This window comes from Enhydra lutris, unplaced genomic scaffold, assembly GCF_002288905.1.
Source record: "Enhydra lutris kenyoni isolate GAN:26980312 unplaced genomic scaffold, ASM228890v2 scaffoldscaffold21, whole genome shotgun sequence".
NCBI lineage: Eukaryota > Metazoa > Chordata > Mammalia > Carnivora > Mustelidae > Enhydra > Enhydra lutris.
Genome location: NW_019154105.1, coordinates 12,709,595 through 12,853,773, shown reverse-complemented (window position 1 = coordinate 12,853,773; position 144,179 = coordinate 12,709,595). Strand labels below are relative to the sequence as shown.

The following is a 144,179-nucleotide window of genomic DNA, read 5'->3' as shown; positions in this document are numbered from 1 at the left end:
ATACCAGGCTATTTTACAGAATTTAAAATCTAATTCAGCTTATAAAATTGGATTAACACAAATTTTAATAACACATCTGTGGAAAGCAAATGCATATACCTGTTTTCTTTTCCTTCTTCTACCCATTTAAGGAAAAAATTTAGCTTTCCAATATGAGACTGAACTTTTGATCATTATTCTGTAAAGAATCTCTTGCTGACTATCTAAGCCCTCCAGCTCTATTTCTACTTCTTTTTGACCTGAAACTTCAGTATGAACCTGTCTACTAGTCATCATTCGGCAATCATTCATTCGGCTATTAATAATTTGGGCTGATTAACAGAGCACTTTACTGTTTATAGAAACTTTCCATTCTTTGTAGTAGCAGAAATTAGTGCCAGGGGTCTGTTTTACAGAACTAGGTTAGGCCAATTTAATTTATGCCTCTCCCAATATCCAAGTGCTCTCTCCCATTTCTCAGACCCCTTCAAGTTTAAGGGGCCATTTGAGTTTCGTCTAATCATCTAAGACCCTTAGTGAATATATTTTCAGTTCCGCTAGTAGATCTGTTAGCAGCTTTCTTTTTCTCTGCCATGGAGATTGTGGAGGCTACGTGTTCACATGGCATAGCCCAGATAAAAGCAGCCTGAACTGCTGATCCAGCTGCCTTGATGAGTCATCCTACTGACAATAGTCTAAGACCGAGAAATAAATTGTGGCGCATTAAGCTATGGAGATTTAGGTGTGTGTTACAACAATATGATCTGGACTATCCTAATAAATGATGCTGTATTCAGTCACGGGATTTGAGAGTGTGTTTCTCTGCTTTCGGTGCCCTACCCAAGTACCTCCACCCCTTCAGTGGGAAGTCTTTTTTGATTTCTTCCTGTTCATCTTTACATGGCTCATCTCAGCTCAATTGCCCCCATCCGCTTCCTAGTTAGCTGCCTCTTCAACATGCTTCTTTTGTGCCTATGTAGATGAATGATTCCTGGTTATTTATGGATGGACAAAGTTATTTTGTGGTTGTTATAGATACTTCTCTTTAGAAAAATTAGCATGGCTCAGTGGTTTCAAAAGTTTGGTCTGCATACCCCAGCTGGTGTCTGAGATCCGTTCAAGAGGTCTGTGAAACCAAACCAGTGGTTCAAAGCAATAGTGGTTAAAACTGCTGACACCTTAGTAAATCAAGGTGTTGGCATCGGGCTCTACCAGGAGTCATCCTATCCCCGCATTCTTCACTGCCACACATTCACAGAGGGGAAAAAAATCTAACTTATTTAAGCATTCCCTGGATGAAACATTAAGAATTACATTAGAATTGCATTAAGAATTCCCTGGAAGAAACATTAAAAATTATGAAATCTTGAGGCTGAGTGTGTCTTTGTAATATTCTGAATGACCAAAAGAGAAGTATGCATAAGCCTTGCCACTGTTAAGTTAAGGTTGTTTTTCCCTCTAACAAGGCATTAAACATGAAGATAGTTGGGAAGTTCCTGGAGGAACATTACATCCCCCCACCCCCCATTTCAAGTATCTGTCAATGGGCTGCAGATTATAAGGACCTTTAATTGAATATACATTCCCATCTGGAAGCTTGGCCATTGATAGAAATGCTTTGTTCTTGTAAATTGCTAAAACATTTGTAAAACTGAGGGAGAATCATGTCTTGCAGGATTGTGATCTCCATAAGTTAACTATTTGTTTTTCCTTTAGGGCAGCCAGGAGTGGAGGTGGGGGGGGGGTGTCAGCTCCTGTTTGTCCTCAGTTTGCCTTCTGTTCCCTCATCATTTTCATACAAGAATATTTGCGAATACTTGAAAACACTATTAACATTCTCTTCCCGTTTTCAACTACATACCTGTGTAATGCTAGATTTTTTTCATATACTTCAACAACAACAACAACAAAACAGATTGAATGAAGAAGCAGAGATGAAAAACCAGCCACCTTCTATTAAGCCAGATATTAAAGATAATGCCATATTTCTCATTTTTTTTCTATTGGAGAATATCACTATTTTTAAATAAAACTTCTGTGATTTATGTTAACATGTAATGAGTTTAATACTGCTATTTTTAGTGGATTAAATACTTTGAATGGTTTTCAGTTTAATTCTTAGTATGATAAATATCAATAGATATAGGCTATATAGAAACAAAAATTCTTTGAGCGTCTCAGTAATTTTGAAGAACGTAAAGGGACCCCAAGAGCTCAGAGTTTGAGAACCACCAATATAATCTAAGATCTAGGATATGGACTTGGTAAAGCTAGCATAGCAGATTTAGCTATATGACTCTATTATTTTAAAAAAATCCACAAATTTATCTATTTTTAAATAGTGTATGAGTGGATGTGATGCTAATTGGCAGTACTTGATTTTCTAAAAATGGTCAATAAAATTTTATAGAAAACGGCTGCCTTTGCATTGCTACTCCTCATCCAAAAGACCAGCAACCACCTGACCAAACATCTCAACCTGGCAGGCCTCAACCCTGGCTGGACTGGCCTCATCCTCAGGCATGACTGGGAGCCGTCTGCATCTATTTATAAGGGACCCACATGCTGCATCCCCACTGGCCTGCCTGAGCCTCTCCCTCCAGCCTGAAGGTAAATTTCCAACTACCTTCCAGCCGTCTCTCAACCCATAGACCAAGTGGAAACAATAACAGAAAAAGAGGGGGGGGGGGGAAGAGCAAAAAATAAAACAAGAAAACCACACACGCACAAAAAAACACTTGTCATTGTACAAAGACAGTCTGCTTTCAAGTTTGTTTTAATTAAAATACATTATACATTTTCATGGTTCATAGCTACTTCTTTTTATATGTGTTACAAAAGAAGAATTTCCACAAAAACCTGTATCAACACTGAAGAACTACTGTACCTGGTCTCTGGAGGTCTAAAATGTGTTTTGCAGAGTTTTGCTGATGGTGAGATTGTTTCACAGTGATTTCAAGAGTCAATCAAGCTCCCCATACAAATAAGAGACTTGAATTCAATGCGTGATTCTGGTCAGCGTTAGTTTACAACCAGCCTCCTTCCTCAAATGCTATGACATGAAGGCAGATAGAGCATGTTTCAACCCACCCCTCAGAAAGTGTTGGTTCCAGTCTCACAGTGCTGCCAGATAACTTGCAATGAAAAGGGACATATTTTCATAATTCCAGAAAGTCTGCGTTACTCAAACCAATAGCTTTATGCCACGTCAAGTCATGACGTGGGTTCATGCAAGAGAGAAATAGTAATTGTCCTTTTTTGATAGGAGCACTTTCTTTGCTCAGGTCTTCTTGACTAAACTTGAGATTTACTTTGTAAGACTGCTTAAAATTCAAGTTCATAAATATTCCCTCAGGACCACAATTCTTTCAAAACAGCCATTGTACACACGAATTTAAAATGCATGCTAAGTAAAGTTGGGAGTAACCTTAGGCAAGAGTGACTTCAGAGAGTTGCTACAAGATGCTTTTCTCTTAGATACCAGTCTTGGAGGCAATCCAGTTGCGGTAGGCAGTCACTCGCATATAGACACCTGGCTTATTGACTTCACCACATTCTTCTCCCCAGCTCACGATTCCAACAAGGTACCAAATATTTCGAGAATTGGGATGAACTAGTGGTCCTCCAGAGTCGCCCTAAATAAAACAAAGAACAGTGATCATTATGAGAATTAACTTCCAGATACTTTACTAAGTTATAAACCCAGATGAAATTTGTGATTCATGCTTCATACAGACCGTAGGAAAATGTATGGTGTAAATCCCTGCATCACCCTTTACCCCATCTGTGGCTGGAGTATATTCTCTGGGGCTCTTTGGTGTTAACTTGAATCTTGAAGGCATGAACTGATAAGTTATAAGGTCTAATTCTATAAGAAAGCCTTTGGGAGACAAATATTATAGATGTACTTGGAGAACAGGGCTTTTTATCTGAGAAAAGTAGCCAAAACCCTGGCCATGGAGAGGCCAAGAAGGTAAGAGATATGGGCTGGAAGTAGTTGAAAATCCTTGGAGACTAATCCTTTACTGAAATATGGTTAAGATTATGGACTGTGATGCTAGAAGACCTTGTGTGCCAGCTTTTCCACTCACTTGCTATGTGCTCTTGTGCAGATCTGTTTACCTTCTTGTGTCTCAGCTTTCTCATCTGTAAAATGGTAATGGTAGTATCTACATCACAAGGTTGTGATGAGGATTAAATGAAGTGTTTGTAGAAGACTCAGTCCATGCTTGGTCAGAGTAATTCCAACTTAAGTATTTGTTAAACACTAACAAACATACGTTGCATGTAGTGGAAAATTACTTTAGCACCAAAACTAGAGGGGGTTTAATAGAATTGTCAAAGGACAAATTAATGGAAGCATACAATTGTCTCCATATTGATAATTTTCATAAAATAACAGCAATTATTTATACACTCTATGGTCAGTATGACTAGTGTCCAGACTTACCTGGCAGGCATCTATATTTCCTTCCAAGTACCCAGCACATAGCATTGTGTCAGATACCAAACCATCATATCCTTCCCTAGAATTACAAGTGTTTGTGTCAATGATCTTCACAGGTGCCTTCTGAAGTACCTCTGGGTATTTACCTAAAGGGAGTAAACATCACCAGTAAAAGAGCTGCTCTGAAACAGAGCAGGGTGGAAAGCTTGTTATGTCCTCTGTGCATAAAACCTACATTTGACTCTTGCCTATTCTTAAGTTTAAAAAGCCCACTCAGTTCCCTCATCCGAATCAATGAAATAGAAACTTTCAAAGAATAGTTTGAAGTCTTTTAAATGCTGTTTTTCCATGTCCTTTTCTCTCATCTTGTATGTCTAAACCAGAACTTTCTCAGTTAGTTACTCCAGGTTGGGGAGTTTCTACAACCAGTTGGTCTCCACAGATGTTTCCAAACCAAGGCAATTTGAGAAGCCATAACTTCATAAGCATTATTTCCTGAGACATGGCCTGGGAGAACTTGGAATCCTGAAGTAATTGATGCCTTTCACTCTGTACCTTGGTCACCCTTTTTCTTGATGCTTTTGTATTCAAACACTATGGTAAGCCTTCACTGAACTTACCATTATATGAAAGTGCTCCCCATCCTGTAACAACAACTCCTTCACCTGGTGGAAAAACCTGTGTGGCTTCAGGAAGGCAAACTCGATGTACATCGTTCTGAAACAAGACTTTTGTAGTGAGCTGTATAACTGCAATATCATTATGATGTTCACCTTGGATGTAGTCTTCATGAACAATAATTTGTTGAACATAACGTTGCATATAGGGGGGATTTACTCTGGTGCCAAAGCTGACAGTATAGTTTTTTGGATTGTTTGTCCTAAAGAAAGAAAAATTGTGTATTTTGTATTTATCTCAAAATAACATAAACAATGAATTTTGGAACACTAAAAAAAAATTAAATTAAATTAAAAAAAGATAGAAATAAAGCCTGCATCTACTGTATTCTTTTCATTACATTAATATTTCTTTGCTGTGTAGCTCATTAACAGTGATAGTCCAATTTCAAAAATTCATTTAAAAATCTTGTTTGAGTCCCTATACCATATGCTATGTAAAGTAATGGGACTATAGAAATAAAAATTAATAGTCATACCTTCAAGAAATGGGCATAAAATGAAATATGGGCATAAACACAGACATTTATAATTGCTTAGTGCTTTGTATCTAATTAGTGGGACAACAAAACAGGTGGACTTAAATCTGCATGCTCTAGGGAAGAGATTTCTTAGGGAAAAGTAGCATTTTGGGTAAGACTACAGAGCTGAGTCACAGTTGCCTAAAAGATCAGGAGAAGGGGATAGGCATGTGCAGAAGGGGAGGGAGGTATGACATAAGATGATGTGTTTTAGCAACGATGAGTCGTTAGGGATGTCTAGAGTATAAAGTGATGAGAGATAAGAATCACATGAGAAAAAAAATGTAGTATCAAGAATGAATGACTCTTTGCATTTTTATAGGTAATGCAGAAAAATCTTAGATTGGCTTCCTATATAAACTGTCTTCCAAGCCAGGACACTTGAAATGAGAGTGCTACTGATAATGAAGCTGGGAAAACAGGTAAGAACCGCAACTGTTCCAGGGTCTTTGGTCTCCCTATCCTCGGGCAACATGAAGAACTTACTTTTGAAAGCAGTGAGCTGCAGTCACCAAGTATCTTTCACTGATCAAAGATGCCCCGCAGTGGTGTTGGCCATTTTTTTTGAGAGTTGCTTGCCATGGCCATTCTCCTCTCTCAGCGTTGGAACCTCCCCTGATTCTATCATACGTAGCTGACATCCTTGCTCGTGTCCCACAGCCTGTCAGAGTCAGTTTTGTTCCATTGAGAGTAGGAAGATAATGTTTATTTGATTATAAAGCAGAGAGTAAACTGAATTATTCTTGTATGGTTCTATCTGACAATATCTTGCACTGAAGAGGATAGGTTATAATTTGCACAAGAATCACTAGCAGCCCTTGGATCACCTCTATACCCAGCATAGGATCTCCAAGATTCTTCAGCACTTGCAGAATATGAAAGCTGTGGAAGGCAGATAAAGTCACAGTTAAGTCCATGGGCTCTGCCACCCTGATCTGAATTCTGACCATATCATTCACAAGCTGGATGACCTTGGGCAGATTGTTTCACTTCTTTGTGCTTCAGTTTCCCCATCCTCAAATGGGATGATAATAATAATATCTACCTTTGGGATCGATGTGAGGATTAAATGATTTGTATGTAAAGCACCTGATTAGAATTGTGCCTAGTTAACAGTAACAAGTCTTGACTGTTATGTCTTAGATCATCTCACACATTTAATTAAGAAAAGTATCTGAACTTACGGTTGTTGATAATCTTTTCAGCATCAACCTTACTGATTTCTGAAATAAAACAAAAAGCTCATGGTAAATATAATACCCAACATTAATCCATTGACCCTAGGGCCGATGAAGTAAGATGCTTAGTTCAGCAGAGCAGGAGGGGTCCAGAAAATAATTTTGAATCTCAGGATAAAATGTCAGTAGAAAAGAGAGAGTATGGGTTTATTTGAATTGTTCTTCTACTTTATGTGAATGTATGATATGGAAATACCACCTTCATAGTTCCACATGAGAGACTTCTTTTTTATTTAATTGGAACTGTATTCTTTATCAAGTAAGGTGGAAAATTTCTGGTAACTTTTCTCGGTGGAACAGGAAGACCGGCAAGTGAATCTGATTTCTGTCAGTGCACAAAAATAATTTTTAAAAGTGACCTGTCTTATAATGGCAGATTGTATGCTATTTTTGAATGTTATAGGAGATCATGAAAAAATACACAAGACACACCATTACTTTTAAGGACTGTTCAGAGCTTTACTATCTGCTTTATAATGAGAAGCAGTTTTCCTCCCAGAACTGCTTTAAGTTATGCTATTATTATGATTTGAATATTATGTTCTCAATAATAAAGAACACAAAGTATTGCTCTGATATAAAATAATGACATAGTTATTGAAAAAATTGAGTATCAGCTTTGTGCATGGTACTTGTGATGTATGTTAGAAATAAAAAGATGAGAGTAACACTGCTCCTATTTAATTCATAAGCTTACCCATGAGCCTAAGAGAATTAGGATCTGTAGTCAGAGAGCCTGAATGGTTCCTCAGCATCTGACGTAAGATGCTTTCAATTCTTCTTCTTGTGTTTTCCTTCATTGATCTGGAAGCCTTGAATACTAGCCATATATGTGCAGTGACACTGTTGTTATGAGGACTAGAAACAAGATAAATATGTTTCAACGAGATAAACATATCTCATATATTGTTTAAAAATAGCATTTCCTTCCTCATTCCCCGTTGTTTTATATTTTTAGTTCTTCTGCTTTTTTATGGGTTTGTGTAGTAACTTCACTTTTGGTTAAACGCAGGATCATCCATCTGCCTACACTTATTTGGTGACAGTAAGCATGCAGCTCTAGTATTCATCTTAGAGGACAAGTAGTTCTATAAATCTGAAAAATAGGAAAGGCTTGAGCATAGGGTAGAAGTATCACAGAAGAGGGATTGAGCCCTGAATCAGGCTTTGTGCTTAGTGAGGAGTCTGCTTGGGACTCTCCCTCCCTCTCGTCTGCACCTTCCACTCATGATCGCTCTCTCTCTCACACTCTCACTCCCTTTCTCTAAAATAAATAAATAAATCTTTTTTTTTTTTTTTTTTTTTTTTTTTAAAGAAGTACCACATAAGAACTGGGCTCACTTATTCATGTATTCACCAAACATTTACTGAGCAACTTGCTATAGCCAAGTGACTGGAATAGGTACTAGTAGATCTTGCAAGGGTGATTAACACATGGTTCCTATCCTCCAGGAATTTCCAGATTTGTAGGAGATAAGACATGTATACAAATTACTACAATAAATTAGGCAGAAGCAATGATATTTATTTTATCTTATCTGCAATAAAAGGGTAACTCATTTTTTGCTTAAAGAATCAGAGAAATTTTCATGGAAGAAGTGACATTTACACTGGACCTTAAATTATTGTTTCAGTATTTTGTTATCAAACAGAAAATTTCATCAGGCAGAGAAGAGGAAGAGTACTACTCCCGACTAACTGGAGAGCAGTAATTAATTAGCATCTACTGGGCATCTGCTATATTTTCACATTTATTATCACACTTAAACTTCATAACAACCTTGCAACATAGGTGTCATTATCTTCATTTTATAGACAGGGAAAAATGGAAGCTCTAAGCGGCTACCTAATATGCTTAAGATTACACTACTGAATCAAACCAGATTCAGTACAATTGACTCTGTAACCCAGGATTTTTAAACTGTACTGTCTCTTTATGCCCAGTCACAGAGACAACAATGTCTAAGAGATTGGGCTCAGATGGAAGAGGACATTTAAGGCTAGTCAAGTGGTAGCAGTAAAGAGAAGTTGTTGAATAAAACCATGCTTGAGGAAGATGAACCTGACTCTGGTGTTCAAGCAAGATTGGTTTGGAATTCAGAAAGGGGTGAGCAACTTCAGAGGTTGACCAGCAGACATGTAGGAATTGTAAGCAGATTTTTCTTTTTAAGGATTTTATTTATTTATTTGACAGACAAAGATCACAAGTAGGCAGAGAGGCAGGCAGAGAGAGAGAGAGAGAGGAGGAAGCAGACTCTCTGCCGAGCAGAGAGCCCGACGTGGGGCTTGATCCCAGGACTCTGGGATCATGACCTGAGCCGAAGGCAGAGGCTTTAACCCACTGAGCCACCCAAGCACCCCTGTAATCAGCTTTGAGGCCAGTGTCTGAAGTGGCACTATTATGCTTTGACTCTGACGGATGACTAATGTTTTGGCATATAAATCAGTAACTTGTGCTAAGAAGCACTCAGTACAGGTTTGATTATCATAGGAGGGTGTACCAAAGTGAAAACCTCTGTCCTACAGCCTCTCCATCACTTCCTTTGGAGTTGTCCTTCCCATAGATACCTAAAGTTACATGCATGGGAAGAAAAGCAGAAGCTCTCTAGTGGTCGTGATGATCTCTGAAAGATACCTGGGCCCTTCCACTTTAGCCTTCCATCTCTTTCCAATACTAAAATCAACCCTCCAGGTTAACTCTAACTGAGATCTTGATGTGTTCTGCAAGTCCAGAAGTCCCATGAGTTCCAGGAGCAGAGGAAGAAGGCAGGCATATAGTCTGGTGCCACTGATGAAGGTAAAAGCAAAAATTGCCTTCATTGGAAATATGTTTATTTGCAAATATTCCCATACATTTCTTCTTTGATCCCGAGTCTAGTTTTATGAGAGGCAGTGACTGTGCTATTCCATGGATCGATGAGGAGAATCAAAGTGATATAGTAACTCACCCAAGGCTCTGGGGCTGCTATGTGACAAAGGCTGGGCTCAGGTTGACTAATTCCTGTTTTTGGGCTCCTCTGCTATCTCATGTACTCTAAACCCCCATAAAGGGGGTTTTATGTATAGACTAGAAGGACCTCCTTGTCATCAAATCTTGGTGTAGATATGCTCTTTTCTACCCTGTAAGAATTCTAGGGTAGTTCCACAAGGTATTTAGCTGACTTGCAAGTGAAAAGACATGAGAAAACAGGGTCTGTATTTACACTACTGCTAAAATGTTAGACTATCAAACATTGGTCAAAGGGATCATCTGCTATTTGCTGGACATAAAAACTTAAGAAACGAGTTATGAGGGGTTTAATGAATAATAAGTTCTCAATAGATCTAATGAATAAATAGAGAGCCCAATCTTTGTTTTTTTTTAATTAAGATTTTATTTATTTATTTGAGAGTTGGAGAGAGAACACAAGTAAGCAGAGCAGCAGGCAGAGGAGCAGGCAGAGGGAGAAGGAGAAGCAGGCTTCCCGTCAAGCAGGGAGCCTAATGTGGGGCTCAATCCCAGGACTCTGGGATCATGACCTGAGCTGAAGGCAACCGCTTAACCAACTGAGGCACCCAGGGGCCCCCCTTTGCTTTGGTTTTATATTGAACAATTATTCTGACATTTAGCTTAGGGTGATAGTGTTTATTAGTAATTTATTGACTAATGACTATTATATTTCAAAATTCTTCTTACAGAGGTACTTGAAATACATGTCTACAAATGGGTTGATCTCTTTTCTAACTGCTATTATTAGTTACTTACACCAGTGTGATGACTTGAGAATTGATATATTGTCTGTAAATACTAGAACTTTGAAATGCATCAACCATCTGTTAAAGAGAACATAGAGCCAAACATCAAATTCCAATAATATATTGATATTTTAGAGAACTAACAATGAAATAAATATAGGAAAAGACTAATTTACCTTAGTTTCAAGAATTTTGCTAAGATAGTTATTTTCCAGTGAAGTCTCTCTTTGATAATTTATGTTATATGGAATATCCAAAACTGTAAATCTACCTTGGTAGTAGTAGGTTGTATTTTCTGTAAGTTAAAGTGATCCAAGAATTATTTAAGTGAAATGGATTTTGAATGCAAATATAGATTACCTAGTAATACCAACTAGTAAATATTGTGCTTGTATTTGACATTGATATAGCCCATGAATCCTTCTGTCACAGTCGATTAGATATCCTGAGCATTGTGAAAAGTGTTTATTGGACCCATAATGCAGCAGATATAGATATAGACAAAGGTAAGAAAAAAGAGTAGTATCTTAATTGAGACAGATAGGACTATATAAAAAAGTGAGATTTATGTCCCATAACCATCAGACTATGAATAAAAATAGTGATCATTTATTATGTACCATGGGAAGATACTTTATAAAACACATATGAGGTATACATATTTTTTTTTTCAGGAGAAATGTGGTCTCAGAGATATCCAGTAACTTATCTAGTATATAGCTACTAAGAGACAAGGATCACATTTGATTTGACTACAGAGTCCACACCTAACCAATTATATTTCCTTCCCAAATTTTCATAGACACTAAGCCATTTGGTATATGATACGTCTTGCCCCTAATATGTGATAGATATTAAGCTGTCATATAGCACCTAGCATATAGTAAGCACTAAATCAATATTAATACTATTTTGCAATATGATCATTGCTTCTGAAGACTGTGATGAAAGAGACAGGCTCAATATGGATACAATCATTACATAATCATTACATAAGGATATAATTTTAAATTAGAATGTTAATTGTTTCTCTACAGTTTCTATCTGAATGCAGAGAATTAAAGCTCCGTAATTAAAATAAAATATGACTTACTATTATAAATGTGGTGAAAATATTTCATATTGAGAAAGGTAATAGAAAAGGAAGAAAGTTCTAAAGAAAATGCTGGAAATGGTTTGTTTATGAACAATAATTTGTGAACCAACATTGTTAATTGTAGTTAGTCTGTCTGGGGGTCATGGATCTTTTACTATAGAGACCAAACTTTGCAATGGTAGGTTATTTGACTTTACCATAAGTAGTAAAAAAAAAATACATCTTGAAACTATTCAGCTTTCTTTTTAATTCAGAGTTCACAGTGCACCCTTTAGTTCTTTATTTAGATTCCGTTATCTTAATATTTTAATTATAAAGTCATATAATACCATCTTGGTAGATTAATTTTCCTAACTATCAATTATCTATCTGTACATTCATGTCTGTATATTGTATACATTCTTTTACTTGTGTATATTCAAAAGATGTCTGCAATACAGTGCTTGGTAAATGCATGTTTCTGGGATCTTGGGTCATTGATGGTCATTTTAAAGGAAGATAGATAATTTACTGTTTGCAATTATCTTGTGTTTGGTAGAAATGGAAATAAAGTTTACAACAAACTGAAATAAATAAAAATGTATTCTTTACCAACCTACTGCCAGAAAATGAACCAGGAGACCAAAAGTTATTCCCAGGATTGCCAACACTCCAAACACAATGAGGGCAATCATCCATACTGGCAAAGATGGACGGGAAGCTGTGACTGGTCTGCAAGTAAAGGATAAAAATATAAAAGGTATATCAGAAATTCGGAAATAAATCACAGTCATTCCAAATCTTTATTTCTTTCCTCTTGCTCACTCCCAGAAGCTGTTTAGACATCATAGTAGCAAAAGGTATATGAAGAAAATAAAGAAAATGAAGAAAGGAAGAAAGGAAGAAAACAAAGGAAAGAAAGGAAGGAAGGAGGAGGAGGAAGAGAAAGAAGGAAAGAAGTTTAAAATCGAACCTCTCTGGATTCATGCTATGAAATTATTTTTCAGGAGTATGATGTGTCTAGTTCCCTCCCACCAGAGACAGGGTTAGTATCAATAAATGAAGAACTTGCCAAGTTAGGGAGGAAGGAGGGAGGAAAACAGAAATGTCTTAGAAGTTCTTTATGCCAAAGCCTATCATAATTTTTGAAGTATGATCATGATTCTATTTTATTTGCTATGCCCTTATGTACAAAGAACACACACAAATATGAATTACTATATTGGGTGAGAGCAGTGTCCATTTTTTTTACTAGCTTATTTATGGCTGTAGTTCAAAGAGATATTTTGTAGAAAAGCATGTTGTGTTCAACCTATAGTAAGTATTCTTACCATGTTTCATTTAGACAACAAATAGGTATTGCTTAAATTGAAGTAGGGATTTGGGGTAAATTTCCAGATGAAGAGGCGTGAGAAGATAGTCTAGGAAGAGGAAACAACAAGCAGTGCCTAAAGAATGGCCAGCAATTCAATTTTATTGCAGCAACCTATGTGTCATGGATTGGCCAAAGATGAAACTGGACAGTATAATGCCTAATTTTAAGTGTCAACTTTGGCTAGGCTATATTGCCAAGTTGTTTAGTCAAACACAAGTCTACATATTGCTGTGAAGTATTCTGTAGCTATAATCAACATTTATAATCAGTTGACTTTAAGATATAAGTGGGTGGGCTTCAACCAATCATTTGAAGGACTTAAGAGCTAAAACTCAGCTTTTCATGAGAAGAAAAAAAATTCTGCCTTGGGAGTAGAAATCCTGCCTGAGTTTCCAGCTTTATCAAGCATAAAATTGTGTGAAGCAATTCTGTTAAATAAAATCTATCTTAGATACATAGATCCCATGGTTTTATATCTATATCTATATTTATATGCCTAGCTAGCTAGCTATCCAATGAGAGAGAAAAGGAGAGAAATAGAGAGGGGAGGATTAAGAGGAAATAGAGAGAGAAAGAGGTATCCTATTGTTTCTGTTTCCCTGGAAAATCCTCTTCCTCTGTTGTTACACAAAGGTGTTTATATTTTGTCTTAAATATTGAGGCTCCTCCAAGTGTGACTGGAGGACAGTCTTTATCAAAATAACCTGGAAGTGCTTACTAAATATGCAGAAAATTGTATCCTACCTCAGATCTAGTTAATTCAAACTCCTGAAAGGGTCTGTGAATTTGCAGTTTAACACTTAGTGATGAAGATTTTTGCTAAACTATAGGCTATCTTCACAACAAAATTGGAAAACTTTAATCCAGCCAGGCCTATCACCAGAGCATTCAGATTAGAAGTGGCATTGAAGGGGTGCCTGGGTGGCTCAGTCAGTGAACCATCTGCTTTCAGGTCATGATCCCAGGGTCCTGGGATGGAGCCCTGCTTTGGGCTCCCTGCTCTGCAGTGGGAGTCTGCTTCTGCTTCTCCCTCTTCCTCTGTCCCTCCCCACTGCTCACACTTGCATGCTCTCCCTCTGTCTCTCTAGTGTGTTCGCTCTCAAATTAAAAAAATGAAATCTGGGGCGCCTGGGTGGCTCAGTGGGTTAAAGCCTCTGCCTTCGGCTCAGATCATGATCCCAGGGTCCTGGGGTCAAGCCCCGCATTGGGCTCTCTGCTTAGCAGGGAGCCTGTTTCCTCTCTCTCTCTCTGCCTGCCTCTCTGCCTACTTGTGATCTCTCTCTGTCAAATTAGTAAATAAAATCTTTAAAAAAAATGAAATCTTAGAAAAAAGAAAGAAGGGGCATTGGAAAGGAATCTATTTGATGTATTGGATCTCAGATAAAAATAAATTGGATTGATGCTTTCAGGAGAACAAGTTTTTGTATCTGATTTTTTAAAAAAATACATCCCCTGTTGATTTTTTTTCCTCTCTTTGAAAACTATTTCATACTTCTTTTTTCCTTAAACCTCCAGCACCTTTTATCCCATCCTCAATCTGAGCTGACCTGGTCCACTGAGAAAATTAAAGGTGTCAGAAGAGAATATTTACAACTCCATCATCAGGTTTGTAAACTTCTCCTTTTTCCTCACATTTCTGTAGGTAAACTGTACCCCCTCTTAAGGCAACCTCTCCGTCATCTCATCTCATTCTCCAACCTGCTTCTAATCTATATTCCAGCCATTTCATACTACTCAGACTTCCATGGACAACCAAACTCCTTCATACCTCCATGTCCTTACGCATACTCTGATTCTTCTGCCTAAAGTGTCCACCTCAAGTCTACCCAGTGAGCTCCCACTCAGACTTTATCACTAAACTCTGTCCTCTTCTCCTTATTGAGGTCTCCCATGGCTCACCCTAATACGATCTACACTGAGAGTATTTTGTATTTTTACATGGCAATCTTTTCACCTCTAATGGAGGCCATGCTATTGTCTGGCCCAAGTCATTAATTATTGTTGATGTTGTTACTGTTTTATACCTAGGCCATATTGTGGGGTCTAATACATCATACATAGTGTTTGTTGAACAGAGAATAAATGAAGCCAAGGGCTATTGAGGACAACTATGTTATGAAGGATATATAGATCAGAGGGATACAAATTATGGAAAGCCTTCAGTGCTAATCAAAAGAGTTTTTGACTTTATCTGGTGGAAATGACTGACATGAGTATATGCAGTGCTTAGGGAGATGAATCTGCAGTCTGCGTAATGATGGTTTAAAGAAGGGAGAAAAATAAAAGAGGAGGACCAATGAGCACAGAGGCAAATATAATCAATGGGAATGGAGTGATGGCATCCTGGATTGTGGTAGTAAGAAAAGAAACAAAGTGATGAATTTGAGAACATTTACAGTAGAATATTTGTCAGAATGTGGTAATTAATTAGCTGTCATGGTAAAGGATAGGGATATGTCAAAGATGACATAAGATTTTATCTTGAGAAGTACAAAAAAGTCAAATGAAGTGTAGGAGAGGTAACTCGGGGAAAAAATGTTAAATATTTTATATCTGAAATTTAAGAGACCTTTAAATTTCCATTACACAAATGGAGAGGTCACACTGGTAGTTAACTGAGTGAGGCACCATAGTTGGGGTTAACTTAGGAGTCACCCCAAAACAGGGAACAAACAAAGCTGTGAAACTGGATTAGTAAATTCAGTGCTTGTTATATAAAATAGAGTACAAAATTGACATTTCTCTTCCTGAGGCAAACGTTTGTTTCCATTCTAACTACAACTAATTTATCTCCATTTTTTCATGCCTTACCTGATTTTCACAGTCTCATTGTTTGACATCACTCAAAAGACTTTAAATTTTCAACATATGTTTCTTAAGTATAAAAATTTAAGACGTCCACCTTTCAGGGATGGGTAAGCACTTACTTCATCTTCTAGGCATTCAGCTCCACCAAGACGACTTTGTTGTCCACTTGGTTCCCTAATCTTTGCTCCATACCCTTTCCTTACTTTTCTGCTCCCATAAATTGGCATTGATTACTTTTCTTTTCTTAAAAGTCTCTTAACTGGGGACATACTGATATATTTCTTGTTTTGTCTAGTTTTGTTTTTAAATTTTTAGATCAGGACAGGACTTCATATAGAGTTGGGCAAAGTTTTTTCTTTTATCTTTACAATTTGTTTTAGGGCTGGTATTCTTAGAAGAACAGAAATAAATCTAAATCTATTAAAATGTGATCAAGTAAGATAAGATAGAATTCATCCAGACACTATGGCTTGAAAGAAGACTGAAATAGCTTCCTAATTTTCATTTGTCTTTCATCAAAAATGCTGTAGAATTTTATAGTTACATTCCCTATCCTCTTTTTCCATTTTGATTATTGCTTGTCAGCAGCTCAGATGTTTCTCTCAGATGCAGCTACCGTTAACTGATAACCTAAAGATCTTACACACCATTACACAGATTAAATATCTGTTTAAAAATGACAGACTTCCCACAGAGAAAAATCACTCAACTATTTAACCAGTATTTCTGGTACTCCATACTATAAATTCTTTTGAGAAACCACACAAGGGAGATTACTAAAAGAGGATATAGAATATCTATTGTATCTTGCCATAAAAAATAATAACAAAAAACAACAACAAACTCCTGTCCATGAAATCTTAATGTCACCTTGGCAAGGATCTAAAACACCACTTTCTCCTGAGAATTTTTCCATTTTGTCCTAGAGAACTACTCTAAGAAGACAATTGAAATTGATAAAATATGGCATTGAATTCTTTACTTCTACTTCTAGTGTACCTTTTCTTCTCTTGTCCATTCATTATTTAGCCACTCATATGCAACCACAAGATTGCCCAAGGTCTCCTCAAAAGCACCTGCAGAAACAACTATGTTTCCAAATACCCCCAAGCTCTTCCGGGCAAAATAATGCCTCAGTCTGTGGGAAGTTAACCACTAAATTATGGTTGAACCTTTCCTAGGTAACTAGGAGTACTTGGAAACAATGGATTAATCCTTTGAAATCTTTCAGGTGAAGACTTTACACAAGTGTTAAAATGTCGGAGAAGAAGATGCCCTGTTTAAAAAACAACAACAAAAAAAAGCACATCCATCCAACATAAAAATGATGTCTATCTTATAGGCAAAACAACAAAATAATCATATGTTTACTTTCCACTTAGTGAATGTGTATGATCACCCTTTCCTTTACTGATAGATCAGAAATGCAGCTAATAAGAAAACATCGGAATTATAAATAATATAACATATCTAATAAAGAATTTGCACAACAGTAAATTATTTACTTTAGTTTAAAAAATGTCCTTAGTATATTCCATCACAGAGAGTATGCTCTTTCTAATCACATTTTTACATGAATAGTGATATTGTAAATTATATGTGTGTGTGTATGTCATAAAGGGCTAATAAATTGACTAAAGAAGCAAATTTTTAGAGAAATATTTGTATGAAGCCTGCATTTATATTTTACAGTTATCTGAACATTATATATTTCATAACTAGGTTCACTTTATTTTGTATATTTTGATGAAAATGTCTTGTAGGTTGAAACTGTTTTTTTTAAATGGCATTAGAGGTGCCTGGGTGGCTCAGTGAGTTAAGCCTTTGGCTCAGATCATGATCCCAAGGTCCTGGGATGGGGCCCTGCACCAGGCTCCCTGCTCAGTGAGGAGTCTGCTTCTCCCTCGCTCACTGCTCCAACCCCTCCTCGTGCTTCTCTCTCTCTGTCTCAAATAAATAAATAAAACCTTTAAAAATATAAGTAAATAAAATGGCATTAATAATCACTGTTCACTTAACGTAATAATTATCTAGTTAGATACTTTAAAAATAAATAGCACATGTCCATACATGATTTTCTTCTAGTTCATGAACAATTTACAGATAAAAATGCATGGTTTATAAATGATTCTATAAGGAACGCCTATGAAGCAATGGTACTGTGAGATTCAAGACAGTATTTATGAAAGCAGTTTAGAAAGTACAAGATATTAAACAAATACAAAGGAGTCATCATTATCACCACCAACAACAATTTAACATTTAACAATTTAACAATTTAACATTTGATTTATGAGAGAGTTTTTCCCTCTGCTTCCTCCTTTGTATTTTACACCAATCACACAGTCATTTTTCTTTCACAGGATGTTAAGCTGCTTGTCACCCTTCTGAAGCATTCTCCAAGCATGACATAAAACTACAGATCCAGACTCAAAAGCATATGTGTTACAGGGGTGTCTCCATGCAGAAAATCCAAAATGCTGTGGAAAAAATTACAAATCCCCCTCTGAACTCAGTTACTTTACTGCAGCCCTTGGGTGGGAGTCATATTGGGGAAACAGTTAATTCTAATTATGTCTAATTAGAATTTTGGGCAAGGTAATGTCCACTTACCTATACATAATGTGCTGATATAATTTAGGCTGTTGGTGTTAGTAAGATAAAGGAAACTTCTGCACTTCTTTTGTCCTGGTCAGTGGCTCTCAGGTAAATGTGCTAACCACAATGATACTTGGGATTTTAAGGGTTGGGTGCAATAGCATCAAACAATTAAAAGGAAACTCGTTTAACAAGTGTTGATGACATCTATGGAACTGAGGTTTAAAGGAAGAAATGAAAATTCCCTTTGAGTTGAATATTTAGAAAAAGAATAGACACAACTTGGATTGGTTGCCTGAGAGGTCCACCCAGGAAATACCACCGCAGATTGGTGAATCAGTGCTCTGACTCAGATCCCATCCAGCCCTTTCATGGAGAAGAACTCCTCAGTGAAACCAGCTGACTCCATCAGAGCAGTCTCTGAAAAATGACTTAAATATACATTATTTTTTTAGTATGAAAATTCTGCTAAGCATTACTCATTTGAAATGTGCTTAGTCTAAAAATTCTCACTGGGACTATATACATAGTATTGTAAAAAGATGGATTTACACTATATGTAATTAACTGATTTTAAATTTAAAAAAAATGAAGTGTTAAACTATGTTAATATATTACCTACTTAAAAATACATTTGCATTTTTTAAAAAAATAGATATGTCATCATGATAAAAAAAAAAAAGAAATGGATTTATAGGTGGAGATAGGTTTTAGTGTAAGAAATACCAGTTCTCTTTTGCTAATTGTTCATGGGAAATGGTACTAATTAATCTAGTCAAGAGTTGTTTTACTTGGACACCTGCGTGGCTCAGTCAGTTAAGCCGCTGCCTTTGGCTCAGGTCATGATCCCAGGGTCCTGGGATTGAGTCCCACATGGGTGTGTGTGTGTGGGGGGGGGAATCCTTGCTCAGCAGGGAGCCTGCTTCTCCCTCTGCCTCTGCCTGCCACTCTGCCTGCCTGTGCTCTCTCTCTCTGACAAATAAATAAACACAATCTTTAAAAAAAAAGTCTTTTAAAAAAAGGAGTTGTTTTACTAAATGAATATGAATTAAGTTTTTAGGTGACATCAAATTCTTATAAAAACAAAAAATCAGGAGGTCGCTAAGATATTTTGGATACAAATATCTGGATCTTTAGCACCATCTTTCTTATTTTTAACCATCTATTCATTCCATTCATTCATTTAATAAATACTTGTGGTAAACTTCCTGAGATTTACATTATTGTTCCTAGTAGTGGAAATACAACAAGGAACATAATAAAGTCCCTGCCTTCACGGTGTTTATACTTTAAAGAGAAAAACAGGCAAACACTCAAGAACATAGTAAATGCATAATTTAATATGAGACATGTCATAAAGAAAATGAAGCAGAGTAATCGGGTAGAGATTGGTGAGTGTGTGAGAGGGTAGAGAGTGGCTTTCTTCAGGGTGGTCATGAAAGGCCTCTCAGAGGAGGAGGCTGTTGAACAGAGAAATGGATTATAATATTAATTAGCATGACTCATCTTTCTAAAATAGATATTCATGACATTTCTCTATTTAAAATCTTCAAAACTTTCAACTGCTTTCAGAATAAAATATAAAGTTCTCTGGTTGATATTCAAGGCTCTTCAGGATGTCATCTCTTTTTATTTATGTTGTTCCATGGTAGTTTGGTGAAACAAAGGGCATAAAATAATCTGAACTTCAGCTTTCTTACAGGTAAAAATGCAAGCTAAAGATGCCCTACTTGTTAGGTGCTATATCATCTGAGGCCATGTATACCAAGTGCTCAGCACAATATCCAGGACATTGTATTATCTTAACGATGACTTTGTCTAAAGTATGACTTTAGTTGAGCCATTTCTCACGGTTCCATTCCTTCAATGGCAAAAGCTTTCCTACATTCATGCTTTTATTCATGCTGTTTAATACTCTCAGAATTTGTCATTTCTACCCATTCAATGTTTATTCATGCTTCATGGTCCAAATTAATTGCCACTTTCTTTATGAAGCTTTCCCTGTAAAGCATTCTCTTTGATCTCTTTTTTCTGGTTTCTAATATTTACTGTCATTAGTATTTTTATAAATTATAAAATTAGTAATTTTAGATTTAATTATCTGCTATGTTGTATTGATTTCTATTTAAGTATATCCAGCAGATGGTAAGATTTGGTAACATATGGGCTCCCATATGTTCATGGCAGAAACTTTAGAGGGAGCATCTGTTTAATTTTACAGCTATATCCCCTGTAATTAACAGTTTCATTTCTAGGTAGCCATCTAGATTTCTATCCTGGCATAGGTAATTAAACAGGAATATATGAAGATGTTTATTACAAAATTTGCAATAGCAAAAAAAAATGGAAACAAATTATTAATTGGTAGAAGAATGGTTAAATAAACTATGGCATATCAATATTCTGAAATGTTATTCAGTTGTTAAATGAGGTTATAGTAAATATATAGTAAATATGGTGGATTGACTTAATCATGCTTCATTCTAGGTCCCTTTTTCTGCTGCAGAGATTGGAAAACTAAAAATGACATCTTCCAGGCTCCTTTGCAGTTATAATTCTGGCTGCAGTTTAAGTTCTGTCAGCTAGATGCACTCTGGAAAATAGTATTTAGGTTCCTTAAGACGTTAAAAACAGAGCCACCCTATGACCCAGCAATTGCACTACTGGATATTTACCCCAAAGATACAGATTTAGTGAAAAGAAGGGGCACCTGCACCCTGATTTCATAGCAGCAATGTAAAGAGCCTTCAGCAGATGAATGGATGAAGAAAATGTGGTTTATATATACAGTGGAATATTACTCAGCTATTGAAAAAGATGAATATCTACCATTTTACATTAACATGGAAGGAACTGGAAGGTATTGTGCTAGGTGAAATAAGCTAATCAGAGAAAGACAATTATATGGTTTCAGTCATATATGGAACGTAAGGAATAGTTCAGAGGACAACAGGGGAAGCGAGGGGAAAATGGTAGGGGAAGAAATCAGAGAGGGAGACAAACAGTATGAGACTCTTGACTCTGGGAAACAGATGGTTGCTGGAAGGGAGGTGGGCGGGGCAGATGGGGTAACTGGGTGATGGGCATTAAGGAGGGCACATGATGTGATTAGCACTGGGTGTTATACGCAACTAGTGAATCATTGAACATTATACCAAAAACTAATGATGTAAAAGAAAAAAAAAAAAAAGAAACAGAAGAGAGAAGCATGTCAGATGCCTGCTAAGGCAGAAATGAGGCCACTTGTGGATTTATGCTGGTTAAAGTTCATGGATATATGATATTTCCTCTAGCAGAATTTCACTGTCCATTCTTCAGATTTTGGGGAGCTAAGAAACAATTTTAGAGTAAACAGAGACCCGACCAGCTGTGGGTGTCAGGAGGCTGCAGTGATGTTATCAATGCTTGTGCTCTTTTCTTTTCCTTCCTTCCTTCCCTCCTTCTTCCCTTCCTTCTTTCCTTCCCTCCTTCTTTCCTTCCCTCCTTCTTCCCTTCCTTCTTTCTTTCTTTCCTCCTTTCCTACTGCCTGCCTGCCTTTTTTTCTATATTAATGAGTTTAATTAGTTGGTATAAGATGTATCTGCTATCTCTGTTAAGAAATGGAAATTTGTCTGTCACGCTAAAAGCTCCCCCAATACCCTATCACAGCCTTAATCTCCCACCTTCCTCCAAAAGTAACCTCTGCCCTGAATTTTTTCTTTCTTTTTTTTAGTTGAAATATAATTAAAATACAGTGTTATATTAATTTCAGGTATACAATATAGTGATTAAACAATTCTACACATTACTCAGTACTCATCATGATAAGTGTACTCTTGATCCCCTTTACCTATTTCACCTTTTTCCCACCTATCTCCCCTCTTGCAATCACTAGGTTGTTCTCTGAATTTGAGTCCTTTTTTGTTTATTTTGTTTCTTAAATTCTGCATATGAGTGGAATTGTGTGGTATTTCTCTTTCTCTGACTAACTTATTTCACTTAGTGAAATACCCTCTAGCTCTGTCAATGTTGTTGCAAATGGCAAGATATCATTCTTTTGGGGGGCTGAGTAATATTCCATTTTTAAAAATTGTATCTTCTTCCTTTTCCATTCATCTAAGGAAGGAAACTTGGGTTTCTTCCATATCTTGGTTATCATAAATAATGCTGCAATAAACACAGGGTTTCATACATCTTTTTGAATTAGTGTTTTTGTATTCTTTGGGGAAATATCCAGTAGTGGTATTATTGGATCATATGATAGTTCTATTTTTAAGTTTTTTAGAAACTTCCATACACATCCTCACCAACACTTTCTTATTTCTTATGTTTTTGATTCTAGCCATTCTGACAGGTGTAAGGTAATATTTCATTGTGGTTTTTATTTACATTTTCCTAGCGATTAGTAAGTTGAACATCTTTTCATGTGTCTGTTGGCCATCTGTCTGTCCTCCTCGGAAAAATGTCTATTCAGATTCCTTGCCCATTTTTAAATTGGATCTTTGTTTTTTTGGTGTTGGGTTGTATACGTTATTTGTGTATTTTGGATATTAATCCCTTACCAACTATATTATTTGCAAATATCTTCTCCCATTCAGTAGGTTGCCTTTTGGTTTTGTTGATGGTTTCCTTTGTTATGCAGAAGACCCTAAAAAGCCAAATCAATCTTGAGAAAAAAGAATGGGACGGAAGGTATCACAATTCCAGATTTTGAGATAAACTACAAATCTGTGGCAATCAAGACATTATGGTACTGGCACAAAAGTAGACACATAGTTCAATGGAACAGAATAGAGAGCCCAGAAATAAAGCCATGATTATATGGTCAATTAATCTACAACAAAGGAGGCAAAAATATACAATGGGAAAATGACAGTCCCGTCAACAAATGGTGCTGGGAAATTTGAATGGCTACAATGCAAAAGAAAGAATGAAACTGGACCACTTTCTTACACCATAAACAAAATTAACTCAAAATGGATATAAACTTAAATGTGAGACCAGAAACCTAAAACTCCTAGAAGAAACAGGCAGTAATTTTTTTTGACATGAGCTATAGAAATACTTTTCTAGATATGTACCTTTAGGCAAGGAACAAAAAATCAAAATTAAACTGAGACCACAACAAAATAAAAAGCTTTTGCTGTGAAGGATACCATCAACAAAACAGAAAGTTACTGGTGCTTTCTGATCTCTGGATCTTATCTATTAAATTCAGAAATGCCTGTTACAGTCCCTTCCTCTGGCATCAGTTCTCTAGTATTCTGTGAATTATCCTTGAGGCTTAGCCTAGAGTCTGGATCCTCAGTTGTTCTGACAATTTTTGAAGTTTGCAGTTTTCTGCTTCAAATTTCTGTTTAACAAGCCTTTCCTAATCTGAACTCTGATACAATTGTAGATCAATATAGAAAGATTTCAAGAAATATTGAGTGAAGGGGTGTCTGGGTGGCTCAGATGGTAAAGCGTCTGCCTTTGGCTCAAGTCATGATCTCCAGGTCCTGGTTGGAGCTCCACATCAGGCTCCCAGCTCAGTGGGGAGTTGGCTTCTCCCTCTGCCTCTCCCCCTGCTCATGCTTTCTCTGTGTATCTTTCTATCTCAAATGAATAAATAAAATCTTAAAAAAATATATTGAGTGAAAATATGAAATTCAGAATGATAATTCAATTATGATATGATAATTCATTAGTACTTAAAAGAAATAGTAACTAATACTTCACATTTTAACTGGGTTTTAATAGATGTCCTTAAATCCATGTGTTTATTTATGAAATGTTAAATAAATATATGAAAAGATCTGGAAGAATTCACAATTCAGTGACTACTCCTGAGGAGAAGGATACAGACCAGAATTTAAAATAGCGGTTAAAGCAATTTTAGCTTGATCTATAATTGGTTTATTTTTTTCACAAAGATAATGTGTTAATACATTGGTTATGTAATTAATTTTTAAAAAAATGTATTTGTTGAAGTGACATCAGTTTGTCCTCAATATGATCTGAGAGAGGAAAAGGTAGAATTAGCAATAAAATACAACTTCTCAGGTAGTCAGGGCCAAGTAAATATTGGCTAAAAATAAATTATATTTTTTGGCTTTATAGGACTTTCCAGGATAAGATGATAGCTTGATGATAATAAGCTCCAAATCCACAAGAACACAGGAGATAAAAAATCTCACGAAGGTGTGAGCTTTTTTAAATTTATTTTTCATTTTTATTTTTTTAAAGATATTTTTTATTTATTTGACAGAGAGAGAGAGAGGTCACAAGTAGACAGAGAGGTAGGCAGAGAGAGAGGAGGAAGCAGACTCCCTGCTGAGCAGAGAGCCCGATGCGGGCCTCGATCCCAGGACCCTGGGATCATGACCTGAGCCGAAGGCAGAGACTTAACCCACTGAGCCACCCAGGAGCCCCTGTGAGCTATTTTTTAAAGAATGGAAGGAGTTTACTGGGGGCGGGGGGGAGTCAGAGAAAGACATTCCAGGCAAAGAGTACATCATTTGGAAAGGTCCAGGATAGCATGTTTCAGAAATATCAGGTAATGGTGTGATTGGAGAACAAATGAAATTTAAGGGCACAATGGGAAATAAAAAAGATGTCTCTAACAGCCAGATCCCAATAGTGCATTTCAGCATCATTCCTTTTGACATAATGATTACCTCCATTGAACCAACCATAGGTCTAGGAACATAGAGATGGAAAAAAAGGCCTTTGAGAAGTTCATGGTCTAGTAGGATATTCAGATACATATACAGAAGTTTTACAATTTATGGAATGTGTTATGACCAGGTGTATGCCTGGGTCAATCTGGAGCACCAGTGTGGGGATGTCAGGAATACCTTCTTGTGGGAGGTAACACCTGAGCTCTGTCTTGACTAAGGAATAGGAAGAGCGAATCAAGCTTTTTAGGGTTTTGCAAGTTATAATAAAGAGTTAGGTTTTATTCTCTGAGGGTGTTGAGACCAGGATGGAGCAGGATGTTAAGCAGGAGAGAGAGGAGCTCCTAGACTAATTCTCCCTGATTACTAAGACTTTGTCCCTGCTCTGATGGTAGCTTGGTTTGAGTCCTCCTGATTCTCTTTCAACAAATGACATGGGAGGAAAATGTGGGCACAATCTCTCATTACCCTGGCTAGTAATTCCTGCCTTGCTGAATCACTTTTTTGGAGATACATGTGACTTAAAAAGCAATAACATAGGCTTATAAAACCAGAGATGGCTATTTAATTGAATTCTTACATAATATGTGCTCCCATGTTTAGTGAAAATAAAGTTTTTTTATACACCATGAGTGTCAACTATGACAAATTTTAAATGAAGACAGTTAAATTTTTTGAAGAAACAACATATGAAAACATGACAGGATTATTTTCTTTTCATAATTAAGTATAATAACTGTAGAGAACACAACATATTATAATAATATATAATTGTCTTTTCTGGAATCCTTTAATTATTTACTATAAACGGCAAATCTGAAATGTCCTTTAAATATCACTATGAAATGTTTCAAAAATAGCTTCTTTTGAAGCTTTCTCTTTCATTAAAATTATAAAAAAATGAAAACCAGTATCAAACCTTATTATTATTATCAAACCAATATCAAACCTCAGTCATGAGCAGGCATTACTTAAGACACTCAACAAAACATCTAACACAATGACCAAAAAACTAAGTTGTAATGTCAAGGAAGAGAAATTGTACTTCAGTTGCACTATCTGATGACAATTTCTTTTAAAAGCATAAATGAAGAATAGTTACATTCAGTGGTGTGCTAGTAAGTATTTAACAATCAAGTCTCAGGGCCAGGGGTTCGGAGCTCATACGTGTAAATAACAACACCATGGCCAATTCAGAACTACCCACATTACATCACCAAACATTAATTTGGGAAGGGGTGAGAAGTAGTACTCTAATATATTTATTTTTACCACACAGATACAATAGAGTTAATAACTTCAGGACCCAAAGTACTAGTAAAATGTAAAGTAACTAGGACATGATGAGTTTTGGGTATTTAGTACTCTTAGTTTTCAACTGTGGTGTGTTTCACAAATGACTAATATAGTTCCTGAAAATTTAACATTAAACTTGTACATCAGTGCAAGCTAGTTTCAGCTCACTACTGCTGCACTTCTAAATATTGAAATTTGCAAAGATTTCACAAGTTTGGATATTTAAAAGGACTCATAAGATTCCATGGGGAATGAGGGAGAGGAGATGCAACATGGGGGGTTAAGGGGGTAGGAGAAGAGTAAATTAAACAAGATGGGATTGGGAGGGAGACAAACCATAAGTGACTCTTAATCTCACAAAACAAACTGAGGGTTGATGGGGGGAGGGGGGTTGGGAGAGGGTGGGTGGGGTTATGGACATTGGGGAGGGTATGTGCTATGGTGAGTGCTATGAAATGTGTAAACCTGGCGATTCACAGACCTGTACCCCTGAGGATAAAAATATATTATATGTTTATAAAAAATAAAATTAAAAAAAAAAAAAGATTCCATGGGGAAAATACCTACATAAAGTTTGCATAATGTACTCCATAGGGAATACTTACATAACATAAGCAAAGGATACTGTATAGAAAGAGCTCAGGCTAGCAGGGGAGACCAAGAAATATTCAGGTGCAAGCTCCACTGTCCGTATTCACACATATAGATATTTTGTCTTCATATTGAAATCCGATAATTTCAAGATCCAGTAGGATCTTGGATCAGGAAACAAACTGGCCCAGAGTTTGCAAGGAGGGTTTCTGATTTTAAACCTCATATAAACCTCACATAATCCTTTGGCCTTATGTTAGCCAAGAGTCAAACCACATATCCAGGCATTTCCAAAGATAAAGATAGACTTTTCCCAGTCCAGTTGCAAATTCTACACAAAATCCAGTAATTGAAATTACAAAGGATAGTATTTCAAATATATCTTACTCTGGATGACCCAAGGACTTTTTAATTTTTTTTTTAATTTATTTTTTTTGGGGGGGATAGATGTAGAAGACTGAGGAAATATGAAGAATTCTGTTTTGAAATGCTAATGTAAGTTGCCTAGTAGATCATCAAGTAGAAATTTCAGAGACATGAAATTGGAGGTCCAAGAAGTCAAAGCAAAAGTTAATACATTAAGGAGTTCTCAGCCAGTAGTTGGTATTAAAAGGATGGGCCTGGATAGGATAATCTTGAGTATGAGTGTAAGCAAAGAAGAGGAGAGAGCTGAGGACTGAGCCCGGGGGCACACCAACATTCAGAGTTGACGAAGAGGTAGAAGATCTAGCAGCAGAGACTGAGAAGGAATAGCTGATGACATAGAAAGATTACAAAAGAGTATTCTTTTTTTTTTTTTCTGGAATCCAAGCAAAGAAAATGTTTTCAAGAGGCCCCTGTGTGGCTCAGGGGGGTAAAGCCTCTGCCTTCAGCTCAGGTCATGATCTCAGGGTCCTGGGATCGAGCCCCGCATTAGGCTCTCTGCTCAGTGGCGAACCTGCTTCCTTTTCTCTCCCTCTCTGCCTGCCTCTCTGCCTACTTGTGATCTCTGTCTGTCAACTAAATAAATAAAATCTTAAAAAAAAGAAAATGTTTTAAAAATCAGACAGAAAAGAACAAATGCCACATGGTTTTACTTATGTGAAATCTAAGAAACAAAACAAATAAGCAAACAAAAAAACCAGAAACAGACTCATAAATACAGAAAACAAACGTGGTTGCTGGAGAGGAGAAGAGTATGGGGACAAGCAGAATAGTAGAAAAGGATTAAGAGGTACAAACTTCCATTTATAGTATAAATGTCACAGAGATGAAAGATACAGGATATGGAATATAGTCAATAATATTGTCATAACTTTTTATATGGTGATAGGTGATAACATTGTGGTAAGCATTTTATAATATATTTACAATTATACATTATATACATTAATATATAATACATTTATACATAATATATATATTTATACATAATATATATTTATAATATCTCATATATATTTCTCATAGATCTCATATATATTTCATATATATCCATATATATCTCATATATATTTCATATTTCATATATACATTTCATATATTTCATATATATCCATATATCTCATATATAATACATCTCATATATAACTGTCAAATCAATACATTATATACCTAAACTAATATAAAATTGTATGTCAACTATACTTCAATGAAAAATTAAAGCAAAAAGAAAGTGTTTTAATAGGGCATGATCCATACTACTAAATGCTATTGATAGGTTAAATAAGAAGAGGATTGATAATTGAGCCTTGGAGCTGGCAACATGTAATATACTGATAACCTTGAGAGATATGGTTTTAAAGCAGTGTCTGAGTCAATATCTTGACTGGAATGAGTTTGAGAAAATAGAAGGAAAAGAGATGAAACAACACTTTCAACCATATTTGCAGAGAAATATGGCAGGAAGGAAATGTAGGGTTTAAAAAAAAAAACCTTCGTTTTTGTCTGGGAAATATAGAATTGCTGTGTCTATGGAAATGATCCAGTACAGAGGGTAAAATTGATGATGTAAGAGGGGTAGGTGACAGTGAGAGAAACAAAGTCCTTGAGAAGATGAATGCAGAGAGGCTATCACAGGTGTAGAGTTCGGCCTCAGATTGGTGTTAATCCAACAGTTGATCCACTGTAACGAAAGGACAGACAGATGACAGTAAAAGCTAACAGCTCTTGCATTTGCTATGTGTTTTAAGTGCATTACATTTGTTAACTTCTTCAAAACTCCACAGTAACATGGTGAAGTAGATACATTCTTATCCCTGTCATATCAAGGAAAACATGATATGGTGATGTTTAACCATTTGTCTGAGGTCACACATCTAGTAAGCGTAGAGTAAGGCAAAGTAGAGTAAGGCAAAGCTATGGTTTGAAGACAGGCAGTTTAGCTCCAGAGTTCACTTGCCTATATTGCTCTTCAAGAAACAAGTAGATTGATGGATTTTTATGGTAAGTGCTAGTAGGAACTCTCATCTGATTCCTTCTTCTTTCTTGGTGAAATAATGAGCAAAATTATCAGGTGAGTGTAAGGAGAAGAAACTGTTAAATTAACGACAGGAGAGAAAGGGTGAAGGAGTTATTTAGGAGAATGTTGAGAGGGTTTTCACTAGAGTACAAAAGGATTTTCAGGGAGTTTTAAGGACCTATTTGAGATTTGGGATCATGATTTTAAAGTGAGACTAGTGAGCATGGTGTGCCTTTTTCTCCAGCTGCTGTCAGCAAACAGGATTATGTACCAAAAAGTTAGAGAATGGAGTATAACCAAGTTGTGGTTTGGGCAGGCTGGCTGGTGGATAGAGAAGGAAGCAAGGGCAATAGAGACATATGTCAGGGTTGACTATAGTATTTAAACTCAGTAAGGAAAACATAAAGATATTTGTGAGTTTGCAAGAAAAATTCCAGTCAAGGGAATAGAATTTCCAGTAGGCTTTGGACAGTTAGGTCTATATCTAAGACTAAATAGAAAATATAAATTTAAAATAATTCTCAATACTTTGCATCACATATATATGTATATATATATAAATTATACATATAATATATATATATTTTTTAAAGATTTTATTTTTTTGACAGAGAGAGAGATCACAAGTAGGCAGAGAGGCAGGCAGAAAGAGGGAGAAGCAGGCTCCCCAATGAACAGAGAGTGGGGCTTGACCAGGACCCTGAGATCATGACCTAAGCTGAAGGCAGAGGCTTAACCTGAGTCACCCAGGCACCCCAATACTTTGCATCACTTTTTTTCTCTTTTGTGAAAGTGTTTCCTAAATGCATCAATATGAAAGTTTTCTAATTTTCATCTGCTGATAGTTTGGAGATATTTCTACTATATACACAATCCCTGGCACGCCTGGGTGGGTCAGTCAGTTAAGTGTCCAACTCTTGGTTTCAACTCAGTTCATGATCTCATGGGTTGTGAGATCGAGCCTAAAGTCTGGGATCCATGCTCAATGTGGAGTCTGCTTGAGATTCAATCTCTCTCTCTCTCTGCCCCTCCCCCCATTCACAAGCACTCACACACTCTTTCTTTCTCTCAAATAAATAAACTTTAAAATAAATAAATAAATAGCAAATAAATAAATAAATACAATCCTTGAAAAAGGAAGTCATTATTAATAGCTCTTTATTTTATTTATTTATTTTTTAAAGATTTTATTTATTTATCTGACAGAGAGATCACAAGCAGGCAGAGAGGCAGGCAGAGAGAGAGAGGAGGAAGCAGGCTCCCTGCTGAGCAGAGAGCCCGATGCGGGGCTCTATCCCAGGATCCTGAGATCATGACCTGAGCCGAAGGCAGTGGCTTAACCCACTGAGCCACCCAGGCACCCCTTAATAGCTCTTTATTAAGGCCGAAGCTAGCTGGTTAATTTGAGGCTAGATAAAAGATGAAAACCCTGGGCATCTGGGTGGCTAAGTGGGTTAAGCCTCTGCTTTCAGCTCAGGTTGTGATCTCAGGGTCCTGGGACTGAGTCCCGCATCGGGCTCTCTGCTCAGCAGGGAGCCTGTTTCCCCGTCTCTCTCTGCCTGCTTCTCTGCCTACTTGTGATCTCTCTCTGTCAAATAAACAAATAAAATCTTTAAAAAAAATTAAAAAAAAAAAGATGAAAACTCTAACCCTACCCAATCAGTGCTAGGGTTCACTTAGTTCCAACTGATTTTCCCCCATACAGACTGAGATCTATGGTCTATGGACTGACTGTGCCTCCTCAAAATTCATATGTTGAAACTCTAATCCCTGATATGGTTATGGTTTTTGGAGATGCAGCCCTTACACCAGACACCAGATCTGTTGGCACCTTAATCTTGGACTTCCTAACCCCAGAACTGTAAGAAATAAATATATGTTGTTTAAGGCACTAAGGCTATGGTAATTTTTTAGCATCCTAAGCTAAGACACCATGCTCATAATGCTGGGGAGGAAAGAAATAAGTTCACAGATATCTGGCTTCTGAATTAAGTATCTATAAGACGAAGAGGTAGCCAGTAATACCTCTTACATCTCTTAGCAATGGAATTTAAAAAAGCTCATGCCTTTCTTTTTTCCTCTACTTTGATAAATCCAATTGGCTTATAAAGGGATTCCTTCTGTTATCCTAGTTAAGCTCCTGACCCGAGGAAAAGGGTGAATATGCATTCGTTTCTTGCCAGGACAAGTGCAATAGATTTCTAATCTTTCTTTGTGCTTTTCATTATGAACCTTCACTCCAACTCCAGTCCATTCTCTTCATCAAAGTTAAAGCGATCTTCTCAAAGTGTGATTTTAGGTCATCACACTCACACCTCTGCTTAGAAAACTCAAGGGGCCCCCACTGCAGTTAAAATAAAATCCAAGGTCTTTACAAAGTCTTATTTGACTTGATCCCCAGCCACGTTTTCATATATTCCACCATCCTCACTTACCTGCCAGGCTTCAGCCATGTTTGCCTTGCTTCTGCCCACAGGACCACCTCATTTACTTATGCTTGCTCCTTTAGGATTTCTCTTTCTCCCAGGTGTTTTGTATGTTTTGCCTCTTCAGGTACAGTTCAAATGTTACTGTCTTGGAAAAGTTATTCAGACTGTCCAGTCTCAAGTACCCCTCATCTTCCCCACTATTTCCTATCCTATTACTCTTTGTTTTCTTCATTACATTTATCACAACCCAGAAACCTCTAATTTATATGTTTATTGCCCATCTTTGTCCACTAAATGCAGCATCTTTGAAAGAAGATACTGTGACTATACCTGATATTCCTGGAACACTCTAGGTGCTCAATAAATATGTGTGACCTTCCTGAGAAAGGAGTGGGGAGAGAAAACACCATCGTGTCCCACCTGGCTATGGATTGGCTTGACATCATGCATATCACTTGAATCATATTTTATAATGAAGAAAGAATGAAAGAGTAACATCACAAACAATTGAAGGAAGGAGTATTTTTTTCTAGTTTATTTTAGCTGCTTTTGGAAATATCAGCTACTTTTTTTTTAATTTTAGGAAATTACAAAAGGTAAATAATTTGCAGAGGCTACAAGTCAGCCCTCCATACATTTATTTGTACATGCACTGTTAAGAGACTTATTACAATAGCTGTCACACAGTTCCCTGCCCTCGAAGACCTCACATTATTTTTGCTATAAGTGAAGACAAATATCAAAAAGATGACACAAATAAAATGTCATATAAATAATTGCAACCTAAAAATTATTTTTGTACTCCCGACTGATTTGGGATCTAAAGTCTACCAGGGGAAGTTCACATGAGGGTCACAACTGAATAGTGACTTTAAGCAAATAATTTTTCCTCTCTAGTCTTTACTTTCCTTTACTATAAATTGAGAAACTTTCTAGCTCATATTCCTTCTCCACTCCAAGATCGTATGATTATACAAGGTACACAAACTATCTCATGTATAAATAAAAATGAATGTCTATTAATTTATCTGACAAAATAATAATTTACAGAATGAAAAATAATTTATTTGGTAGACCCAGTATATATGTTCTCATACTAACAAAGTGTGTATTTCTTTAAATTTTGAAAAATAAATTAAGGTAAATTCTGAATATAATGGTAAGATAAATCAGAACTAGACCATGATTTGGCTAATTGAATTTAAATTTAAAAATTCCAAAAAAAAGAACAACGCTATTAATAAAAATATTTTGGCCATCTTTTTTTTCCTTGCTGTTTCCTATATTATCTGAATAGATAATTAAATGAATGGATAGTGTTTTAGATAAAATAAAATATTTACAAAGACCTTTATGTATTTGAATGTAAGAAAAGGATTTATATCAACAATCAAAGAAAAAGACTTGAAGCAACAGATAAGAATACCCTGCAGTTGTTTTTATATTCCATTCCAAAGTTACTTTTCTTTCAGAGTCCAGTCTTGGAAGTAATCCAATCACGATAAGCAGTCACTCGTGTGTAAACACCTGGCTTATTCTTTTTAGCGCATCCATCACCCCAGCTTACTATTCCAACAAGGTGCCAGGTATTTCTAGAGTCCGGGTAAGCTAGTGGTCCACCAGAATCATTCTAGAAGAAGATAGGAAGACATGTTTCTTGCCCCATTAAAGAATTTCCTTTCACTGTTTCTCTGGATTTATCAAAAGCCCCTGGGCACTGAAAATAGTTTACCCTCTTTTGGGCTCAGAACTGTAGAACTTGGGTTTATTCAAAACCCTGGGCAACTACAAACCAAAATATATTGCCTATAGCTGCCATAGGTCAGATTGGACAGAGCAGACTTTATATGAGTTCAGCCTTGACTATGGAGAAAATGATGCATAATAAAGCGTGAAGAATGGGGGAAGTGTGCACATGCTAGACCTCCTGCTGCATCTTTGGATAAGGAAGAGGTAGTATTCTATTGTGCAGATTTCCCAGAAAATAGGGCCAAATTTATTGTATTACCAGGTAAGTATTGCCCTTGGTATGGACTCCTAGACTAAAAACTCAATGAGAGCAGGGATTTTGTTCACCAGTGCATCCCCAGCATCTAGCCTGCTGTCGGATACATAACTGGGATCAATAAATATCCATTATGTGGATCAATATAAGCTACTCTATGGAAATCATTCACACACACAAAAATTTTGTGTTGACAAAAGCTTCCATTTAATTAGTACTTTGGGAGAAAATGATTTGATGTGTCTACACATACCTGACAAGCGTCAGCTTTTCCTGACATAAATCCAGCACATAGCATCTTATCAGTCACTGTGCCCGATAATGCATGCGGAGCGTTACAGACTTCATTGTCAATAATCTTCACAGAGGCTTGCTGAAGTATTACTGGAAGGGGACCTAAAGGCAATAAATTCTGTGTATTATGAAGATCTTAACTTTGTGGAGACAATGAACATACATAGAATAAAGCAGATTCTTTTGGTCAGCAAGCACCAGGCCAGTCGCAGCATAGACTGGTCCCTTTTTGGTGTTTATTGCTGCCTCACACATAATTCCAACTTTTCCAATTCTTAACTCCCAGAGGTATTTTAGAAATTGAAGACATTTTGGCCCACCCCTTGATTTTCTTTTTGATATACTTACTGACTGATTAATTGCATGAGAGAGTGATTGATTAATTGATTGTTTAAATGATTATTCCCATGAAGCTATTACTTTTTTACAGAAAAACTTACCATTCATATAAAGTGTTCCCCATCCTGTAACTACAACACTGGCATTTTCTGAGAGCTTCATTTTGGCTTCAGGAAGACAAATCCTACGAACATACTTTGTAAAAGAGACTTCTTCAGCAAGCTGCACAAGGGCAATATCATCATAAACCCCAGGGCTGCTATAATTTTCATGAAGAATAATGTTTTGGACTTTCTGTGTCATATATGGTTTATTTACTACTGTTCCAAAGTTGACGGTCCAATCATCTGAATTATTTTTCCTGAAAGACATAATTTAATTAAAATACATGCAGTTTTTGAGCAATAATGGTGTCTATAGTGGTTATTACCTCATAACTGTAAAGCACGAGGCTCCCAGCCAACACAAGAAAGTACCATATTTTTATTTTTAAGGATGTCTTTTTTTTTTTAAAGATTTATTTATTTATTTGACAGAGATCACAAGTAGGCAGAGGGGCAGGCAGAGAGAGAGAGGAGGAAGCAGGCTCCCTGCTGAGCAGAGAGCCCGATGCGGGGCTCTATCCCAGGACCCTGGGATCATGACCTGAGCCGAAGGCAGAGGCTTTAACCCACTGAGCCACCCAGGTGCCCTTTTAAGGATGTCTTTGACACAGAGATATGGCAAATAAAACAGTGCTAAAGACTATTAGATCTGTCAGATTTCTGCAAATCCTCCTAGCTAGAGCCACAGATGTCTTCTGCTACTAAAACCCCACCCAGTTTCTGAGCATTTGACGTGGGTTAGGAGTCATATGAGTAGCCTCAGTGGACGGGGCCCAGAATCACTCTTATTGCCAAACACTCTGGGTTCCAAGAGCCCGTGGCAGGCTCTGGACATCTTTGTACATAAAAAAATTGTTATTTGTTCTTACCCAATCACCCTATTATTAAGTGCATTTTGGCTTCTAATTTAAATTTTCTGATTATTTCTCCAGTTCTTCACTGAAACTCTTTCTCAATTTAAGACCTAACTTCCTGTTTAATTTTTCTCATCTTCCCTCAAAATGTCAGTTGCTGTTTTTGTTTTTGTTTTGTTTTTAATTTTCAAAAACTTGATGTAGGGTAACACTCTTCAATCCTTCTCCCATTCTGAAACTTTCGGTGACTGCCCACACTCAGTGTGATTCTTAAACTCTGCTCCCTTAGAATCAATTCAGGCTCCACCTCCTGAGACTTATATTTAAGGGGTCTGGTGTGATACTGAAGGACCCATACTTTTTTTTTTTTTAAGATTTTATTTATTTATTTGACAGACAAAGATCACAAGTAGGCAGAGAGGCAGGCAGAGAGAGGGAGAAGCAGGCTCCCTGCTGAGCAAAGAGCCCGATGCGGGGCTTGATTCCAGGACCCCGAGATCATGACCTGAGCCGAAGGCAGAGGCTTAACCCACTGAGCCACCCAGGTGCCCCAGGACCCATACTTTTAACAAGTCCCCTGGGTGGTCTCCTTTGTATCGACTACCTTTTGAAAATTGCTTCAGAGACAGATCCTGCAACCATCCTTTATAAAGGAGACTTTTTCAGGAAGTTAGCAACTGGTCAACTAGAAATGTGCCCAATCAATACAACAAATTTCCCAGAGTGAATTTTCTAATGTTTATTTTAACAAACCTTCTCTACTTCAAACTGTTCTTTTTTGTTTGCTGTCTATGGAATACAACCTGTGTTGTTCCACCTCAATGCATCTGAAGAAGGTGCTTTTCCAAATCCAAAAGGCGTATTGCTCTTTCCCATCTACCTACCCCATCAATCAAATCTTTTATCTATAGGGTCCAGGTTAATCTTACATCTTCATCTCTCAGCTGGATATGCTCACCTTCTTCATCAAATTTTCACAGAACTAATTGTCTTGTTGTAAGTGTGGCATCTTCTACACTATACTGATTAATACCTTTAATATATCACATTTAAATATTTTCAGTTAGGTAGTAAAGTACCTGGAGGACAAGGCAAATAAGCATGTAGTAACTGGAATCAGACATACCTGGCATCACATTCAATTTCTGTTAATTTAATAACTGTATGAAATTTGCCAAGTCACGTCACCATTTCATTCAGACCTAGTTTCTTCATCTTTAAATAGATTAAATTATACCTTCTGTACAGAATTATTGTTATGATTAAATAAAATGTAAATGTAAATAAAGCACTGAATGTCAGGCCCAAGTAGCTATTCTCAAAATGTGAATTACTTCTATTCACCTTTTCCTCTTTGACAAATTAATTTTTTTAAAGCTTTATTTATTTATTTTAGAGAGAGAGAGTGAATGTGCACAAGCGTGGGGGTGGGTAGAAGGAGAGGGAGAGAGAAATTTAAGTAGACTCTGTGCTGGGCGTGGAGCTTGATACAAGCTCCCACCCCACCCTGGGATCACAACCTGAGCAAAATCAAGAGTTGGCTGCTCAACCAACTGTGCCACCCATGCGCCCCTCCTCTTTGACAAATTTAAATGCTTCTGCTGCCTTTCAGGTATGCAGGTAATTATACATTTCATTTGGCTTTGGTGAATGTTCACACATTTAGATCAGTCCCCACAGATGACCCAAATAGGCCCGCACCCAGAATCCTACAGTTAGTCAGAATTTTGCACTTACTTAGCAAAGCAGTGAGCTGCAGATAATAGCCACCGGCTGCTTATCAGAGATGCCCCACAATAATGTTGACCTTTCCATTGCATGCTGGCTTGCCATGGCCATGCCCCCACCAGGGCGTTTTTCCCATTCACAATTCGGTTGCCTGGTATGATACTGTTGGATGATCTTCCACAACCTAAAGAAAGGATTTATTTACATAGGAGGAGCTATCTTTGATTATTCCTTTTTTTTTTTGAGAGTCTTTTTTCTTTTAAATTTTATTTGTTTATTTGACAGAGAGAGAGATCACAAGTAGACAGAGAGGCAGGCAGAGAGAGGGAGAAGCAGGCTTCCCACTGAGCAGAGAGCCAGATGTGGGACTCGATCCCAGGACCCTGAGATCATGATCTGAGCTGAAGGCAGAGGCTTAACCCACTGAGCCACCCAGGTGCCCCACTGAGCCACTCAGGTGCCCCTCTTTGATTATTCTTGACAAGAAATACATCTTAAAGCATAACTTGAAGCCCTTCAGTTATTGTCCAGCAGCTACTAAGCAATGCTGTGTCTTTCCTAGAATGTACTGGGATCATGGTACCTGACTCCATCTTGGTTTGGATGACTTTTACTTATACTTTTTTCACTCTTGAGCATCTTTTGATGACTTTTATTTTATCTATTTGCTATAATTCTCATCTCTCCCACTAGACTGCAAATTTCTTGAAGGTGGAGACTTTATTTCATTATGTCTGTAACTCGTACAGCCTATGAAGCGCTATCCATAAAGTCCCATGTAGATAATAAATACACCATTGAGTGAATGAATGCATGGGTATATCTTGTGTGCAACATGATACTCTAAAAAGAATTCATTTAAAAGATTTCAGAACTATTTTTTATCTTATAATAAATGTATTTTCTTACTATCCTAAGTTGTCTTTTTTCCCTTCAGTCTTTTTTAACTTACTCAGATATTATATTTTTCACTCATGATTACATTCTTTGAAATCAGTTCTAATTTCATCCTTTGGACAACTCCTTACAAATGTTAAAATTCAAAGGCCAGTGTTTTTCAAAAGAAATTCCAGATATATATCTGGTATATCCAATAATTTAGAAAGATTACTTAATGGGCTACTTAATGATATATTTCAAGACACTTTTTAGAATAATGATAGGGAAATATTTGTGAATGTTAAATATATTATAGTTTCTAAACTTACAGTTGTTGGTAAGTATTTCAACATTAGCCTTGCTGATTTCTGAAATTAAAAAAAAAATAAAATTAATAAAATATAGTCAAGCAATTATTTTTAATCTAGGAACATACATGCTACCTTCCTAGCCCAATTAACTATTCAGACTGTTCACATATCAGTTAACAACCCTTCTCCCTCCTACTTTCTATATTTTGACCATCTCTACACATATCTACCAAGTAGTATAGGACAGGGGAAAGGAAATATAAAACAGAGCTCTCAATTTTGTTATAGTTGTAGCAAAATATTTACTGAGGTGAGAAGCTGACATTCTCACTTAAAGAGGGACTGGGAATTAATTACCTTTGGATTTTTTTCCTTATGATAATTCTCATCTCTCTGAAAATGCTCAGAGTTATCTACAAACAGAAAAATTCTAATTAAAATTTTATTTCATTGGGCCTCTCATCTTTAGAGTCATCTCATTTCTGTGACTGAATTATGAAATTTTGTGAATTTAACTTAAATTCAAGTCTCTTTTCTATTAGTAAGAGACTTAATTCTTTATTTTTATTATTATATTTTTTAAAAGATTCACCCATTTATTAGAGAGGGAGAGAAACAGTGTAAGCAGGGAGAGGGGCAGAGGGAGAGGGGGAGGATCTCAAGCTAACTCCCTGCTGAACATGGAGCCTCATGAAGGGCTTGATCTCACAACCCTGAGACCATGACCCAAGCCAAAACCAAGATCAGATTCTTAACTGACTGAACCACCCAGGTGCCCCTAGGAAAAGACTTTAGAGACAAAAAGAAAGAACAGGGAACTACAGGAAGACCCACCAACAAGTGATGACTAAACCCCTAGGGCACAGAGGGGCAGCCTTCCTTCCCAACAGCTACCCACAGAGCAATTGTGTTGTTCTTTTGAGAAACTCTAGTTTAAATTCACTTGGTCCACTGGTGACAAGGATTGTGAGGCAAAGGAGCTATAACTGGAAATTGTCAGCCTTGATAGACTTCAAGTACACTAGGACCAACTCTCAGTCTGGAAAACCACAAAACTGAGCTCTGAAATACATGCTTATTACCTAACAGGCCTTTAACAATCCAGATGAGAGATTCAAGAGCTTTGCAGGATCTTCAAGATCTTTACAGACTTCACTTTCTACATGTACTGGGGCGAAATAATTTTGTTCCCTTGTTTTCTAGGAAATTATTCCAGACAATTTTTTTCTGTTAGTATCATTCCCATTTCCCAAGTAGCAGTGAGAACTCCCTATCTCCAACTTCCCTCTTACGCAGCAGTCTCCACACTAAATGATCAAGTAAGTCCTAAATCTGTTTCCTATAATGAGATCCTGACAAGAGTAGAGGGGAGGAATAATGCTTCAATTAGAGTCCTTCACTTCCTTTTTCATACAAAAACGTGAAACCTTCCAAGCTCAAGTATATGCCCACACTTTAGCCCTCCTTCTTATCACTCTTCAAATATTTTTATAGCACTGCCCCTTTCATGCCAACTCATTGGTAAGAGTACCAGAATTTAAGAAGTATATTTTTCTTCCCAAAGCAAATTCCTGAAACTTCTGGTTCGTTTTTTTCCTAGCACTTTTTTTTCAAAGAGCCCAAAAACCCAAGTACAGAAAATAATGGAAATAAGTGAAATACCTATGAGTCTCATGGAAGTAGGGACTGCATTCCATAATGCCACGTTGTCTTTCAATATCTGATGAAAGATAGCTTCAACTTCAGTCTTCATGCTATCCCTCTTTGCTGGAGGAAATTTGAATGTCAGCTGGAACTGTACACTTGAGCCATTGGAATCAGGACTAGAAAAAACAGAAATGTTCTAGTTTGCTGTTTCTTGATTTTTGTAAACATTTTGTGAACACATTGAATTTCCTATATTTTGTCATATTTCCTTTACATGTGCTAAAGAACAATACACAGATATTGTCTCAGTATGTATAAAGGGTAAGGGTCTGTAAAAATCTTCTGACTGGTTCACAGGTATTGGTCATGGAATATGTGAATTACAAACTAGAAATCAGAGTATTTTGAACACATGTGAGAAACAGAGTATTGGTCAACAAATGATTGATTTAAGATTTTATTAAAACAGTAAAAACCATATCTTGTGCAGATATTTTCTAATAACTTTAGAAAAAGAGATAAATGCAGGACCAGGAACCATTTGAAAGATAACTCCTAACATATATTCAGGAGCTGGTACTAAGCTTCTCCCTATAATTTCTTATACATCTCTATGCCAATATAGCTGTACAATGAGAAATCTCAGAAAGATAACTCTAAAGCGTAAAGAGAATATCCACTATCTGTATATTCATTACATTCTTTTTATTAATTAGAAAAGAGATTAATTCATTTGGGAAGAGTTTCAAAACAAGTCACAATTTTTTAAAATACCCACAACTTCTATTTTCAATAGAAAGTTTTTGCTTGTAAGTAGGTTGGTTAGTTGATTGGTTTTCTGGCCAGCTGGAATTTTTTGTTTTGTTTTGGAAGTTCAGAATTTCCCCAGAATGGATATTGGCAATTACCAAATTATAAGTATCCTCTTGCTTTATCACTTATCCCCTGTGCTCTATGATACCCTCCTCCCTGAATCCCTCTTGACCATCAGCATACTCAAGCATACTTCAAAGTCCTATTTAGACAAATTTTATCTTAAATGACACTAAAATTCACTTTGCTTCACAGTCATTATAATGATAGTGATTACTAAAGAGACCAAAAGAAGATTATTTTAGGAAAGGTATGGCCAGATGGATGTGAATGGGAGAAGAGGAAGCTAGTAGGTTAGTAGCAAAACAACCAGATGGGACTCTTTTTTTCACAGAGTTAAAATTATCTTTCATCATAGCAGTCAGTTAGGACTGGCTGCTACCAATAGCCTTACAATTACCCTTCAAGTGTAGGGATTACATATTTGTACAGAACAGTTCTTATTCTGAACAGAAATTTGTTAATTGCAATGACATTTTAATTTATGGGTCTTTCTTTCTTTTCTTCATTTCTTTCTTTCCTTCTTTTTTTCTTTCTTTTCTTTCCATCTCTCTCTCTATTTTTTCTATTGTTCTTATTTAAAACCATGGCTGATGTGACATATCATCTACCTTCCCTTCCATAAGATCCTGATGGAATTTGCACTTACAGAATTTTGATGACCTGAGAGTTGATATATTCTTTATATATACTCGAATTTTGAAAAGCCTCCAACATCTGTCAAGAGAAAGAAACAAAGTGGCCACCATATCGGTTTCAATCAAATTTATTATAAAATTATTAAAAGAAATCTCTGACTTACTTTAGTCTCTATATTTTTGCTCAGATCTGTGCTGGATTGTGAAGCTCCGTTTTCACAACTATCATTGTATGTAACTCCAGAAATATGAAAATCACCTTGGTAATAGAAAATCTTTCCTGCGAAACAAAGAAATACTCAAAGAATTTTAAAATAACAAATACCCTCAAATCCCTCCATATCTTTGTTTCGAAATTAACATTTGACCCAGATTTTTAAATAATCAGAGGGAGGGAGAAAGACAGTGGAAAGCAATGAAAGGGAGTGAATACCCACTCATTCTAGAAATGGCAACCCCCAGCTTTCATGAAGTGATACTCCTCCTTTCTTCATATGATAATAGATGTTACTGCCCTATTAAAGCCAGGAATATCCTCAGGATCCACCTCAATACAGCAATCCAGGCAGTCAATAACAATCCACCTGAGTGTGCACTAGAGATGAAACCCATTTTTCATATGCAATCTAAATTCTCATAATAGTGATTACCCAATTACTCTTTCTAAGCACTTCTGATATGGAAATATTCTGATAAGGAAATATTACAAACATTCCCCTTCACTCTGTGGATGATCTACACCCTCTTATAATTTTTCTTCTGCCTCATTGTCTATCAGCCTGCTTTCTATTCTTTGTAGTCATTCCTTGAGGAATTCCCACTGCCCTCTACTTCCCTCCAGTATATGGTGGCTGGTGTTTGGTGAGCATCACAAGGTCTCACATTCTCCATTCTGTCTGGTCCCTGAATGTAAATGGCTTTACCTAATATATTAGGCTACTGCAATTTAAAACAGGACAGGCCTAGAGGTAGTTCTTTCACATCATGACTTCTAAAAATAGGAAAAAGCCATTTGCAAAGATGTGGATGGAACTAGAGGGTATTATCCTAAGCAAAATAAGTCAATCAGAGAAACACAATTATCATGTGATCTCACTGATATGTGGAATTTAAGAAACAAAACAAAGGATCTTAGGGGAAGAGAGGAAAAAATAAAACAAAATGAAACCAGAGAGGGAGACAAAGCATAAGAGACTCTTAATCATAGGAAACAAACTGAGAGTTGCTGGAGGGGAGGGAGGTGGGAGGATGAGGTAACTGCATGATGGACATTAAGGAGGGCAGGTGATATAATGAGCACTAGGTATGACTGATGAATCACAGACTTGTACCTCTGATTAACTGAACTGAATTAAAATAAAAAAAATTTAAAAAATAAGATAAATAAAAATTGGAACTAATATAAAATAGTATCCTGTTTTGGTTAAGCAATTAGCCATTCATATATTTTGAGAACAATAGTAATTTTGATCCATTTAAAAAAGTACCAGGGGACCTGGATGGCTCAGTCAGTTAAGTGGCTGCCTTTGGCTTGGGTCCTGATCCCAGGGTTCTGAGATGGAGCCCTGCTCTCTGCTCAGTGGGGAGTCTGCTTTTTCCTTCTCCTTCTGTTTGCTGTTCCCCCTGCTTGTGTTCTCTCACACTCTCTCTCTCTGTAAAATAAAATCTTTAAAAAAAAAAAAGTACCACATAATCTCTAAGGAATGCTATTAATAGGGTTTAAAAAATATGATCTCTGAGCTGAAATAATTCATTATCCTGGAAGTCAGGAATATCATTTCAATCTAAGATATGAGAGACTGTGGACTCTGAGAAACAAATGAAGGGTTTTAGAAAGGAAGGGGGTAGGGAATGTGTTGGCCTAGTGATGGGTATTAAGGAGGGCACATATTGCATGGAGCACTGGGTGTTATATGTAAACAATGACTCTTGGAACACTGCGTCAAAAACTAATGATGTACTGTATGCTGACTAACATAACATAATAAAATAAAAAATAAAAAAAATAAGATAAAATAAAATAAAAACTAGTTTCTTATCTTTCAATGGTCTCCTATATTTTTCCTCATGGCAAGTGGTATATATGAAAATCAAATGCTAGGTTCTAAGAAGTTACCTAAGGTCTTTCTGAAAGAATAATGCATATGAAGTTAGAGGAGCTAGTTTAAATCCTCCCACCAATTGGGTATGCATGTTGGTATATCACTTTAGCCTTCTGGACATTTTTTTCATTAATCACAAAGACTAAATTGCAAAAATAAACTCCAAGATTCTCTTTCTTAGCATGTCATGCTTTTGATCTATGAAGTCTATCATCAAATAGAAGAGCAAACAACTAGAATCTGCTAATTTTGTGTTACATCCAGTATGCTGGACTTGGGTATTTACAGAGAGGCAGATTTCTCTCTCTTTTTTTTTTTTTTTAGGAAACTATTTTATTTTATCATATAGATATTATTTATTATTTGAGGGAGAGAGAATGTGTGTGTGTGTGTGTGTGTGTGTGTGTGAGAGAGAGAGAGAGAGAGAGAGAACTCTTGCACAAGTCGGGGGAGGGGCAGAAGGAGAGGGAGAAGCAGGCTCCAAGGACCCTGATGTAGGACTCTTATCTCAGGACCCTGAGATCATGACCTGAGCTGAAGGCAGACCCTTAACCAAATGAACCACCCAGATGTCCCAGGTAGGCAGATTAATTTGTCAAAAGTCATACATATCATGCCCATATTTAAAGAAACCATGATGTTTAGATATGTGTAGTTATATTACTGGAAAATCAGATTGATTTGAGGTGCAATTTTTTAGTTTATTTTCCCTTGCTTATTTTTATAAACTGAATTGTCCCCCTAGAATTCATATGTTGAAGCCCTAACCCCCTATGTGGCTATATTTAGAGATATGGCCTTTAGCAAGGTAATTAAGGTTAAATCAGATCATAAATCAGGTCATTAGGTTAAATCAGAAACCAATAGAACTGATAGCCTTATAAGAGGAGATATAAGAGAATGATCCTTCTTTCTCTCTCCTGAAAATTACCCCCCAACCCCATATACCACAGAAAAAAAGGGCATGTGAAGCTATAGTAACCCTGCTGGCATTCTGATCTTGGACTTCCAGCCCTCAAAACTGTAAGAAAATAAATATTTGTTGTTTTAAGACACTAGTCTATGGTATTCTGTTATGGCAGCTTGAGCTGAATAATACAATTACTTAGATAAATTGAATGGGAATCTATCTGTATCCTACACTGTGGTCTATAAAATCATAATCATAATTAAATCAAAATAATAATATAAAATCATATCATAATTAAAATCATAATTTTACAGACATAGCAATGATCAGTATTTAGGTAGTAATCTGTCCATATCCCAAGGTTTATAATAAAATTTATATTTTAAGATAGAAATATATTTTACCACCTTTATAAAACATTGCTTTAGACCTATGGGTTGCAACACTATCTATTTATTAGAATATCTACAGAGCTTCTAAAAGGCATACATGGGCAGGCGCTGCCCCAGTTTCACTGAATCAGAAAACCTAAGGGAATGGACACTTCTTTGGAAGAGCTCCATAGGTGATTCTGAGAGGAAGCCAGGGTTTAGAACTACTAGATAAACTATCTGAAGGATTTATCAATTGTTTATAAATGTCTGTGTAAGCTTTTCGAAATAGTTTTGTTAAATAAAATAGTTAAGGAAGAGCTGAATCAGTCCTTTCTAGAATAATGATCCTTGTGGAATATTAATCTGAGTTAATCCAAGAAGTAGAAAGTGAAAAATAATGTCTTGAAAACAATAGACATATTCAGAGAGAGAGAAACTAATTTCATACCACTTGAATGAGAGATTATTCTAGGTGTCATCCAACTTAAGTTGCTCTTAGTATTAACAAAGATTGTATTCATTCCTAATTCTGAATTCTAGAGCAAATCCATCTTTCAGACTGACTCCAGACAACCTTTACACGAGTTTTGAAAGTGTATTTTTATTGCACAAGGAACCTAGTTCAATTAACTTAATTACAGGTAATAGAAGTCCATCTAGCCTTGTATTTGAAATTATAGGTGGTTAACCATGTAGAAAAAGTCAAGGGAAAATTTTCATCCCACACTTGTCCTGCTTGAGCCAGGATGTCTGCAGTTCTCCCTTTTGCATCACTCCAGTCCATGAATGCATGGTTTCTCCAGAAGAAAAGACTTATTAAAATACAAATTATATTTTGGAAGGATAACTAATTAAGCTACTGGGCTTCTTCACAGGGCTTGATTTGGTAAACTTGGAGCAAATTTCCTTAAGGGGAAATTATATAATGAACATTATTTTTTAATGAGCAGAATCAAACAGAGGACAGAAGGATCCAGACTACAGAGAGTTCAGGGGTTGACACAGCAGGCAAGAGATGGTATGCATACCTTACGCATTTGAAGGACAAGTTCTGAAGTTTGAAACCAAGATGGGTAGAAAAAACATAAGGCACTTGGGTGGCTCAGTTTGTTAAGCACCCAACTCTTGGTTTTGGCTCAGATCATGATCTAATGGGTGGTAAGATCAAGGCCTACCTAGGGCTCTGTGCTCAGTGGAGAGTCTTCCTGAAGACTCTCTTCCTCTGTCCTTCCCCCAATGTGCTCTCTCGCTCTCTCTCTCTCTCTCTCAAATAAATACATCTTTAAAAGAAAAAAAAAAGATGGTTAGGGAAAACAAAGGAGAGGCCAGGTTGAAGAAAAAGCTGGAATTTGCATTAGGAAAATGCATCCTATGCTTCATTATTGTATAGGGTAATATATTTCAGAGAAATAAAACAGAAAAACTTATGATAAAGTAGAATAATACACTTGAATGCTAAGGTCTGGGTTTATGTTCATCTATGACACTTAAAAGCCTATAATAATAAGCACTTTTCATTTCTCAATCTTGATTTTTTGCATGTGAAAACAGTGATAGTAGTAAAACTTACCCTCCCTAGCTCAAAGAATTATCATGAGGATCAAGTGGAATAATGGGTGTCAAATTTCTTTGAAAATATTAAATAGCTTCACAAATTTAAGGTTTTATTTTTTTAAAAGGTAAAAATAATTTGGAATACCAAGATTTCTGATTATGGTGTTAACAAAGATTTTTAAGATAAGATTAAATTTATAAAAACATACAGTCACTTCTACTATCTACCGTTAGATGAGACATCTTTGTGGATGAAAGACCTAAATGTGAGACAGGAATCCAACAAAATCCTATAGGAGAGCAGCCTCTTTTACCCCAGCTGCAGCAACTTCTTGTTAGAGATGTCTTCAAAGGCAATGGAAATGAAAACAAAAATGACCTATTGGGACCTCATCGAGATAAAAAGCTTTTGCACAGCAAAGGAAATAGTCACCAAAACTAAAAGGCAACCTATAGAATGGGAGATGTTTGCAAGTGTCTTATCAGATAAAGGGCTAGTATCCAAAATCTTAAAGAATTTATCAAACTCAATACCCCAAAACCAAAAAATCCAGTCAAGAAATGGGCAGAAGACATGAACAGGCATTTCTCCAAAGAAGACACATGAACAAAGGCTCAGCATCACTTGGCAACAGAGAAATACAAATAAAATTACAATGAGATACTGCCTCATACTGGTCAGAACAGCTATAATTAACAACTCAGGAAACAACAGATGTTGGTGAGGATGCAGAGAAAGGGGAACCCTCTTTCACTGTTGGTGGGAATGCAAACTGGTGCAGCCACTCTGGAAGACAGTATGGAGATTTCTCAAAGTGTTGAAAATAAAGCTACCCTATGACCCAGCAATTGCACTATTAGGTATTCATCCAAAGGATACAAACATAGTGGTTCATAGGGGCACATGCACCCCAAAATTTATAGCGGCAATGTCCATGATAGCCAAAATATGGAAAGCACTCAGATGTTCATCGACAAATGAATGCATAAATAAGAGGTGAGATATATAGATAGATATAGATATAGATATAGATATTTCAGCCATCAAAAAAAGAATGAAATCTTGCCATTTGCAATGACATGGATGGAACTAGACAGTATTATGCTCAGCAAAATAAGTAAGTCAGAAAAAGATAAATATGATATTATTTCATTCATATGTATAATTTAAGAAATAGATGAACATAGGGGAAGGGAAGAGAAAATAAGACAAAAACAGAGAGAGAAAAGCCATAACAGTCTCTCAACTATAGGAAACAAACTGTGGGTTGCTGGAGGGGAAGTGGGTGGGGGGGTGGGGTAACTGGATGATGCACATTAAGAAAGGCCCTTGATGTAATGAGTACTGGGTGTTATACACAACTGATGAATCACTAAACTATCTCTGAAACTAATAATACACTGTATGCTAATTAAATTGAACCAAATTTTTATTTTATTTATTTATTTATTTATTTTTAAAGATTTTATTTATTTATTTGACAGACAGAGATCACAAGTAGGCAGAGAGGCAGGCAGAGAGAGAGAGGAGGAAGCAGGCTCCCTGCGGGGCAGAGAGCCCGATGTGGGGCTCGATCCCAGGACCCTGGGATCATGACCTGAGCCGAAGTCAGAGGCTTTAACCCACTGAGCCACCCAGGTGCCCCTGAACTAAATTTTTTAAAAAGATGATACATTAGTGGTTTATCCATTGCTATTTAGCAATTATATCTTAATAACCAGAATTGAGCCAAGAAGAGTAGGGATTTCCAAATTTTTAGATATATTTACTAAAAGATATAACAATTCAACTACTAACCTATTGCATAAGCTCCTTTATTGACAATGCATTTTGGCCTCAAAATATTGAAATTTTCAGTTTTGCCCATACTCTCATAGTTGGTAATATGTTACAGAGTGGCTCAAGGAGGCATTTGATTCAAAAAAATTTATAAACCTTGGTATTAAATAACAGAGAATTATTACATTGAAATAACAGTAAATAGATGAGAAATTTTCCATGAAAAAATTTAATTATTCATGTTTCTTACCATCATCTAAAAATAAAAGGAGATTTAGTAGCAAGGTGAAAATGAAAAATAGGCAATACTGACCAACTGCCAGAAAATGAACAAGAAGACCAATAGTTATTCCCAAGATTGCTGTCACTCCAAGAAAAATAAAGATCACCATCCATGCTGACCAAGATCTTCTCTGGGAGGATATGCCATACCTATAAAAGGAAAAAAATGGTTCAAATCAGATGATAGACATTCTAAATTTACCTGGCTCTCCTTCAACTCATATAACATAATATATAATTTATGAATAGGTCCTTATTTCAGCATGAAGCATAGAAGCCTTAAACATCTCAAAGAGGGTACACCCTAATGCTCATTCATTAAACAAATCCTATTTGAGTACTGTGTTGGCTTCTGGGGATATTGCAGTGAGCAAGATTCACTTCAGAGATGCATGGTTTCTCTGAAGAGAAATTGATTTGCTCTTTTTATTTATCTAAAGCAGGTTATAAAATACTAGGTGTGGTCTGATTGTATTTTTGACTATAATCATACCATGTATACAGACATATATAGATTTATAAACAAATATACAATATAACCATTTGTAAGTTTTAATTAAATGTGAAAAGAAATACCATGATGCCAACCTCAGTTATCCCATAACTCCTGTTATGTTATAAGATTATAGGTAGAGTTTTCTTTTTTGTTTACTTTTTTTCTTAACTATATTTTCTAATGTTTCTATAATAAACATGGATTATTTGAGTCACATAAATTAAGAGGTAAGTTTCATCATCATTAAAGCTAATTAATTAGATGAAAAATAATCAGAAAATATGGTGACTTGGCATCACCCAAATGGAGTGGTCTAGAGTTATAATTAGATCTAATGGTTACCCTCAGTCTAATCTATATAAAGTTTGGACACTAGTTATTTATCATTCATATTTTAAAAGACATGATGTCATGAAATTGCTGATTTGGAGAAAGAGCTTTAACAAGCACTCATAAAATTCTGATTTCAGGGGCATTTGGGTGGCTCAGTCAGTTAAAAGTCTGCCTTCAGCTCAGGCCATGATCCTTGGGTCCCGGGATGGAGCCCTGTACTGGGATCCCTGCTCAGCTATTCCATCTCCTTCTGCCCTTCCTCACCTGCTCATGCTCATTCTCTCTCTCTCTCTCTCTCAATTAAATAAATAAAATCTTTTTTTAAAAAAATCTGATTGCAAATTTCAAAGTAGCTTAAGCAGCTTCCTCAATCTTTCATATTCTGTATCACCGAAAACAAAACTTGTAAAACAGAGGAGTTTATAATCAGGGGATATATTTGGCACATTAGATATTCCCTATGAATATGAGAATCTTTTTGTTTTGATCCCTTGAGAACCAGTTTATTTTTAGGTAGAGAAGTTCCTTTAAAAAAACAAATATTACCTTATGACACAACTGTACAACTCCACCCAGTTTTATTCCCTCTCTGCTCTGTTCTCTATTCTTAATCCTACCTCTTCTTCATACCCCTTTGATGACTTGTTAATTAGTGTTTTCCAGAGCCAGAATTATTTGTCAAAACTCCTCAAAGAAACTCCCTATTTCAGATGCATTCCATGTATGCTTTCATACCGGAATCCTGCTGCTTAATCTCATCCTCAGAGCAGAGCCATTCAGGTATTGTGTTTTTTACACTAGATGAATCACACTTCAAAAGGAGTATGCAATTAAGGTAATTAATAGCTATTTAGAACCCAATGACTATCTGATAATAAATCTTTTCAAATAAGTAGAAATGTTTACTGTGATACTGAGGTCTCAAGTTTGTTTTGGATTATCCGGTCGTAACGTAGTGTGGTAGCTTAGTCTTTCTGAAATGTGCAAATTAATTTGAAGGACTTTTAACATTATGTACCCCGAATAATGACTCTAAAGTAGCTGAAATGGTTTCTATATAAGTAATCACCAGATTACAGTTTATATTTCTTTGGAAGCTTCTTTTAGAAGCTCTGGGAAGTGCTAGAGAATAGTTTGTTAACAATAGCACTGATGCTTTTTTCCCTTTCATTATGAATTTCTTCCTATTATAAGTAAGGATATACTTTTATATCTAAAACATCATAGTTGTTTATGTTTTATTCAACCCTTCCTCTAGTAACTGTGATGCATGGACTCTAGGAATTGATTATTATTTTTGAATAATAGCTGAAATTATTGAAATGATGTTTTAAATATTTTTAAAAGTTTCCATTCATGAAACAATTTACTTTCTCACTTAGCAGATTAATTTTGGCCTTTTTTTTAAAACAGAAATCTGCTTTCCAGAATGAACTCATTTGACAAAACAGGTTAAAAATTAATCTTCAATGAATTTAACCAGCTCCATACACTTAATTAAACTATAACTGCCTCATTTTTGTATTGAATCTAATTCAAGTAAGGGCTTGTCACTCTTCTGGCATAATCAAACATTTCCCTTAATCAAATCACAATAATAATGTCAATAAAAATAATGGTAACTTCATGATTCACAATTTTAAAGCATCAATTTTACTAATTTATCCCTATAGTCTATACCGGGTATTATTTCCTAGATTAGATGCTCTTACAACTACCTTCTGATATTGCATTAGCAGTTAAACTACAAAGCATTACAATAACTGTAATTTTCATTGATTAGAATTTAATTTATAGACTATTTGAATTCGATTTACCTGAATTTTGTTATACAGGGAAGACTGTTAGAATTCCAGTGCAAAATTCTCCAAATTTTATAGAGAGCAACTTTTTTTTTTTCATAGAGGACTTAGTCATTAGGGAAAGAGTTGTGAATAAGGAACAGAGAAATTAATGATCAAATGAGTTGAATGGCTTCCACCAATAACTTTCCCCTGGAATTGCGGAAAAGCAGAGAGTCTACAGAGGGAATTTATTTGAAAATCTGTGAAGTTTTGAGGACACTCTGGAGTCTGCCAGCTGCCAATTGAGGACCTGGATTCTAAGTACATTATTACAAAAATCTATAATGAAATTTACATTTTTAAATCATTTCCAAGACAACATTTTCATATTAGAAAATATTATTTTAATTACATTACTAGAGAACAAAAGTGGTAGTGTTGTTATAAAAAAAAAAAGTAAGCAAAATTTTGCTGAGATTGGATTCTTTTTTTTTTTTTTTAACTTCCAGAAACTTTCCCAAAGATTTTGCCAAAATTTCGGACCTCAGAAACAATAGCATTTTTTTAACAGTGTACAGAAATAAAAATCTAAATTATGGAAAGCAAGCAGTTAACAAAAAGCTAAAAGATAATCTAAGAACTTGCTAGGTTTTGTAGACTTAATCTCCCAAATAAAATCCCATTTACCTGTACATAGTATTCTGATTGCTGTGGTGTTGTCAGGAACAATGATGGTGATGATGATGAGGGTGACGATGATGATAGTGATAATTAAAATAAGGGCTTTCTGGTGTAGCTTTTGAGGAGATCAGTGTTTCCTAGGTTTATGTGTGACGTCCAGTGTTGATTAGTTTGTTTTCATGGGCTGGGTGAAATCTAGAGAACAAATATGATGACACTTGTATGACCAGTATTAATGACTTTCATATTTCTATGGTTTCAAGACAGGAGTCATCCAGGGAATCACAAACTTCCTTGACTCGGCTATTTAGAAAAAAAAAAAAGCCTACTCCTAGATTGGTCTTCTAGAAGGTAGACCTAAAAAACAGTTTTGTGGTAAATTGGGATAATCCTAACTCTGTGCTTGACCAGTTCCATTTATACTGGCTTCTTCCCCAGCTGACATCAGCTATAACTAGGCAGAAGTTTCTGACAAATGAATTTTCACAAGGTACCAATTTTAATATAAATAATATCACCATTCTGATGTAAATGAAATTGTATTTCATTGTGATTTACATTTAAATTTCCCTAATTACCAGTGAGGATAATTATCATTTTCATTCTGGGCTTCTCCTTCTGAGAATTTTGTTCATGTATCTAGCTATTGGGTTATTTATCTTCTTTCTTATGGGTATATGTGAGTTATCTATTTATACTGGATATTGCAATTCCGTATGTAAGGAGCTTGGAAGTTGCCATTCCATCTTAAGAAGAAGTATAAAGCTTACCAGACTATGAAATTGGCAACTCTTTTTTTGGGTCCATAACTGAGGAGAAGACACAGAGCAAACAACTGCCCCCAATATTGGAAAGATAGACAAGAGAATACAGTTAATAAGTGAGTCAAGACTCTAAGTATTCTTAAGTCTTGACTGAGTCAAGAGTCAAGGGCAGAAACCATCAGAGCAGAACCAGTGTCAGGAAAGAAAAACCTAAAGTGTAATTGACAAACTGCTGGAGATTTGGTATGAATAAATCTGAGAGTTTTAAAAACTCCAGAGGGATCCAGTCATAGGGGGAAGCCCATAGCATTGTGAGATTCAGCCAGACTCCACAATAATATTGAAGAAAAATCCATCTGGGCTTCTGGTGGGGAGACAGAAAAGAGAACATTTTGAAATATTCCAAAGCATTCTATTCTTCTTAACAAGGCCTGCCTTGGGAGACAACTAGTTAATCAAAGCCTATCATACTGGGTATTAACAGAACCTAACTAACCTGGGAAAGGGAAATACCCAACCTCAGATTATTTTTTCATCCAGAGAACAGGGGGTAAAAAAATTGACAAATACGTGTGAAGTTCATAGTCTAGAGGCATAGACTCACTAAAAGAGTAGACTTAATCATCAGACTGTAGAGCACTCCTTCTCCACCACACACTTCTTACCACCACATTACTAAAGTCCTGTTTCTAGTTGTTCCTTTTATCTGATCTGTCATGCCCAAATATCAGGGAAAATTTACAAGACACACCAAAGGGGAAAAAAAGAAAAAAAGAAAAAGAAAAAGAAAAAAGAAAACCCTCAGTTTGAAGAGACAGAGACAGAGCAAGTCTCAGAACCAGACATGGCAGGAATGTTGGAATTACTATACCAGGAATTTAAAACAACTATGATTGATATGTTGACAGCTTTAATGGGCAAAGTAGACAGCATGCAAGAACAGATGGGAAATGTAAGCAGAGAGATAGAAATCCTACAAAAGAACTGAAATGCTATAGATTAAACAACAACAACAATAGCAACACTGTAACAGAAATGAAGAATGCCTTTGAAGGGACATAACAGCCCTAAATGTGTATGTATCTAACCACAGTGTCAAACTACATGAGACAAAAAGCGATAGAACTGCAAGGAGCAATAGATGAATCTGTCACCATAGTTGGAGACATACACAGAGACATGTCTATATCAGAAATGGACAGATCCAGCGGGTGAAAAATCAGTAAGAACATAGTTGAACTAAACACCACCAATCAACTGAATAATTGATATCTATAGACTACTTCATCCAACAACAATAGAATACAAATTCCTCTCAAGATCACATGGAATATTCATCAAGAGAGATCACATTCTGGACCGCAAAATACACTGATAAATTTAAAAGAATAGAAATCATACATTGTCGGCTCTCACCTCACAATGAAATTAAATTAGAAAAAGCAATAACAGAAAAATAACTGGAAATCTCAACTTCTCAACTTGCAGGTTAAATAACTTGCTCCTAAATTACACCAGTCATTTGAGAGAACTCTCAAAAGAAATTTTAAAATATTTTGAACTAAATGAAAGCAAAAACACAACTTATCAAAATTTGTGGGATGCAGTGAATAGAAGGAAATTTATAGCATTGAATGCATATACAGTCAACCTTGAACAAAAAGAGGCTTAGGGGTGTTGACTCCCCTGTTGAATTGAAAATATGCCTATAACTTGACTGCCCCCCAAAGTTAACTACTAATAGCCTACTGTTCCCTGGAAGCTTTACCGAATACATAGATAGTTAATACATATTTTGTATGTTACATGTATTATATACAATGTCCTTACAATAGAGTAAGCTAGGGAAAAGAAAATATTAAGAAAATTTTAAGGAAGAGAAAATACATTTACACTACTATAAAAAATCTATTGGTAGACCTGTGCAATTCAAACCTATGGCTGTTCAAGGCTCAACTGTATTTTATTAATTCTATCCTATTGTAGATGCTATTATTCTTTAAATTTTATAAATGTTATACATGTTATACATGTTGCTGGCATTTAGAAATAAAATAGGTTTTCATACATTGACCTTTCCAGAAAACTTTTTTTTTACTTGAACATTCTTTTGAATATTTGTCATATACCTACATCATCAAGTCATCCGCAGATAAGAATAGAATTACTACCTCTTTCTCATTGCTTATATATTTTTTTTGTTTTGGTTGATTGGTTGACCAATTCACTGTTTTAACCTTGTGTCCTAGAACTCTAGTATATTGCTGAAAAAAATGACAGTAGCATCCTTCCTTTTCTCAATTTCAAGGAGAGGTTTTCAGTGTTTCACTATTCAATAGGATGTTTGCTGTCACTTTACCAGATTAAGGAAGTTATCTTCTGTTTTTAGTTAGATGTATTTCATAATAAATGAACTTCGAATTTCATCAAATGCTGTTTTTTGCATAATTGAGATAATCATAGTTCTTTTCTACCTTTATTTGATCAATGCTGTAAGTTACATTGATTGATATTTAAATATTAAACCAACTCTATTTCTGGAACAATACCAACTTGATTGTAACTTACACACATTTTATGTATCACTGGGTTTCATATGCTAGTTTGTTTAAGATTTTTGCATCCATGCTTCTGAGAGAGGATGGCACAGTTTTCCTGTCTGTTAATATCATTATTAAGCTTCATAATCAAAGTTTGTTGGCCTTATTAAACAAGGTGGGAAATAACTATCTTGTTGCAAATAAATTTTAAAATTTATATAAAGTAAAAAATTTCTAGAAAAAAAGACCCTTAATTTGCCAAAACTGACATAATCACCACTATACTATAAGAATTACTACCTGCCTTTTCAAGAATACTACATTTAGGACTTTGCATAGACTTGAAATAAACTTTCCATTTTACCAACTCACTAAGATTCAGGAGTTTATCTCTTGAAATAGCTAATAACAGAAATATCATCTGTAACAAATACAAATATTACCTAATATTTACTGTCAACTTATATTTTTAAACAAAATTTAAAGATATGAAAATATTTTTATTAGATATCAATTATCTCATATGCATCTCTTCCTCCTTTTGATTTGCTTCTAGTATCAGAAATAGAAACTGTGAACTGGTATGGTTCTCCAGCTTTCCATGGATGGAGAACATTGCTGCTGAAAGACGATAAACTTTTCTCCTATTTTGAACAAAGCGTAAAATTTTAGTACTCATGCCATTTTTCTCTTCTCAGCCCCATAATCACAAAAGAGCTGTCAGTTCTTTAAGGAAAAGCACAGATGTCATGTTACAGTTATGGTCTTGTTGAATCATCATTCTTTAAATGACTAAGTTATAGAATGTACGTTTGTTCTAAGGACACTCCCACAGACATCATGTCCTAACTTCAAGTCAACCATGAAGTCTCAATGTCAGCTCGGATAAGAATTATTCAAATGCTTTGCAGCAACTGGAATTATCCACTTCACGATGGTACTTCCTCTTCCTGGATATATATTTTCCCCAGAAGCTTTATCTTGTTATTTGCATCTATGTTCATTTATTTTCAAAATCCTTCAAAACTGTCTTAAGGCTTTCTACTAAATCTTCTACAAAAACTCTGGCCCACAGTAATTCTATTATTTTTTGTGATGAAATTTCACATACCTTATAGCAACTAATTATTATTTACTATTCTATTTGTGCTATATCTATTTCCCCAAGTATATTATAAAGTCCTGAATTGCAGGGTTTATGTCTTATATTAGTTTTTCATACATTCTAGTTTTGTTTTTGTTTTGTTTTTTGAGAAAGAGAGTGAGAGAGAGCATGGGTAGAGGGGCAGATGGAGAGGGAAAGAATCTTAAGCAGGCTCCATACTGAGCATGGAACCTGATGGGTGGCTTGATCTTATAATTCTGAGATTATGACCTGAGCTGAAATCAAGAGTCCAACACTGAACTGACTGAGACATCTGAGTATCCCAATTCCAGATTCTCAATAAACATTTACAGGTTGTATAATTCTTACAACATGAAACAGAAAGCAAGCACCTCTTCTTTCTTTCTTTCTATTGCTTGTTTATTCCTACATAGTATTTGGTTCTTAATACAATTTTCTTTTGCATTTGCAGTAATATTTTGGGTTAGCTTAGCTGGTGAACTAGCAGAGACCTTTTTAATTATAGCAAAATTAGAAGCTCTGTTTTACCACTAAAGCCCATATGATCAAGCTGTAGGGAATTGTTTCATATTTATTAAACTCATGAGACATACTTTTCTGTCCAAGATGTCATTTAGTTAACTTAGAATGGGAGCTACCCAGTTCTTTATGTATCAACTCCATAACTAGGAAACTAGCTACATATTCTCAAGGGAACTGTGTAACCTAGTCAATAGGCCTGTTACTCAATAAGCAATGTATACGTATCAAAACCAAACATTCCAATACTTGACTGCCTACCTCCTGTATGTCCGCTAGAGAAAAACATATCTTGTTCATTTGTAATTGAACAATTCAAATTTTTGTTGTTGAAAAATACAATTTGATTATATAATCTGTTCCTATGGAGAAAAATTGAGAGGAAATTGACATGCCTTGCCAGCCCTTGTAATATAGTGAACTGAAGTCCAACATTCCTGAAAAGGTAAGAGACCAAACTGCTGTTCAATGAGTTTCAGTCTTATAAGATGAATTACTAAATGTACTTACAAGTGAAACAGTGGCAGTGTAATAACTAGTGTCCATGGAATTTTGATATGTCATAAAATGAGAGAAGTATAAGAACAGAGATTATACAGTTTATTTTTTTTTTACCTGAGAAAAGTTGATATTTAAAATCACTTGTCCCTGAGTTCGACATCAATTTTAGGTTCAAAAAAATCCAGAATATATTACTGAAGCATGGCTTGGGCAAATCTAAAAATTGAAAACAGTCATTACTAGAAGCCTATGTGTTGTCAGATTAACCTTATATCCACTTTATTTTTATTTTTAAATTTAGTTTAATTTTATTTCTATTCAGTGTTCCAAGATTCATTGTTTATGCACCACACCCAATGATCCATGCAATACGTGCCCTCCAAAATACCCACCACCAGGCTCACCCAACCCTCCATGCCCCTCTCCCTTCCATAACCCTCAGTTTGTTTCACACAGTCCACAGTCTCTCATGGTTTGGATTTCCGCCATCTCACTTCTCCTCTCCATCTCCCAGTGTCCTCCGTGTTATTCCCTATGCTCCACAAATAAGTGAAACCATATGATACTTGACTCTCTCTGCTTGACTTATTTCACTCAGCATAATCTCTTCCAGTCGCATCCATATTGATACAAGTTGGGTATTCATCCTTTCTGATGGAGACATAATACTCCATTGTTTATATCTCCTTTAGATTAGAAGATTAAGTCAATGTGATAGAGTTATACAGAAGTACTACTCTTATCATCATCATCTTAATAATTATTATCATCATTCATATAAAAATAAGAGCTGTAACTTATTGAAGGTACATCAGCAGCCTTGTATCACTTACAGTGTTTTTATATACACAATTTCATATTAAAATTTTCAACAGTTCTGTAAGTACTGACATTCTCATTTTACAAGTGAAGAAATTGAATTTCACAGAGTTTAGGGTTGCCTGAGTGGCTCAGTCAGTTAAGCATCTGCCTTTGGCTCAGATCATGATTTTAGGGTCCTGGAAATTACACCCCACGTCAGGCTGGGCACTCAATGAGGAGTCTGCTTCTCCCTCTCTCTCTGCCCCTCCCCCCATCATGTGCTCTCTCTATCTCAAATAAATAAATAAAATCTTTAAAAAATCTTTTTGAACTGCACAGAGTTTAAATTACTTGTTAAAGTTTACATAGATAGTGAGAATAAAATCAAGATAAATTCTTCTTAAATAAATGGGACTGGAATTTCTAGTAATGATAGACTAAGAATTTAGACCAACACTTCTGATAATTATAGTAAGAAAGATGAAAAAATATATAGTTAAAATTCTTTGGAAGAGATCAGAGAGCTAATAATAAAATGAAGAATTCCAGGACAAAGATCTAGTTTGAAGATAAACCCAAAGAAGTTAGCCTCTTATTTGGAGCTCCTATTTTTGAAAAAGGATGCTGGGTGTCTTAAAAGATGAAGAGGACATTTGGCAGTATCAAGGAGACATGGTCAAATATGGAATCCAGGATCTATTATGGGTAGAGTGATTGGTAACCTTCACTGTGATTAGAGTTGGACTTTTGAAAGGCAACATCTTAAGTATAAATATATCCTAAATCTGGATATATGGGAAAAGAAGATATTCCTGCTTTAGTGAGATCATAAATCTTAATGTAAAGGGTAAAATAATAACCGTCCAGAAGGTGATTTAGGAAATGAGCTTTATGACCTTGAAGAAAGCAAAGTCTTTATACAAGGAGTACACAAAAAGTAAAACCCATAAGAGAAAAAAAATGGTAAATTAGAGCGTATTTAGATCCTATTTCTCAAAAGACCCTATAAGAATGTGAAAGGCAAACCACAGAATGGAAAATACCTTTGTAATGCATTTTTCTGACAAGAAACTTATATGTAGAATAGATAAAGCACTATTATAAGTCAAATTTTTAAGAAGGCAGACATCCCAATAGAAAAAAAAATAGACCCACTTCAGAAAAAAATAAGATATGTAAATTTCCATAATCATATGAAAAGATGTTCAACTTCATTAGTCATCAGGGAAATGGAAATAAAACCACTGTATATTGATCATTTTGGCTTAAGTTAAAAAAATGTAGTAATACCAAGGGTTGTTGGGAAGAGGAGCTAAATCACTGCTGGTGGAAGAGTAAACTGGAGTAACCCCTTTGGGAAATGACTTGGCAGTTTCTACTAGAGCAGAATTTGTGCATGCCTTTTAATTCAGCAATTTCACTCCTATTCTAAACCCACCACAAATGGCATTTGCACCTGCACTAAAACCCTTTACAAGAACATTCCCAGCAACACTGTTCACCATAGCTCCAACATGTAAACAACCCAAGTGTCCATGAACAAAAGAATGGCTACATACTTGTGGTATTTTTATACAATAAAATATTCTACAGCACTTCAAGTAAAAGAAGTTTGGATACATGTAGAAACATAGATGTCTCTCACAAGTGAAAGAATCAGAAACAAAATAATATGTATTATCCAATTCTGTAATAATCAAACACTTAGATCTAAATTATAAAGTTAGAAGTCCAGGATAGTGTTTGATTTTGGAGGAAAAGGCACATTGCTTGGGGGAAATTTTTTTGGATGGGGTAGGTGGCATGTAGTTTCTAGATGCTGGCAGTGCACTATTTTTTGATTAGGTGGTAATTACATGAGTGTTGGCTTTGTGATGATTCATTGATCTGTACATTTGTCTTCAGTATTCTTTTCTATGTGTGTTATTCTCCACAGCAAATTTCTGGAAAAAGTACAATATACATTATTAAAAAGAAAGCAAAATAATAAGCCTGTCAAGTATATGTACTAAAAATTTGCTATACTGCACACCTTATAAGGTACGATGGAGAGAGATATAAACGATAAAGAAAAGAATTCACCTGCCACCTAAAGAGATTACATAGGATAAAAGAAACCAAATATGTTTTTAACACATGTAGACATTGTTATTATAATAACCAAATGACTTTTTCCAAGAAAACTGACATGTCTAAGGGATAATATATTCCAATGCATTTTTCAAATGAAGTTTTCATAAAAAGAAATGAGTATTCATTATTTTCTTACTAACAAAACATAAAATTTAAAACACACTGCTGATGGTCAAACCTCTAGTCTCAATTTTTATAGTTGTAAATATATTTATGTGATAAATTTGGTTTTGTTCATACAACTAAACATTTTAAATTTCTCCTCAGTAGTAATTACTTCCCAAGTATTATAGAAAGAACTACTCAAATTATAGATACTATACATTTTATTATGGTTTGCAATATATTTTCAGCTTTCTGAAAATGCCAGTATTTTATGCAACTTCACAAGTTTTGTTTTGTTTTTTTTTTTTGAAGAGTGCATTCACAAATGGCAATTGAGTTCTCTTCTTTTACAATTTTTAAAAATATATAGATATCTTAATTGTGCTCCCAGAATTAATTCACTTGAAGGGGCAGATTTTCATTCCTGGTGTGAACTCTGATTTCCATCTGGAGTCCTACCTACATATTTCTCTTCGGAAAAAAAGTCCATTTTTATTTTTATTTTTTAAAGATTTTACTTATTTATTTGACAGAGAGAGAGAGAGAGATCACAAGTAGGCAGAGAATCAGGCAGAGAGAGAGGAGGAAGCAGGTTCCCTGTTGAGCAAAGAGTCCCAGGTGGGGCTCAGTCTCAGGACCCTGAGACCATGACATGAGCTGAAGGCAGAGGCTTAACCCTCTGAACCACCCAGGTGCCCCAAAAGTCCATTTTTAAATGGCACACTGAGTGCAATTTATTTACTACTGTCCTCATATTTATTTTTAAATATAGGATTACTTTTTGTAGGCACTGTGGCTAATTTAAATAATAAAATAAGACAAAATTAATAAATTCATATGGTATATGTAACTAATAACAGTTACAAAAGAAATTAATATTTCCCATTATTCTGATAAGGATTCAACTCAGTTTTTCTGGATATTTTCTTCATTTGTTTCTTCTCTTGCTTTTTACCCCTGTTCACATCACTCATCTCAGGAACCTCTAAATTCCCAGCTCAGGCTTGTCCCATTGTCTAATATGAGTCCTTCTCCTTCCTTTCTCCAACTCACTAAAAAGCCTTCTGGGGTGTTCTTTGGAAGTCACAGAATGATTTCTGCAAAATCTTCACGTCCTGAATCTCTTCTCCAAATATTATCTTCTTGCTCTAACTGGAACCTGACTTTCCTCCAGCATAAAGATTTCTTCACCTCCATTTAAAGTGGTGGCTATTCTTCCTCCCCAACCCCTTTCACCACTGTCCATATGGGTGAAGAGGATATTTCCTTGCTCATCATTGCCAATTCCAAATCATTATCCCTCTTTGCTCCTTGAAATCAATTGTATGCTACTGTAACTCCATGTGGGATGTCTTGAGAATTCATATGGAAGGTGTAGTAGGCTGAATAATGTACACCAATAGATATCAGGTCCTAATCCCTAGAACCTGGAAATGTTACCTTATAAGGAAAAAGAGTCATTGCAGTTGTAAGTTAAGGATCTTGATATGAAGAGATTATCCTTGATGATTGAAGTGGGCTGTAAATTGAGCTACAAGGGTCCCTTATAAGAGAGAGGCAAAGGGAAATTGGACACACAGAAGAGGAGAAAGGCACGTGAAGATGGAGACAGAAACTGGAGTGATTTGACCACAAGCAAAGGTATGTGGCAGCCACAAGAAACTGGAAAATGAAGGGAGTGGATACTGCCCTAGAGCCTCTGAAGAAAGGTTAATATGGCTTTTAGCATGAAGAGTAGTGGACGATGACCTGAGATAAAGTTGAGAGATAGTGAGGGACTAGATCCTGTTAGGCCTGGTGGACCATGTTAGGGTTTCTTCATCCTAAAGCAAAGGTACAGTTATTGTATCTGTTAAGCAAGGGAATGATCTAATCAACTTTGTATTTTAGGGATATCATCCTGCCTAGAGAAGGGCTGTTGTGTGGAGGGCAGCAAGAGAGGATGTAGAGTGCTCAGTTACAAAGTACTTATAGAAATCCAGGTAGGTTCCTTGGTCATGAGGGCAGAGCCCTTATGAATGAGATTAATACCTTTTTATAAAAGAGACCCTGAAGACCTCCCTTGTCTCTTCTATCAGGTAGTGCCATAATGGGAAGATGGAAGTTTATGAACCAGGAATCAAGTTCCCATAAGGTACCAAACTTGCTGGCACCTTGATCTTGGGCTTCCTGGCATCCAGAGCTATCAAAAATAAATATCTGTTGTTTGCAGGCTACATAGTGTATGGTATTCTAATGTAGCTGCCCAAAGAGACTACAACAATTAACCAATGAGCAAAAAGGTGTTGGTTTCAAAGCCCTAGAGTCTTTGCTTCCATTTAGGACATGTCAGAGAGGCCAGTGTATGTCTAAGGAGATTATATCAGCTTCAGAGGTCTATATGGCATTGATTGAAAGCCTTGTTTCAACTTCTCCTCTTCCCAGTACCTCTTACTTCACTGTCTTAGAGGTGTTATTTCAGTGAGCTCTATCCAATAAACACATATACATAAGTCTCTGTCATAGAGTCCATTTTCTGGGAACTTATGAGAGAGAATCTCTAGCTTTTAAAAGAAATTAATTCATTTATACTTATTATGATTACTCATATATCTAAGCTTGTTTCTGCCTTTTTATGGTTTTGTTATGCTTAATTTGCTTTTATTATTTCTGCTTTATAATGGATTGAGCATATTTCTTTATTTTTCTTTATTTTATAATTTCTTAGGTGGCTTAGAAATTACATCTTATTTCAATTTATGTAATGATTACCTAAAAGTTTCTAGTAAAAACTTAAACGTATATCTCTGCCATTCCCTAGACTGAAGAGTATCTATAGAAGAAGATTTTAGCATCCCTTTGAACTAAAATAATCTGAGATTTTAATTTTGGAATTCTTTTTTGTTTGCATGTTATACAAGAATAATATTGGAAGTTAACCAGGTTTCTCTGGTACCTTTTAATAATCTCTCTTTGATCCTAGTTAGTTTTTGTAATGTTCATTAACAACAACAACAACAAAAAAGCCTATATATTTTTCTTACCACTTGAATGCCAACTTTGGAGCTCTATTCATACCACAAGTAAATTTTATTTTATTATTTTTTTTAAAAGATTTTATTTATTTATTTGACAGAGAGAGATCACAAGTAGACAGAGAGGCAGGCAGAGAGAGAGAGAGTGAGAGAGAGGGAAGCAGGCTCCCTGCTGAGCAGAGAGCCCGACGCGGGACTCGATCCCAGGACCCTGAGATCATGACCTGAGCCGAAGGCAGCGGCTTAACCCACTGAGCCACCCAGGCGCCCACCACAAGTAAATTTTAGAAGCTAAATGTAAATAAGAAGTAAAATGATAAAAATAATAGAAAAGAATGTAGAAAACGTTGTACTTTTTTAAATGTAAAAAACTTGCTAAGCAAGACACAAAGCCTAAAAGTAATAAAGGAAAATAACTAAGTTTGACAACCTAAGAAAGTAAAGCTTAAATATGGTAAGTATCATTTATAAAGTTAAAAGAAAAATGACAGACTGAGGGGGGGGAATCTTACTGCATATGTAAAAGAAAAAGGATTATTTGGGTGCCTGGGTGGTATAATTGGTGGTATAAATGGTTAAGTGTGGGGCTTAGGGTCATGACATCAAGCCCTGCATCAGGCTCTACATTCAGCACAGTGTCAATTTGAGATTCTCTCTCTCACTTTTCCTTGGCCCCTCCCACCTGTGCTCTCTTGCTGTCTCTCTGGGAAGAGGAAGGAAGGAAGGAAGGGAAGGAGGGAGGGAGAAAGGAAAGAAAGAAACAAAGAAAGAAAGAAAGGAAGAGGAAGGAAGGAAAGAAGGAAAGGAAGAAAGGAGGAAAGAAAAGAGGAAATATATTACTTCCATAATATATAAAGGGATTCAACACAGCTCTATGAAAAAGGCAAATAATCCAGTAGAAAAAAAACAAAAACAAAAAAACAAAACAGTAAGCACTATAAACAGACAACTCATGAAGTACATTGAACAGTAAAACTTTGGGAAATTATTTTGCCTTAATTGAGTTGAAAAAGCTTAATAGTTAATGAAATGCAAATTAGAACAATTATGACATTATTTTTATTCCTCAGATGGGGGATTAAAAATGACAAGTTGAGGAGAGGAGTCAAGATGGTGGAGAAGTAGCAGGCTGAGACTACTTCAGGTAGCGGGAGATCAGCTAGATAGCTTATCTAAAGATTGCAAACACCTACAAATCCAACGGGAGATCGAAGAGAAGAAGAACAGCAACTCTAGAAACAGAAAATCAACCACTTTCGGAAAGGCAGGACTGGCGGAGAAGTGAATCCAAAGCGACGGGAAGATAGACCGCGGGGGGAGGGGCCGGCTCCCGGCAAGCGGCGGAGCAACGGAGCACAAAATTGGGACTTTTAAAAGTCTGTTCCGCTGAGGGACATCGCTCCAGAGGCTTAACCGGGGTGAAGCCCACGCAGGGTCAGCGTGGCCTCAGGTCCCGCAGGGTCACAGAAGGATCGGGGGTGTCTGAGTGTTGCAGAGCTTACAGGTATTAGAACGGGGAAGCCGGCTACAGAGACAGAGCCGAGGAGTGAGCTCTAAGCTCGGGGTTACCTTGAACCGGTCGCAGGCTCGGTCAGCTCGGAGCGCGGCCGGAGGCAGGGTGACGGGAGTAAATCGGCGCTATTCTCTGAGGGCGCACTGAGGAGTGGGGCCCCGGGCTCTCGGCTTCTCCGGGCCGGAGACCGGGAGGCCTCCATCTTCATTCCCGCCCTCCGGAACTCTACGGAAAGTGCTCAGGGAACAAAAGCTCCCGAAAGCAAACCCGAGCGGATTACTCAGCCCGGCCCCTGGTAAGGGCGGTGCAACTCCGCCCGGGGCAAAGACACTTGAGAATCACTACAACAGGCCCCTCCCCCAGAAGATCAACAAGAAGCCCAGCCAGGACCAAGTTCACATACCAAGGAATGCAGTTTCAATACCAAGGAGAGCTGCGTAATTCCAAAGGAGGAGAAACCAAAGCACGGAACTCATGGCTTTCTCCCCATGATTCTTTAGCCTTGCAGTTAATTTAATTTTTTTTCTTTTTCAATTTATTTTTCTTCTTCTGCTAATTTTTTTTAACTTTTACCCTTTTCTTTTTTAACGTTTTTTTAACTAGTTTATCTAATATATATATATTTTTTTTCCTTTTTATATTTTTTTCTTTATTGGTTTTCTTTTCTTTAATTGTTTCCTTCTTTTTTCTCTCTCTCTTTTTTTTTTTTTTTTTTTTTTTTAAACCTTTTTTTTTTCCCTTTCTTCCCCTCCCGATTTGGGATCTCTTCTGATTTGGCTAAAGCATATTTTCCTGGGGTTGTTGCCACCCTTTTAGTATTTTACTTGCTCCTTCATCTACTCTTATCTGGACAAAATGACAAGGTGGAAAAATTCACCACAAAAAAAAGAACAAGAGGCAGTACCAAAGGCTAGGGACCTAATCAGTACAGACATTGGTAATATGTCAGATCTAGAGTTCAGAATGACGATTCTCAAGGTTCTAGCCGGGCTTGAAAAAGGCATGGAAGATATTAGAGAAACCCTCTCGGGAGATATAAAAGCCCTTTCTGGAGAAATAAAAGAACTAAAATCTAACCAAGTTGAAATCAAAAAAGCTATTAATGAGGTGCAATCAAAAATGGAGGCTCTCACTGCTAGGATAAATGAGGCAGAAGAAAGAATTAGCGATATAGAAGACCAAATGACAGAGAATAAAGAAGCTGAGCAAAAGAGGGACAAACAGCTACTGGACCATGAGGGGAGAATTCGAGAGATAAGTGACACCATAAGACGAAACAACATTAGAATAATTGGGATTCCAGAAGAAGAGGAAACAGAGAGGGGAGCAGAAGTTATATTGGAGAGAATTATTGGAGACAATTTCCCCAATATGGCAAAGGGAACAAGCATCAAAATCCAGGAGATTCAGAGAACCCCCCTCAAAATCAATAAGAATAGGTCCACACCCCGTCACCTAATAGTAAAATTTACAAGTCTTAGTGACAAAGAGAAGATCCTGAAAGCAGCCCGGGAAAAGAAGTCTGTAACATACAATGGTAAAAATATTAGATTGGCAGCAGACTTATCCACAGAGACCTGGCAGGCCAGAAAGAGCTGGCATGATATATTCAGAGTACTAAACGAGAAAAACATGCAGCCAAGAATACTATATCCAGCTAGGCTATCATTGAAAATAGAAGGAGAGATTAAAAGCTTCCAGGACAAACAAAAACTGAAAGAATTTGCAAATACCAAACCAGCTCTACAGGAAATATTGAAAGGGGTTCTCTAAGCAAAGAGAGACCCTAAAAGTAGTAGATCAGAAAGGAACAGAGACAATATACAATAACAGTCACCTTACAGGCAATACAATGGCACTAAATTCATATCTCTCAATACTTACCCTGAATGTTAATGGGCTAAATGCCCCAATCAAAAGACACAGGGTATCAGAATGGATAAAAAAACAAAACCCATCTATATGTTGCCTACAAGAAACTCATCTTAAACCTGAAGACACCTCCAGATTTAAAGTGAGGGGGTGGAAAAGAATTTACCAGGCTAATGGACATCATAAAAAAGCAGGAGTGGCAATCCTTATATCAGATCAATTAGATTTTAAGCCAAAGACTATAATAAGAGATGAGGAAGGACACTATATCATACTCAAAGGAACTGTCCAACAAGAAGATCTAACAATTTTAAATATCTATGCCCCTAACGTGGGAGCAGCCAACTATATAAACCAATTAATAACAAAATCAAAGAAACACATCGACAATAATACAATAATAGTAGGGGACTTTAACACTCCCCTCACTGAAATGGACAGATCATCCAAGCAAAAGATCAACAAGGAAATCAAGGCCTTAAATGACACACTGGACCAGATGGACATCACAGATATATTCAGAACATTTCATCCCAAAGCAACAGAATACACATTCTTCTCTAGTGCACATGGAACATTCTCCAGAATAGATCACATTCTTGGTCCTAAATCAGGTCTCAACCGTTATCAAAAGATTGGAATCATTCCCTGCATATTTTCAGACCACAATGCTCTGAAGCTAGAACTCAATCACAAGAGGAAATTTGGAAAGAACCCAAATACATGGAGACTAAACAGCATCCTTCTAAAGAATGAATGGGTCAACCAGGAAATTAAAGAAGAGTTGAAAAAATTCATGGAAACAAATGATAATGAAAACACAACGGTTCAAAATCTGTGGGACAGAACAAAGGCAGTCCTGAGAGGAAAATATATAGCGGTACAAGCCTTTCTCAAGAAACAAGAAAGGACTCAGGTACACAACCTAACCCTACACCTAAAAGAGCTAGAGAAAGAACAAGAAAGAAACCCTAAACCCAGCAGGAGAAGAGAAATCATAAAGATCAGAGCAGACATCAATGAAATAGAAACCAAAAAAACAATAGAACAAATCAACGAAACTAGGAGCTGGTTCTTTGAAAGAATTAATAAGATCGATCAACCCCTGGCCAGACTTATCAAAAAGAAAAGAGAAAGGACCCAAATAAATAAAATCATGAATGAAAGAGGAGAGATTACAACGAACACCAAAGAAATACAGACAATTATAAGAACATACTATGAGCAACTCTACGCCAACAAACTTGACAATCTGGAAGAAATGGATGCATTCCTAGAGACATATAAACTACCACAACTGAACCAGGAAGAAATAGAAAGCCTGAACAGACCCATAACCAGTAAGGAGATTGAAACAGTCATCAAAAATCTCCAAACAAACAAAAGCCCAGGGCCAGACGGCTTCCCGGGGGAATTCTACCAAACATTTAAAGAAGAACTAATTCCTATTCTCCTGAAACTGTTCCAAAAAATAGAAATGGAAGGAAAACTTCCAAACTCATTTTATGAGGCCAGCATCACCTTGATCCCAAAACCAGACAAGGATCCCATCAAAAAAGAGAACTACAGACCAATATCCTTGATGAACACAGATGCAAAAATTCTCGCCCAAATACTAGCCAATAGGATTCAACAGTGCATTAAAAGGATTATTCACCACGAGCAAGTGGGATTTATTCCAGGGCTGCAAGGTTGGTTCAACATCCGCAAATCAATCAATGTGATACAACACATTAATAAAAGAAGAACAAGAACCATATGATACTCTCCATCAATGCTGAAAAAGCATTTGACAAAGTACAGCATCCCTTCCTGATCAAAACTCTTCAAAGTGTAGGGATAGAGGGCACCTACCTCAATATTATCAAAGCCATCTATGAAAAACCCATCGCAAATATCATTCTCAATGGAGAAAAACTGAAAGCTTTTCCGCTAAGGTCGGGAACACGGCAGGGATGTCCGTTATCACCACTGCTATTCAACATAGTACTAGAAGTCCTAGCCTCAGCAATCACACAACAAAAGGAAATTAAAGGCATCCAAATTGGCAAAGATGAAGTCAAACTATCACTCTTCGCAGGTGATATGATACTATATGTGGAAAACCCAAAAGACTCCACTCCAAATCTGCTAGAACTTGTACAGGAATTCAGTAAAGTGTCAGGATATAAAATCAATGCCCAGAAATCAGTTGCATTTCTCTACACCAACAACAAGACAGAAGAAAGAGAAATTAAGGAGTCCATCCCATTTATAATTGCACCCAAAACTATAAGATACCTAGGAATAAATCTAACCAAAGAGACTAAGAATCTATACACAGAAAACTATAAAGTACTCATGAAAGAAATTGAGGAAGACACAAAGAAATGGAAAAATGTTCCATGCTCCTGGATTGGAAGAATAAATATTGTGAAAATGTCTATGCTACCTAAAGCAATCTACACATTTAATGCAATTCCTATCAAAGTACCATCCATTTTTTTCAAAGAAATGGAACAAATAATCCTAAAATTTATATGGAACCAGAAAAGACCTCGAATAGCCAAAGCAATATTGAAAAAGAAAGCCAAAGTCGGTGGCATCACAATTCCGGACTTCAAGCTCTATTACAAAGCTGTCATCATCAAGACAGCATGGTACTGGCACAAAAACAGACACATAGATCAATGGAACAGAATAGAGAGCCCAGAAATAGACCCTCAACTCTATGGTCAACTAATCTTCGACAAAGCAGGAAAGAATATCCAATGGAAAAAAGACAGCCTCTTCAACAAATGGTGTTGGGAAAATTGGACAGCCACGTGCAGAAAAATGAAATTGGATCATTTCCTTACACCACACACGAAAATAGACTCAAAATGGATGAAGGATCTCAATGTGAGAAAGGAATCCATCCAAATCCTTGAGGAGAACACAGGCAGCAACCTCTTCGACCTCAGCCGCAGCAACATCTTCCTAGGAACATCGCCAAAGGCAAGGGAAGCAAGGGCAAAAATGAACTATTGGGATTTTATCAAGATCAAAAGCTTTTGCACAGCAAAGGAAACAGTTAACAAAACCAAAAGACAACTGACAGAATGGGAGAAGATATTTGCAAACGACATATCAGATAAAGGGCTAGTGTCCAAAATCTATAAAGAACTTAGCAAACTCAACACGCAAAGAACAAATAATCCAATCAAGAAATGGGCAGAGGACATGAACAGACATTTCTGCAAAGAAGACATCCAGATGGCCAACAGACACATGAAAAAGTGCTCCACATCACTCGGCATCAGGGAAATACAAATCAAAACCACAATGAGATACCACCTCACACCAGTCAGAATGGCTAAAATGAACAAGTCAGGAAATGACAGATGCTGGCGAGGATGCGGAGAAAGGGGAACCCTCCTACACTGTTGGTGGGAATGCAAGCTGGTGCAACCACTCTGGAAAACAGCATGGAGGTTCCTCAAAATGTTGAAAATAGAACTACCCTATGACCCAGCAATTGCACTGCTGGGTATTTACCCTAAAGATACAAACGTAGTGATCCGAAGGGGCACGTGCACCCGAATGTTTATAGCAGCAATGTCTACAATAGCCAAACTTTGGAAAGAACCTAGATGTCCATCAACAGACGAATGGATAAAGAAGATGTGGTATATATACACAATGGAATACTATGCAGCCATCCAAAGAAATGAAATCTTGCCATTTGCGACGACGTGGATGGAACTAGAGGGTATCATGCTTAGCGAAATAAGTCAATCGGAGAAAGACAACTATCATATGATCTCCCTGATATGAGGGAGAGGAGATGCACCATGGGGGGTTAAGGGGGTAGGAGAAGAGTAAATGAAACAAGATGGGATTGGGAGGGAGACAAACCATAAGTGACTCTTAATCTCACAAAACAAACTGAGGGTTAATGGGGGGAGGGGGGTTGGGGGGGTGGGATTATGGACATTGGGGAGGGTATGTGCTATGGTGAGTGCTGTGAAGTGTGTAAACCTGGCGATTCACAGACCTGTACCCCTGGGGATAAAAAGATATTATATGTTTAAAAAAATAAAATTAAAAAAAAAAAAGAATTTAATTAAAAAAAAATGACAAGTTGAAGAATGCAAGGAAAGTAGTAGGTTGTTACAATCTATATGGTATTATTTTATAATATTTGTCAAAATTCAGCAGTAACATTCTAGATAACAATCCTATTCATATATTTTCAAATATGCATAAAAACGTATTATAAGTATTATGGCAGAGACTAATAACTACCAGTAAAATCCTTTTCTCTTAAAAAAAAAAAAATCCTTTTCTTTTTCTAGCTGTGTACTTTCCAGCCACTGTTTACTTAAATGTGAATGTGTGACTGATTTGCTCTGCAGTGGCATGTAAGCAGAACTCATGAGTACTGTACTTCTGGTGCAGGGCTTTTAAGAAAAGTAAGTGTACCTCCTCCATGATCACTTTCTTCTTCTGTAGGCTGAATACAAAATGATAAGTGTTCCTCATGGATGGTAGAGCTCCATGATGGAAGCATCCTGGGTCCATGAAACACTTTTTGAAGAAAATCACTTGGTGATGTGAAGCACCTGTGTTGGACAATCATGTGAGCAAGACATAAAATTCTATTATGCTTGAGACATTATGTTTTTACTTTGAATGTTATAACAGTTTTGTGTTATTTAGAAAATGCAATATGTTCCCTGCAGCATTCTATTAATTAGAGGAAACCAGGAAGAGCTAAAGCTATCCATCAATATAGGAGTTGTTATATAAATTATAGGAAATCTAAGTAATGTTTTCAGCACATAGAATGAAATTATTCAAAGTTGAAATTTTTATGTTGGATATCTAACAATTTCCTTATAAGTCATTAACAAATTATTTTTAAAGTGTCATTTTTAATAAGAATTAAAAAACAGATGAAGCAATTCTCAAAAAAAAAAAACCCACACAATGATGCATTATTTTTAAGAGTTATTTTAATTCTTGCTTACCACCTTTTTGGCACTTAAAAAGCAAACATCACAGACACTCCCCATTGATCCTCATTGAAAATCAATTGCAGACTAAAAGATAGCCACAGGAACTTCATCTACTTAAAAAAGAACACATACCTTTCTTCAAGAAATAATAACAAAAAAGGCTTAAAGATACTGTGCCAATTGATTTTTAAAATTAAAGCAATAGTTAGGTCATTTCTACATAAGAAAACCACATAGTCCTTTTTTGTCAGGTTTATGACCCAGGAATGCCTTTCTCAAAGACCTGAGAGCCTTATTCTTGAAATGCAAATATCGTAAGGGGTGATACTCCCATCTCCCATTTTCCATGGGAGGGTAGAAGCCCAACTTCAGCAGCACCTTACTCCTATTTGTAAAACAACATCCTGTCACAAAGATATGAAGAATTTCATTTTTGTCTGGATGAAACCAATTAGCTAACACAGATAGTCACCTCAATTACCAGGTGAAGTTAGGATGAACCATGTCTGACAAATAGAACTTTCCAATTCTGCCAATACTGTCTTCTCTTCCCAGTTTACAGTCAGCAGTTTTACCCTCCTCCATATTCTCTTCAGACATTAGTTTCACTATATACAGATGCTGCTGGAAGCATGAGATTTCAACAAATAATGTATTTCCTATTTAAATCCTGAAAACTTTTATTTCATTATTCTCATGCTTGGCATGGTTTAGAAATCTCAGAAATAGAAATTGAACTAGAAAAATAATTAACTACCTAAAATATTAAGAGAAGGATCTGCATTTATGGGTGTTATGTATTCTTTTAGTATCTACTATAAAACAACTTCTGTGTTTCTCCTCAGTCTGCTTCCTTTTGCAGGAAGAAACCTGAAAATTAAGAGTATCTATTCATTTACACCACCAGAAGTGCTAGAATTAATAAGAGAAATACTCTAGTGCTGATAAAGGCATCATTGCTGTGCTGTGTGTCTGATACAAGTTGTTTCTTTGAAAATGTTTTGCGAATTTCTTGAATGTCATAAAATTAAATTACTAAATTCTATATGTTTATATAAAAGGATATTAAGATAATAGCCCTATTATTAATATAGTGCCTTATCGTAGTAGAATTGATGTGGGACACAGAGACAGAAGAATAATTATTAAATTTCCTTACCTACTGACAAGCCCTTAAAACAGGCAGAGTGACCTCCACATTAAGGCTTTGCTAAGGGCAAAGGACAATCCTAGCCTGACCAACCCTTACCCCCAACCAGGATCCTGTAAGTCTACTTTAATAATTCCTTTAGGAAACTTTATCTCTAAACTTCCAAGATAGTGTCCACAATCATTCCCAAGCATATGGCCCACTGATATACATCTAAAGGGTCTCACAAGAAGTTTTTATTACTGGTAATGAATAACCTTTCCCCAGACAATAGCTAGCCCCTCAAGGTCCTAGAAACCTTGCTTCCAAAATTCCTTAGAGACTTATACCATCCCTAATCCCCCTCCCCAATTTACAAGTATATAATAGACCACTCCTCACTTCCTGACCATGGGTCCTGTCCCCGTGCTTTAATAAGCCACCATTTTGCACCAAAGATGTCTCAAGAATTCTTTCTTGGTCATCAGCTCCAGACCTCACCCCACTGAACCTCACCTATGTTCTAGAACTTCATCAGAATATATGATTGGCCTTACATAGTTTCTGAGTGGCCAGTAGGGATATAGAAGGATAATGCAGCAGGAGAGGTGGTAAATGTAGAACTGTGCACCAGAGGAGGTTAAGGTTGACAACTGGTGTGTGTTTGAGTAGTAAACTATGTAAGATTGAGAAAGAAATGGGAAACTACAAACATTTTGGTGCTATATTAACTCCTTTTGTATGTGAACTATTTGCTTTCCCACCTCTAGAGGCTGGGTTGCCAACAGGATTGATTTTACTGCCTTGAAGACACTTCACAGGGTTTGTGACTGCTGGGGTTCTAATTTATTTATTTATTTATTTATTTTTTAAAAGATTTTATTCATTTATTTGAGAGAGAGAGAGAGAGAGAGAGAGCGCATGAGAGCAGAGAGGTCAGCGGGAGAAGCAGACTCCCCGCCAAGCAGGGAGCCCGATGTGGGACTCGATCCTGGGACTCCAGGATTATGACCTGAGCTGAAGGCAGTCGCTTAACCAACTGAGCCACCCAGGCGCCCCTGGGGTTCTAATTTATATCAGGAAAAAAAAAATAGGCAATGTGTTCCACCAGGTAATGCATGTATGTTTTAATAGTAAAATGTAAGAATTGATATTTGAACTTCTTTTAAAAAGTATTAGTGAGCCATTTGAAAAAATGAAGTTGAAAGATAACTGATGACAGGTCTTTCAAAACCCTTCCAATATACAACATCGATTTCTGCCAAAGCTTCCTGTAAGCCCATGTTCATCAAAGAGTGATCTGCCAGCAAATGATTATTTAAAATGCACATTCCTGGGCACCCCCAGCCCAAATATATGAGGGTTTGGGAATGGGGTCCAAGACAAATTGTTGACAAATGGGCCTGGTAAGTTTATAGACACTGAAGTGTGAAAAACGTTCTAAGAGTATTTTAATGAGTTATAACAATAACAACAACAAAAATCTCCAGGAGCTAAGGACATTACTGTATATCCTTTAAAATTGTACAGGGTTTTGGGGCACCTGGGTGGCTCAGTGGGTTAAAGCCTCTGCCTTCAGCTCAGGTCATGGTCTCAGGGTCCTGGGATCAAGCCCCGCGTCAGGCTCTCTGCTTGGCGGGGAGCCTGCTTCCTCCTCTCTCTCTCTCTGCCTACTTGTGATCTCTCTATCTCTGTCAAATAAATAAATAAAATCTTAAAAAAAAATTGTACAGGGTTTTAATCCTGAAAGGATGAGACCAGTGGTTTTTGACATGTACTGAAACTAGTAAAAGAATTATTAGTATCCCCTTGGGTACACAGCTGCCAGATTTTTTAAGAATCCAAATAAGTTCTGCGGTTTAACTAATAATACTGGACTAATGTTATTTCCTATTCTTGGTAGTTGTCTTATGGTTACACAAAATATTTACATTAGACACAGTGGGGTGGGTAATTTAATAGAACACTTTTTATTGTTTCTGCAACTTTCTGTAAGTCGAAAATTAATTTGAAATGAAATGTTTTTTAAGCCCCTAAAGCCTTTGAATAATCCTCGGTAAGTCTTGTTGCAGAAATAATAAGTAAGTCAGGTGTTTCGAACTACTACGGCTGTATTACCAAGCCTACGAATTAAGTAGCTGGTTATTTTACCGGCAAGATGAGTTTCTTAGGAAACGGAATATTGTGATTCAGGATAAGCCAACCAAGGCACACCTTAGGCAAGTCTGAAGAGACAAAGGGAAGGCTTTTCTAGGTCCGTCCCTTTGTACCATACCTAGTTCGTAGTATAACAGAGCTACGGTGATTGCTCTCTTCCTAGAGCAGGTCATCCTTCTAAATTTTATTTTAGGCAGTTGAGGGGGGAAGTAAAGAGCTCTTCCTGAGTGTGCTGGGTTTTAGTGGGTTTTTAATCCAAAATAGATGGCCCATCCTGGGACCACCTGCTCCCCTGAGGAGACCAAATATATATTAATTAGTATAAATCACAATATCACAGTTGGATTAAGAATACATTATTAAAATCAATTCCACATGTTTCTTTCTACCTTTTTAAAAATATATCTACTAAAAAATTAAAATAAATGTGTGGCTTACATTATATTTCTGTTAGCACTGATCTAGAGATGATAGTCACTTTTATTATTTTGGCTTATTTTTTTATTGAACCTTTTAGAATGTAATGAGAACTTTGAAATCTATTCTAAGTTTGGTGGAAAGCCATTATAAGGTTTTAAAACAGAAAATGATGTGACCAAACATACTTCAAAAGGCTCCAAGTGGTGGTTGTGTAAAGCAAGAAACAAAATGTCAAGGCTGAGTAGGAGCAAGAGACAGAAAGTTAAAAGGTCATTGTGGTTGTCCGGGTGAGAAACATGGCTATTGGGACTGCAGAGGTCATAAGAAATTGTTGCAGTCTGTTACGTTTTGAAAGTAGACCTGGTAGGATCCACTAATGGATTAAATGTGGTAGAAAGTTTGGGGTCTGAGCAATTGGGTGCATGGTGATGCCACTGAGATGGTAACACTCAGAAAAATATGGAATGGAAGTTGGAAATCAAGACCTCATTCTCAGACACGCCCTATTAGAGAGGGCTTTTAGGTCTATGGGGAGCTGTTAAATAGGCAATTGCTTTTATGGGACTGGAGTTCATTGAAAAGGTTGTAGCTGGAAATACAAATTTTGGCAGTTGAGAAAACTGGAGACCAATTATTGTCACTGAATGGCCAGACAAGTTGATTATTCCAATTGCTGTCTAAAGAGAGTTAGCTGCAGATACAGGTTTCCAGTTACTGAAGGAGTAAGTCACAGGGATGAAATGTACAGCATAGGAGATACAGTCAGTGGTGTTGTAATAGTGTGTGTAGTGAGAGATGGTAGCTACACTCACTATAAGCATAGCATGATGTAAAAACTTGTCAAATCACTATGTTGTACACCTGAAACTAATGTTAGCATTGTGTGGCAACAATATTTTAGTAAACAAATAAACAAATAAGCTGCAAGTTAATGGATATGCCTTGACAACCATGAACAGGAAGCTAATTGTAAATAGCAGAAGCTCAAATGGAATGAAAGATTTTAGGAAGCTACTCTGCTATTATAAATGCTTTCATGTTTGTTTTTCCAGAATGAACTCTATTCCACAGTAGTAAGAACAACTGAAAATGATTACTGAACTAATGAATCTAATGTCTCTGGAATTTTGGAGCTTCAGAGAATAAAGGAAGTAGCAAATGATAGTCTTTTCAAAAGGAAACAGATGATTAATTTACAAACAATGGACAAGTGAGGTTGAGTTTAGGCAAAATTCTAGAGGAAGTTATTATACTAAAAAAATTTCAGTTGTGGGATGTGAGAGAAAGAGAGGAGTCGAGAGGTTTAGAACCTGAACAACTGGAAGAATGGCATTGACTGAGACGAGGAAGATATTGGGTATCACATGTTTGGAAACAAGACACGTGGTGTTTGAAATGGTTACTAGACATCTTAATGAAGATACAATAGGCAATTGGACATAAGAATTTGGATTTGAGGAGAGAGTTCTGTGGTAGAGATAAGAATCTGGAAATATCATCATGTAGATGGTATTTAAAACCATGAAACTGGGGGCACCAGGGGCTCAGTCAGTTAAGTGGCTAACTTCAGCTCAGGTCATGATCCCAGGGTCCTGGGATTGAGCCCCACATGGGGCTCCCTGATCAGCAGGGAGTCTGCTTCCTCCCTCTCCCTCTGCCACTCCCCCTGCTTGCACGTTCTCTGTCAAATAAATAAATAAAATCTTAAAAACAAAAGCAAACAAACAAAACAAAATCCCCCCCAAAACAAAACATGAAACTGAATGAGATCACCAAGGAAGAGTAACAAGGTCTTAGACCTGGAGTCAGCCAATGTTAGGAGGTCAAGGATGAGGACGGCAAATGACAGAAAATGAGACTCACCTATGAGTACAAAGTCTGAGAGTAGTAGGAAATCAGGAATATGCAATGCCCTGAATGAAAAAGAAGGTTTAGGAAGGAGGAAGCAGAGATCAATGGTGCCAAATGCTGTTGATGAGACATTTAAGATAATTTAAGATAATTTAAGATAATCTTCCATTATATTTAGCAACATGGAGACTACCAATGTCCTTGCAAAGAGCAGTTTTAGTGAAATTTTGGAGCCAAACTTTGATTGAAATGTGCTTAAGGAATAACAGAAGGACAGGTATAGGAGACAGTAAATATAGACCGATTTCTTCAAAAAGCTTTCCTGCAAAGTCTTGGAGCAGCAACTGGTGTAGAAAGAGGAGTCAAGATAATTTTTTTGGGTGTATGTGTGTTTGTTGTTTGTTTGTTTAAGATCAAGGAAATAACAAAAAGAAAATGACTAAGTAGGAAAGGGAGGGAAGAGTTGCAGGAGCAAATTACTTAAGTAGGTGAGAGAAGGTGGGAGCTGGTATATAGGTGGAGGGATTGGCTTTCAATCAGAGCCCCTGGGGCAACAGGTAGGAAGGCCAACTGTCAGGAGCAACTGCTGACATGGGAATAGAGGTGGTGAAGGGTTTCTTCAGAGAGCTTCAGTTTTCAGTGGAGGGGGTGAGAAGCGAGATCATCCATGGAGAACGGGGATGGAGAAGGAGGCGTCACGGGAACTGAGGAGAGGAAAAAATGTGAAATAGACATCTAAGAGAACAGGAGGGTGAACAGTGAAGAGTCACATGATGTTGGGGAAGCACCAAGAGTCTACTGGAGGCTTGTGATGCTGAATTTGAAGTTAGACCTGTCAGTGTGGTTTTGTATTTTTCTCTAAACATGTTCAATGGCATGGTATAGGAAGAGAGTAGGTGGAGATTTGGATTTTATCAGGGTTGTGGTAAAAAGCAAGTGTCATATGGCAGTGAAGCAAGAGAGAAGTCCATGAGTCAAAGGTATGTGTGGGGATGGACTGTGGTATTTACCTAAGCTGGGTACAGCTGTGCCAAAGTGGTATTGATTAATGGATCAGTGTCGACTAAGGAAAATCTCCTACTTGCATGTCTCAGGTCTCTGTCTTCCACTCCACCCTGAGAGTTGTACACTAAAAACTTTATTAGGACAAAAAATTGTAGTCATGATTATTAAAATTGAGACCAACAATATGTATGAAGTATTTCCTTATACTGGAATCCATTCCACACGTACAGTGTAGAAATCGATACAGATGTGTCAGAAAACCATTAAGGACATTATGTATCAAGAAATAAACAGGCACAAGGACAGGATCCTCATATAATCCATACCTTTTATTCTGTATTTGATTGTGTACCCTGTGGGGAAGTGTGGGGAGCAAGATTATTTATCAAGCATTACGAGATACTTGGAGGTACTGTGGTAAAGCCCAGAATTATAAAAATTATAGCATAATACACTCATGAAGACAATATTATTATTTTTTTCTGTACAAAGTAATTCCTTTTTAAAAATTTCTCATGTATTGCTATGTTTGCTTATTTTTATTACTACCATCATTCTTTATTTAGTAAATCTTTATTGAGTATGTGCCATAAATAATATACTTTCCTATGAACTCTGAAGTTTATAAAAGTGAATCAGTCATGGTCCCTACAGGGGACTGGCTAGTTGTTGAAATCAGATCTATTCACACATATCTAAAAGCCATGGAAAGCGAATATATGTACAGAGAGATTAAAAAAATGGTAAGAAGCCACCTGCAAAGAATTTGGCAGTTTCTTAAGAAATTAAACATGTGCTTATCAAATGATAATGTACTCTCAGCTATTAATCCCAGAGGAATGAATGTTCACAAAAAATCCTATACCACTGACACACAAATGTTGTAGTAGCTTTAATCATGATAGTCAAAAATTGTATACAATTCAAATGCCCTTCAATGAATGAATGGTTAAGCAAATTGTGGTATGTCCCTACCATGGAATACTACTCAGCAATAAAAGAAGGAACCATTGACACACATGAATTGGATTGATGTCAATGGAATTATGTTGAGTGAAAAAGCTAACCTCTAAAGCTTTCATATTGTATGATTCCATTTATATACCATTCGTGAATAGACAAATTTATAAAGATCCTGAACAGATTAGTGGTACCAGGTGTTAGAGACTGAGGACAGGTGGCTGTGGGTAGCTTGAGATCAAACTATGCTATATCTTGTCCGTGGTGGCAGTTACACAAATCCATGCATGATAAAATTACATAGAATTAAATACACACATACACATATAATTGCATGTTTTTAAAACCAGTGAAATCTGAGTAAGATTGATGGATTGAAGGATGATCTCAATGTCAACTTCCTGGTTGTGGTATTATACTATAGCTAAGCAAGATGTTTATCATTGTGAGAAACTAGGTAAAGTATACACAGAACCTCTCTGGATTATATTTTACAACTGTATGTAAACCTATGATTTTCTGAAAAAAATTTTTAAAGTTTTTTTTTTGTTTGTTTGTTTTTTTTAGATGGTAAGGAATTTCAGAATAAAGGATGTTATATCCACTTGAGGGAGTCAAGGAAACTTCAAGGAATAGTCATCATTAAACAAGAAACCAGCTCATTCTGTTAGTCTAATTATCTCTTCATTTCAAAAATATTTATTCAAACTATTATGATCAAGTACCAATTGCTTAAAACAAGATTGCAGTTTAATTACAATAGTTATAATAGATACCATTTCTTGAGCACCTACTATATTCTAAGAAGTGTGCTAAGCACTTTCCAACAGTATCTGATTTTAATCCCTACAATCAGTCGTTTAAGGTAAATATCATTATCCCTGTCTCATAAGTGGGTATATTAAGGCTTAGAGTGTTCAATTAGGTGGCTTAAGTCACACAGTTAATATAAAATCTGGATTACTTCTAAAAATCAATGAGTAAACAACAATAAAGCTGTTTTCTGCATAATAAAAAAAACAAATCAATACTTATTGAAAGCCTGTTACATACAGAGCACTTTACTAAGTACTGTGGGAGGAGGGATTAAAGATATAGAAGGAACTCCCTATCTCTTACACAATTAATAAATATTATTCCAGTCATGACTTCTTAGCTTTCTCCAATGAGTTAAAATAGACATGTTCAAGAATGCTGAAACTCTTTACATGTTATCTTTCAAAAGAACTTATTTTAAAAACATGATATACTGTATTATCTATTTCTCTGTGCACATTAAGTTTGAACTGTTACCCATATTTTCACTGTGACCCAATCTCTGTTTCTCAAATTTTTTTAAAAGTATCAAAAATATTTCTCTGAGTACTATGATGTCATTGTCAAATTAAACTTCTAAAATTTCTCCTTAATTTAAGTCTCTTCAAGTTTGTTTGCGGAAGAAATTACTCAATTACCTATTATAAATTTTTAGTTTGGAAACTCACCCCCAGAAATCTGGAAAATATTAATCATTATGTACATTTATATTTATTCATTTTTAAGTCACTTCAGAAAGAGAAATTGTATTTTGTTTGCTTATTTTTTTTATCAGAACTTAATACAGAATTTCTACTATGGTTTTTATTACTTCAAGATCCAGACATCGGTTTCCTTAGATCTTTCTACAGCTTGTAGGTGCCACCTAGAGGCCCAACTGCAGAATGTACTAAAACAGGGGAATCCATTTGGAATGGAACACTGAGAGTGATTTTGTTTGAAATGTATTTAAATTTTTGTTTAAAATTCAGCACTTGCATCAATTTTGTTTTTTTCAAAACATCTATTAAATGAAACAAAAATAATTTACGCAAAATATTTCACACTGTCAATTCATGTCAGTTTCCATTTTATTTTAGCCAAGCACCTAAATCTGACCCTTTCATATGCCAATATTATTTGGGTGAGTCAAAGTCAAATTTTTCCTGCTAATGTTGGTTTTCAAAGTGATTATGGTCCAATACAGAACTTGGATGAGTAGCTGTATATGAGGAGGCAAGGGTAATGGAAAAATTTAGTGTAATCTCACCATGTTAACATAGCATAGATAATGGCATGAGTTGTAACTAACTTCATAATGGCCTAGATCATCTGCATGCTGTGTCTCTAACTGCTCAGTAGTTATTTACCAAAACTAAAATTATGAAAGTGGTTGATATTTGGCTTTTACTCTTCAGTTTTGTCTGCAAGCAATTAGTAATTCAGTGCTATACTGGACATAGCAGGGTGCCAGCTTCCAGGATAAATTCCTATGATACCTTCCCATCTCAGTCCAGAGAAGTCCAAGAGGTCAGTGGTCCAATCCTGGGCTGGAAATTCAGCAGCAGGCAAAGGCGTGCCATCATCTCAAAATGGAGTTCTGGCCTCCATTTGCATGACTGTATCTACACCCTAACACCTGGACCTTATTTCCTTCAAGGCTTTGTATTTGAAAAAAACTTTAAAACACAAATACAGAAGCACTTGGTGATAATCCTATTTCCTTCAATACTCTGGACTGATTCTCGTGTCATTCTCTTCTATTCAACAACAACAACAAATCTTAACACATAAGGTATACTGGTTGTTTTCAAATGAATTTTCATAACCTCAGATCTTAAAAGAACTTGAAATACATTGAGTAGTAGTATTTTCCCATCTTCCCCTTCTTCCTGAACTATCATATCAACCAAATGGATGATATTATTATTATATATTGATATCCTCAACAGTGAAATATTAAATAAATATTATTTGCTTTAACTTAGAACAAATACATTATATAGAGTTTGTATAATTATTGTAGGCCACAGGAAAACAGAATCATCCCTACACTTATCTCTGTACTTGTTAGCTAGAAATGAAAATAAAACTGTATCTTGGTTTCTGTGCATTTCCTTAATTCCCACTCTTTTTTCAACATTAAGTATATGGTGTTCTGGGGTCTGTTTGATTGACCTGTTGTAACAAATGTGATCATTATCCTCATACCATTAAGGGGGAAAAAAAAAACTCTTAATACTTCTTTGTGCATAAAAATATGTAGTTCTTTCCTTTTTACATTTCCTTCCACTCTGTCCTGCCCCTTGAAAGTGGAGATTTATTAAGATGAGAGACTCGGGGGAAATGAAAGAAGGAATCACTTCAAGTTATATATATGCATAAGAAATTTATGTCAACGAGCCAAAATTTTGATGACAAAACTTCTAGAAAACAAGTGAATGCAAATTGGGACAGAACATATCTGCAGAGCAGGATGCTCAGGGTGAAACAGAGCTAGGAAAGAAACATGCACATCAAGCAGACAGTTTAGTTAGGTGGGTCCAATCCGGGTGATCTGCAAGACTTCTTTTGGGATTCTGTCTCTCTGAGAATGGTCCATACACAAACCATGTGTTCCATTCTACTAGGGTTTTCTCTCTTAGATACAAGTTTTGGAACGGATCCAGTCCCGGAAAGCAGTCACTCTAGTGTAAACACCGGGCTTATTAGGTTGGGCACATTCATCGCCCCAGCTCACTATTCCAGTAAGATACCAGATATCTCTGGCATCTGCACTAACCAGTGGTCCTCCGGAGTCACCCTACAGGAGAAGGGAGAGATTAGTCATTAATAGTTCAGTTGATTACAGCAGTATTCTTTATTTTTCTGACTTGAGTTTAATGAAAGGGGCAGTTTTCAAAAGTTTTCAGTGTGCTCAAATGCAGAAGCCATACCTCCGTGTCAGTAATTCATATAAGGGAGAAGGTCCATTACCTAGGGTATTGGCTTACATTCAGGGGTCGGCACACTGAGATTAAAGGCACCATCTCTTTGGAGAACAGTATTCTTCTCTGGTATATCTGAGAAGATAATTCCTCATATCCCTTATCACTATGACATAGCTCCCAAAAGAAGGGTGAAGAGTCTATTACTGATAAAAGCACAGACACTAGAGTCAGACACCTGGGTTTAAATCTCAAGTCTGGTTCTTCCAGGTAGCTAAGACCTTTAATTTACATTTAATGCCCCTAATAATACCTACCTCCGGTGATAATTTTGAAGATTAAGTAAGATAGTAAAGACATGTTTAAAATCAGAAATTCCAATTGTCTATGCGTTGTGAACTCTAGAGGCCTGTTTCTTAAACAGGTCATAAAAACTAGGTACAAGCTGATTTTTCCTCAAAATCCCAGGGTCTCTAATATTGACCACCCACTAACTGTTCAGCACTCTATGGAGCTCTTAATTAATTACATATTATCTCATTAACTCGTGTAATTCTGGTAACAAAATGTGAAGTGAGGTTTCATTTTCTCCATTTTAACAATAAGGGAACCAAAACTCATAGAAATTAAGTAATTTGCCTGATGGCACATGCTATTCAGGGGCAGAAATGAATTTGAATCCACAGCGATCTAACTCAGAAGTCCAGATTTCTTGACCTGCATTGTGTTAACTTCCCTGTGCATTTACTTTTGTTCATGTAAAAACATTAGCTAATACTAACAGTAACTGAATTTGTAATAATGTGTCTGTAATTTTTAAATCCGTTAACAGTAAGTGTTTACCTATACCCTCAAATGTCAAAAGATAGTAAATACATGCACTCAGGTACGTAAAAATAAATCATTTTGGTAATTGAAACCCAAGCCTATATGAAAGCACTGATTAGGATGAGGAAATAGAAGATTCCAGAGATCACAAAATTTAAAGCTATCTAAGAAAAGGTACAAAAGAGTCTGAGAAATAAGTAATCAAAGAAAAAAGATAGCAGTGTACTTAACAGCCTTACAAATTGTATCAGGTGATGTCTACTGACAAGTATCAAATAGGCAAGGATTGTCCTACTAAAACTAGTTAGCTTACACATGATTAGTGAATGGAAGAGTTAAATCAGTGTAAGATAGAGATTGTGATGGTTTATATGTGTTTTGTCTTAGGTAGGGAAGCCAGGGTAATGAGAATAGAATTATCATCTTCAGAAGAGGAAAAAGTTCTCAATTGAGCTTTTGCACAAGCAGAGGTCCTTGGGGGCTCTACTTTTTTTTTTTTTTTTTTTTTTTTAAAGAATGTATTTATTTATTTGAGAGAGTGAATGAGAGACTGCACAAGCTGGGGAGGGATAGAGGGAGGAACAGACTTATCCCTGAGGAGGGAGCCTTGGGGCTCTACTTTAATAAAATATTTTAAAAGTACTTGTGCCCTGGACTCCCCCTGCCAGAGAAACACACCACAGCTTCACTCCCTTCATGGATCCTGGCAGGTTACACTTTCTCCTCTACTCAGGGCTACCCTCTCATGTGCACTGCCTTGGCCCCAGCAAGCTGGTCCATCCACTCTGTCATCTCTCTGCGTTTTTAACAAATCCCAAGTAAGTAACCAGTCACCCTGGGCATTCTGCCTGCCCACACTATACAAGTTATTTTTCAAGACAAAATTCTGCTGCTGTTGTTAATTCTCTGGGTAAAAAGTTGCATAGCCTTTGAGGGATCTGTTTTTCTGTCTCTGGCACTTTTTTCCCATAAATCCTGTTCTTTTCAGTGAGTGGCTTAATGCGAAACAGGAAGTTTAATCAGGATTACATATCGTAAGAGAAACTTTGAAACTAGAAGCCAAACCAGGAAGTTAATTTAGTGGTTACGATATGAAGTAATGCAGGAATAGACGAGGGTGTTAAACAAAAAGAATGGGGGCAGAGATACATTTGGGAGACATGGTAAAAGGGAAAAATATCTCCAAAGACTTAATCAATTAGATGTGAAGAAGATCTAAAAGTAAAAGAAGACTTCATCAATGAGGAAACCCAGTTAACATAAAGGAGAAACTTGAAAATGGAAAAACAGATACAGACATACCTCATTTTATTATGCTTTCTTTATTGTGCTTTACAGACACTGTGTTTTTTTTTTTTTTTTAACAAATAGAAGGTTTGTGGCAATCCTTTGTCAAGCAACTCTACCAGTGCTGTTTTTCCATTTTGTGTCTCTGTGTCACAGTTTGACAATTCTTGTAATATTTCTAACTTTTTCATTATTATATTTACTATGGTGATCTGTGATCAGTGATCTTTGATGTTACTATTGTAATTGTTTGGGGGTGCTATGAACTGTGCCCCATGTAAGAGGGGAAACTTAATAAATGTGTGTATTCTGATTGCTCTACCAGCGAGCTATTCCCCCATCTCTCTCCCTCTCTTCAGGCCTCCCTGTTCCCCAAAAAACAATAATATTGAAATTAGGCCAATTAATAACCCTACAGGGGCCTCTAAATATTCAAGTGAAAGGAAAATTGTGTGTTTCTCAGTCTAACCAGAAGCTAGAAATAATTAAGCTTAGTGAGGAAGTATGTCAAGAGCTGAGACAAGCTGAAAGTTAAGCCTCTTGCATCAAACAGCCAAGTTATGAATGCAAAGGAAAAGTTCTTGAAGGAAATGAAAACAGCTACTCCCGTGAACACAGGAATGATAAGAAAACAAAACAGACTTATTGCTGGTAATGGAGTTTCAGTGGTCTGGATAGAAGAAACAAGTCACAACATTAGGTTAAGCCAAAACCTAATCCAAAGAAAGGCCCTAACTCTCTTTAGTTCTGTGAAGGCTGCAGGAGCTCAGGAAGCTGAAGAAGGAAAGGTCAATGCTGGCAGAGATTGGCTCATGAGGTTTAAGGAATGGAGTTGTCAGCATAACGTCAAAGTGCAAGGTGACAAGGCAGCTGCCAATGTAGAAGCTGCACTAGAAGATGTAGCTAAGATAATTCATGAAGACGGCTTCACTAAACAACAGATTTTCTATTTTTTTTTAAGATTATATTTATTTATTTGACAGAGAAAAAGTCTGAGAGAGCACATGCAGGGGAAGCAGCAGAGGGAGAGGGAAAAGCAACTCCCTGCTGAGCAGGGAGATGGATGCTGATCCAAGGACCCTGGGATCATGACCTGAGCCGAAGGCAGATGCTTAACCAACTGAGCCACCCAAACACTTAACCAACTGAGCCACATAGGTGCCCCAAAACAGATTTCCAATGTAGGTGAAACAGCCTTCTACTGGAAAAAGATCCTATCTAAGACTTTCATAGCTAAAGAAGATAAGTCAATGTCTGGCTTCAAAGCTTGAAATACAGGCTGACTCTCTAGTTAGGAGCTTATGCAGCTGGTGACTTTAAGCTGAAGCTAAGGCTCACATACCATTCTGAAAAATCCTAGGAATCTTAAGAATTATGATACATCTACTCTTCGTTTGTTATAGAAATAGAGCAAGGCCTGAATGATTGCACATCTGTTTACAACATGTTTTACAAAATATTTTAAGCCCACTGTTGAGAACAACTGCTCAGAAAAAAAGGATTTCTTTCAAAATATTGCTGCTCATTGGCAGTACATCTGGTTCCCAAGAGCTCTGATAGAGATGTACTACAAGACTAATGTTGTTTTCATGCCTGCTAACATATGGGCCAAGGAATAATTTTGACTTTCAAGTCTTATTATTTAAGAAATACATTTTGTAAGGCTATAGCTGCCATAGATAGTGATTCCTTTAAAGTAAACTGAAAATCTTCAGCAAAGAAAGCACCATTCTAGATGCCTTTAAGAACATTTATGAGTAATGGGAAGAGGTCAAAATATCAACATTAAATGGAATTTGGAAGAAGTTGATTTCAATCCTTATGGATAAATTTAGGGTTTGAGACTTGAGTGGATGAAATCATGGCAAATGTGGTACAAATGGCCACAGTCGCCAAACTGTGGAAAGAACCAAGATGCCCTTCAACAGAAAACTGGATAAAGAAGATATGGTCCATATATACTATGGAGTATTATGCCTCCATCAGAAAGGGTGAGTATCCAACTGTTGTATCAACATGGACAGGACTGGAAGAGATTATGCTGAGGGAAATAAGTCAAGCAGAGAGAGTCAATTATCATATGGTTTTGCTTATTTGTGGAGCATAAGGAATAACAAGGAGGACATGGGGAAATGGAGAAGAGAAGTGAGTTGGGGGAAATTGGAGGGGGAGACAAAGCATGAGAGACTGTGGACTCTGAGAAACAAACTGAGGGTTTTGGTGGGGGGTAGGAGGCTGGGTGAACCTGGTGGTAGGGATTATGGAGGGCAAGTATTGCATGGAGCACTGGGTGTGGTGCATAAACAATGAATTCTGGAACACTGAAAAGAAATTTAAAAAAATAAATAAAAAGTTTTAAAAAATAGCAAAAGAACTAGAATTAGAAGTGGAGCCTGAAGATGGGACTGAATTATTGCAATCTCACCATATAACTTTAATGGACAAGGAATTGCCTCTTATGGATGAACAAAGAAAGTGGTTTCTTGAGATGGAATCGACTCCCAGTGAAGACGTTGTGAAGATTGTTGAAATTATAACAAAGGACTTAGAATATAAATTTAGTTGGTAAAGCAGTAGCAGAGTTTGAGATGATTGACTCCAATTTGAAAGAAGTTCTATGGTGGATAAAATGCTATCAAACAGCATTGCATGCTATAGAGAAATCATCCATAAGGAAAAGTCTATGTGGCAAACTTCTTTATTGTCTTATTTTGAGAAATTGACTCAGCCTCCCAACCTTCAGCAACCACCACTGTGGTCAGTCAGAAGCCATCAATACTGAGGCAATATTCTCTAGCAGGAAAAAAATTACAGCTCACTGAAAGCTCAGATGATAATTAGCAACTTTTAGCAATAAAGAATTTTTAAATTACAGTATATGCATGGGTTATTTTATACATAATGTTATTGCATACCTAACAGAGTACAGTCAAATGTAAAAATAACTTTTATATGCACTGAGAAACAACAACAACAAAAAAAAACATTTGACTCATTTCATTGTGGCAGTCTGGAATGGAACCCACAGTATCTTCAAGGTATGCCTATAACGTTTCATAATGCCTGTTGAGTTTGAGATGGCACATATACAAGTTTTAATCTTATACTAAAAACTTAAAACTTATAAATGAAAATGTTTTTGGAGTAGGTGGAAATGTGAGACTGAATTGGGCAAGAGTTTAATTCTGATTATGTAGATTTGGAAGTCATTAAAGGGACAACTGAGTTCAGAGAAAAGATAGTTTCTTTCAGTGAGTAGATAGAGAAGAGAGAAAAATTTCACCCAAGACCTGAGTCTTAATGGATAGTAAGTCTTAAACAGGGAGAGAGAAAGAGAAACCAGGATAAAGAACCAGAAATGAGTGGTAGGAGAAAGAGGAGGGGAAATCAGCACATTTCAGGATTATAGAATCCAAAGAAGAATCTATTTTAAGAAGGAGGAGGTAGCCAAATGTCACTGAGAAGGAGATCCAAGTAAAGATTTTTGCATATGATGTTATTGATGAATTTTGAGGTTTTAAAGTATATGGAACTGGTCAAGTGTCAAAAATTGTGAACACTGGACCTAAAATGGGGGGAAAAAACCTGGTGCCAGAGATAGGAAAAAAATTGGTTTTCAGAAGTAGGAAAGCAGGGTTTTATAATCACAAAGTGAAACTTTGTTCCTTCTCTTTAATTCCCCAAATTTATAAGGAAAAGGAACATTCACATCAAATACCATCATGGAAGTGGCATTGTAGAGTAGAGAGCATATTTACAGATGAAATTATATGACATCTGGGATTTACTTCAAAATAGATCTGAAAAAATAGGGTGGAGAAGGAAGAGATGAGAAGATTGTGTTAAGATATATAGGGATGAGGGACGCCTGGGTGGCTCAGTGGGTTAAAGCCTCTGCCTTCGGCTCAGGTCATGATCTCAGGGTCCTGGGATCGAGTTCCACATTGGGCTTTCTGCTCGGCAGGGAGCCTGCTTCCTCCTCCCCGCACCTGCTCGCCTCTCTGCCTGCTTGTGATCTCTGTTTGTCAAATAAATAAATAAAATCTTAAAAAAAAAAAAAGATATATAGGGATGAAGTAAAATTAGCCATGAGTTGATAATTGTTGAAGCTAGGTGATGAGCACATTGGGGTTCATTATATAACTCTCTTTACTTATACATACATTAGAAATTTTCTGTAATAAATAATTTAGAATATGAAAGAGTTATACAGCTCTTCCTTTCAGACTTTTAGGAAGGAAGTAACCATAAATAGAAGCTGAGATATTTGAATAAAAATCATAAATGATGATCACAAATGCAAAATCATACGTTTTGGTAATGTTAGAGGCAAGTAAGACCAGAGATTAAGGCAAGAGAAGATCTAGAATATCTAAACTATGATTCTATGACTATCAAGAAGCCAAATAAAATATAATTGATTCTTGCTATTCATAGCAGTTCTTTTTTATGAAGTTGCCATAAACCCTGAATTAGTGAATACTGAATCATTGCTCCAGGGGGAAATAAAGGGTTTGATTTCCATGAGCTTCTGGTCCTATCTTCATCAAATGATCAACACATAACCATATTTTATGTATGTTTCACTTAAAGACACATTAGGATCTATTATTAATTCATTAATGTGGAACTCATAGCCAACAGCACTGTAACTCATGTCTGTATGACGCTTACCTAACACACAAATTTTCTCCATATGGCACATCACATCCTTCTTGTACCTTACTTCAGCACCACACTTGGGGACTATTTTAAACAGTGAAGTTACCAACAAAAAGCACAAAAATTAGGAAAATGTGGCACTAAATAGACCAAAAAAGAGACACAAATTTATGGTATGAGAGCTGAAACAAGAAGGCAGCGCATCTCCTTTTTGACCTCAGGTGGGAACATGCACATTGGGTGACTCAAATTTTTGCCACTCTGCTTAGGTTCATGAATGAACACAAAAGTGCCTTGATAATTGATTTGGGATTTACAAACAAATTTTAGCAAATACGTGAATTCATAAGCACAGAATCTGCAAATAATGAAGACTATGGGTATGTTTTCATGTGTGTCTTTTATTAAATTGGTTTTATTTTAGTATTTTATTCACAAGATCAACTTGAATTTTCTGTAGAATTTTGTACCGGGAACTATCTATATTGTCCCATGTCTTCCTCCAGGAATAATCAGGGTCTCAGAGTGGACAAAGAAACACAATGAGTTAAGTCTAATCTTGAGTGTTTGCTAGGAATGTGGAGAAAGGTCAGCTGGGTGAAAGAGTTTAATGTAGCAAATTGAACAATGCTGAATTGACTGACCCAGAGGTAAAAGTTGGGAAAGGACAATGATGAAGTCAGTCATGGATTAAGGGAAGTAAAGTCAATGAAAGAAAAAAAATGTAGTGTATATGTGAGAGAGAAAAAACATGAAAAGTTGAAAAAATTCTTAGAAATGAATAATATACCACTGTATGGATCTAGACTGCAAAATATACAGAATAACATGTAATTTCAAAAACAAATTTGAAACTTAGAGGAGTGCACATTAAACATAAGATCTGTCAAATCACAAAATTAAAATTATAGGAGTATTTACAATTGTACCCATGGAATCAGTATTGGCCTTTATTCTATCAGCAATGTAGATGAAGACATAGAGATCATAGCTGTCATAGCAGGCAAACAGTGCTAGCTTGTGTACTGGAAAGCAAAAGCAGGGTTCAAAATGATGTCTATGCTCTGGACCAAGATAGAATAGAATTACTTATTTTTTTACCCAAACTAAATTTAAAAGATAATAATTAATTAATTTTTTAAAAACTGGACTTTAGAAATAAATATAAAAAACACTGAAAAGTAGACAGAAGAAGCCAGGGGACCTAGGAAACTGAGGACTCAAGGAATGATAAAACAATGAGCTCCCTGAGTTTACTTTTTTGCTCTACTTATCCTGAACATAGAGCTTATAAAAATGTTAATCTAGCAACCTGCCAACAGATATGGATGAAAAAGTAGCCCCATGGGGCGCCTGGGTGGCTCAGAGTGTTAAAGCCTCTGCCTTCGGCTCAGATCATGACCCCAGGGTCCTGGGATCGAGCCCCACATCGGGCTCACTGCTCAGCAGGGAGCCTGCTTTCTCTCTCTCTCTCTCTCTCTCTCTCTCTGCCTGCCTCTCTGCCTACTTGTGATCTCTGTCAAATAAATAAATAAAAATCTTTAAAAAAAAAAAGTAGCCCCATGAAAACCTTTCTTTCTCTAGTCAAAGAAACTAAAGTGGGGCAACCTATGGAGGACAAAAAAAACCTTTTATTTTTTATTTATATATACTTTTAAAGACTTTATTTATTTATTTGACAGAGAGAGAGAGAGGAAAGAGAGAGGGAACACAAGCAGGGGGAGTGGGAGAAGGAAAAGTAGGTTTCCCACTGCGTAGGGAGCCTGATCCCAGGACACCAGGATCATGACCTGAACCGAAGGCAGATGCTTAACAACTGAGCCTCCTAGGTGTCCCTGGAGGACGAAAGCTTTTAGGTACTACCTGCTCTACTCCAACCAAACACAGAAAAACTGTGGCCCTATCCTAACCCCCATCAGCAAAGGCAAAGTGGGGAGCCTAGACTTCTATCCCTACCAGGCTGTAAGAAGGTCCCCTCCTCCACCAGAGAAAGCTGAGTTGGAAACTAAACTTTGATTTCTGCCAGGTGATAATGAAACCCTTCTCTTTCTTTCCTATGGTGACCAGCTGGAGAGCATAGACTATAACCCTGTAGAAATGAGGCCTACCTTTCTCACTTAGGGTGGTGTCAGAGGAGACCTAGTACAAAGTCAGGGCTATCCCCACTGCCAACAGTAATGAGGCCACTACCCCATGATGTCTGTAGAGGCCTCAAAGGGAGCAGTAACAAGGTTCTCCCGACCACACTGGTATCAGAGGAAGCTTAATACAGAGCCTAAAATTCCACCTCCATCCAGCAGTAACAAAGCTCTTTTCCCCTATTTGGGTGTCAAAGGAAGATGAATAGGAAATGAAGTAAAACCTACCTATTCCAACCAGTGTTATGTGAGAGGAAGCATGCTAAAACAGAAGAATTTAAATAAGATCCAGAGTTTTATAATACTCAAAATGTCCAAGATATACCTGGAAATCACTTATCATACCAAGAACCAGAAAATCTCAATTTGAAAGAGAAAAGACAATCAACAAATATACTGAGATGAGACAGTGGAATTTTCTGACAAAGATTTTAAAGCAGGCATTACAAAAATGTCTTAATGAGCAATTACCACTATGCTTGAAACAAATTAAAAAATAAGAAGTTTCAGCAAAGAAATAGCAGATATACAGAAGGATCAAATAGATATACTAGAACTGAAAAATGAAATAATTAAAAACCTGATTGGATGGGCTCAATAGGATAAAGATGACAGAAGAGAGAATCAGTGATCTTGAAGATAGAATGGCAGAAATTACACAATCTGAGCAATACAATCAGGAATGGGGGTGGGGGAAATGTTCATCATCACTAGCCATTAGGGAGATTCAAATTAAAACCACATTGAGATACCACCTTACACCAGTTAGAATGGCCAAAATTAGCAAGACAGGAAACAACGTGTGTTGGAGAGGATGTAGAGAAAGGGGAACCCTCTTACACTGTTGGTGGGAATGCAAGTTGGTGCATCCACTTTGGAGAACAGTGTGGAGATTCCTTAAGAAATTAAAAATAGAGCTTCCCTATGACCCTGCAATTGCACTAATGGATATTTACCCCAAAGATACAGATATAGTGAAAAGAAGGGCCATCTGTACCCCAATGTTTATAGCAGCAATGGCCACGGTCGCCAAACTGTGGAAAGAACTAAGATGCCCTTCAATGGACGAATGGATAAGGAAGATGTGGTCCATATACACTATGGAGTATTATGCCTCCATCAGAAAGGATGAATACCCAACTTTTGTATCAACATGGACGGGACTGGAAGAGATTATGCTGAGTGAAATAAGTCAAGCAGAGAGAGTCAATTATCATATGGTCTCACTTATTTGCAGAGCATAACAAATAACATGGAGGACAAGGGGAGATGGAGAGGAGAAGGGAGTTGAGGGAAATTGGAAGGGGAGGTGAACCATGAGAGACTATGGACTCTGAAAAACAACCTGAGGGTTTTGAAGGGCAGGGGGGGGTGGGAGGTTGGGGGAGCCAGGTGGTGGGTATTAAGGAGGGCACATATTGCATGGAGCACTGGGTGTGGTGCAAAAACAATGAATACTGTTACACTGAAAAGAAATAACAAAACAAAACAAAGCAAACAAAAAAAAGAAGCTCAGGGACCTCTGAGACTATGACAAAACAACTAACATTCTTATTATTAGGCTCCCAGAAGGATACAAAAAAGAAAGTAGGGCTAGGAAATTACTCAAAGAAATAATGGGGGAAAATTTCCCAAATTTGTCAACAGACATGAATCTGCACATCCAAAAAGCTGAGTAAGGATATTTTATTTATTGCTATAAATAAATAAATAAACAAACAAACTGAGTAAACCCAAAACAGGATAACCCAAAGAAATCCATGCCAAGACACAATCAAACTTTTGATAACTAAAGAGAAAGAAAAATCTTGAACACAGCAATAAAGAAATGGCAGATCATCTATAGGGAAAAAATAATTCTAGTAATAGCACATCTCTCACCAGAAATTCACAGAGGCCGTGATCTAAATGCTGAAAGAAAAGAACTGTCAATCCCAAATTCTATATCTGACAAAATTATGGTTCAGGAATGAATAAGAAATGAAGAATTTTGTAGACAGAAAAAGTGAGGGAATTTGTCATTAGCAGATGTACATTAAAAAAAAAGCTAAAGGAAGTTTCTAAAACAGTAAGGAATGGTAAAAAATCTTGGAAAGGGGGGAGAGTCAAGATGGCGGAGAAGTAGCAGCTGAGACTACTTCAGGTAGCGGGAGATCAGCTAGATAGCTTATCTAAAGATTGCAAACACCTACAAATCCAACGGGAGATCGAAGAGAAGAAGAACAGCAACTCTAGAAACAGAAAATCAACCACTTCCTGAAAGGTAGGACGGATGGAGAAGTGAATCCAAAGCGACGGGAAGATAGACCGCGGGGGGAGGGGCCGGCTCCCGGCAAGTGGCGGAGCAACGGAACACAAAATCGGAACTTTTAAAAGTCTGTTCCACTGAGGGACATCGCTCCAGAGGCTTAACCAGGGTGAAGCCCACGCAGGGTCAGCGTGGCCTCAGGTCCCGCAGGGCCACAGAAGGATCGGGGGTGTCTGAGTGTCGCAGAGCTTACAGGTATTAGAACGGGGAAGCCGGCTACAGAGACAGAGCCGAGGAGTAAGCTCTAAGCTCGGGGTTACCTTGAACCGGTCGCAGGCTCGGTCAGCTCGGAGCGCGGCCGGAGGCAGGGTGACGGGAGTAAATCGGCGCTGTTCTCTGAGGGCGCACTGAGGAGTGGGGCCCCAGGCTCTCGGCTCCTCCGGGCCGGAGACCGGGAGGCCGCCATCTTCATTCCCTCCCTCCGGACTCTACGGAAAGCGCTCAGGGAACAAAAGCTCCCGAAAGCAAACCCGAGCGGATGACTCAGACCGGCCCGGGTAAGGGCGGTGCAACTCCGCCCGGGGCAAAGACACTTGAGAATCACTACAACAGGCCCCTCCCCGAGAAGATCAACAAGAAGCCCAGCCAGGAACAAGTTCACCCACCAAGGAGTACAGTTTCAATACCAAGGAGAGCAGCGGAATTCCAGAGGAGGAGAAAGCAAAGCACGGAACTCATGGCTTTCTCCCCATGATTCTTTAGCCTTGCAGTTAATTTAATTTTTTTCTTTTTCAATTTATTTTTCTTCTTCTGCTAAATTTTTTAACTTTTACCCTTTTCTTTTTTAACGTTTTTTAACTAGTTTATCTAATATATATATATATATTTTTCCTTTTTATATTTTTTCTTTATTGGTTTTCTTTTTTTAATTTTTTTTTTCTTTCTGAACCTCTTTTTATCCCCTTTCTCCGCCCTCATGATTTGGGATCTCTTCTGATTTGGCTAAAGCATATTTTCCTGGGGTTGTTGCCACCCTTTTAGTATTTTACTTGCTCCTTCATCTACTCTTATCTGGACAAAATGACAAGGCGGAAAAATTCACCACAAAAAAAAGAACAAGAGGCAGTACCAAAGGCTAGGGACCTAATCAATACAGACATTGGTAATATGTCAGATCTAGAGTTCAGAATGACGATTCTCAAGGTTCTAGCCGGGCTCGAAAAAGGCATGGAAGATATTAGAGAAACCATCTCGGGAGATATAAAAGCCCTTTCTGGAGAAATAAAAGAACTAAAATCTAACCAAGTTGAAATCAAAAAAGCTATTAATGAGGTGCAATCAAAAATGGAGGCTCTCACTGCTAGGATAAATGAGGCAGAAGAAAGAATTAGCGATATAGAAGACCAAATGACAGAGAATAAAGAAGCTGAGCAAAAGAGGGACAAACAGCTACTGGACCACGAGGGGAGAATTCGAGAGATAAGTGACACCATAAGACGAAACAACATTAGAATAATTGGGATTCCAGAAGAAGAGGAAACAGAGAGGGGAGCAGAAGGTATATTGGAGAGAATTATTGGAGAGAATTTCCCCAATATGGCAAAGGGAACAAGCATCAAAATCCAGGAGATCCAGAGAACCCCCCTCAAGATCAATAAGAATAGGTCCACACCCCGTCACCTAATAGTAAAATTTACAAGTCTTAGTGACAAAGAGAAGATCCTGAAAGCAGCCCGGGAAAAGAAGTCTGTAACATACAATGGTAAAAATATTAGATTGGCAGCAGACTTATCCACAGAGACCTGGCAGGCCAGAAAGAGAGGGCATGATATATTCAGAGTACTAAACGAGAAAAACATGCAGCCAAGAATACTATATCCAGCTAGGCTATCATTGAAAATAGAAGGAGAGATTAAAAGCTTCCAGGGCAAACAAAAACTGAAAGAATTTGCAAATACCAAACCAGCTCTACAGGAAATATTGAAAGGGGTCCTCTAAGCAAAGAGAGACCCTAAAAGTAGTAGATCAGAAAGAAACAGAGACAATATACAATAACAGTCACCTTACAGGCAATACAATGGCACTAAATTCATATCTCTCAATACTTACCCTGAGTGTTAATGGGCTAAATGCCCCAATCAAAAGACACAGGGTATCAGAATGGATAAAAAAACAAAACCCATCTATATGTTGCCTACAAGAAACTCATCTTAAACCTGAAGACACCTCCAGATTTAAAGTGAGGGGGTGGAAAAGAATTTACCAGGCTAATGGACATCATAAAAAAGCAGGAGTGGCAATCCTTATATCAGATCAATTAGATTTTAAGCCAAAGACTATAATAAGAGATGAGGAAGGACACTATATCATACTCAAAGGAACTGTCCAACAAGAAGATCTAACAATTTTAAATATCTATGCCCCTAACATGGGAGCAGCCAACTATATAAACCAATTAATAACAAAATCAAAGAAACACATCGGCAATAATACAATAATCGTAGGGGACTTTAACACTCCCCTCACTGAAATGGACAGATCATCCAAGCAAAAGATCAACAAGGAAATCAAGGCCTTAAATGACACACTGGACCAGATGGACATCACAGATATATTCAGAACATTTCATCCCAAAGCAACAGAATACACATTCTTCTCTAGTGCACATGGAACATTCTCCAGAATAGATCATATTCTCGGTCCTAAATCAGGTCTCAACCGTTATCAAAAGATTGGAATCATTCCCTGCATATTTTCAGACCACAATGCTCTGAAGCTAGAACTCAATCACAAGAGGAAATTTGGAAAGAACCCAAATACATGGAGACTAAACAGCATCCTTCTAAAGAATGAATGGGTCAACCAGGAAATTAAAGAAGAATTGAAAAAATTCATGGAAACAAATGATAATGAAAACACAACGGTTCAAAATCTGTGGGACAGAACAAAGGCAGTCCTGAGAGGAAAATATATAGCGGTACAAGCCTTTCTCAAGAAACAAGAAAGGACTCAGGTACACAACCTAACCCTACACCTAAAAGAGCTAGAGAAAGAACAAGAAAGAAACCCTAAACCCAGCAGGAGAAGAGAAATCATAAAGATCAGAGCAGACATCAATGAAATAGAAACCAAAAAAACAATAGAACAGATCAACGAAACTAGGAGCTGGTTCTTTGAAAGAATTAATAAGATCGATCAACCCCTGGCCAGACTTATCAAAAAGAAAAGAGAAAGGACCCAAATAAATAAAATCATGAATGAAAGAGGAGAGATCACAACAAACACCAGAGAAATACAGACAATTATAAGAACATACTATGAGCAACTCTACGCCAACAAACTTGACAATCTGGAAGAAATGGATGCATTCCTAGAGACATATAAACTACCACAACTGAACCAGGAAGAAATAGAAAGCCTGAACAGACCCATAACCAGTAAGGAGATTGAAACAGTCATCAAAAATCTCCAAACAAACAAAAGCCCAGGGCCAGATGGCTTCCCGGGGGAATTCTACCAAACATTTAAAGAAGAACTAATTCCTATTCTCCTGAAACTGTTCCAAAAAATAGAAATGGAAGGAAAACTTCCAAACTCATTTTATGAGGCCAGCATCACCTTGATCCCAAAACCAGACAAGGATCCCATCAAAAAAGAGAACTACAGACCAATATCCTTGATGAACACAGATGCAAAAATTCTCGCCCAAATACTAGCCAATAGGATTCAACAGTGCATTAAAAGGATTATTCACCACGAGCAAGTGGGATTTATTCCAGGGCTGCAAGGTTGGTTCAACATCCGCAAATCAATCAATGTGATACAACACATTAATAAAAGAAGAACAAGAACCATATGATACTCTCCATCGATGCTGAAAAAGCATTTGACAAAGTACAGCATCCCTTCCTGATCAAAACTCTTCAAAGTGTAGGGATAGAGGGCACCTACCTCAATATTATCAAAGCCATCTATGAAAAACCCATCGCAAATATCATTCTCAATGGAGAAAAACTGAAAGCTTTTCCGCTAAGGTCGGGAACACGGCAGGGATGTCCGTTATCACCACTGCTATTCAACATAGTACTAGAAGTCCTAGCCTCAGCAATCACACAACAAAAGGAAATTAAAGGCATCCAAATTGGCAAAGAAGAAGTCAAACTATCACTCTTCGCAGGTGATATGATACTATATGTGGAAAACCCAAAAGACTCCACTCCAAAACTGCTAGAACTTGTAGAGGAATTCAGTAAAGTGTCAGGATATAAAATCAATGCCCAGAAATCAGTTGCATTTCTCTACACCAACAACAAGACAGAAGAAAGAGAAATTAAGGAGTCCATCCCATTTATAATTGCACCCAAAACTATAAGATACCTAGGAATAAATCTAACCAAAGAGACTAAGAATCTATACACAGAAAACTATAAAGTACTCATGAAAGAAATTGAGGAAGACACAAAGAAATGGAAAAATGTTCCATGCTCCTGGATTGGAAGAATAAATATTGTGAAAATGTCTATGCTACCTAAAGCAATCTACACATTTAATGCAATTCCTATCAAAGTACCATCCATTTTTTTCAAAGAAATGGAACAAATAATCCTAAAATTTATATGGAACCAGAAAAGACCTCGAATAGCCAAAGCAATATTGAAAAAGAAAGCCAAAGTTGGTGGCATCACAATTCCGGACTTCAAGCTCTATTACAAAGCTGTCATCATCAAGACAGCATGGTACTGGCACAAAAACAGACACATAGATCAATGGAACAGAATAGAGAGCCCAGAAATAGACCCTCAACTCTATGGTCAACTAATCTTCGACAAAGCAGGAAAGAATATCCAATGGAAAAAAGACAGCCTCTTCAACAAATGGTGTTGGGAAAATTGGACAGCCACGTGCAGAAAAATGAAATTGGATCATTTCCTTACACCACACACGAAAATAGACTCAAAATGGATGAAGGATCTCAACGTGAGAAAGGAATCCATCCAAATCCTTGAGGAGAACACAGGCAGCAACCTCTTCGACCTCAGCCGCAGCAACATCTTCCTAGGAACATCGCCAAAGGCAAGGGAAGCAAGGGCAAAAATGAACTATTGGGATTTCATCAAGATCAAAAGCTTTTGCACAGCAAAGGAAACAGTTAACAAAACCAAAAGACAACTGACAGAATGGGAGAAGATATTTGCAAATGACATATCGGATAAAGGGCTAGTGTCCAAAATCTATAAAGAACTTAGCAAACTCAACACGCAAAGAACAAATAATCCAATCAAGAAATGGGCAGAGGACATGAACAGACATTTCTGCAAAGAAGACATCCAGATGGCCAACAGACACATGAAAAAGTGCTCCACATCACTCGGCATCAGGGAAATACAAATCAAAACCACAATGAGATACCACCTCACACCAGTCAGAATGGCTAAAATGAACAAGTCAGGAAATGACAGATGCTGGCGAGGATGCGGAGAAAGGGGAACCCTCCTACACTGTTGGTGGGAATGCAAGCTGGTGCAACCACTCTGGAAAACAGCATGGAGGTTCCTCAAAATGTTGAAAATAGAACTACCCTATGACCCAGCAATTGCACTGCTGGGTATTTACCCTAAAGATACAAACGTAGTGATCCGAAGGGGCACGTGCACCCGAATGTTTATAGCAGCAATGTCTACAATAGCCAAACTTTGGAAAGAACCTAGATGTCCATCAACAGACGAATGGATAAAGAAGATGTGGTATATATACACAATGGAATACTATGCAGCCATCCAAAGAAATGAAATCTTGCCATTTGCGACGACGTGGATGGAACTAGAGGGTATCATGCTTAGCGAAATAAGTCAATCGGAGAAAGACAACTATCATATGATCTCCCTGATATGAGGGAGAGGAGATGCACCATGGGGGGTTAAGTGGGTAGGAGAAGAATAAATGAAACAAGATGGGATTGGGAGGGAGACAAACCATAAGTGACTCTTAATCTCACAAAACAAACTGAGGGTTAATGGGGGGAGGGGGGTTGGGGGGGTGGGATTATGGACATTGGGGAGGGTATGTGCTATGGTGAGTGCTGTGAAGTGTGTAAACCTGGCGATTCACAGACCTGTACCCCTGGGGATAAAAAGATATTATATGTTTATAAAAAATAAAATTAAAAAAAAAATCTTGGAAAACCAGGAAGGAAAAAAGAACAAAATTATGAATAAACAGACTTTCCTTCAACTCTTGAAGGAAAGTGGAACTTGAAGCAAAAACATTATCTAATGTTGTTCTCAATGTTATGTAGAGGAAATATTAAAATTTACATCAATACTATCATTATAAATGTGGAAACATAAAGAGGCTTAAGGGGAAGTAAGTTTCCTATTCTACACTACACTTGAACTAGTAAAATCTCAACACCAGTAAACTGTGATAAGTTATGTATATACAACTGAGGAGAACCACAAAAATTTTTCCACAGAGATAGCCTAGTCAAAAATACTAATAGATAAATCCAAATGGAATTCTTAAAAAAAGCTACATTATGATTCTATTTATATAACACTGTCAAAATTACAAAATTGTAGAGATGGAAAACAGATTCATGATTTGTAGGTGTTAGTGATGAAAGAGTGATGCAGGATTTACATTGGCCATAGCAACTGCTTTCTAGATAATGTCTCTAGAGGCAAGGGAAACAAAAGCAACTTCATCATAATTAAAAAGCTTCTGCACAATGAAAGAAACAATCAACAAAACTACAAGGCAACCTCCAGAATGGAAAAGATTTTTGCAAATTACGTATCTGATAAAGGGTTAGTATCCAAAATATATTAAGAACTTATAAAACTCAACACCCAAAAAATGAAAAATCCAATTTAAAAATGTGCAGAAGACGGGGTGCCTGAGTAGCTCAGTGGGTTAAGCCTCTGCCTTCAGCTCAGATCATGATCCCAGGGTCCTGGGATCAAGCCCCACATCGGGCTGTCTGCCCGGTGGGGAGCCTGCTTCCTCCTCTCTCTCTCTCGCTCTCTCTCTCTGCCTGCCTCTCCCTACTTGTGATCTCTCTCTGTCAAATAAATAAATAAAATCTTTAAAAAAAAATGTGCAGAAGACATGAATGGACATTTTTCCAAAGAGGACATACAGATGGATAACAGACATATGAAAAGATGCTCAGCATCACTCATCATCAGGGAAATGCATATCAAAACCACAATGAGATAGCACCTCACACTTGTCAGAATGACTAAAATCAATAATACTAGAAATAGCAGGTGCTGGCGAGGATGTGGAGAAAGGGGAAAAACACTCTTTCACTGTTGGTAGGAATGCAAACTGGTGCAGCCACTCTGGAAAACAGTAGGGAGATTTCTCAAAACGTTAAAAATAAAATTACCCTGTGATCCAACAATTGCTCTTCTAGGTATTTACCCAAAGAATACAAAAATACTAATTCAAAGGGATACATGCACCCCAATGTTATAGCAGCACTATATACAACAACCAAATTATGGAAACAGCCCAAATGTCCATCAACTGATGAATAGATAAAGAAGATGTAGGAGTGTGTGTGTGTGTGTGTGTGTGTGTGTGTGTGTGTGTGTAATAGAATATTACTTAGCCACAAAAGAGAATGAAATCTGCCATTTGCAATGACACTGATGGAACTAGGGAGTATTATGCTAAGAGATACAAGTCAGTCAGATAAAGATAAATGCCATATGATTTCCTCATATGCAGAATTTAAGAAACAAAAAAAGCAAGCAAAGGGGAAAAAAGAGAATGTGAGGTAAACCAAGAAACAGACTCTTAACTATAAAGAACAAACTGATGGTTACCAGAGGGGGCTGGGTGGGGGGATGGTTGAAATAGGTGACGGAGATTAAGGAGTGCACTTGTGATGAGCATGGGGTGTTGTGTGGAAGTGCTGAATCACTGCATTATACACTGGCAACTAATATTACACTGTATGTTAACTAACTGGAATTTAAATAAAAATTTAGGGAAAAAAAGAAAGTGATAGAGAAATAGGTGTTACTATAAAGGAGATCTTTGTGGTGATGGAATAATTCTCAACTGCAGTGATGGTTACACAGATCTGCATATGTAACAAAATGCCATTGAACTAGAAGCACACATTGCACCAATGTCAATTTCCTAGATTTTATATTGTACTATAGGAATGTGAGATATAACATTTGGGGAAAATGAATCAAAGTATATGGGAGATCCCTCTGTATACTTTCTATAGCTCTCTAATAAATTCAAAATAAAAAGTGAACAAAAATTCTGCAGCATACTACTAGGTCAAACCACATACCTGGCACGCATCTCTTTTTCCTTTCAAGGAGCCAGCACATAACATTCTAGGAGTTATGGCACCATTATAAGATTGGGGTTCGTTACAGGTTTGAGTGTCTATGAGATCCACCTGTACTTGCCAAAGACGATTTTGACTATTACCTAAAGGGAAAAAAATAGTCTTTATATTTGTATATGTACATATATTCTATAAACCTCAGGAAAATCAAAATTATTGGATGAGATGGCAATATAGAATATGTTTTTTTTTCAGGTACAGTCATATTTTGGGAAAGAATTACTTCCTAACTACTTTAAATGAAAAATTAGGTACCTATAAGAGAATCTCAAGTTGTTCAAGTGACTTCCATCCCGTGGCAAAACTTGGAATCTTATTTCAATAGGGAGAATGGTGACCTTATGATTCTCTCATCTTCACAATTGCGTATATTAATGATACCCAATCTCTTACGTGGTTAATACCCTATTAAAAGTTCAGCCATGTGGCGCCTGGGTGGCTCAGTGGGTTAAGCCTCTGCCTTCAGCTCAGGTCATGATCTCAGGGTCCTGGGGTCGAGCCCCACATCGGGCTCTCTGCTGAACAGGGAGTCTGCTTCCCTCTCTCTCTCTGCCTGCCTCTCTGCCTACTTGTGATCTCTCTTTAAAAAGAAAAAAAAGAAAAAGTTCAGCCATGTTTATTGGACACCTTACCAAGCACCATTACTACAGTAATAGTGAGGCGCTTGATAATAACCTATAGCAATGAAGGAATGTGTGTGTCTTCTAAATGATCTAGTTCACAAATAGGGTCAGAGTTGCCCAGGTCCATATTACCAACCTGCCAACATATTTTGGCATAATGACACTCCATTCTTTAAATGCCTTAGAATACCAAATTGAGTTACTATGGTTTGACTTCTCTTCAAATGCTCACCGTCATTTTGCAGTGCTCCAAATCCTGTCACAAACATCTCACTGCCTGGGTGAAACTCATGGGATGCATCAGGGAGACAAATCCTATGTACTGCATTTGTGTAGGGAACAGGGCTAGAAAGCTCTGCAACTGAAATATCATAGTCATGTGATGGATACTTATATTTTTCATGGACAAATATTCTTCTAAGGCTTCGTTTCATCTTTGGAGGATCTATTGTTACTCCAAAGGAAACAGTCCATCTGTCTGGGTCCTTATACCTGAGGGAAAAGTACAAAGAATAAATTCCACTTTACCATACTACCAATGTAATGACATATTAATAATAATTTAAGCTGCTGGAGTCAATATAAGTTTTCTTTTTAAAATTACAGTTTCTACGTATAGAAACAAACTCTTTCTAATCTGAGAATCAGGCTCAGGAGTACCATCAGGTAGAAAAGCCACAGTGGTGTGGTTGTTGGAAGACACATGCCACTCTGCATCTGAGTTGTTCAGCCCAGATCGTAGGGCTTTTTGACATTTCTAGGAGTCAGTGACCCCAAGAAACATATAGGAAGCATATTTTGTACAGAATGAAAGAACCAAATGTATTTTATGCACCATGTTCCCTACCCACAAACACACATTTCTCTGAAAACTGAAAGAGCTATGCATAAATATAACAAAGTGTTACTATCCTATATATATATCCTATATATCCTATATATATCCTATCTATATCTATATCTATATCTATATCTATATCTATATATCCTATATACTATCCTATATAGTATCCTATATACATCCTATATATCCAGGCATTTTGCATTGGGTTGAAAGGTCTCCATTCTTTGGCCTACAACTAGTCAACTTACTCAGCTGTATAATTTACTACCAAATTTCTTCACACTTAATTCTTTCTTGCCACGTGGTGGTATTTCCCCACTGAGATGAAACCGAGTATCCCCAAACCCGTATCTCATAGATATACAGCAACGATATATATATAACTCTTTGACATCAAGCTCAAAGTCAAAAGATGACGTTAACATTTCTTTAAAACTCTTGCTTCCTTTGACAACTTATTATTTATTTATCAATGGATACTTTATCTACATGTACTTCGAAGCCATTTCCATTTCCAGACTATTTTTTTTTAAAGATTTTATTTATTTATTTGACATACAGAGATCACAAGTAGGCAGAGAGGCAGGCAGAGAGAGAGGAAGGGAAGCAGGCTACCTGCTGAGCAGAGAGCCCGATGTGGGGCTCGATCCCAGGACCCTGAGATCATGACCTGAGCCGAAGGCAGAGGCTTTACCCACTGAGCCACCCAGGCGCCCCTCCATTTCCAGACTATTAAACCTCTTACTAAGGATTATGAGTGCCCCCTCTGTGTGACATATATTTTATCTTTATATTAAACTCATCTCTTTCCAACTTCTTGAGGTGGTTCCTTCCTGGCAAGCCCCACTGCACTTTGCTTATCCCCAGTCGTTCACAAGCCAGTCATTCAGGACTTACGTTCTAAAGCAGTGAGCAGCACTCACAAGCCATGTGCTATTAATTAAAGTTGCCCCACAGCGATGGATTCCATCCCATTGCAGGCTAGCTTGCCACGGCCATTCGCCCTCTTCTACCTGTGTCCCACCAACGATCCGCAGACTCTGACTCCCAGTTTTACTCCTCCTTGTCCCGCAGCCTGCCAAGAGAGATGAGGCCTTACTTAACCGTGCTTTTAAGTATCAAATTGTGTCACTATCTCAAATTTCTTTTGTACTTTGTGCTCCAACAGTATCAAACATTTTCTCTTCTTACTTTTCCTTTAGGTAGAGCGGTTCATTAATTTAACAATTACTCATCTTGTAAGATTTAAGTCAACCTTTACCTCCTCTAGGAGGTCTTCTCTAACAATTCCTCTGCCCCCAAACTGGATTAGTTATGGCTCTTTTGATTCTTCCATCATTGTTGTCATCTTCATCATCAACATCATCATCTGTGTGTGTGTGTGTGTGTATAATTATACACATAGCTACATATGTCTGTCTCTATATACATGTATATATGCTAATATAGTTACCAGTACTAATTATATATATACTAGTTATATGTATTATATATAGACACTACTTATATATATTATTTATATATAATAACATACAATGTGTAACAGGTTTTATTATATATGTACACTAATTACATATACATATATACTATATATACATTAACTCTCTATATACATATATTACATAATTTTATATATAATTTATATAAAGTTTATAAAGGGTTTCTCAACACTGACACTATTAACATTTTGAGATGGATAATTCCTTGTTGTGGACAGGTGTGCTGTTCCTCACAGGATATTCAGAAGAACCCCTCGCCTACACATATTAGATGCCAGTAGCATCCCCCCTGCGATCATGATAACCAAAATGTTAACCAGGCATGACCGTGTGGGGGTCAAAATTTTCTGTTTGACAACCACTGCTTTAGAATTATGTGTTCATGCATTAGTCTCATACATCTAGTCTCATTAGAGTATGAGCTGTTTTAGACAAGGATTATATCTCATTCATTTTATATCCCTTTTGCCTAATATACCAGTAGCACACAACAGTTTCATAATAAATATTGGTGGAAAGAATATACACCATTGAGGTTAACAGGATTATTCTTGTTTCTCATGTTCAATCAAGTTTGTGAATTAACCAATATTCTAAGCTGGTGAGTAGCATATTTCCTTCCATCTTTTAAGATAAATACGTTATGTACTAATTCCATAATTATCAAATGTATCCTCTAAATCATGGCGGGGTACTCTGCTGTAGAGGAAGGGAAATACTAGGCCTAGAGTCAGTACCTTTAAAATATGGGTGAAGATATTATCTGAGCCTTTAGTAATTTTATTGATATATACTCCAACCCCATAATTGCTTAAATTTCCATAATATGAGATTAATGACATCATGCAGATTTTATTTAGTGTAGAATAATAATAAGTTTCTGCCTGTAGCTAAAAAATATCAACATAAAGATGACTTTCATATAATCTTTAAAAAATGTTTATGAGAGGGTATTGTAGATATCTGCTATTAGAACATTGAGTCTTTTCTCCCTTTTTAAACAACTGTACAACTCATTTCCACTACACACCTGCTGGGCAGCTATATATCCACTCCATAGTTCTCCAATTTTTTTTGTTCTTTAGTAATAAAGTGTATCTTAATGATAAGATAAAGCATCCTGCGCTTTGCACAGACCAATCAAATTTTATTCTGACCCTGTAATATCACACAAAGTAAGCCTAAATGACCTAGTGTTAACTTTTTACATTCCGGTAATGCAATTTTAATAAATATATTACACTTACAATTGTTTAGAAAGTTGTCTGTTTCTGTCTTGTTGATTTCTGAAATACACAGAAATGGTGAATAGAACAGGGCCAGCACATCAGAATTTCATAATGCCTCTGAGTACTTCAAATAGGAAAGGCTGATTAATTCCATTATAAGACAGAACCTCTAGGTTTAAAAAAAAAAAAAAGCAACACTGTTAGAATATCATAGACAGAGCGTGTTCATTGCCTTGGGAAAAGGGAGGTCCAAACAGTGTTTCTTAATCTTAAACTTTAGCATGGATAATAGTCACATAAGGAGCATCTTTAACCTGTCAATTCCTGTTCCTCTTCCCAGTAATTCTGATTAATTGGTTTTGAGATGAAACCCAGAAATCTCAGTTTCATACCAGAAAGTAAGATGCAATATGTTCTCTTTGTGGGGAAACGCTATTCTAAATCATAGTATTGATTCCCGAAATGCAACGATATTTTTACTATTACTTCAAGTTTTTTCTTTTACTAAATTCATAGGAATAGTCTCATTGTATAACATATATGAGCTCCAGGTCCATAAATCTGTTCCTCATTTAAAAATAATGTTATACCTTTCTAAAAATTTTTCTTTCTGCTGAAATTTAGAAAGACAATTTTGGCCTCTTTGCAATTCTACCCCACGGCTCCTTAGCTTATTGACTTTTCAACAATCAGGCCCCAATCCTATGCAAACACTAAGCCAACTAACAGAAATATAAATCTTTAAAGATTTGGGTGCCTGGGTAAGTGAAGCTGTCAGTTAAGCAGCTGTAATCAGCTCAGGTCACGATCCCAGGGTCCTGGGATCAAGTCCCATATTGGGCTCCTTGCTCAGCAGGGAGCCTGCTTTTCCCTCTCCCTCTGCTGCTCATCCTGCTTGTGCTCTCATACTCTATCTCTGTTAAATAAAGAAATGAAATCTTTAAAAAAACAAAACCAAAAAACAAAAAAAAAAATTCTAAGCATTTAATGTCCTTATTCAATAGATTTCCAAAGACTGAAAGTGTTCTCTTTGAATATGCCAGAATAGGAGTTCTAAATACAGAAATTTCAATGTTAATTATTCTTTTAGTATTTAATAGTATTGATATGCTAGAAGTCTATAGTCTAGAAATGCTTCTTTTTGACCTTCTCCATTCTGGCTACTTTTGGGGGAAATGGCTCAAATAAGGAAGTGGTCATTTTTCTCAGTAAATATTAAATACTATCATCACTGATCTCTCCATTTCAAATAACCTGTTCTTCTCTATCTCACCCTCTTCCTAGTTCTGGATTTGCATGTTGGTACTACTAACAGAGCCAGCTTAATGGGTGTATATCTATATCGGGTCCTGGACTCAGCATGATTTTGTACTTGGTTTAATGCTCACTGTCTTGAAGTTCTTGATATTTTCTTATTTTTTATATATTTTTAATATTTTGTAACGTACTTTAAAAATGAAGTCTGATCGAATAATGGGTCATGGATGGCATGAGCAGAGGAGATACACACAACAAATGTGTCCCTAGATTCTTGGCACCCCATTTGCATACATTATTTGTGATACCCTACGAACTCAAGAATTCCAGTGGATCCACAATGTTCAGCAAATTCAAAATACAAGATAAGTGTGGATATCTACCACTAAGGAACCAGGGAGCACTGACTGTCCCAAGAGGCCATGTTTTCTGTTTGAAGCAGAGCTTCCTTAGAACTCAGAAAGAAGGCAATAGCATTCTACTAAACACAAACCACCCAAGGACCCTATTATAACCTTTTTTGCTCCCATTTCTTCTTTATATTAGCCAATAGCTTCTGCTGAAAATAATGACACAGAAGGACTTTCCAGTTTTTTCTTGCTTAAGCTAAAGGTAGAGAGCAATGGTAAAATGTGCACATTAACAACAAAGGAAATAAAAATTGTCAAACTAGCCTTGTATAGTGTTTCCATGGTTCTGGGAAGAGTCAAATTCATGCATGTGTGAACTATGAAACACAGTTGTACACATACTTAAATGCTTTTGCATTTATATTTGAAATTGATATTTTACAGTATGAATTGATATTTTACAGTATGAAGATGGATAATATAACTATTGCTAGTATTTTAAAATTTTAATTTTTTCATTTAGAATGGCATTGATTAACAAACAAAAAATACCATGACAAGTCCAGAGAGACTGTAGAAAAAAGAAAAGTCATATTTTAATACACTTAACAATACATTTTTGTTGCTTTTTGAAAAGTCCAACATTTTGCACTAGCTAGTTCTAATTACTCAAGCCTTCCTTTCTAAGCAAGCAGGGTAGGTGATCATCAGGTCAGGCCTCAGGTTAGATCTATCAGCTTTTATGCTAGCACACTATGTTCATACTTTCTACTTGTTCCATGTCCAATACTGTGTCCACTAGTCACATGTGCCTACTGAGTTCTTGAAATGCGGCTAGTCTAAACTGAAATGTGCTATAAATATAAAGTACACACTAGATTTCAAAGCCTTAGTACAAAAAAAATATAAAATGTCTTAGGGATATTTTTTCTGTTGACTACTTGTTGAAATAATAGTACTTTGATATATTGGGGTAAGTGTCACATTATTTAAATGAATCTCATATGTTTAGTTTTGCTTTTTCAATGGGCTACTGGAATATTTCAGATCCTATGGTTAGCCCACACGATATTTCTATAGCGTTGTTCTATAGGACACAACTTGACTCTTAACCAAACTTTTACTTCTATTGAGGATCTTCTGTGTTTCTTACTTTCTAGTAATGAGGATCTATCCTTGCTTATTTTGTTCTCCAATACCCAACAACAACAAAAAACTCAAACTATTTAAATTAGTTGTAAACTAAGTATGAATAAAATAAGTATAAATAAATTATAAATTTTTCATTGGTGAATGGACTAAGGGAAGAAAATGTAACAAGGTTTATCAATGAAACTTGAAAACAAATATGTGGATAGCATGAACCTTTCCACACATCATACTCTCAGATCATAAAATGGAAACAATAAGATGAAGGAGAAGAATATACAAAGCTACTTTCTCCATTTATAATTGGCTGCTATAGCTGAAGTGTAAGGTCCGATGCAGGAAAAGAAACCAGGCCCAGAGGTAAAGACAGACTTGCATAGGAGGCATAAGTTTAGGGTAATATAAAAAATAAATAATTCATTATGACCAATTTAATCCCAAAGAAATGTTCTGTTGGTGGCAAGAGTCAATAATTGAAGGACATCCAAAACAATTTTTAAAAAATCAGTGCCTAAGGGGCATCTGGGAGGCTCAGTCATTTGAGTTCCTGACTCTTGATTTCGACTCAAGTCATAATCTTGAGTCATGAGAATAAGCTCCATGTAGGTCTCCATGCTGGCTGTAGAGTCTGCTTGAGATTCTTTCTCTCCCTCTGCCCCTCCCCTCCTCTCTACCAACCCCCCATCAGTGCCTAAGACCAAAATTAAGATGGAGCTGTTTTATGTAAGAGAATTAAACTAAATAAGAGAAATAAACTTACTTTTAATTTCAACTGATTCAGGATCTAATTTAGGGGGTCCTACAGCATCTTGTAGCTTTTCAGGTAGAACTTGTTGGATAACTTTGTCAATGGCTTCAGGATCCTCAGTAGAGCGAAATTTAAAAATCAACAGCATATGAGCCAACACTCCATGTTCCTCTTGACTGTGGACCAATAAGATAAAAAAAATATATATATGGCTTTAAAAGATATAGTTTGGAATTAGATTTACGGTAATATCACAATCTATTTTTTTCTTGATCATCCATTTGAAACATGCACAAAAAACAAACTTGTAACATAATTTAAAAGATCCAATTTGGGGTGTCTGGGTGGCTCAGTTGGTTAAGCATCTGCCTTCGGCTCAGGTCAAGATCCCAGGGTCCCAGGATTGATTCCCCACATTGGGGGAGGGGATCCTTGCTCAGTGGGGAGTCTGCTTCTCCCTCTCCCTCAGTCTGCTGCTCTGTCTGCTTGTGCTCCCTCTTTCAAATAAACAAACAAACAAACAAATAAATTTATTTTTTAAAAGATGTAAAATTATTTTTAAAAATCAAAATAAAAGATCCAATTTATTTTCTTCTATATTCCTATTGTTTACCACATATGAAACTTCCAAATCAGCCGCCCTGATAGTAAGCTAGTACACTCACAGTCTCCCTAACACCAAAATATCTAGTTGTTAATATAAAAAGACACACTCTTGTCAATCATTTAATGCTATCAGATATAGTGTATGGTCAATACGGAGTCAACTCTGGCTTTGGTTTTCAGGTTTAATTCCCTGTGGCTTAAATCCAATCATATCTCTTAAGCAATGTCATGCTCTCCTAAACAACTTCTAAACCTAAGGATATTAGAATGCTTAACCAAATTGTCTTGACTTCACCTAATTATATTTTCAAGATAGAGCATTAATCAACCTTAATGTTTTTAGAATGAATTACTTCTTGGAATCATCCTTGACTTCTCTTTCTCATTCTTAGTCAGCTACTCTACCCCTTTTTCTTCACATGCAATCAGTTCTCAGAGAGTCTTACTCCTTACTATACAATGTATTGACTCCTTATATAAACTGTAAATGGGAATATAAATTAGATCCTCATTTTTAGAGGTCCATTTTGTTTATCAGTTATACATTTGATGATCCATTCTCTCTGATACAGCACTCTTTTCAAATATACTCTTGTGTGTACAAAGAGATTTATACATATGTTTATCATAATCTTGTTTTTAAATCAGAAAAAATATGTAAAACCCAAGTGTCCATCAAAAGGACATTGGCTGAACCCCTGACATTATTTGTAGTGAAATACTATATAACGAGTTGTTGAGAAGATGTCTTGTGTTTCTCACCTCCTTTCACTCACTGAGCAAATCTGTACAATAGTTATTTATTCTGTCTTCTTTCTCTTAGACTATTCCTATACTGGCTGACTAATAGAAACAAAACAAACAAAACCCTCTACCCCAGATATTCAATTTATCTCTCACCTTCTTATCACAGCAAACCTTCTTGAAAGGATAAATTACACTCTGCCTCATATTTACTTTCTTGCATTCTGCTTCCTCCCTTTCCATTCTACTGAGCCTTTTCTCTACACTAATTGACTTCCTTATTGACATATCCAATGAATTCTTTCCAGTCATATTACTTGGTTTCTTGGGAGTATTTTGCAATGCTGTAAATTTTTATCTTTCATGTCAGTGGTGCCTTTCTCACGATTTCTTTTTTTTTTTTCCTTCCTTCTCCTTCCCTGTATATTACCTAGGATCCTATTTTTTCCCCATCTCCTTAACTATTGTTTTCTTCAGGCTTTCTTCATCATCATTTTTTCCTTGCATTACCCTTTTTCTGAGAAATTCCGCTTACATCCACATGTTCCAGTACTCTTAGTTGATAATGAACAAGGCATACCTTCAACTCAGTTCCCTTTTCTTCTGCTGAGTGAGACCCTATTTCAGGTTCATGTGGTCCCCTAGTATCTCAGCTCAACATCTTTAATACTGATGTCATCTTCCCTACAAACTTGCATTTCTTCTTATTGATTTCAGAAGAAATACTAATGAGTAAGAAGAGTATTAGGAGGAAGAAGTAAACAAATTGGAAAGTGATTTGGAAGGTAAAAACCTGTAGAACTTAGTTATTCATAAAGTGTGAGGGGCCCAGGAAATGGAAGAATGTAGATTGATATCCATGTTTCCCATTAGTGTAATTGGGTTTTACTTGAGTTAGAGAATTTTCTGTGGAATTTCCACGTGGAGATGTGCATAGGCAGGTATGTAGTTCTAGAAGTCAGAAAAACAGTTGGATTGGAAATAGAAATTTAGATTTCAAAAGCATATGAAGTGGGTGCATGAAGACCCCTTGAGAGATTGAAATTTTAAGGCTGGAAGAAGTAGATACAGATCTAAGAGAGAATAATATTTCAAATGCAGGAGAATAGATGTCAGCTAAGTGATAGACTGAGAAGGAACTCTTGGAGTTTTTGTCATTGAAATAATACTGGAAACAGCTTTCATTCTATTTTTGAGAAATTCAAATAATTTGTATTTAGACAATATATTATTTAAGATCCTAATATAGTATTTTTCTTAAAATGGTGTGCTCTGAAGTTCTATTTATTGATGGTTGACTATCAGATCAGATTTTCTTAGGTAAATATTTGGAGCAGAAAGGGGTAGAGAAGAAAATGGAGAAACAAGAGGTTAAGAACACCTCATCTACTACACTATTTTACATAGAGGACGATTGGCTACTAAACTAAGGGATATGGCTTAGGTCCCTATTTATGCTAATTAGTTTCCAAAAAAATTATTCGATCATATAGCCACCAATAACACCTCTGTCTCTTGAAATTATTCACCACACAAATGCTTTCTTATAGGTTTAGAGATTATATAAAGCAAATTGTAACCTGTGACCTAGAACAGTTGTCAAATGAATGTTGGTTTAATTGAATTATATGATATCACTAACATTTCAAACAGTACTTATTACTGACCAAGTTCACAGCTTTAGTTTTAAATTATATTCAGAAGTCAGCATTTTAGTTCTACATACCTGAACCTGATAACGTGAGACTTGATAAATTCTTCCCTCAAAGGAGATTTATGAAATGCATCTTTCACCTGTTCCAAAAATGTTCAAAATATGTCAGTGAGAATAATTTCTGCAAGTCAATTTACAGCTCTAAGGAAAATTTAAAAACAAAACAAAGCAAAACAGAAAGCATTAATCAACATTTCACAATGCCCTCAACTTGAAGAATCTTTTCTGGTATTCTACTCAGTGATTTCAAACGAACTCTGCGTTAGAAGTTATAGTATTGGGGAGACAAAGTAGTGGGGCCAAGAGTGACATCTACACTCAGAAAGATACTAAAAAGAATAAACATACTTTTTTTTTTTTAAAGGAAGGGCAACTGTTCATACCCTGAGAAGAGACTTCCACTGTAAGTAAAGAAAGGAAACGAAGCAATTCTGCCAACTGATGGTTGGGTCACAGATATGAGTGTGTGACAGTGTCACACGGTTCTTCAAACTAGTGAAAAATTTGCCAAATATCCTAGCATAACCTGCTTCCAACTCAGTATTAAAAATGCTCTTAGAAAGGCCCATGTGAACTAGGATACTCAGTCTACCTAATATGTTCTGTTAGGTTTACTTCAATAAGGTAGAAAAATGCATCTTGTGGAGATATTTCTTACTACTATAATTAAGAATTCTAACCAACTTAAATTTTTAAGTTAGGAGTCAAGGTAAACATGTGAAGTATTTCTTGGTCTCAGTGTGTGAGACCAAGAGACTAAGTAATCTGACAATGACTAGAAACCAGGCTCTTGCTCTCCTGGTCTATACTGATAATTTTTCCACTTTTAAAAACATTTGATTCATTTCTGAGGATGAATGTTGAAGCCTTTAAAAGATGAGCATCCAGGGGCACCTTGGTGGCTCAGTGGGTTAAAGCCTCTGCCTTCTGCTCAGGTCATGATCCCAGGATCCTGGGATTGAGCCCCAGATCAGGCTCTCTGCTCAGCAAGGAGCTGCTTCCCCCTCACTCTCTCTACCTGCCTCTCTGCCTACTTGTGATCTCTATCTGTCAAATAAATAAATAAAATCTTTTAAAAAAAAATAAGTAAAAGATGAGCGTCAATGTGTCTCCTATAAACTTATGTACCCAAAAGTAGTCCAAGGTCAGATATTTGCAAATATAAAAATACTATTCAGGTGTGTGTCTGAATAGTTTCAATCTTATGGTCTTTTGCTCATGGTGTCTTCTATAGGATACAGCAGTCATATTTTGGGTCACCCTCACATTCCCAGAATTTCTGGACTCTGTTGATTAAGACTGTAGCACTAGCTATGGAAGAGTGAGTGGGAGGGACATGAAGAAAGGGCTCAGGTCACTTGCATCAGCCCTGCAAGACATACTCTCCCAAGTCATGTATTGTCAGTTTTGTTTTACTTCTTTCTGGCAGGGCTGCTTCCCATTTTTCAAAGATAAGCAAGATCAGTTGAATGGATATTATGGAAACTAGGTACCCAAAAAAATGGATATAAAGTGATAACAAATGCCCTAGAAATGGAGGAAAAAAGTGCTTACCATCGACTCAATTTTCTGGCTCATTTCTGTGAAGTTTTTAGAACCCTCTCTTCCAAAGTCGCCATAGAGTTTGTTACTTGTAAACGACAATGTGCTATAGTAATTGTAGGTCTTCCTTTGATCTATGAAGGGAGAGGGAAAAAAATTATACTGTTTATCAGATGTATGTAAAGCATCATTATTTCCATGTTTGGTGATTGCTAGAAAGACTGAGACCAGAAAGAATGGCCCTACACCAGATCATCATCTTTATCACCTTGTCTTGAGCTTCATGGTTATCTCAGAATAAAAGACAACAGCATTCATCATTATAAGATTTAAGGTGTAAAATCCATAAGAAATGCTTGCTGTTCCTATGGGCTAATTAGTTGGGTATTATCCATTCCTGAATTAGCCAAGAGAGGCAGCAAGTCACACCATCTGAGCATAAAAACAAGAATGGACTTGGAAGTTTCCCAAGAGTAAATGCACTTTTATATTCCAAAAGTAGATTTCTCCCAACTCAGTAAAATTACATATCAATTTTGGCCACAAGGACTATAGTGTAGGAAAATTTATTTGGGGTAAAGAAGATGAGGGTAAGGATGAAAATGTTTGAAGTTCAGCTAGGGAACTAGAGCTGCCATTTGGCATAACCTTCCAGGGATACTTGGTTTCACCTTGGCTCCCTTGTCACTCCACTTATTTTCTCCCACCAGCCACAGAGATTGTCTTGCCTTGCCATTGTGTACATTTTCTGCATCCAGTTAGACAGCCCACATTTTTGGCCCACTGAAAATTAATATAGCATCCATCTACACATCTATACATGAAACAAGTATGAGCCCTAAGAAGATTCATTCATTCAACAAATATTAATGTTAACTACCTTTTTTATGAAAGAAACTAATACTCAATACTCTGTGTTGAGTATTAGGAATATTATGGTGATCAAGAGAGTTGTGTGTGTGGTTATTGTAGGATAATGGAGTGTGCTTCACCTAATCTCAATTTCTTTCCTCTTCTTCTCTCTTGCTTCTCATTCTTTCCTTCTTCACTTGAATCCCAGAGGAAAAGGAAACTAACAGTGGGCACCTGTGTCCCAAGCATATTCATGTATCTCATTTAATTTACCATAACTCCCATGGGAAGGCAGTATTGTCCATATTTAACAGATAAAGACTACAGTGTCAGAAATGTAAATAAATTGCCCATCCCTAACATGACATAGCCAGAAAAGACAGAACTGGGTTTCAAGTCAAAGTTTAATTCTCAAAGCACAAACCTTCTTTATATACCACTTCTTGGAGTGGGAAAAACCAAACCCATTCACCAAAGCTGTAGGAGATGTCTCACATACATAATAATTATGGAAAAAACTACTGGTAAATTTCAAAAGAACATCCCAGCTGTCCCAAGGATTTGGTTGGATTGACAAGGCTAAGGAACGGCCAGTGATACAAAAAGAGATGAAGGGCAGCCTGAATGGTCAGTACCTTCTGGGAATTAGCACCAAAGTGAGGGGCTAGGGAGGTTTTGCCTTTCTCCCTCTTTACTTAGCTCCCTTTCAGTGAAGAGCCTTGACATGAATGGCCAGAGTGAACTGCAATGCAGGTAGGTCCCTGGAAATATACATAATCTCAAGTAAAGTTTTTAATTTACTGAAATATTAAACATTGGGTCTAAATTGGGCCTAAGAATCTGCATTTCTAACCAATTCCCATATGTGATAATGCAGGTGATGGGACATAACCCCTCATCGGGAAGTTAGTGTCTAGAGAGGAGAACTGACTCTTCCACATTTTAGTCCTATTTTTTTTTTTTTTAATTAGATTGAGGGCACCTCAGTGGCTCAGTCAGTTAAGCATCTGCTTTCAGTTCCAGTCATGATCCCAGGGTCCTGGAATCAAGCCCTGCATCTGGCTCTCTGCTTAGTGGGGAGTCTACTTCTGTCTCTGCCTCTCCCTTCTGCTCATGCTCTCCCTCTGACTCTCTCTCTCAAACAAATAAATAAAATCTTTAAAAAAATTATTAGATTAACAAACTTGAAATTACCATTCTAGAAGCCAAAAATGGTCAAACACCAATGATTTCATATACCTCAACCAAATTAACAACTTGTGTGTAGTCAATATTTTACTTTGCTCAATGGACTCAAACAGGCCACTAAGTGTCAATATTTCTCAGTTGCTAGAATTATATGGCATGTGTAGTTGTTGGAAAATATTATTGGGGACTATTAACAGAAAATAAGAAAATTAAGGATGAACATTAGTTTATTGACAATTTTCTGAAAAAGTTTGTGAATCTGTAATCTACAAGGATGTTGCTCATAATAGAGTCACCTTCTATCATTCAATTCACAGAGGGACAGAAATGCAGTCCCAAAGGCCCCTGAACACCAGCTGCCACACACAATGCTCTGTGGTCCTGGGCTTTATGCCAAAATAATGTTTGTTTTTCAAGGTAAGTCACCTCCATCTTAATCTGTCTGTTTCTGTAACTATTTATTTTAGTTTGGTTATTTAGGTATGCCAACTCCTAAATGCTCATGTGCTGTATCCACTCTGTTCTTTGTTTCTATGTCCGAACAGAGGGCAAGTCACATATGTAAGACAGTAACCCATATCACAACAACTACTGTTTATTCAGGTGTGCTGTGTGGGCAGTGTGGAAGTTAGGTGTTCCATATTACTACACTAATCATTCAAACAATAGGATGCAGGAACAGGTGACTGGAAAAATCTTGCCAGGTTTTCATTGTATGCATGTGAGCAAGATGGCTTGGGAAGAGGCAAATGGAGAAGCAGTAAGAAACATTTTCTCTCACTGAGACAATGAGACCTCTAGCTTTAGTAGGAATTCTTTGTGATGTCAGACAAACCAAAGTATGCCCCCTTTAAAATATCATAGGTTTGATTCACTAATCTTTATCATTCAGTATTCAATAGATATTCATTATTTAATATGTGCCAAGATCCTTCTAAGTTCTGGGAATATTAAAAATGAACAAAACATAGTGTTAAGCATCTGTGGAGAAGTATTATGACGTTTACAATGTAATGAGACTCGATATAGTCCTAATAGAACTGCAGAATTATAAAGTTATTTTAGCCATTATTTTTTTTCTTTTTAATTAAAAAGACAGTCCACAGAAATAACCAAAATATAGATATTCCAAAATTTAAAGACTTGTGTGTGGGTAAACTCAACCAAAAAAAAGTCTTTACTTTAAATATATTTTCTTTAAACTACCCAGAAATGATCTACCTTGCTTTAGAAATTGAGATTGGAATTGAGATTATGTCTGTCAGTGGAGGACGATAACCAATTTACAGATCACCTTGTCTCTTTACATGAAAGCAACTTGTGCAAATTCCCAATTAAATTAGAATCAAGTAATTAGCTTCTTCAGTTACAGTGTCTTGAACATCAAAGCATTAGATAGTCACTAAGGGAGATATTAAGCCAATAGGTCATAGTGGAGTCAACTAATTATAACTTCAGGCAGAGTAGAGGGAAACTTCAGAAGGGTTGTTATACCCTGGAAGAACAGTCCTGAAGTACCCTGGGGACCTTTCTAATAACAGAGCAGACTCATGGTTCATCTAGCTGTGAGATACCTGATTACCACAGAATGAACCTCTTTATAATTAACCTTCTCAGCATATTCTATCCTCTTTAATCACATGCAATACATACCAAGATGAGATTAAAAACAACAGAAACAGACACTTATTAAACAATATGTAATTATGAGCATTTTTCCAGCTTACTAGTACAGAACAGAGACAACTTCTTTATGATCCTTGATTATGTAATTATTTTTCGGGCTCTCAGGATGTCAGTAAGTTGGAATAATTTTAAATCAAGGTGATTGCTCTGCATCCTCAAACAACACGTTCAACTCTAGCTCTCCCATGGTCTTCCCCTATTTAATATTTGATTATCGCTTATTAATGAACATAAAAACTAGCATGCTATTCCCAGCAGGAAGCATTGCTACATCAAAGATAGAAGAAAGAATCCTCCTTGGCTTATAAGGATTATGTGAGAGAGACAAGGCAGGTAAAGAATGCTTTGTACCAGCTCTGCCAATGAGTTGTAGTCATGAATGAATAAGCCTGAGGCAAATCAAAACCACAATGCACATCAGGAAACATTTGGGGGCAAGTCACATGATGCCAGGGCAGCCCGTACTTACTGTATCTCACATAATGAGGCAAATCAAAACCACAATGCACATCAGGAAACATTTGGGGGCAAGTCACATGATGCCAGGGCAGCCCGTACTTACTGTATCTCACATAATGAACGGTAAGTCCAATGCACACGGCCAGGACAATCAGGGAGATAAAGGTGATGAGGCCAATAACCCAGGGTTCCAAACAAGCTCTCTTCCTGTTCTTCACCACAGCTGGCCTGAGAAAGCAAGCAAATAAATGGGTTATATCACAGGGCACACCACACCCACTCCTTGGGTAAAGTAGATATTTCTGGGGAATTCAGGACCCTCACGTGGTAGAATACTGTTTAGGTTTGGAACAGATTCTGGTTCCAGGCTGCTGAAGCCAGTTCTGGCTCTGGTTGCCTGATTTTAGGCAAGTCATTTGACATCTCTCTGCCTGTTTCCTCATCCATAAAGGGAAGATGATTGTGATAGTACCTATCTCATAGGATTGTTGTAAGGATTAAATGAATTATTATATATAAAGTGTCTACGACAGTGCCTGGCATGTAGAAAATACTTAGTAAGTGTTAGCTATGATTTATTGAGCTGATTATGTCCAAAATATTGAGTTAGGCACAATCAGAGCTATGAAAATGTTTAAAGCCTGGTTTTACCACTCTAAAATCTTAAAAGGTCTATGAAATATGTTACAGCTTGATCCATTCTGTTCCAGATAAAATTTATATTTCTACTCTATTTTTCTGAATTATTTCCAAACAAACTTTGAGAGTACACATAAGAGATTACCGGAATTCCCTTCTAGAGAACCCGAGTGCTTGTACTCTAAACCTTAGTAACACTACAGGAAATCCCTTCTGCATAGGATTCCCTCAACCTCTCCCATTTTTTGCTGCTTTCAAAAACATGTTACTGAAAAATGTTGGTCAGTTGGGTTTTTGTTTAATTAGTACAGTTGCTATTTCCTTGTGTTTTAGTAGTTGCTAAGCAAACTCAAAAGCTAGAGAAAATAAAATAATAAGTCAGAGTTAGCTAAGGAGTTTGAATATGAAGCTGTTATTTTATAGTTCTTGAGGTATATATCATGCTGGTAGACACACTGGTAAGTATGCTTATCTCCAGAGCACTGTCTGATATGTGAGGGCTGGGATGAAGTGTGGTGTGATGCTGGAGGAGCACAGGGAGGTCAGTCACAGTAGAGAGGATTCTCAATCCAGCTCTTCCCCTAACAGCTGTGTGACTTGGACAAATCATTTAAACTCTGAGCTAAGTTCTTCATCTGTCAATAAGGGAACGGTAAGTCCAATGCACACGGCCAGGACAATCAGGGAGATAAAGGTGATGAGGCCAATAACCCAGGGTTCCAAACAAGCTCTCTTCCTGTTCTTCACCACAGCTGGCCTGAGAAAGCAAGCAAATAAATGGGTTATATCACAGGGCACACCACACCCACTCCTTGGGTAAAGTAGATATTTCTGGGGAATTCAGGACCCTCACGTGGTAGAATACTGTTTAGGTTTGGAACAGATTCTGGTTCCAGGCTGCTGAAGCCAGTTCTGGCTCTGGTTGCCTGATTTTAGGCAAGTCATTTGACATCTCTCTGCCTGTTTCCTCATCCATAAAGGGAAGATGATTGTGATAGTACCTATCTCATAGGATTGTTGTAAGGATTAAATGAATTATTATATATAAAGTGTCTACGACAGTGCCTGGCATGTAGAAAATACTTAGTAAGTGTTAGCTATGATTTATTGAGCTGATTATGTCCAAAATATTGAGTTAGGCACAATCAGAGCTATGAAAATGTTTAAAGCCTGGTTTTACCACTCTAAAATCTTAAAAGGTCTATGAAATATGTTACAGCTTGATCCATTCTGTTCCAGATAAAATTTATATTTCTACTCTATTTTTCTGAATTATTTCCAAACAAACTTTGAGAGTACACATAAGAGATTACCGGAATTCCCTTCTAGAGAACCCGAGTGCTTGTACTCTAAACCTTAGTAACACTACAGGAAATCCCTTCTGCATAGGATTCCCTCAACCTCTCCCATTTTTTGCTGCTTTCAAAAACATGTTACTGAAAAATGTTGGTCAGTTGGGTTTTTGTTTAATTAGTACAGTTGCTATTTCCTTGTGTTTTAGTAGTTGCTAAGCAAACTCAAAAGCTAGAGAAAATAAAATAATAAGTCAGAGTTAGCTAAGGAGTTTGAATATGAAGCTGTTATTTTATAGTTCTTGAGGTATATATCATGCTGGTAGACTCACTGGTAAGTATGCTTATCTCCAGAGCACTGTCTGATATGTGAGGGCTGGGATGAAGTGTGGTGTGATGCTGGAGGAGCACAGGGAGGTCAGTCACAGTAGAGAGGATTCTCAATCCAGCTCTTCCCCTAACAGCTGTGTGACTTGGACAAATCATTTAAACTCTGAGCTAAGTTCTTCATCTGTCAATAAGGGACAGTATAGACATTCGGTCTGAAGCACATGGTTGATTTTGAGATCCTGAATGAGATCATGAACGTGAAAACTTTCTGCAAGGGGCGCCTGGGTCGCTCAGTGGGTTGAGCCTCTGCCTTCGGCTCAGGTCATGATCTTGGGGTCCTGGGATCGAGTACCACATTGGGCTGCTTCCTCCTCTCTCTCTCTGCTTGCCTCTCTGCCCACTTGTGATCTCTCTCTGTCAAATAAAAAAAAAAACTTTATGCAAATTGCACAGCTACTTTTGCAATAAATAATTTCTGCTTACAGGAAGCAAGGGGACTCAGTTTCCAGTTATGTAGGGCCAAGATGTGATATCATTTTGGGGCCTATCACATCATAGCTTGGCTCTGCCTCGATGTTTTGTTCTGTTGGAACTTTGTCACAGAAGTCAAGACTGTCATCATTACTACATGACTCTGCCCCTCCTGAAGGCACTGAGATACAGTGAAAGGCTCTAGAGACTCTATCTGATCTCCTGTATTGTTCCTGTGATTTTCCTATGAGACTATATAGCCAAGGACACGTCGTCTTCCTCTCCCCAATCTCTTCAATGTTCAGTTCTCCCTTAAATGATATTCCAAACTCCTGATCCTACAATGGCAATTACTGCAAGATAAAAAGATTGCTCCATGAGGAGGTCATTAATTTTTTATGTGCAAATGTGCCTAAAAACCCTAAAAATTCATTCCTGTTCCTTCATCTCTGAATACTTGCTATTCACCTGTTTCAGAAGAAAGAAGATGTGCATAGCAGATGTAAACAAAACTTTGGGGGAAATATGGGGAGGAAAGGGCTTCTCAACTAATGTCAAAACATGCCAGATGAAGACTATGAATTTGTAATTATAGCAAATGTGCTGTAATTAGCAAAAATATATGATCACTGTGTAGAGTTGTGAAATATGGCAGAAGTTCTAATTGTTCTATAACTTTTGATCAAAACAGAAAATTAAAACAACACAGCCATTAAATTGATGGGGTAAATCTAGAAGTATCAACATGGAAATAGCCAATGATATTTTACATTTTAAGGAAAAAATGTTGCAGAAAAATATGCATTGTATGTTCCAGGTTTTTTTAAAATAATTTTTAAAAAATTTTATTTATTTATTTGATAGAGAGAGACAGCATGAGTCAGGGAAGGGGCAGAGGGAGAAACAGACTCCCTGCTGAATAGGAAACCCAACTCAGGGCTAGATCCCAGGACCCTGAGATCATGACTTGAGCCGAAGGCCGTTGCTTAACTGACTGGGCCATCCAGGTGCCCCCATCAAAAACATTTTGAATAAACTATGAGGAGGGTCTAATTTTGAGTCCTGCCACCAACTTACTTATTGTATAATCTTATACTAGTAGATTCAATTCTCTCTCTTATATTTTCCATGTCAAAACCAGAGATAATAATTTCAGACCCCACCTAACATGATGAACTATGTAGAGATAAAAACAGTAAAGTTTTTTCTTTTTATTACTTTGAGTTCACAAGCAGAAAATTATCAGCAAGGTCTATTATTATTATCATCATTATTTTAATTATTAATAATAATGGTAATGACCATACTGAGATGTTTGTCATTTGAGACTTTAAATCTTCCCTTCCCAGTCTGAATGGCATTGCTTTGCAAACTGATTTACCCTGTTTCTTAATTACTTTCTGTTGCTCTCTCAGCAAGAGATTAAGTAATGAATTACTTCAAACTACGTGTGGTAGAATTGTGTTAAAAAAGATAGGTAAAATGGAGGAATAAGTCCATTTTACATATCAGTAGACAATTACATAATTAACCCCTCCTGTACACAAGTCCTTGTGGTTATTGTGGCCTTTCGAAACTTATCTGAACCTTTTCATGTAAAATCACCTTCAGACTGGATAAATTCTAATAGCTTCAATAGTGTCAAATTTATTTCTTTCTATGATTTTTCCTTTCAATTTGTGGAGAGTTGTGAGTAGATGATGAATATAGCAGTTAAAATACAGGTACATTTTTATAAACCTAAAATTGTCAGAAGACAAGTAATATGTCCAGAGTTGTATCCACAGTTGTACTATCACTTCTTCATGTGTCATTTTAAGAATAGTACTAAAAAGGAAAAGCAGCAACAGCAACAAAAGGGCAAGGGCAAGCAAAAGATACTAACACAAATAAACCTCATGGCAAGCCCTGGAGAGTAAGTCCCGGCTCATAGGGCTTCAGAGGAAAGTTTATCAGAACAAACACCTACATAAAACCACCACTGTAGACTGATTAACAGTAGATGACAAATTCTTTGCTCATTCTCAGTAATGGTAAGCGGCAATGATATTCTTAGTCTTCATGTTTCACCAGCCCAGTCCCGCTGAGATGTTTTAACTGAATATGTGTACATTATCTATAACGTTGGTGGTTCCAAAGCATTATTATCAACTACTTAAGCCAGAAGTCGGCACACTCCTCTGTAAAGTTCCAATAGAAACGATTTTAGGCTTTCTGGGTCACACATTCTCTGCTGCAACTACTTAGCTGTGCCCTTGTAGCCATAAAGCAACCATTGACAAAGCACAAATGTACGTGGTTGTGTTCCAATAATACTTTATTTCTGTGCACTAAAATTTGAATTTCATCTAATTTTCTCATGAATAGTTTTCTTCTTTTAATTTTTTTTCAACCATAAAAGTATAAAAATCATTCTTAGCTCAAGCACTGTACAAAAACAGGTGGTGGGCCATAGTTAACTGATGGTTGACTTAAAGCAATGGTCTACAAGTCAATGTTTATTGTGTTGGGAAGCTGTAATAGTCTTCTCATTTTCTAGTCTCATCTGCATGGCAAATTTAATGTAGTCTGTCTCCAATCCCATTGCCACTGACTTTATTCTGGAATTCTCACTAAATTGTGTCCTCTAGCTTAATATCAGCTTCTCTTCTGTCCTCTTAACCTCTGAATCATTCTCCATTCCAGTAAGCTATCTTTCTAGAAGTGATGTAGCCAATGGCTGAGAATAATAAAACCCAAATTGGCTTTAGTTAGCCTGGCATTCCTCTTTTCCCCATTAACTTTCAGGCTCTTTGCCTTTGCTTCTGTTTGCTTCCTACCTGGAGTAACAGGATTTATGTTTTGTTTGCATCTTAAAAGCTCATTTGTATTTAAGAGCCTGTTCAAAAAATCCCCTCCACTTCAGTTAGGTCTACCTTGACCATCATGTTGAAGTACATATTTTGAGCTCCTTAAGGGTAGGGAGTGAGCCTTACTATCTCTATATTCTCAAACCACATGCTCAAGATAGGTTCACAGAAGGAACTGAATTGAAGTTGACTAAACCAGATTAAACTGATCATTTGTCAATACCACAATATGGGTCTCCATGTCTCTCAAAGCACTTCTGGTTTGCCTTAGTTTTAGAAAAGCACAAGGTATATACATACAAGGAAAGACAGGTCAGACATTGTGGAGAATAATTATTATTTAAGTAAAACCTGATTTCCATAAAACACTTTATATAATGATCAAGTTTTGTGGTTAATATTTCTACATTACATGTGTTTAAAACACATGATTTTCCAACTGTGATTTGATCTATCCACTGTAAAGTATTATAATAGTACAGAAAGTGACAAATGCAAATGAGGGGACATTAATTTCAGGAAACACATTATTTGGGGCTATTGCATGTCTATGCATTGCAATATCAAAACAAAAGCATAAAGAAAGATGTCACAATGACGTAACAACCTAGTACCTTATGACATTGTTAATCCCCTAAATCAGTGCTTGGGATTTCAAATATCAGTCAATAAGCATTAATTCAATTTTTATTATGTTTTTGTCACTAGCTTATTTCTTTAGCTGATTGAGTTGTACCCACTTGTCCTATCCACACAAATACTTCAGGTGATTTCTTCTCTGTGGAAGACTCATAGCAGCAGGCATTGGAGAGCTCTTTAATCTTTCTTACACCTTGTCAAATAAGATTATAAAAATATACAGGTTGGAACTAAAATTTGTATATGTGTTCATGGATCATATATTTTCATTGCTTTTTCTAAAAATAAATAAATACAAATTACTTCTAAAATTGCAAAGAACATATTTCTGTCCTGTTAACTGTTACACAAACATATTTATAAAATATCTACTAACAACAGCGAGGCCCTTGGACTGGATTATGTGTGCATTCTCAAGAATGATAACTACAAATAATTCTCATACAACAAGGTGGGAGTCTAATTATCAGAAAACCATTTCCATTTTCTCTTTACAACACTAAGATAAATGGTGAGTTCATTGTTTTTATTAAAAATGTTTTAGTTTACATTACACCTTGTTCTAGATTAGCTTAAGATAACATAAGGAGAAAGATATATATAGAGAGAGATATATAGAGAGTATATATAGATATGTAGAGTAATATATATAAATATATACATGTACATATATATGTGTGTGTATGTGTGTGTGTGTGTGTGTGTGTGTGTGTATATATATATATATATATGTATATATATATATATATTTACAAAGACTGCATTAATTCCCATCTAGACATTTCCTTAAGTCAGGCCACAAAATTTGTAGCTTTCCAGCAGCCAACTCAAAAACAAAAATAAAAAACAAAGCAAACAAGCAAACCCTCTTTAGGTACCTTTTTCATGGCAACCATAAGATAAACAGTGAACAATTATTCAGTAACAATACAATTCTTTTCCTCATAAAAAATTACTATGTAATGTAATGAACTATAGTCTCCACAATATTCCTACCATTGAAACCAAAATTAGTTTTGTAATACTCTTAGTGTTTTCTTCAATATTGGCAAATGACATCAATTACTATTTAGTAAAAACAGTTTGACGGTGTGGGGAAGGGGAGCAGTATGAATCATTCATACTAAACTCTATGATAATTTTTAAAAATATATAACAAGCTTTGAAGCTTTTGAAATCTTCTGCACAGCAAAGGAAACAGTCATCAAAACAAAGAGGCAACCCAGAGAATGGGAGAAGATATTTGCAAATGACACTACAGGCAAAGGGCTGATATCCAAGATCTATAAAGAACTCCTCAAACTCAACACACACAAAACAGATAATCACATCAAAAAATGGGCAAAAGACATGAACAGACACTTCTCCAATGAAGACATACAAATGGTTAACAGACACATGAAAAAATGTTCATTATCACTAGCCATCAGGGAGATTCAAATCAAAATCACATTGAGATACCACCTTATACCAGTTAGAATGGTCAAAATTAACAGAACAGGAAACAGCAAGTGTTGGAGAGAATGTGGAAAAGGGGGAACCCTCTTACACTATTGGTGGGAATGCAAGTTGGTGCAGCCACTTTGGAAAACAGTGTGGAGATTCCTTAAGAAATTAAAAATAGAGCTACCCTATGACCCTGCAATTGCACTATTGGGTATTTACTCCAAAGATACAGATGCAGTGAAAAAAGGGCCATCAGTACCACAACGTTCATAGCAGCAATGGCCACAGTTGCCAAACTGTGGAAAGAACCAAAATGCCCTTCAATGGACGAATGGATAAATAAGATATGGTCCATATATACAATGGAATATAATGCCTCCATCAGAAAGAATGAATACCCAACTTTTATATCAACATGGATGGGACTGGAGGAGATTATGCTGAGTGAAATAAGTCAAGCAGAGAGAGTCAATTATCATATGGTTTCACTTACTTGTAGAACATAAGGAATAACACGGAGGACATCGGGAGATGGAGAGGAGAGGTGAGACCGGGGAAATCGGAGGGGGAGACGAAACATAAGAGACTGTGGACTCTGACAAACAAATGGAGGGTTTTGGAGGGAAGGGGGTGAAGGGTTGGGTGAGCCTGGTGGTGGGTATTATGGAGGGCACGTATTGCATAGAGCACTGAGTGTGCATAAACAATGAATTTTGGAACACTGGGAAAAAAATAAAAGAATAAAGGAGACTCAATATTTAAAAAAAAATCTAACAATACTTCCTTAACTATTACTGAAATGGCTCTGTAATTGGATTTTCACATTATAAAGTATCTAAAGGTTATTGAAATTGTAGGCATAAAAACATAGTATTACTTAGTACAGTAGTAAGTACAGTACTTACTATAGTAGTAAGTTTTTAATAAACATTGTGAATAACCATTGTGACAGAAAACCCTACCACTCATGAACTTTTAACTTAAGCAAAACCCATAACTTAACCATTCCTATATTTAACCAACCATAACACTCAAGTGATAGTATCTTTCCTCCCACCTACTTTTAAAGGAAGTTGTGAAGATCACATATGCGATCATCAGACTTTGTTAAATACATGTATTATATTTCTGGCAAGTATCAGTGACAACTCAACAGTAAGGAATGTCTCTGATCTCCACTGTGTGATGAACAAGGTATTTATTAAGTTCCCAACCAGATATGGTACAGCACAGGAAACTACAAACTGAGATTCAGGTTGACACTTTGCCTGACTTCTAGAAATATGTAATCACAGATAGATGTGGTTCCACAAAATTTAGATATATTATTAAATAATTAGTATGGGTTTATGGACTTATAAACTGAGCTATTTTCATCCTTAATTCTACTAAGATATTTGCTTTCTTTTCTTCAAACCCTTTTTACTTCAAGATAATAAACTGCCACAATCTGAGTAAGGAACTTTAAAGGCAACAGCTTCCCACAGAAATGTTGACAAAGGATGCCATTGCAGCCAGTCATGGGGAATTGTACGCACTTAAAAATATATTTAAAAAAATAAGAATTAACAGGGAGTGTGTAAGTATGTGGTGGCAGGTATTATCAGAAGAAAAGTAGTTGAGAAACCTAAGCTCAGAGACACTTTCAAGGTTAATACATAACATAGACTTTCAGAAACTTTTTGTAATGTTAGATGTCTTCCTACCAAATATTTTTCATAACTTTGTTTAGACACCTCCTACGAGAGTTGGCGTGATAGAGTAGAATTAGCTCTAAACTGTAAGTCCAGTGACCTGCATCTTAGATCTAAAGGTTTCTGCTTAAGGATTAAGTCCTTTCATCTAAGTCTGAAAATTCTGAGATGAGAAACCTGAAAGCATATTCAACATCACATAAGTTCCAGCATTCCTTAATCCCCAACTTGTGTGATGTTGAGTGTCCTCTCATTTTCCTCATCTGCTAAAAAACAATGAGGATTTTAACTGATCTAGATACTCTTTAATTTCCATCAAATTTAGTGTTCCGTGCCTCACATTACTTAAAAATGCTTAATATATTATAATTAAAATTCAGCAATTACTAAACAATTAGCTTTAACATAATTTTTCAAATGTCTCATTTTTCTGGTTGCCACATGCCAGAGAAGTGGAACGAAGTAAGGAACTGTAAGTGATTTTAAATAATTCACGTTTCATATGAGGAAGTCATAAATTTTATTACTTGCCTCCTAAGCCAGTTTTAAAATCCCTAGAACCATGAAATTTCATTTTATGTAAAACAATGATGGCCCTTAGAATTGGAATGTGTCAGTTGAAAGACACACTAGGAGTCTATGGTATACTCCGGATTGCTGTTTTCCTGGCAAACACTGTAAGCCACACACAAAGAATCCCTCCAATAACCTAGAAATTCCTTTTTATAATAAAACCCTACCGGAATTAACGTATCAATGAAGGGCAATTGGAAAATGCATGGATTCTGTTAATGTTTATTTTCCCAGAAGTGAGATTTCTTGATTAATGAATTTCCTGCCCCAGCTGCTGACCTGTAATAGGTGGAAGTATTGAGTCTTAACTTTTGAATGGAACACCAAATTAATACCATAAAACTATAAGAAAGGTGTTATTTTATCCAAAAGAATAAAATATCTTCAGTTACCAATGCTATGGCCTTAATTTACATCTACTTGCTGATGACTACCAGATCCATAAATGCAGCTCAGATCACTTGGCTAACCTTCAGACCCATACATCTACTGCCTTCTTTTCATCACAATAGCATATACCTCTAGTCATTCAAACTTAACATGTCTGTAGTAGATCCTTGTCGGTGTCTACCCCAAGTAACTTTTTCTTAATAATACAATCTTTGATATTTGTTGAGCACATAGCCATCTTGGAAAATAGAATAGTGCTCCTTGTCCACAGGCCTATCTGCCTGCCTCCAGACTTGTTTATACTAATTCCATTTTTTATAAGCCACTGTTACCCTAAATTTCTTGTCCCTCATATATAGCTAAATCTGATGCTATTACAATATGCAAAACAAATTAGTTGCAATCAAGGTGAATTGCCACTTTTTTGTAATTATCTTTGGGAAACAGTATCTTTGGGAAACTAATTTTTTATAGTTTATATGGGAAAGATGATAAAATATTTTTATGTAATGTTCTCTAGCAGCTGATTTTAAGATACTCTTGACTATACTCTATGACTTTAAGCAAATGATTTCAATTTCTTACTTATTGGATAAAGGTCTGGGTTTTGGCCTCCAACACTTTGGATTTAGTCCTGGCTCTGCCTCTCACTCACTAGGTGGGTCTGAAATTACTCACTCTCTCAGATTCTACATTTCCCCACCTATAAATGGGGCTACTGATAGGACCTAAGTATAGGGTTCTTCTGAGGGTTAAATGAAATAATGCCCACAGAGCAATTGGCATCAGGCCAGGCACACAGTCAGTGCTCCACAAATGTTGTCTGTTGTCACTATATCCTCCTTCATAGTGAGAAATTAATTTGCTTTCAAAGTGGGTTGAAAGTCCCTCAAATTGCCTTCTGTGTGCCTAAGGGGATAAGGAGAAGATAGAGCAGTGAGGCTCCCAAGATTAGTGCCATTTCACCCATAGCAACTCTGTTCCATGTGTCAAGGGTTTGCATTAGGTCTTATGTGCAAAACGGAATTCAACTAAGAAAGACGTATGTTCCAACTCCAGCTCTACCAATCACTTCCTCAGAGATTTGGAAATCTCTGTCTTACTATTCTTTGGTTTCCCTACCTGTAAATTCATGGTAATATTAAAATTATCTACTTTACAGTGTTGCTGATAAATACTAAATAAGAAAATAAATGGTGGAATCAACTATACAGAATATACACTTGTTTTTTTTCCTGTTATATGTACCCTCTCTGGATTTTGCTAAATGTGACCTGGCATGTCAGTTTTTAAAATGAACAACTAATTTTTAAAAGGCCATATATTTCTATACATCTCCAAATGTAATAGTGATAATAGCAATAGTATTTCCTGAGTCATGTGAACATCTGTGTTAATTTAACCCTTCTACTTCATGGTATTGGATTAGGTTTACAGGTGAACAGGAAGAACTGATTCTATCTCTAGTGCTGACTGACGCACCAATTCCTGTAACCACATGCAAATTACCTAATCTTTGAAGGTTGTATCACCTACTTTACAGAACACAGATAGCAATGCTTCCTGTCTACCAGCCTTGGAGGTCCACTGAGAAGACTATTCATTGAATAATAGCATTGTTCCTTGTAAATATAACTTTTATATCTTTTGACACAATCAGACAGTTAAATCATCCTAGCAGTAGAACTACCAAAGTGGATACAAGAGACGTGAGGATGGTTACACCACTGTAGTTAGGAGCATAGATTTGGAGTCAGATGGACCTAGATTAATTCCCAGTTCTGCCGTGTATTACCTCTGAGCAGATAATGTTATCATCTGAACCTTAATTTCCTCATCTATAAAATGTGTATAATAATATAACCATAGGTTGTTTTAAAGATTAAACACTTGTGATGTTTTAGAACAGTAGTTGTCTCATAGAACATGTAAAACAAATGACGGCAATTGTTACTTTGTTCTGTACTGACTCACAGTTTAACTTTAAACAAAGTGATAAGTTCTTCTATATCTGCTTTTGCAGCTTTGAAAAAGAGTTATCCTCTGACATTTTCAGATGAAAGATTGGAGGGTAGAATTTAGTCATGATACATGGTACTTTGGATTCCCCTTAGTTCTATTACCTCAGAATTACTATTCTAAAAATCTCACAAATTGCCCAACCACACAGACCATATATGTAAGTGGGAGACGTTTTGGCACGCAGATTCTGGCATGACTTGGTGTCCCTACACCCATTTTTTCCCCTCAACCTCTTAGAAGTTTCCTATTCTCTAATCCACTCATTTCCAATGTATTAAATTATGTTTGAAATTGTGAGATCATTCTTCCTAATTCTCACCCACCATCTTTGATGAAAAAGTGTCTGAAGGAGTGCATTTTGAGAAGTTCTTTGTGCATTTCCTCTAAAACCTAATGCTGACCAAGCCATGAAAGGCAGTCAGAGCATGGACCATCTTCCATCTTAGATAACCTGCTCCACAAATGCTTAACTCACCCCATTCTCAAGAACTAAAGCCATCAGGCATACTTATGAATCTCAACGCTGATATTGAAACTCATGATTTTGCCTTTTTTCTTGAATTGTTCTATTTATTCCCTCCTTGTATCGAAGCAATGACATATTTTTGGAGGAAAGCGGACAACAATGAAAAAATAACAATAAGGTTCATTGAGACAGTTATAGTTACTACAGACTGACGAATCCTTCCATGATACACTGTACTAAGTGAACTTGATTTTCATGAAATAGCAAATGCTGTAATCCTTTTTAGAAAACAGTGATGATGCAATTAAGGTGCTATGCTCTCAGTCACTGATCACCTTTAAGATAGTGTAGAGAAGTTAGGTCATATTTTCATCTTATTTAAATACAAAGACAGTTTTAAGAAAATCTAAGAAAGGGCAGTCCATGCATCTTTAAAATGTTTCTTAAGTAAAATTATACCACCACCCTTCCTCTTTCAGCATGTATGTACATTATTTCACATCAACCTGTGTACGATCTGTTTCTTTGCCTAGACAGTGTATAGCCATCTATGACTATAAATACACCTGCAATTTCTCCAGGTCTGTATCTGTGTGTGTATGTGTGTGTGTATTCCTTATCTCTGTCAGAATGCAAACTTTCAAAAGACTCTTCCTTTAGCTCTGCACACGTGATAGACAATGTGTTCACTATACACCTTAGAGCCAGGAAAGCCAAGTTCAGATTCTACATCCAACACTTACTAATGCTGCACAGCCTGAGTTGCACTGATTCCGTCTTTTAAAGGAGTTATTGCAATAAGTGTTTCTCAAGGTATTTCCAAAATTAAATGAGATCGCATTTTACAAAATGTACTATACATAATAGGTGTTCCACAGGTAGTTTTCTTCCACACAGAATTTAATATACAATGAGAACTCAATAAAAATTGTTACATGGACCAGGACTGATGGTAGCTGATGAAGTGAGGCCCTGTCAAAACTTGGAGCAGGATCCCATAGCAGCTCTGGGCCTAAACCTCAATATGGTAACCCTTCAGTACCACTACTGACTGACTTCAAGTTGGGATGGGGAGGGGAGATACGCTTGGCTGGCTCTATGTTAAGGTTTCCCTGAAAACAGATTTTTAATTTAAACCAACATCTTCTCTGTTAGACATAAACTCCCCAAATCATGTTTTGTACTCTCATCAGTTTCCCATACCTCCTGAATTTATCCTCTCTTCCTTAATCATCACTACATTGCATAAATGAATGCTCTTCTCCCTTGGAGGGAAAGGTGACTAGGGAGAGATCACCACCCATTAAGAAATAATTATACCAATTTAAATAAAACAAAGGGCTGCCTCTTCTAAAAGCTGACCTATTTCATTTCTGCTTTAATTCCTTTCTATCTTACATGTTCCTTTCTTTTTTATGACTTTATGCTGTACATTTCTCAAAATTTAGTGTGACTAAGAATTACTTGTGTAACTTTTAAATAAAAATATCATTGCCATGTCTCAACCAGAGATCCATGAGAATTTCTGGGATTGGAACTAAACTTTTCTATTTTTAATAAGCACCCAGTGATTCTAATGGAGGGGATCCATGGCCCACACACAGACTAAGATGTAGCTCTGATCTTACTAAGTAAAAATTAAAGTTGTCCATTTTTTTAGATTTGAATATTACTCATTTCATCTCTGTCTATCTAAATTTATGTAGATATTGTTTATAAATTCATTCTGCTTATCCTTAATTCTTGTCAGTGATTGCTGGTAACTACAGTTGGCATATATACTCATCACCAATAAATATTTATTTAATAAATATATTCTTCTCTTCCCAACTCTCTTCCCCTTAAACTTATTCCTGATAAAGTTTTCTTTAACCTTCTGCTCTCTGTGTGTGCATTTTTATAAAATCCAAGTGTTATTCTTTTCATGCTGAAAGAATAGCAAAAAAATAAGAGTTTGGGGGAAATGGAAGAATATGAAGAATAATATTTACCTGGTCCAAATGTCTTCTTACCTTTAAATTCTAAAATATTGGTTTTCATTTAGAACAGGTGAAGTGAGGGAAAGGGCTCTTAGAGATTTGGCTAAAGAGGAAGGAGTGTGCCATTTGATAAACCCCACAGTGTTTCTTATATGCCTCCCCAATTACGAACAACATCCTTAAAAAAATTGTCTACATATTTCAATTACATCTCTTTCTTCAAAGCATTCCAGTTAGCGCACTTGGTCTGGAAAATGTGCATATTAAATTTAATCCCTTTCCGCTCTAGCCCATTTTCTTAACATCTCCTAGGTTGACAAACAGATATGCTCCACTTTTTTATAGAGTTTTAGACCAGAATGGAATTTTTTTGTTTGTTTATTTTTTTTTCTTTGAGAGATTATCTTCCCTCTACTCTGAAGTAGGACCAAAAAATAGGTGTATCTTTTGCTTCAGATTAGAGAGTACACTCAGAAAAATGCATCCCAATACCCCCACATAATAACTACTCTACACAAATTCTAGACTAACTGATATCCAGCATAGACAAAGCCTGAAATCCATTTAGTATCTTCAGTTTGATAGTGATTATATGTTTAAATAAAACCTCTCTTTTCTATAGCACTATTCTTACAGATAACGTAGTAAAAAGGGTAGGACAGAAAAATAAATCATGGATTATGAGGAAGTACTCACAAAAGGCAGGGAGGCTTAAGAAGTCTGACTAAATTTGTTATGTCTGTAGCTCTTGGTAGCCTCATTAACATGTACAGAAGAGTATTAAACTTTTCATAACAAGTATGTAGAAAACTTTCTATCAATGACAGAGCCCGAGTGTTTTTCCCTATTAAGAGTCCACTGGAAGTTTTACATTTCCAAACTGTTTTCTTCTCAAACTAGAAGTTTTTTAATATAATGATATGCCAAAATATGAATTAGAGAAAATAGAATTTTAATCTAAAGATAAAATATTTTTCAGAGCCCAAACTAGTACATGGAAACCTTATTACTATTTAATTTCTAACTTTTAAAGAAAACAATCTCAAAATAATTTTGACTTATCTGTTAGAGAAGTGATTGTGGTCAGGTACATCATTGGATTTATTTTTTAAATCAACTATAATAATTTAATCATACTATCTTTTTAAATTATTTCTTACTCTTGAGAAACATTTACAGTTTTTTTAAATTTAACTATTTAAACAGAAATGAATGTAATTTTGATCTGCATGACCTCAGATTTATTTTTTCTCATGTCTACCTTTGAAAATAAGAGTATTTTCTCAATAAAACAAAGTCCAAGCTAAAAAAATGTTCTACTCTTGAAACTAGCTAACTAGCTAACTAAAAGATAGCTGTCAAACATGATGTACCTTTATCCATTGTTAAACTTATCTGAAAGTATATAGAAAAACATTTTAGGATGAATCCTAAGATGACAAGGAACACTAATACAGAAAGAAGAGAAATGTACTTCTTGACATAATTGCATGTTAAATATCAAAACTATGTTTCTATATTAAACAAATAGTAAATTAAAGATCCACACATTCCCTGGTGTGGTTCTTGCCATTTTAAACTACAAGTAATCTTAAGACAAAAGAAGAGGGAACTCACTGATACATTGCTGACCAGCAGGGAAGAGTCCTGTGGAGACCAAGGTCCGCAGTCAAGTGAGTACATCCAGGCTATATCAGCAATTTCATGGGCTGGATTAAGGTGAAGAAAGAAGTCACTCATGATCTAAATAGAACCAGTCTGACGGGTCTTGACTCGTGTGATGGCAACTGTGTGTGTGACTAGTAGGACAAAGTCAAATTTTATATGGAGCAGGAGAACATAAATAATTTATAAGCACTTTCTAGGAGCAGGAACTTAAAAGCCATTGCCTTAAGATTATGCTAGCTTAAAAGTGTTCATGTAAACCAGAATTTTTATAAAGGTCAGATGTTTAAATTTAGAAGAGATCTTAAAATCACATTGCTTTGCTTCCTCATGTTTTCAGTGAGGAAATGAACTTTTAACTTAAATGTTAAATGACGGTCAAAATCATATAGTTTATGACCCACAAACCAGGAGTAATACCTATATTTTAAAAATTTATCCAACTTGCTTTCTACTCTAGCCTGCATATAATGAAACTTTTCTTTTGGTATTGACTATAATCAGCAGTTGAAAATACAATAGAGATTAGAAAAGTATTAGTATATTAAAATTATGTGACTTCATTCTTTCAGAAAAGTCAAGTTGTTTATAAATATTAACCCCCAATTGAGACAGTATATTTCTCTCATTATACTGGAGACAAGCATATCAGCCAACTCTGAGTCGTTACTGTCTTACTTCTGAAAAGCAAGTAATGTACTTAAAAAGTGTGTGTTTATACATGTATATGCAGATACCTGTGTATTTGTGTTAGGCATAATCCTCAAATCACCGTCCTTAATCCCCATAAATGAAATTAGGTGTTCTTCCTCTGGGCTCTTGTGATATCATAACCCTTACTGCATTGAGTGAGAATTTTTTGTTTACTTGTATCTCAACTCTACTAGACTAAATTGTTAACAGACAGTAATCCTATTCTTAGTATATATGGGACCACAAAAATACGCATGGAAAGAGAATAAGAAGGAAAGAGGAAGAGAATATGTGTGATCGGTTCTAAAAAATCACCATAAAGAAGGCAGATTGGTACTCCTATTCATTCATTCATTCATTTTTTGGGCACTGTTGAATATTGCCACACATCCATTTTGCCAGTGGTTCATCTAAACAGATGCAGAAGTTGGGATCCATAGTAAGTGTGTGATTAGGCTACCAAGAATTAGAATCACTCTCTGGCAGTAACCAAGAAACCTGTATGTTGGTACACATTGTTCTTGGGACTAGAGAGAGCATCAAATGTACCCTTTTTATTCCGGCCAATAGATCACTTAAGACTGAAGAATAAATAGCTGTACATTTACCTGAAGCTATTAAACATATAGGATCAGGTTTCTGTCTACTCACTTGAAAATATAATTTAGCCAGAAATAAAGAGGCAACAAGAGTAAAGTAAAAACTTCCAGGTTACAAGATCAAATTGTTCCTACTATACAGCCTTTAAAAAGTGAAAGCCTCACTAATGAATATTAATACTGGCTTAATAATGCTATATTCTATTTTACCCCATATTCAATGAAAATATTGATTATATTCTTGTTTTCAAGGAAAAACAGATCCCTCTTTAGTGTATCCCTGGGCCAAAACTTGGTCAGACTCATATTAACAGAATCTCGTGACTTTTTTCTTTACTAAAATCCAGATTCCAAACTCAAATAAATTATTTATATGGTCCTATGGTTGTATATACTTAAGGTTATGTGCACCTAAAAATATAGATGCAGAAAACAAGAGGGCTTTCATAATTTTTTGAAAACATTATGGATATATGCTAGAATTACAGAAAACCAGAGATTAAGGATATGCAGATAGAGAACGAGTGGATGTCAACCAAAAGATAATCAATCCTAAATATATCCTTCCTACGTTAATGGCCTTCGTTCAGGCTACTCAAAGAGCATTTGTGTGTGTTATCAAATTTCATGATATTACATATACTTTAGTAGACATTTGAAGGATAGAGAAGGAAGGAGGAATCAAACATTAGACTAAATTATCCACCAAATGGAGCATTTTATATTCAGGTATTTCTTTAACAGTTATTCTTAAGAGTTGTAAGATACAAAAACAAAGTCAATCATTTTTAACTTTATTGGTCTCTAAGAGGAAAAAAAGGATTTTAGAGCAAAAGTTTGTCTTTCATTCGAATATTTATTTTCTTGATTGCTGTTTTTCTAAAATCATAAATTTTATTTTGTAATCCTTTTGCCTTAAACTGGTGTAAAGAAATGTATTTAAAGAGTTATCCTCCTCTTTGTGACTGAGATCAGGGCAGTCTGTTTTCCCTGTGTCCTTCCATGAAATGTGGAAGCAGAGTCAGGAGAAATATATTTGTGAATTTGAGTCTCCCAGAAACCCACAGTAGATACGTTACATCGCGAAACTAGTAAAATAACAAGTTGACCACAGGTATTTTTACTAGCCAACAAACTATTCCACAGCCCTTCCTATACTTAGCAACGTCATAACAGTGAGGCATCTGATGGCCATAAGCATGAGTATGCTAAAGAAGTATAGTGCCAGTGTGGCTAGTCATGGATTATTTTTATCATTGTTTAAATATCCCCTAGCTTGAATCAAGTTCTTTTATGCCTGGTAATATATGCATGCTTATGCATAATAATATAATTAATTTATGGAAGCCCTCAAAGTTATACCTAGGTTATGTAATGCCAAAACAATCCTTTTATTGGTCAGTTTATTGTGTTGTGCATTACAGACTGACCATTGTTAAACCTGTGAATGAGTGAGTTATCAGAGTAGACACAGTTATTGTCATTTGTGGCTCCATTTCCTCCTATCATGTATTGTTTTGAAGGTACTTGTGCACTTTAATTTGTTCAAGCTGAGAAAACAAAGAGCATCAATATAATTAACCTTTGGACTCTATCCAGTAAGAAGAGATCACGTAAGAATGCTGCTGGGGAACCAGCTATTGCTGACTCTCCTTTCCTCTGTCTTATTTTCTTAGCCAAAATGTGATTTATTTTTCACTAACCTATCAGTACCTATCTCTGAAACCTTTCCTTTTGCCCCTGTAAGCCTTTTCTATTGAACACCATCATGCTGTAGTTGTTTCTCAGCCCATTCCGTCCATTACTTTTTTAATGGAGAAGACTACATCAGCTAGCCCAGCCTTGTCTTGTAACCAGGTATTGGACTCACTAGGGTTCCTGGTATTGCCTTTAGGTTGAAAGGAAGAGGTAGATGAGGATAGATGACTTCCTGCATCAGCTGGTTGAAGAGTGCCACTCCCACTCTGAACATCTGGCTGTTCTCTGCAAAGAGTGTACTGTATTTGAAGCAAAGCAGTCAAACACAAATGCCATTGATGGAACTGTTTGCCAAAGAAATTTCTGGTCCTTCCCTCTCCCTTTAACTGCATCGGGGAAGAATCCTCATCTCTAACTTGGCTTCCACCTGGTTTTTTTTTTTTGTTTTTTTTTTAGATTTTATTTCTTTGACAGAGAGAGATCACAAGTAGACAGAGAGGCAGGCAGAGAGAGAGGGAGGGAAGCAGGCTCCCTGCTGAGCAGAGAGCCCGATGCGGGACTCGATCCCAGGACCCTGAGATCATGACCTGAGCCGAAGGCAGCGGCTTAACCCACTGAGCCACCCAGGCGCCCCTCCACCTGTTTTTTTGAAGTGTTTTTGAGTAAGGGACCTGGGACAAGAAATCTGTCATGTAGTTAAGTATGCAAGAAATCTTACTAATCCAGTTTTGTTCAAGAGTTGCTTATCCAGATGATTTTTTAAAAGTCAGGTTTAGTTTCACAAAATCCTTTTTTTTTCTTAATTACTTAAATAGGAGATAATTTTATATAATTATTTTTACAATAAATTCAAAGAAGCCTGAGAGTATAAATTTGAAGCTAAAGTTGGTGATGGATTTTTTAGGAGATATGTTTATGCTGTCAAGAATGTATATTTCCACTGCTCTAGCTTGATCCACAGGAGAACTCAAAGTACCTACTTAGAGGTATCCATGTTGCCTAGATGAACTTTCTGAAGTAACTCCTCTCAGAGGACCTTTAAATGAACAGAACAGGAAATGGTCTGAGTTCATAGCCTTCACAAAGGCCTGGGGAGTTAGTATCCTATGTTGTTGATTGAAGGAAGATCACATTTACTTTGTTAAACCAAAAAGGCAGCTGGCAGAATAAATATTTTATCAAAACTAAGGAGCTGGGGGCACATCGGTGGCTCAATTAATTAGGCTATCAATTCTTCATTTCAGCTCAGGTCAGATTGTGAGGTTGTGATATCAAGCCCCACATCAGGCTCTACACTCATGGAATACGCTGGAGATTCTCTCTCTCCCCCTCCTTCTGTCCTTCCCCCACCCCACCCCCATCTTTCTTGCTCTCGCTCCCTAAAATAAATAAATAAATAAAGTCTTTAAAAACTGAAGAGCTGGATGAAATCATGTTTTATTGCTTGGTTACTTTTTTTTTTTTTAATCAGAGAGAGAGAGGGAGAGAGAGCGAGCAAGCACAGGAAGACAGAGTGGCAGGCACATGCAGAGGGAGAAGCAGACTCCCTGCCGAGCAAGGAGCCGGATGTGGGACTCAATCCCAGAACGCTGGGATCATGACCTGAGCCGAAGGTCAGGTCTTGGCACATTGCATCATTTTCTACTAATTTCAGTTATTAAAATTTTTGTCTAGTTTAAAACTTCAATTGTGAATCTGATGTAAATAAGATCACCTTCTTTTTCCCCTCAACATAAGCTTGAACTGTGATGCTGACTGCTTGGAGTAGAGAAGTTGGGAGGGTTTGGTTCCTCTCTCCTCCCTACTCAGCTCTAGTTTGGGAGTCAGAGAGGGAAGATAGGGGTAAAAAACTTACATAATCAAGCATGTTTTGGTATGCAGTGGCATGCCAGGTCTTTCTGGGTTTAATCCAGTTTTGTCTATGGCTAATAGATTCAACTACTGAGAGGTCTGTGCTGGTGTGGGTGGAATTCAGCTTTACCCTAGCTCTCTCAGTGATTGAGGAATTCATCAGGGAGAATCAATCATGTCCACTTTGGGCTCTGACACCAGTTCTTCCCCTAACTCTTTCTCTAGCTGGATTTTTCCTTAACTTAGAAACTATCTTGCCTCTTTCCTTTCCTTCATGTTGCTCTGTATATAGCTATGGGAACAACCTAGATCACTTTCCAAACCTTAAAGAACCACAAAATACTAGGGTTTGTTAGAGTAGGCTCTTTATTCCCTGTCAGTAACAAATTCTAGACTGCATCCCTTCCTACTCTGTTAGTGTAAGCTACTCTATTGAGCTCTTCTTTAAAAATCTATGACTAAAAGTGAACAGCCATGTTTGGTTCACAAGTGGCTCCCCAACTTCAGGTAGCAAGTACTTAACTTCTCCAAGAAGACTCTTAACCACAGGACTCTGCCATAGCAGCTCCAGGTACACTTGTGTGTTGTGTAGCTTATCATCCATGCAGCTGAGGAAGGAGAGGTCAATTTTTCCTCTTGCGTGTACACACACACACACACACACACACACACACACACACACAAACACACACATGATCTTTACACATGATTCTCCCAATGGGCTTCCATTATTTGGCTTCAGTAAGAAAAAATAACCTCTCTTTTTCCCTGAGGAAGAGGAATAACCTTTTCCTATGAACACTGTGCTCTCCAGGAGTTTGCTGTCTTTCATACTATTTTCCCTAGTTTGCTCTTTATACATATTGACAGCTGGGCACTGGGTGTTGTTAGGAGGACAAATTATTTCACCTCACTGTGTGCTTACCTTTGGTGGGGGACAGTGCGTGGTCCCAATTTTTGGGATCTCTTCAGTTTCTCATAGGGAGGGTGCTACTCAGATCTACTTTTTAGTTACGAACAACTGAAAAAGTTCTATTTAATATCCTGAACACTTTCTTACAAATATATCTAATTACTGTCCCTAATTTCCATAAGATTTTATACTTCCGGGGCGCCTGGGTGGCTCAGTGGGTTAAGCCGCTGCCTTTGGCTCAGGTCATGATCTCAGTGTCCTGGGATCGAGCCCCGCATCGGGCTCTCTGCTCAGCAGGGAGCCTGCTTCCTCCTCTCTCTCTGCCTGCCTCTCTGCCTGCTTGTGATCTCTCTCTATCAAATAAATAAATAAAATCTTTAAAAAAAAAGATTTTATACTTCCTGGAGTATTTTTTATTTATTTATTTTATTTTTTATAAGCACACAGTATATATATTTTTTAAATATAAAGATTAGGTAGTTAACAGTGCAAAATTGGTTTCGGGAGTAGAATTCAGTGATTCATTACTTATATACAACACCCAGTGCTCATCACAAGTGCCCTCCTTAATACCCATCACCCATCTAGCCCATTCCCTGCCCACCTCCCTCCTTCAACCCTCAGTTTGATCTTTATCATTAAGAGTCTCTTTGACTTTTCCCTCTCCTCTTTTCTCTCCCCACTTCCCATATGTTCATCTGTTTTCTTTCTTAAATTCCATATATGAGTGAGATCATATGGTATTTTTCTTTCTCTGACTGCCTTATTTCACTTAGCATAATACACTCAAACTCCATCCATATCATTGCAAATAGCAAGATTTCATTCCTTTTGATGGCTGAGTAATATTCCATTATATATATATCCACCATATCTTCATTACCCATTTATCAGTCCATAAGTCCAAGAACATTTGGGCTCTCTCCCTAGTTTGGCTATTGTTAATAATGCTGCTATAAACATCAGGTGTATGTATCCCTTTGAATCTGTATTTTTGTATTCTTTGAGTACGTAACTAGTAGTGAAATTGCTGGATCATAGGGTAGTTCAGTTTTAAACATTTTGAGAAAACCCCATACTCTTCTCCAGAGTGGTTGCACCAGTTCTCATTCCCACCAACAGTGTAAGAGTGTTCCCCTTTCTCTACATCCTCACCAACACCTATTGTTTCTTGTGTTGTTAATTTTAGCCATCTTGAGAGGTGTGAGATGATATATCATTGCAGTTTTGATGTGTATTTCTCTGCTGATGAATGATTTTGAGTATCTTTTCATGTGTCTATTACTTATCTGGATGTATTTTTTGGAAATGTGTCTATATCTTCTGTCCATTTGTTAACTAAGCTATTTGTTTTTTTGGGTGTTCAGTTTGATAAGTTCTTTATAGATTTTGGATACCAACCCTTTATCAGATATGTCATTTGCAAATATCTTCTCCCATTCCCTAGGCTGCCTTTTAGTTTTGTTGATTGTTTCCTTTGCTACACAGAAGCTTTTTATCTTGATTAGTCCTAACAGTTCGAATTTTTATTTTGTTTCCCTTGCCTCTGATAATGTTTCTAGTAAGAAGTTGCTATGGCCAAGGTCAAAGAGGTTTCTGTCTGTATTCTCTTCTAGGATTTTGATGGTCTCTTCTCTCACATTCAAGTTTTCATCCATTCTGAATTTATTTTTGTATATATTGTGAGAAAGTGGTCCAGTTTCATTCTTTTACATGTGGCTGTCTAGTTTCATTCTTCTGCAAGTGACTTCCAGGACTTTGTTAAATAGTAACAGGGAGAATGGACATCCTTTTCTTGTTCCTGACCACAGAGGAAAGAGTCTTAGGTTTTCCCCAGTGAAGATATTAGCTGTGAGTCTTTTGTATACTGCCTTTATGGTGTTGAGGTATGTACCTCTATCCCAACTTTGTTGAGGGTTTTTAATCAAGAATTGATGCTGTATTTTGTCAAGTGCTTTTTCTGCATCTATTGATAGGATCATATGGTTCTTTTTTTCCTGGAGTATTTTTTAATCATGATGCTCTATCATTTCTTTTGATTCATTAAATGTATCTACTATTAATCCAAAATTATTTGGCTACTCCCACCTTATCTCTAAATACTAAATGTTGCTCCTGTTTGCTCTTAACCCCTGAATTCAATTCTGCTTCATTGTCTTTACATTTGCTGTTTCCACTTTCTAGAATTCTCATTGGTTTTCCCAGCACTTACTCTATCACTTCACTCAAGTCTATGCTCAAAAATCATTTCCTTAAGGGCCATTACATCCAAACAGTCTATTCCACTAATATCCCCCATCACTCTCTATCCTTTAGATTGCCTTCTTTTTCTTCGAAGTATTTACTAATAGTTAAAATTATTTTCAGTTTCCTCCATTAGAATGAAAGCCCTTAAGACTAAAAACTTTATATTGTTCACTTTAACTCTATCCCTGGGACACTAATTAGCACCTGAAACATGAGAATTCAAAAAGTTGTTGAATGAATGATTTATTGAGCATTTCTTTGTATCCAATCTCTTTGTGTCACAATAGGAGACTACTGGTACAATTAGATAGCTGGTTCTTACACTGAAGTAAAAATAGGAATAGGTAACACTTACAGAATATTTGCCTATGCCATATCCTCTTCAAGGCACTTCATATATGTTTTAATCTTCACAACAAGCCTGTAGGTAACCATTATTTTTAACTCCATTTTGCAGACAAGGGAACTACAATACAGGGATTTATGTAATTTTTGTTAATTTTTATTTTATTTTGGTAAGAACAGTTAATGTGGAATCTACTCTTTTAACAAAATTCTCTACATAATTGCCAACATTTGCTATTTCTTATGTTATTTATTCTAGCCATTTTGACAGGTATAAAGTGATGTTTCATTTGGTTTTGATTTCCATTCTCTGGTGACCAGTAATGTTGAGCATTTTTCCATATGTCTATTGGCTATCTGTATGTCTTCTTTGGTGAAATGTCTATTCAGGTCCTCTGCTCATTTTTTAATCAAGTCATTTGTTTTTT

The 144,179-nt window shown here is 36.6% G+C and overlaps 3 protein-coding genes across 3 annotated transcripts; all 3 read right to left on the bottom strand.

The window, feature by feature from the left end:
* Nucleotides 1-3,452: 3,452 nt before the first annotated feature.
* On the bottom strand, nt 3,453-15,887 carry LOC111148827 (transmembrane protease serine 11B-like protein). Its single transcript, XM_022505648.1, has 10 exons — nt 15,859-15,887; nt 12,289-12,404; nt 10,774-10,892; nt 10,608-10,675; nt 7,560-7,720; nt 6,809-6,847; nt 6,111-6,285; nt 5,047-5,306; nt 4,430-4,572; nt 3,453-3,614 (listed from the first exon to the last, which is right to left on the bottom strand). The coding sequence occupies exons 1-10, from the start codon at nt 15,885-15,887 to the stop codon at nt 3,453-3,455; spliced, it is 1,272 nt and encodes a 423-aa protein (XP_022361356.1).
* A 17,425-nt stretch (nt 15,888-33,312) lies between these two features.
* LOC111148826 (transmembrane protease serine 11B-like) lies at nt 33,313-49,975 on the bottom strand. The gene is made up of 10 exons (XM_022505647.1): nt 49,965-49,975; nt 48,550-48,668; nt 41,681-41,796; nt 41,528-41,595; nt 40,021-40,181; nt 38,377-38,415; nt 37,178-37,352; nt 34,584-34,843; nt 34,103-34,245; nt 33,313-33,474 (listed from the first exon to the last, which is right to left on the bottom strand). Exons 1-10 carry the CDS (start codon nt 49,973-49,975, stop codon nt 33,313-33,315), a joined length of 1,254 nt encoding a protein of 417 aa, XP_022361355.1.
* Nucleotides 49,976-82,365: 32,390 nt separating this feature from the next.
* Nucleotides 82,366-135,398, bottom strand: LOC111149345 (transmembrane protease serine 11E-like). Its single transcript, XM_022506341.1, has 10 exons — nt 135,358-135,398; nt 119,054-119,178; nt 114,778-114,899; nt 113,236-113,303; nt 110,172-110,335; nt 106,674-106,712; nt 104,825-105,002; nt 103,316-103,575; nt 102,401-102,543; nt 82,366-82,799 (listed from the first exon to the last, which is right to left on the bottom strand). Exons 1-10 carry the CDS (start codon nt 135,363-135,365, stop codon nt 82,638-82,640), a joined length of 1,269 nt encoding a protein of 422 aa, XP_022362049.1. The 5' UTR covers nt 135,366-135,398; the 3' UTR covers nt 82,366-82,637.
* Between the last annotated feature and the right edge of the window lie 8,781 nt (nt 135,399-144,179).

Coding starts and splice junctions, on each gene's coding strand:
- LOC111148826 (XM_022505647.1), bottom strand. Junction 41,797..48,549: donor TGTTCATTTTCTGGCAGTTG/GTCAGTATTGCC, acceptor TTTGTTTCGCAG/GAAAGATTTTCTATTACCAA. Junction 34,844..37,177: donor GCAGCTCACTGCTTTGCTAA/GTAAGTGCAAAA, acceptor TATGTCTTTCAG/GAAAAATAATTCAGATGATT.
- LOC111148827 (XM_022505648.1), bottom strand. CDS start 15,887: ATGTCAAACAATGAGACTGTGAAAATCAG. Junction 10,893..12,288: donor GGTTCATTTTCTGGCAGTAG/GTTGGTAAAGAA, acceptor TTTAACTTACAG/AAAATACAACCTACTACTAC. Junction 6,848..7,559: donor TAATTCTCTTAGGCTCATGG/GTAAGCTTATGA, acceptor GTTTTATTTCAG/AAATCAGTAAGGTTGATGCT.
- LOC111149345 (XM_022506341.1), bottom strand. Junction 106,713..110,171: donor TGAATCAGTTGAAATTAAAA/GTAAGTTTATTT, acceptor TGTGTATTTCAG/AAATCAACAAGACAGAAACA. Junction 103,576..104,824: donor GCTGCTCACTGCTTTAGAAC/GTAAGTCCTGAA, acceptor CTTTTCCCTCAG/GTATAAGGACCCAGACAGAT.